At 48.7% G+C, this 144,179-nt stretch overlaps 2 protein-coding genes across 3 annotated transcripts; one reads left to right on the top strand and one right to left on the bottom strand.

Moving 5' to 3' along the window:
- Positions 1 to 68,252: 68,252 nt before the first annotated feature.
- Positions 68,253 to 81,697, bottom strand: MIEF2 (mitochondrial elongation factor 2). Its single transcript, XM_082260616.1, has 4 exons — positions 81,580 to 81,697; positions 75,227 to 75,380; positions 73,028 to 73,214; positions 68,253 to 69,532 (listed from the first exon to the last, which is right to left on the bottom strand). Exons 1-4 carry the CDS (start codon positions 81,693 to 81,695, stop codon positions 68,481 to 68,483), a joined length of 1,509 nt encoding a protein of 502 aa, XP_082116742.1. The 5' UTR covers positions 81,696 to 81,697; the 3' UTR covers positions 68,253 to 68,480.
- A 466-nt stretch (positions 81,698 to 82,163) lies between these two features.
- On the top strand, positions 82,164 to 142,207 carry FLII (FLII actin remodeling protein). Of its 2 annotated transcripts, none has more exons than XM_082260260.1 (30): positions 82,164 to 82,305; positions 100,218 to 100,328; positions 101,660 to 101,731; positions 106,126 to 106,206; positions 107,715 to 107,800; positions 107,883 to 108,044; positions 108,130 to 108,233; positions 112,033 to 112,208; positions 113,133 to 113,290; positions 113,656 to 113,740; positions 114,793 to 114,946; positions 117,707 to 117,840; positions 118,139 to 118,351; positions 121,032 to 121,211; positions 121,309 to 121,391; positions 122,506 to 122,580; positions 122,674 to 122,757; positions 123,138 to 123,309; positions 124,387 to 124,491; positions 127,712 to 127,903; positions 127,995 to 128,183; positions 128,405 to 128,544; positions 130,280 to 130,514; positions 130,602 to 130,756; positions 134,297 to 134,357; positions 134,451 to 134,579; positions 135,038 to 135,144; positions 137,194 to 137,299; positions 137,387 to 137,452; positions 141,781 to 142,207. In XM_082260260.1, the coding sequence occupies exons 1-30, from the start codon at positions 82,243 to 82,245 to the stop codon at positions 141,913 to 141,915; spliced, it is 3,813 nt and encodes a 1,270-aa protein (XP_082116386.1). In that variant the 5' UTR covers positions 82,164 to 82,242; the 3' UTR covers positions 141,916 to 142,207. The 2 variants fall into 2 exon arrangements, with proteins under 2 accessions (XP_082116386.1, XP_082116385.1); XM_082260259.1 differs by having other exon boundaries at positions 114,793 to 114,955.
- The last annotated feature ends 1,972 nt before the right edge of the window (positions 142,208 to 144,179 follow it).

Raw genomic sequence — 144,179 nt, 5'->3', positions numbered from 1 at the left:
AGCTCTGGGTACTGGACTACATAATACACAGAGCGCTGGGCACAGGACTGCATAATACACAGTACACTGGGCACAGGACTACATAATACACATAGCGCTGGGCACAGCACTGCATAATACACAGAGCGCTGGGCACAGGACTGCATAATACACAGAGCGCTGGGAACAGGACTACATAATACACAGAGCGCTAGGCTTGGGACTGCAAAATACACAGAACGCAGGGCACAGGACTACATAAAACACAGAATGATGGGAACAGGACTACATAATACACAGAGCGCTTGGCACAGGACTGCATAATACACACAAAGCGCTGAGAACAGGACTGCATAATAGACAGAGTTCTGGGCACAGGACTGCATAATACACAGAACACTGGGCACAGGACTGCATAATACACATAGCGCTGGGCACAGGACTGCATAATACACAAAGCGCTGGGCACAGGACTGTATAATACACAGAGCGCTGGGCACAGGACTACATAATACACAGAGCACTGGGCACAGGACTGAATAATACACAGAATGCTGGGCAAAGGTTTGTATAATACACAGAGCGCTGGGCACAGGACTACATAATACACAGAACTCTGGGCAAAGGTTTGTATAATACACAGAGAGCTGGGCACAGGACTACATAATACACAGAGCACTGGGCAAAGGACTGCTTAATACACAGAATACTGGACACAGGACTACAGAATACACATAGCGTTTGGGACATGACTGCATAATACAGAAAGCACTGGGAACAAGACTGCATAATGCACAGAGCGCTGGGCATAGGACTGAATAATGCACAGAGCGCTGGGCGCAGGAATGCATAATACAGAGTGCTGGGCAAATGACCACATAACACACATAGCACTGGACACATGACTACATAATACACAGAGCAGTGGACACATGACTACATAATACACAGAGCAGTGGACACATGACTACATAATACACAGAGCAGTGGGCACAGGACTGCATTATAGAAAGAGCGCTGGACACAGGACGACATATTACAAAGAGCGCTGGGCACAGGACTGTATAATACACCGAGCGCTGGGCACAGGACCGCATAATACACAGAACGCTGGGCAAATTACCACATAATACACATAGCCCTGGACACATGACTACATAATACACAGATCACTGGGCACAGGCCTGCATAATACACAGACCGCTCGGCACAGGACTGCATAGCGCTGGGCACAGGACTGCATAATACACAGAGCGCTGGGCACAGGACTGCATAATACACAGAGTGCTGGGCACAGGATTGAATAATGCACGGAGCGCTGGCCAGAGGACTGCGTAATACATAGAGCGCTGGGCACAGGACTGCGTAAAACACAGAAGGCTGGGCACAGGACTGCATAATACACAGAAGGCTGGGCAGAGGACTGCATAATACACAGAAGGCTGGGCACAGGACTGTCTAATACACAGAGCGCTGGGCACAGGACTGCATAATAGACAGAGTGCTGGGTACAGGACTACATAATACACAGAGCGCTGGGCACAGGACTACATATTACACAGAGCGCTGGACACAGGACTGTCTAATACATAGAGCGCTGGGCACAGGACTGCATAATACACAGAGTGCTGGGTACAGGACTACATAATACACAGAGCGCTGGGCACAGGACTACATATTACACAGAGCGCTGGACACAGGACTGTCTAATACACAGAGCGCTGGGCACAGGACTGCATAATACACAAAGCGCTGGGCACAGGACTGCATAATACAGAGTGCTGGGTACAGGACTACATAATACATAGAGCGCTGGGCACAGGACTACATATTACACAGAGCGCTGGGCACAGGACTGCATAATACACAGACCGTCGGGCAAAGGACTGTATAATGCACCCAGCGCTGGGCACAGGACTGCATAATACACAGAACGCTGGGCAAATGACCACGTAATACACATAGCCCTGTACACATGACTACATAATACACAGATCACTGGGCACAGGACAGCATTATAGAAAGCGCGCTGTGCACAGGACTACATATTACACAGCGCTGGGCACAGGACTGCATAATACACATATTGCTGGGTACAGGACTGTGTAATACACAGAGCACTGGGCACGGACCTGCATAATACATAGAGCGCTGGCCACAGGACTGCATAATACACAGACCGCTGGCCACAGGACTGCATAATACACAGACCGCTGGCCACAGGACTGCATAATACACAGACCGCTGGCCACAGGACTGCATAATACACAGACCGCTGGGCACAGGACTGCATAATACACAGCGCTGGGCAAAGAACTGTATAATACACATAACGCTGGGCACAGGACTGCATAATACACACAACGCTGGGCAAATGAGCACGTAATACACATAGCCCTGGGCCATAGGCGGCTCTCTAATTAGGCAATTTAGGCGGTCGCCTAAGGCCTCGCACCTACAGGGGCCTCGCGGCCAGTGGTGGAGCGAAAACATTTAGAAGGGTGCAGTCAGGGAAATCTCCCAAGTAAAATATTGTTTTAGATCCTCGGATATAAAAGTTGCAGCAGTGTGCTGCAGTCCCTTCACTGCAGTTGCCAGGTGTCTGTTGTCTGCTGACACTTACCCCGCCTTCTCTGCCTGGGGATTGGCCGTCTGATCATGTAATCCTAAGATGTGGAGGAATCGGTGGGCGTGTACCTGCATCAGTAGGAAGTGACTGCCCGGTCAGCTCACTCTGCTATCATCGGTTGTTGCTCCGGGAGGAGAGCTCTGCCATGGCCCAGGAACCAGGCCCCAACTTGTCACTCTGCAGGCTGGTCATAGATTTGTGGTGTCTACTACGCAAAGGGGGTGAGTAGCCCCAGGGAAGTTGGAAGAGTCTTAGAATGGTTGGTGGAGTAGGAGGAGGAGAAGAAGGCCCTGGGTGGCTGGGGGAGGAGAGGGTGGCTGGAAGAGAAGGAGAGGGTCCCTGGGTGGCTAGGGGAAAAGGAGAGGGGCGATGGGTGGCTAGGGGAAAAGGAGAGGGTCCCTGGGTGGCTAGGGGAAAAGGAGATGGTCCCTGGATGGCTAGGGGAAAAGGTGAGGGTCCCTGAGTGTCTGAAGGAGAAGAAGAGGGGCCCCTGGGTGGCTGGAGGATGAGAAAGAGAGGGCCCCTGAGTGGCTGGAGGAGAAGGAGAGGGGCCCCTGGGTGGCTGGAGGAAAAGGAGAGGGGCCCTGGGTGGCTGTGGAAGAAGGAGAGGGCCCCTGGGTGGCTGGGGGAGAAGGAGAGGGCCCCTGGGTGGCTGGGGGAGGAGGAGAGCCCCCCCCCCCCCGTGACGCCAGAGTCAGTTGCCAGGGAAGAGAGTGGAGCTGAGCCAGTCCTGCATATCTGACATCAAAGCCAAACATGGTGGAAATGGAGCCCTTTGCCCTGCACAATAACAGCACCCAAGGTGGAAGGTGAGGGGTAGCGGGGCTGTGACATTATATAGCATATGGACTCTGTACATTATTGGTAGTTTTGGTTGGAGTCGTCCTTTAGATGTTTAACTCTGTTGTTTTTCCCCCCAGCTGTAAGGGACTGAGGAATGACAACCCACTATGCTGGGACTTATAGTGCCCTAGAATGTGGAGGACTGAGGAATCCTCAGTCCCTCACAGAGGGCACTACAAGTTCCAGAATAGCAGGCTGCCATGCCTTAGTCCCCACAGAGGGCACTACAAGTCCAAGCATAGCAGGCTTCCATTCCTCAGGGGGGAATGGCAGTGCACTATACTGGAATTTACAGTGCCCTCTGTGGGGACTCGGGTATGGCAGCCTTCTGCAGTGGGACTTGTCATGCCCTTGACTGTGGCGGACTGGAGAAGGGAAGTGTAAGGGGGTCTCTGGAAACTCTGATGCAAGGGGGAGCTTTAGTGACCACAGAGTTCCCTTTTACACCAGAGTCCCCAGCTTTCCTCCCCAAATCAGGGTTCCCAGAACTCTCCTTACATCAGAGTCTCCAGCATTCCCCCTTAAATCGGGGGTTCCCAGAACTCCCCTTCCTTCAGAGTCCCCAAAATTCCTCCTAAATCAGGGTTCCCAGAACTCCTCTTACATCAGTCTTCAGAGTTCCCTCTTACAGTGTAAGGGGGAAACTCTGGAGACTCTGATGTAAAGGGGGCTCTATGAAATTTGATTTAAGAGGGGGACTCTAATGTAAAGAGGAATTCTGTGGACTCTGATGTAAGGAGGAGATGCTGGGGGGAATCTGATTTAAAGGAGAACTCTTATGTAAGGGGGGACACTGAACTCTGATGTAAGGAGGGACTCAGGGAATCATGAATTATAGGGAAATGCTGGGGACTGTGATGTAAAAGCAGACATATATATATATATATATATATATATATATATATATATATATATATATACATACCCGATGTTTAATGATCTTTGATTAAAGTTTGATTGGTTAGAGAAAATTCTAGAAACTGTGAATTCATAGTACAAAGGTTAAGGCTCTTAATGTATGCAATTTATACATTTATTTTTATCGCTTGAATTATCTTTCCCATTATGGGCGTGAGTGGGGCCTCATGTCCAAGTTTTGCCTTAGGCCTCACAAAGCCTAGAGCCGCCTCTGCCCTGGGCACATGACTACATAATACACAGAGCACTGGGCACAGGACTGCATTATAGAAAGAGCGCTGGGCACAGGACTGCATTATAGAAAGAGCGCTGGGCACAGGACTACATATTAAACAGAGGGATGGGCACAGGACTGCATAATACACAGAGTGCTGGGTACAGAACTGCGTAATACACAGAGCAGCGCTGGGCACAGGCCTGCATGATACACAGAGTGCTGGGTACAGGACTGCATAATACACAGAGCGCTGGGCAAAGGAATGCATAATACACATCGCGCTGGGCACAGAACTGCATAATGCACAGAGTTCTGGGCACAGGACTGCATAATACACAGACTGCTGGGCACAGGACTGGATAATACACAGAGCGCTGGGCACTTGACTTCATAATACACCAAGCGCTGGGTAGAGGACTGCATAAAACATAGAATGCTGGGCACAGGACTGCATAATACACAGAGCGCTGGGAACAGGACTACATAATACACAGAGCGCTAGGCTTGGGACTGCAAAATACACAGAACGCAGGGCACAGGACTACATAAAACACAGAATGATGGGAACAGGACTACATAATACACAGAGCGCTTGGCACAGGACTGCATAATACACACAAAGCGCTGAGAACAGGACTGCATAATAGACAGAATTCTGGGCACAGGACTGCATAATACACAGAACACTGGGCACAGGACTGCATAATACACATAGCGCTGGGCACAGGACTGCATAATACACAAAGCGCTGGGCACAGGACTGTATAATACACAGAGCGCTGGGCACAGGACTGTATAATACACAGAGCGCTGGGCACAGGACTACATAATACACAGAGCACTGGGCACAGGACTGAATAATACACAGAATGCTGGGCAAAGGTTTGTATAATACACAGAGCGCTGGGCACAGGACTACATAATACACAGAACTCTGGGCAAAGGTTTGTATAATACACAGAGAGCTGGGCACAGGACTACATAATACACAGAGCACTGGGCAAAGGACTGCTTAATACACAGAATACTGGACACAGGACTACAGAATACACATAGCGTTTGGGACATGACTGCATAATACAGAAAGCACTGGGAACAAGACTGCATAATGCACAGAGCGCTGGGCATAGGACTGAATAATGCACAGAGCGCTGGGCGCAGGAATGCATAATACAGAGTGCTGGGCAAATGACCACATAACACACATAGCACTGGACACATGACTACATAATACACAGAGCAGTGGACACATGACTACATAATACACAGAGCAGTGGGCACAGGACTGCATTATAGAAAGAGCGCTGGACACAGGACGACATATTACAAAGAGCGCTGGGCACAGGACTGTATAATACACCGAGCGCTGGGCACAGGACCGCATTATACACAGAACGCTGGGCAAATTACCACATAATACACATAGCCCTGGACACATGACTACATAATACACAGATCACTGGGCACAGGCCTGCATAATACACAGAGCGCTCGGCACAGGACTGCATAGCGCTGGGTACAAGACTGCACAATACACAGAGCGCAGGACTGCATAATACACAGAGTGCTGGGCACAGGATTGAATAATGCACGGAGCGCTGGCCAGAGGACTACATAATACATAGAGCGCTGGGCACAGGACTGCGTAAAACACAGAAGGCTGGGCACAGGACTGCATAATACACAGAAGGCTGGGCAGAGGACTGCATAATACACAGAAGGCTGGGCACAGGACTGTATAATACACAAAGCGCTGGGAACAGTACTGCATAATAGACAGAGTGCTGGGTACAGGACTACATAATACACAGAGCGCTGGGCACAGGACTACATATTACACAGAACGCTGGACACAGGACTGTCTAATACACTGAGCTCTGGGCACAGGACTGTCTAATACACAGAGCGCTGGGCACAGGACTGCATAATAGACAGAGTGCTGGGTACAGGACTACATAATACACAGAGCGCTGGGCACAGGACTACATATTACACAGAGCGCTGGACACAGGACTGTCTAATACACAGAGCGCTGGGCACAGGACTGCATAATACACAAAGCGCTGGGCACAGGACTGCATAATACACAAAGCGCTGGGCACAGGACTGCATAATACAGAGTGCTGGGTACAGGACTACATAATACATAGAGCGCTGGGCACAGGACTACATATTACACAGAGCGCTGGACACAGGACTGTCTAATACACAGAGCGCTGGGCACAGGACTGCATAATACACAGACCGTCGGGCAAAGGACTGTATAATGCACCCAGCGCTGGGCACAGGACCGCATAATACACAGAACGATGGGCAAATGACCACGTAATACACATAGCCCTGTACACATGACTACATAATACACAGATCACTGGGCACAGGACAGCATTATAGAAAGCGCGCTGTGCACAGGACTACATATTACACAGCGCTGGGCACAGGACTGCATAATACACATATTGCTGGGTACAGGACTGTGTAATACACAGAGCACTGGGCACGGACCTGCATAATACACAGAGCGCTGGCCACAGGACTGCATAATACACAGACCGCTGGCCACAGGACTGCATAATACACAGACCGCTGGGCACAGGACTGCATAATACACAGCGCTGGGCAAAGAACTGTATAATACACATAACGCTGGGCACAGGACTGCATAATACACACAACGCTGGGCAAATGAGCACGTAATACACATAGTCCTGGGCACATGACTACATAATACACAGAGCACTGGGCACAGGACTGCATTATAGAAAGAGCGCTGGGCACAGGACTGCATTATAGAAAGAGCGCTGGGCACAGGACTACATATTAAACAGAGGGATGGGCACAGGACTGCATAATACACAGAGTGCTGGGTACAGAACTGCGTAATACACAGAGCAGCGCTGGGCACAGGCCTGCATGATACACAGAGTGCTGGGTACAGGACTGCATAATACACAGAGCGCTGGGCAAAGGAATGCATAATACACATCGCGCTGGGCACAGAACTGCATAATGCACAGAGTTCTGGGCACAGGACTGCATAATACACAGACTGCTGGGCACAGGACTGCATAATACACAGAGCGCTGGGCACTTGACTTCATAATACACCAAGCGCTGGGTAGAGGACTGCATAAAACATAGAATGCTGGGCACAGGACTGCATAATACACAGAGCTCTGAGCACAGGACTGCATAATACACAGCGCTGGGCAAAGAACTGTATAATACACCGAGCGCTGGGCACAGGACCGCATAATACACACAACGCTGGGCAAATGACCACATAATACACAGAGCACTGGGCACAGGACTGCATTATAGAAAGAGCGCTGGGCACAGGACTACATATTACACAGAGTGCTGGGTACAGGACTACATAATACACAGAGCGCTGGGCACAGGACTACATATTACACAGAGCGCTGGACACAGGACTGTCTAATACACAGAGCGCTGGGCACAGGACTGCATAATACACAAAGCGCTGGGCACAGGACTGCATAATACAGAGTGCTGGGTACAGGACTACATAATACATAGAGTGCTGGGCACAGGACTACATATTACACAGAGCGCTGGACACAGGACTGTCTAATACACAGAGCGCTGGGCACAGGACTGCATAATACACAGACCGTCGGGCAAAGGACTGTATAATGCACCCAGCGCTGGGCACAGGACCGCATAATACACAGAACGCTGGGCAAATGACCACGTAATACACATAGCCCTGTACACATGACTACATAATACACAGATCACTGGGCACAGGACAGCATTATAGAAAGCGTGCTGTGCACAGTACTACATATTACACAGCGCTGGGCACAGGACTGCATAATACACATATTGCTGGGTACAGGACTGTGTAATACACAGAGCACTGGGCACGGACCTGCATAATACACAGAGCGCTGGCCACAGGACTGCATAATACACAGACCGCTGGCCACAGGACTGCATAATACACAGACCGCTGGCCACAGGACTGCATAATACACAGCGCTGGGCAAAGAACTGTATAATACACATAACGCTGGGCACAGGACTGCATAATACACACAACGCTGGGCAAATGAGCACGTAATACACATAGCCCTGGGCACATGACTACATAATACACAGAGCACTGGGCACAGGACTGCATTATAGAAAGAGCGCTGGGCACAGGACTGCATTATAGAAAGAGCGCTGGGCACAGGACTACATATTAAACAGAGTGATGGGCACAGGACTGCATAATACACAGAGCAGCGCTGGGCACAGGCCTGCATGATACACAGAGTGCTGGGTACAGGACTGCATAATACACAGAGCGCTGGGCAAAGGAATGCATAATACACATCGCGCTGGGCACAGAACTGCATAATGCACAGAGTTCTGAGCACAGGACTGCATAATACACAGACTGCTGGGCACAGGACTTCATAATACACAGAGCGCTGGGCACTTGACTTCATAATACACCAAGCGCTGGGTAGAGGACTGCATAAAACATAGAATGCTGGGCACGGGACTGCATAATACACAGAGCTCTGAGCACAGGACTGCATAATACACAGCGCTGGGCAAAGAACTGTATAATACACCGAGCGCTGGGCACAGGACCGCATAATACACACAACGCTGGGCAAATGACCACATAATACACAGAGCACTGGGCACAGGACTGCATTATAGAAAGAGCGCTGGGCACAGGACTACATATTACACAGAGTGCTGGGTACAGAACTTCGTAATACACAGAGCGCTGTGCTCAGGCCTTCATGATACACAAAGCGCTGGGTACAGGACTGCATAATACACAGAGCGCTGGGCTCAGGACTGCATAATACACAGAACGCTGAGTACAGGAGTGCATAATACTAGTGCTGGGTACAGGAATGGTAGCGATCTGTGATTTGTATTGGGACTGCGACATTGCGGCGGACAGATTGGACCCCTAACTGACATTTTTGGCACTGCTAAAAATATGAACTGATGACACTGGCAGGGAAGGGGTTAACACCAGGGGTGATCAAAGGGTTAAATGTGAGCCTAGGGGGTGCTTTCTAACTGTGAGGGGGATGGGCTTGTAGAATCAACCCTGTGATCCTAAATAGGAGAAATGGAGGAGCTTTGTGTTGATTGCTTAGAGTACAACGGTCTGCCGTGTTTACAACAGCAGACCGCTGCTCTATCTTCAAAGGGAGCGATTGCGGGTGCCCGGCGGCAATCGCGACCACCGGTCTGTGCATGAGCTTGCGCCCCTGGGATCACTTCTGCGATCCCAGGTTCAGGAATTTGCGGGAACCAGCCGAACTGCTGCCGTATTTTGATGTCGGCTGGTCGGCAAGTGGTTAATAAAATAAATTAAAATACATTTTTAAAGCGTCCCTGTTCCCCCATGGCTCGCAAGCGACTGCATATGTATGTCATGCATGTAAGCGGTGATCGCACCACACATTGAGGTCTCGCTGCAAAGAGCAATAATTGTAGTGCCAGACCCCTCTGTAAATCAAAATCGGTAACCTATACAACTTTTTAAGCGATGCCTATGGAGATTTTTAAGTATTGTATTTTGTCACCATTCCATGTTCGTGTGCAAGTTTAAGGCCCCTTTCACACAGGCGGACCGTTTAACGGCCTGTCCGTTTTTTGGTGGATCTGAACGCAGTGGCGTTGTCAGCGCCCGGGGCAAGGTAAGTAATTCTACTAGACCATTTCACTGACACCTACACAGACACAGACCTACCTGACCACTACACAGACATCTACACTGACCAATCTTATTCCTACACTGACCTACCTTATTCCTGCACTAACCAACCTGACCACTACACTGACCTACCTAATTTCTATACTGACACCTACACTGACCTAGCTGACCACTACACTGACCTAGCTGACCACTACGCTGACCTAGCTGACCACTACGCTGACCTAGCTGACCACTACACAGGCCTAGATGACCACTACACAGGCCTAGCTGACCACTAGAGACCTACCTGATTCCTACACTAACCTGCCTGACCACTACACTGACCAGCCTGACCACTACACTGACCAGCCTGACCACTACACTGACCAGCCTGACCACTACACTGACCTGCCTGACTACTATACTGACCACTACACTGACCTACCTAATTACTATACTGACAATTACACAAACCTACCTGACCAATACACTGACCAATACACTGACCAATACACTGACCAATACACTGACCACTACACTGACCTACCTGTTTCCTGCACTATACCTACCTGATCACTATACTGAAACCTACCTGACCACGACACTGACCTACCTGATTCCTACACTAACCTACCTGATTACTATACTGACACCTACCTCACCACTACACTGACCTACCTGATTCCTGCACTGACCTCTTCATTGACACCTACACTTACCCCTCCAGTGACACCTACACTGACCCCCCTCCAGTGACACCTACACTGGCCCCCCTTCACTGACCCTTTATCCCTGTCCCTCCTTCACTGTCCCCCCTAAACTGAACCCCCTAGACTGAACCCCTTTCACTGACACCTTCACTGACCTCCCTACAGTGACCCTTCTTCCCTGCCCCCCCCTTCACTGACCTCTACACTGACCCCCCTACACTGACACCTACAAAGACCCCTTCCCTGACACCTACACTGACCCCTTACACTGACCCTCCCCCCCCCTACATTGACACCTACACTGACCCCCCTACACTGGCCCCTTCACTGACCCCCCACATTGACCCCTACACTGACCCCCCTACATTGACCCCTTTAATGACCCTTACACTGACCCTCCCCCCTTCACTGACCCCCCCCCCCCACTCTGACACCCCTACACTGACCCCCTGACCCACCTACTCTTACCCCACACACACACACTGACACCTACACTGACCCCCCACCCCCCCCCCCCCCCCACTGACACATACACTGACACATACACTGACCCCCCACACTGACACATACACTGACCCCCCACACTGACACATACACTGACCCCCCACACTGACACATACACTGACCCCCCACACTGACACATACACTGACCCACCTTGACCCCCCACGCTGCCATCTACACTGACCCCCCCCCCCCCACACACACACACACACACACTGACTCCCCCTACATCATCCTCTGTCCTACTGTGGAGGAGTCTCGCTTATCTGTTAGTGAGGCGCCTTAGATTTAAAAATGGCACCGCCCCGGCGCCAACACGTCATTGCGCATGCTCGGGAAAGCTTGTATACGTCCGGCTATTCCCAGCGGCGGCGCATGCGCGGTGACATGTTGGCGCCGGGCGGTGCCATTTTTTAATCTAAGGAGCATGTCGGGCTGGTGTAGGTTTTTTCACGGAAACACCGGCCGGGGGACAGTGACACTGGCGCGCAGTGGGATGTGCCTCCCCCCCCCCCAGATTTTGCGCCCGGTGCGGCTGCCCCCCAGCACCCCCCCATGCTACGCCACTTTCTGAACGGTCCCCCCATGCATCTCTATGGGGCATCGGATGTCAGAGGAGACATGTCCGCTGACATCCGATCCGTGAAATCTGGACGGATGGAAACACAATTTTCCATCTGTCCGGCGGCTCGGATTGGATGAGAATGGACCGACGGTCTGTTCCTATCCGATTCCCCCAGAGAGATGAATGGGGTCCTGACAGCTGTGTCTCTGCACACAGTGCGGCCATCCGCCTGCTCCATCCCCCGCTGAGATAAACGCACTCCCTGTGTGAATGGGGCCTCCAGCCAGACACGTTAGGCCTCGGTGTACTCAGCATATACAATGTGAGGGGATTCTACCTCATTTACAAACAAATAATAGACTTTAACATGTAGGAGAGAAATGTAAAGAAAAGGACGGGAACTGGAGTGACGGAGACTTTGTGTTGAAGAACGAGTGACAAGCAGACATTTCATTATCATAGATGATCTCCATATTTATTATTATTTTATCTTACTAATGTATATGGCAGCAGCAGGTAAAATGAATGTTAAAATGTATTATTTCCCCCGGGGGAGGGATTATAGGAGGTGGAAATCATTGAGAAGCCGAGAAGTATAAAGGATCTGTACTACAAGAAAAGTAAACTCAGAGGATGGAAACAATGAGCGGATCCCCGGCCCGACAGATTCCCGCCCGGCGCATGCGCAGAAGAGACCCGTTTTTCCCGCCACTTAGTGCGCATGCGTCAGATTCCCGCCCGGCGCATGCGCAGAAGAGACCCGAAATTTCCCGCCACTTAGTGCGCATGCGTCAGATTCCCGCCCGGCGCATGCGCAGAAGAGACCCGAAATTTCCCGCCACTTAGTGCGCATGCGCCAAATTCCCGCCCGGCGCATGCGCAGTAGAGACCCGAATTTTCCCGCCACTTAGTGCGCATGCGTCAAATTCCCGCCCGGCGCATGCGCAGTAGAGACCCGAATTTTCCCGCCACTTAGTGCGCATGCGTCAGATTCCCGCCCGGCGCATGCGCAGAAGAGACCCGTTTTTCCCGCCACCTAGTGCGCATGCGTCAAATTCCGGCCCGGCGCATGCGCAGTAGAGACCCGCAATTTCCCGCCACTTAGTGCGCATGCGTCAGATTCCCGCCCGGCGCATGCGCAGTAGAGACCCGAAATTTCCCGCCACCTAGTGCGCATGCGTCAAATTCCGGCCCGGCGCATGCGCAGTAGAGACCCGCAATTTCCCGCCACTTAGTGCGCATGCGTCAAATTCCGGCCCGGCGCATGCGCAGTAGAGACCCGCAATTTCCCGCCACTTAGTGCGCATGCGTCAGATTCCCGCCCGGCGCATGCGCAGAAGAGACCCGTTTTTCCCGCCACCTAGTGCGCATGCGTCAAATTCCGGCCCGGCGCATGCGCAGTAGAGACCCGCAATTTCCCGCCACTTAGTGCGCATGCGTCAGATTCCCGCCCGGCGCATGCGCAGTAGAGACCCGAAATTTCCCGCCACCTAGTGCGCATGCGTCAAATTCCGGCCCGGCGCATGCGCAGTAGAGACCCGCAATTTCCCGCCACTTAGTGCGCATGCGTCAAATTCCGGCCCGGCGCATGCGCAGTAGAGACCCGAATTTTCCCGCCACTTAGTGCGCATGCGTCAGATTCCCGCCCGGCGCATGCGCAGAAGAGACCCGTTTTTCCCGCCACCTAGTGCGCATGCGTCAAATTCCGGCCCGGCGCATGCGCAGTAGAGACCCGCAATTTCCCGCCACTTAGTGCGCATGCGTCAGATTCCCGCCCGGCGCATGCGCAGTAGAGACCCGAAATTTCCCGCCACCTAGTGCGCATGCGTCAAATTCCGGCCCGGCGCATGCGCAGTAGAGACCCGCAATTTCCCGCCACTTAGTGCGCATGCGTCAGATTCCCGCCCGGCGCATGCGCAGAAGAGACCCGTTTTTCCCGCCACTTAGTGCGCATGCGTCAGATTCCCGCCCGGCGCATGCGCAGAAGAGACCCGAATTTTCCCGCCACTTAGTGCGCATGCGCCAAATTCCCGCCCGGCGCATGCGCAGTAGAGACCCGAATTTTCCCGCCACTTAGTGCGCATGCGTCAAATTCCCGCCCGGCGCATGCGCAGTAGAGACCCGAATTTTCCCGCCACTTAGTGCGCATGCGTCAGATTCCCGCCCGGCGCATGCGCAGAAGAGACCCGTTTTTCCCGCCACTTAGTGCGCATGCGTCAGATTCCCGCCCGGCGCATGCGCAGAAGAGACCCGAAATTTCCCGCCACTTAGTGCGCATGCGTCAGATTCCCGCCCGGCGCATGCGCAGAAGAGACCCGAATTTTCCCGCCACTTAGTGCGCATGCGCCAAATTCCCGCCCGGCGCATGCGCAGTAGAGACCCGAATTTTCCCGCCACTTAGTGCGCATGCGTCAAATTCCCGCCCGGCGCATGCGCAGTAGAGACCCGAATTTTCCCGCCACTTAGTGCGCATGCGTCAGATTCCCGCCCGGCGCATGCGCAGAAGAGACCCGTTTTTCCCGCCACCTAGTGCGCATGCGTCAAATTCCGGCCCGGCGCATGCGCAGTAGAGACCCGCAATTTCCCGCCACTTAGTGCGCATGCGTCAGATTCCCGCCCGGCGCATGCGCAGTAGAGACCCGAAATTTCCCGCCACTTAGTGCGCATGCGTCAGATTCCCGCCCGGCGCATGCGCAGTAGAGACCCGAAATTTCCCGCCACCTAGTGCGCATGCGTCAAATTCCGGCCCGGCGCATGCGCAGTAGAGACCCGCAATTTCCCGCCACTTAGTGCGCATGCGTCAGATTCCCGCCCGGCGCATGCGCAGAAGAGACCCGTTTTTCCCGCCACTTAGTGCGCATGCGTCAGATTCCCGCCCGGCGCATGCGCAGAAGAGACCCGTTTTTCCCGCCACCTAGTGCGCATGCGTCAAATTCCCGCCCGGCGCATGCGCAGAAGAGACCCGAATTTTCCCGCCACCTAGTGCGCATGCGTCAAATTCCGGCCCGGCGCATGCGCAGTAGAGACCCGCAATTTCCCGCCACTTAGTGCGCATGCGTCAGATTCCCGCCCGGCGCATGCGCAGTAGAGACCCGAAATTTCCCGCCACTTAGTGCGCATGCGCCAAATTCCCGCCCGGCGCATGCGCAGTAGAGACCCGAATTTTCCCGCCACTTAGTGCGCATGCGTCAAATTCCCGCCCGGCGCATGCGCAGTAGAGACCCGAATTTTCCCGCCACTTAGTGCGCATGCGTCAGATTCCCGCCCGGCGCATGCGCAGAAGAGACCCGTTTTTCCCGCCACCTAGTGCGCATGCGTCAAATTCCGGCCCGGCGCATGCGCAGTAGAGACCCGCAATTTCCCGCCACTTAGTGCGCATGCGTCAGATTCCCGCCCGGCGCATGCGCAGAAGAGACCCGAATTTTCCCGCCACTTAGTGCGCATGCGTCAGATTCCGGCCCGGCGCATGCGCAGTAGAGACCCGAAATTTCCCGCCACTTAGTGCGCATGCGTCAAATTCCGGCCCGGCGCATGCGCAGTAGAGACCCGCAATTTCCCGCCACTTAGTGCGCATGCGTCAGATTCCCGCCCGACGCATGCGCAGAAAAGACACGTTTTTCCCGCCACCTAGTGCGCATGCGTCAAATTCCGGCCCGGCGCATGCGCAGTAGAGACCCGAATTTTCCCGCCACTTAGTGCGCATGCGTCAAATTCCCGCCCGGCGCATGCGCAGAAGAGACCCGCAATTTCCCGCACTTAGTGCGCATGCGTCAAATTCCGGCCCGGCGCATGCGCAGTAGAGACCCGCAATTTCCCGCCACTTAGTGCGCATGCGTCAGATTCCCGCCCGGCGCATGCGCAGAAGAGTCCTGCGATTTCCCGCCACCTAGTGCGCATGCGTCAAATTCCCGCCCGGCGCATGCGCAGTGGGGGGGGGCTTTATTCATTTATTTATTTTTCAATTAATTTGTGTATTTCTTTTTTTTTTTAGGATGTTCGGATTGGCCGGTTATGGACGTTTCCGGGAAAAGTGAGAAGACGGCAGTGATTGGAAATCCTCCTGACTCCGTCCAGGGGGGAGGGGCTGTCTGAGCGGGATGAGGAATATTATCACCGAGTCTTCTCCGAGTGTCCAGTATAATGTGCGGGGGGAGGGGCGCCTCTCACTCCCAGAAATACTTTATTATCCGCATTCAGCAGGTCTTTCCCAGTGGAGTTCAGGGGAATTTCCCAGCACTATAGGGGGCAGTGTGGGGCTTCTTTCCTCTACACCCCAATCACTCACCCGGCATGGGGGGGGGGGGGGCAGTAAAAGCAGGCCGCTGATTTGCTATTTTATAGATTTTTGTATTTATTGCGGTATATTACACGGACCTGGGCTCAGAGGAATGGAAGATTTCATCACACATCATAATGTAGACTTCAGGGGGGGAGGTGTCCTTGTAATCCCCCTCCCCCACACCTGCACCCCCCCATTCCCCCCCCCCTCAACATGGACAGGAACACAGCGCTCACCTGGGACACCCCCTCCCCCCAGGAGGATCTGGAGGTTGGCCGACCCCCCCCCCCCCCACCTTCCCCAGGACAAGTAACAAAAGGAGTTTTATTTTTTTTAACTCCAAACCTCCCCCCTCCCATTCCTTTTATAATTTCTCTCTCTCTCTCTCCACCCCCCCCCCCCATATTTCTCTCTTTGCACTCCGACCCCCATCCTTCCCTCTCTCCATTCTCTGCCCCCCATCTTCGATGGAGAACACTGGAGGGGTGCAATGGCCGATGGAGGGAGTACACTGGAGGGGTGCGATGGAGGGAGTACACTGGAGGGGTGCGATGGAGGGAGTACACTGGTGGGGTGCGATGGAGGGAGTACACTGGAGAGGTGCGATGGAGAGAGTACACTGGAGAGGTGCGATGGAGAGAGTACACTGGAGGGGTGCGATGGAGGGAGTACACTGGAGGGGTTCGATGGAGGAAGTACACTGGTGGGGTGCGATGGAGGGAGTACACTGGAGAGGTGCGATGGAGGGAGTACACTGGAGAGGTGCGATGGAGGGAGTACACTGGAGAGGTGCGATGGAGAGAGTACACTGGAGGGGTTCGATGGAGGAAGTACACTGGTGGGGTGCGATGGAGGGAGTACACTGGAGAGAGTACACTGGAGAGGTGCGATGGAGGGAGTACACTGGTGGGGTGCGATGGAGGAAGTACACTGGAGGGAGTCCACTGGAGGGGTGCGATGGAGGGAGTACACTGGAGGGGTGCGGTGGAGGGAGTACACTGGAGGGGTGCGGTGGAGAGAGTACACTGGAGGGGTGCGGTGGAGAGAGTACACTGGAGGGGTTCGATGGAGGAAGTACACTGGTGGGGTGCGATGGAGGGAGTACACTGGAGAGAGTACACTGGAGAGGTGCGATGGAGGGAGTACACTGGTGGGGTGCGATGGAGGAAGTACACTGGAGGGAGTACACTGGAGGGGTGCGACGGAGGGAGTACACTGGAGGGGTGCGATGGAGGGAGTACACTGGAGGGGTGCGGTGGAGGGAGTACACTGGAGGGGTGCGGTGGAGGGAGTACACTGGAGGGGTGCGATGGAGGGGTGCGATGGAGGGAGTACACTGGCGGGGTGCGATGGAGGGAGTACACTGGAGGGGTTCGATGGAGAGAGTACACTGGTGGGGTTCGATGGAGGAAGTACACTGGTGGGGTGCGATGGAGAGAGTACACTAGAGAGAGTACCCTGGAGAGGTGCGATGGAGGGAGTACACTGGAGGGGTGCGATGGAGGGAGTACACTGGCGGGGTGCGATGGAGGGAGTACACTGGCGGGGTGCGATGGAGGGAGTACACTGGTGGGGTGCGATGGAGGGAGTACACTGGTGGGGTGCGATGGAGGGAGTACACTGGCGGGGTGCGATGGAGGGAGAACACTGGAGGGGTACGATGGAGGGAGAACACTGGAGGGGTGCGATGGAGGGAGTACACTGGTGGGGTGCGATGGAAGGGGTACACTGGAGGGGTGCGATGGAGGCAGTACACTGGAGGGGTGCGATGGAGGGAGTACACTGGAGAGAGTACACTGGAGAGGTGCGATGGAGGGAGTACACTGGAGGGGTGCGATGGAGGGAGTACACTGGGAGTACACTGGAGAGGTGCGATGGAGGGAGTACACTGGAGAGGTGCGATGGAGAGAGTACACTGGAGAGGTGCGATGGAGAGAGTACACTGGAGGGGTGCGATGGAGAGAGTACACTGGAGGGGTGCGATGGAGAGAGTACACTGGAGGGGTGCGATGGAGAGAGTACACTGGAGGGGTGCGATGGAGAGAGTACACTGGAGAGGTGCGATGGAGGGAGTACACTGGTGGGGTGCGATGGAGGAAGTACACTGGAGGGAGTACACTGGAGGGGTGCGACGGAGGGAGTACACTGGAGGGGTGCGATGGAGGGAGTACACTGGAGGGGTGCGGTGGAGGGAGTACACTGGAGGGGTGCGGTGGAGGGAGTACACTGGAGGGGTGCGATGGAGGGGTGCAATGGAGGGAGTACACTGGCGGGGTGCGATGGAGGGAGTACACTGGAGGGGTTCGATGGAGAGAGTACACTGGTGGGGTTCGATGGAGGAAGTACACTGGTGGGGTGCGATGGAGAGAGTACACTAGAGAGAGTACACTGGAGAGGTGCGATGGAGGGAGTACACTGGAGGGGTGCGATGGAGGGAGTACACTGGCGGGGTGCGATGGAGGGAGTACACTGGCGGGGTGCGATGGAGGGAGTACACTGGCGGGGTGCGATGGAGGGAGTACACTGGTGGGGTGCGATGGAGGGAGTACACTGGTGGGGTGCGATGGAGGGAGTACACTGGCGGGGTGCGATGGAGGGAGAACACTGGAGGGGTACGATGGAGGGAGAACACTGGAGGGGTGCGATGGAGGGAGTACACTGGTGGGGTGCGATGGAAGGGGTACACTGGAGGGGTGCGATGGAGGGAGTACACTGGAGGGGTGCGATGGAGGGAGTACACTGGAGGGGTGCGAGGGAGGGGTGCGATGGAGGAAGTACACTGGTGGGGTGCGATGGAGGGAGTACACTGGAGAGGTGCGATGGAGAGAGTACACTGGAGGGGTGCGATGGAGAGAGTACACTGGAGGGGTTCGATGGAGGAAGTACACTGGTGGGGTGCGATGGAGGGAGTACACTGGAGAGGTGCGATGGAGGGAGTACACTGGAGAGGTGCGATGGAGGGAGTACACTGGAGAGAGTACACTGGAGAGGTGCGATGGAGGGAGTACACTGGAGAGGTGCGATGGAGAGGTGCGATGGAGAGAGTACACTGGAGTGGTGCGATGGAGAGAGTACACTGGAGGGGTGCGATGGAGAGAGTACACTGGAGGGGTTCGATGGAGGAAGTACACTGGTGGGGTGCGATGGAGGGAGTACACTGGAGAGAGTACACTGGAGAGGTGCGATGGAGGGAGTACACTGGTGGGGTGCGATGGAGGAAGTACACTGGAGGGAGTACACTGGAGGGGTGCGACGGAGGGAGTACACTGGAGGGGTGCGATGGAGGGAGTACACTGGAGGGGTGCGGTGGAGGGAGTACACTGGAGGGGTGCGGTGGAGGGAGTACACTGGAGGGGTGCGATGGAGGGGTGCGATGGAGGGAGTACACTGGCGGGGTGCGATGGAGGGAGTACACTGGAGGGGTTCGATGGAGAGAGTACACTGGTGGGGTTCGATGGAGGAAGTACACTGGTGGGGTGCGATGGAGAGAGTACACTAGAGAGAGTACACTGGAGAGGTGCGATGGAGGGAGTACACTGGAGGGGTGCGATGGAGGGAGTACACTGGAGGGGTGCGATGGAGGGAGTACACTGGCGGGGTGCGATGGAGGGAGTACACTGGCGGGGTGCGATGGAGGGAGTACACTGGCGGGGTGCGATGGAGGGAGTACACTGGCGGGGTGCGATGGAGGGAGTACACTGGTGGGGTGCGATGGAGGGAGTACACTGGCGGGGTGCGATGGAGGGAGAACACTGGAGGGGTGCGATGGAGGGAGTACACTGGTGGGGTGCGATGGAAGGGGTACACTGGAGGGGTGCGATGGAAGGGGTACACTGGAGGGGTGCGATGGAAGGGGTACACTGGAGGGGTGCGATGGAGGCAGTACACTGGAGGGGTGCGATGGAGGGAGTACACTGGAGAGGTGCGAGGGAGGGGTGCGATGGAGGAAGTACACTGGTGGGGTGCGATGGAGGAAGTACACTGGTGGGGTGCGATGGAGGGAGTACACTGGAGAGAGTACACTGGAGAGGTGCGATGGAGGGAGTACACTGGAGAGGTGCGATGGAGGGAGTACACTGGAGAGGTGCGATGGAGAGAGTACACTGGAGAGGTGCGATGGAGAGAGTACACTGGAGGGGTGCGATGGAGAGAGTACACTGGAGGGGTGCGATGGAGAGAGTACACTGGAGGGGTGCGATGGAGAGAGTACACTGGAGGGGTGCGATGGAGAGAGTACACTGGAGGGGTGCGATGGAGAGAGTACACTGGAGGGGTGCGATGGAGAGAGTACACTGGAGGGGTTCGATGGAGAGAGTACACTGGAGGGGTTCGATGGAGAGAGTACACTGGAGGGGTTCGATGGAGAGAGTACACTGGAGGGGTGCGATGGAGGGAGTACACTGGAGAGAGTACACTGGAGAGGTGCGATGGAGGGAGTACACTGGCGGGGTGCGATGGAGGGAATACACTGGCGGGGTGCGATGGAGGGAGTACACTGGCGGGGTGCGATGGAGGGAGTACACTGGCGGGGTGCGATGGAGGGAGAACACTGGAGGGGTGCGATGGAGGGAGAACACTGGAGGGGTGCGATGGAGGGAGTACACTGGAGAGGTGCGATGGAGGGAGTACACTGGAGGGGTGCGATGGAGGGAGTACATTGGAGGGGTGCGATGGAGGGAGTACACTGGAGGGGTGCGATGGAGGGAGAACACTGGAGGGGTGCGATGGAGGGAGAACACTGGAGGGGTGCGATGGAGGGAGAACACTGGTGGAGTGCACTGGAGGGGTGCGATGGAGGGAGTGCACTGGAGGGGTGCGATGGAGGGAGTGCACTGGAGGGAGTGCACTGGAGGGGTTCGATGGAGAGAGTACACTGGAGGGGTTCGATGGAGAGAGTACACTGGAGGGGTTCGATGGAGAGAGTACACTGGAGGGGTTCGATGGAGAGAGTACACTGGAGGGGTGCGATGGAGGGAGTACACTGGAGAGAGTACACTGGAGAGGTGCGATGGAGGGAGTACACTGGAGGGGTGCGATGGAGGGAGTACACTGGAGGGGTGCGATGGAGGGAGAACACTGGAGGGGTGCGATGGACGGAGAACACTGGAGGGGTGCGATGGACGGAGAACACTGGAGGGGTGCGATGGAGGGAGAACACTGGAGGGGTGCGATGGAGGGAGAACACTGGAGGGGTGCGATGGAGGGAGTACACTGGAGGGGTGCGATGGAGGGAGTACACTGGAGGGGTGCGATGGAGGGAGTACACTGGTGGGGTGCGATGGAGGGAGTACACTGGAGGGGTGCGATGGAGGGAGTGCACTGGAGAGGTGCGATGGAGGGAGAGCACTGGAGGGGTGCGATGGAGGGAGACCACTGGAGGGGTGCGATGGAGGGGTGCGATGGAGGGAGTACACTGGCGGGGTGCGATGGAGGGAGTACACTGGAGGGGTTCGATGGAGAGAGTACACTGGTGGGGTTCGATGGAGGAAGTACACTGGTGGGGTGCGATGGAGAGAGTACACTAGAGAGAGTACACTGGAGAGGTGCGATGGAGGGAGTACACTGGAGGGGTGCGATGGAGGGAGTACACTGGAGGGGTGCGATGGAGGGAGTACACTGGCGGGGTGCGATGGAGGGAGTACACTGGCGGGGTGCGATGGAGGGAGTACACTGGCGGGGTGCGATGGAGGGAGTACACTGGCGGGGTGCGATGGAGGGAGTACACTGGTGGGGTGCGATGGAGGGAGTACACTGGCGGGGTGCGATGGAGGGAGAACACTGGAGGGGTGCGATGGAGGGAGTACACTGGTGGGGTGCGATGGAAGGGGTACACTGGAGGGGTGCGATGGAAGGGGTACACTGGAGGGGTGCGATGGAAGGGGTACACTGGAGGGGTGCGATGGAGGCAGTACACTGGAGGGGTGCGATGGAGGGAGTACACTGGAGAGGTGCGAGGGAGGGGTGCGATGGAGGAAGTACACTGGTGGGGTGCGATGGAGGAAGTACACTGGTGGGGTGCGATGGAGGGAGTACACTGGAGAGAGTACACTGGAGAGGTGCGATGGAGGGAGTACACTGGAGAGGTGCGATGGAGGGAGTACACTGGAGAGGTGCGATGGAGAGAGTACACTGGAGAGGTGCGATGGAGAGAGTACACTGGAGGGGTGCGATGGAGAGAGTACACTGGAGGGGTGCGATGGAGAGAGTACACTGGAGGGGTGCGATGGAGAGAGTACACTGGAGGGGTGCGATGGAGAGAGTACACTGGAGGGGTGCGATGGAGAGAGTACACTGGAGGGGTGCGATGGAGAGAGTACACTGGAGGGGTTCGATGGAGAGAGTACACTGGAGGGGTTCGATGGAGAGAGTACACTGGAGGGGTTCGATGGAGAGAGTACACTGGAGGGGTGCGATGGAGGGAGTACACTGGAGAGAGTACACTGGAGAGGTGCGATGGAGGGAGTACACTGGCGGGGTGCGATGGAGGGAATACACTGGCGGGGTGCGATGGAGGGAGTACACTGGCGGGGTGCGATGGAGGGAGTACACTGGCGGGGTGCGATGGAGGGAGAACACTGGAGGGGTGCGATGGAGGGAGAACACTGGAGGGGTGCGATGGAGGGAGTACACTGGAGAGGTGCGATGGAGGGAGTACACTGGAGGGGTGCAATGGAGGGAGTACATTGGAGGGGTGCGATGGAGGGAGTACACTGGAGGGGTGCGATGGAGGGAGAACACTGGAGGGGTGCGATGGAGGGAGAACACTGGAGGGGTGCGATGGAGGGAGAACACTGGTGGAGTGCACTGGAGGGGTGCGATGGAGGGAGTGCACTGGAGGGGTGCGATGGAGGGAGTGCACTGGAGGGAGTGCACTGGAGGGGTTCGATGGAGAGAGTACACTGGAGGGGTTCGATGGAGAGAGTACACTGGAGGGGTTCGATGGAGAGAGTACACTGGAGGGGTTCGATGGAGAGAGTACACAGGAGGGGTGCGATGGAGGGAGTACACTGGAGAGAGTACACTGGAGAGGTGCGATGGAGGGAGTACACTGGAGGGGTGCGATGGAGGGAGTACACTGGAGGGGTGCGATGGAGGGAGAACACTGGAGGGGTGCGATGGACGGAGAACACTGGAGGGGTGCGATGGACGGAGAACACTGGAGGGGTGCGATGGAGGGAGAACACTGGAGGGGTGCGATGGAGGGAGAACACTGGAGGGGTGCGATGGAGGGAGTACACTGGAGGGGTGCGATGGAGGGAGTACACTGGAGGGGTGCGATGGAGGGAGTACACTGGTGGGGTGCGATGGAGGGAGTACACTGGAGGGGTGCGATGGAGGGAGTGCACTGGAGAGGTGCGATGGAGGGAGAGCACTGGAGGGGTGCGATGGAGGGAGACCACTGGAGGGGTGCGATGGAGGGAGTACACTGGTGGAGTGCACTGGAGGGGTGCGATGGAGGGAGTACACTGGAGGGGTGCGATGGAAGGGGTACACTGGAGGGGTGCGATGGAAGGGGTACACTGGAGGGGTGCGATGGAGGGAGTACACTGGTGGGGTGCGATGGAGGGAGTACACTGGAGAGAGTACACTGGAGAGGTGCGATGGAGGGAGTACACTGGAGGGGTGCGATGGAGGGAGAACACTGGAGGGGTGCGATGGAGGGAGAACACTGGAGGGGTGCGATGGAGGGAGAACACTGGAGGGGGTACACTGGTGGGGTGCGATGGAGGGAGTACACTGGTGGGGTGTGATGGAGGAAGTACACTGGAGGGGTGCGATGGAGGGAGGAAACACGGGAGGGGTGCGATGGAGGGGGTACACTGGAGGGGTGCGATGGAGGGGGTACACTGGAGGGGTGCGATGGAGGGGGTACACTGGAGGGGAGCGATGGAGGGGGTACACTGGAGGGGAGCGATGGAGGGAGTACACTGGAGAGGTGCGATGGAGGGAGTACACTGGAGAGGTGCGATGGAGGGAGTACACTGGAGGGGTGCGATGGAGAGAGTACACTGGAGGGGTGCGATGGAGAGAGTACACTGGAGGGGTGCGATGGAGGGAGTACACTGGAGGGGTGCGATGGAGGGAGTACACTGGAGGGGTGCGATGGAGAGAGTACACTGGTGGGGTGCGATGGAGGGAGTACACTGGTGGGGTGCGATGGAGGAAGTACACTGGAGAGAGTACACTGGAGAGGTGCGATGGAGGGAGTACACTGGAGGGGTTCGATGGAGGGAGTACACTGGAGGGGTTCGATGGAGAGAGTACACTGGAGGGGTTCGATGGAGAGAGTACACTGGAGGGGTTCGATGGAGAGAGTACACTGGAGGGGTGCGATGGAGGGAGTACACTGGAGAGAGTACACTGGAGAGGTGCGATGGAGGGAGTACACTGGCGGGGTGCGATGGAGGGAGTACACTGGCGGGGTGCGATGGAGGGAGTACACTGGCGGGGTGCGATGGAGGGAGTACACTGGCGGGGTGCGATGGAGGGAGAACACTGGAGGGGTGCGATGGAGGGAGAACACTGGAGGGGTGCGATGGAGGGAGAACACTGGAGGGGTGCGATGGAGGGAGTACACTGGAGGGGTGCGATGGAGGGAGTACATTGGAGGGGTGCGATGGAGGGAGTACACTGGAGGGAGTACTCTGGAGGGGTGCGATGGAGGGAGAACACTGGAGGGGTGCGATGGAGGGAGAACACTGGAGGGGTGCGATGGAGGGAGTACACTGGTGGAGTGCACTGGAGGGGTGCGATGGAGGGAGTGCACTGGAGGGGTGCGATGGAGGGAGTGCACTGGAGGGAGTGCACTGGAGGGGTTCGATGGAGAGAGTACACTGGAGGGGTTCGATGGAGAGAGTACACTGGAGGGGTTCGATGGAGAGAGTACACTGGAGGGGTTCGATGGAGAGAGTACACTGGAGGGGTGCGATGGAGGGAGTACACTGGAGAGAGTACACTGGAGAGGTGCGATGGAGGGAGTACACTGGAGGGGTGCGATGGAGGGAGTACACTGGAGGGGTGCGATGGAGGGAGTACACTGGAGGGGTGCGATGGAGGGAGTACACTGGAGGGGTGCGATGGAGGGAGTACACTGGAGGGGTGCGATGGAGGGAGAACACTGGAGGGGTGCGATGGAGGGAGAACACTGGAGGGGTGCGATGGAGGGAGAACACTGGAGGGGTGCGATGGAGGGAGAACACTGGAGGGGTGCGATGGAGGGAGAACACTGGAGGGGTGCGATGGAGGGAGAACACTGGAGGGGTGCGATGGAGGGAGTACACTGGAGGGGTGCGATGGAGGGAGTACACTGGAGGGGTGCGATGGAGGGAGTACACTGGTGGGGTGCGATGGAGGGAGTACACTGGAGGGGTGCGATGGAGGGAGTGCACTGGAGAGGTGCGATGGAGGGAGAGCACTGGAGGGGTGCGATGGAGGGAGACCACTGGAGGGGTGCGATGGAGGGAGTACACTGGTGGAGTGCACTGGAGGGGTGCGATGGAGGGAGTACACTGGAGGGGTGCGATGGAAGGGGTACACTGGAGGGGTGCGATGGAGGGAGTACACTGGTGGGGTGCGATGGAGGGAGTACACTGGAGAGAGTACACTGGAGAGGTGCGATGGAGGGAGTACACTGGAGGGGTGCGATGGAGGGAGAACACTGGAGGGGTGCGATGGAGGGAGAACACTGGAGGGGTGCGATGGAGGGAGAACACTGGAGGGGGTACACTGGTGGGGTGCGATGGAGGGAGTACACTGGTGGGGTGCGATGGAGGAAGTACACTGGAGGGGTGCGATGGAGGGAGGAAACACGGGAGGGGTGCGATGGAGGGGGTACACTGGAGGGGAGCGATGGAGGGGGTACACTGGAGGGGAGCGATGGAGGGAGTACACTGGAGAGGTGCGATGGAGAGAGTACACTGGAGGGGTGCGATGGAGGGAGTACACCGGAGAGAGTACACTGGAGAGGTGCGATGGAGGGAGTACACTGGAGGGGTGCGGTGGAGGGAGTACACTGGAGGGGTGCGGTGGAGGGAGTACACTGGAGGGGTGCGGTGGAGGGAGTACACTGGAGGGGTGCGATGGAGGGAGTACACTGGCGGGGTGCGATGGAGGGAGTACACTGGAGGGGTGCGATGGAGGGAGTACACTGGCGGGGTGCGATGGAGGGAGTACACTGGCGGGGTGCGATGGAGGGAGTACACTGGCGGGGTGCGATGGAGGGAGTACACTGGAGGGGTTCGATGGAGAGAGTACACTGGTGGGGTTCGATGGAGGAAGTACACTGGTGGGGTGCGATGGAGGGAGTACACTGGAGAGAGTACACTGGAGAGGTGCGATGGAGGGAGTACACTGGAGGGGTGCGATGGAGGGAGAACACTGGAGGGAGTACACTGGTGGGGTGCGATGGAGGGAGTACACTGGTGGGGTGCGATGGAGGGAGTACACTGGAGAGGTGCGATGGAGGGAGTACACTGGAGAGGTGCGGTGGAGGGAGTACACTGGCGGGGTGCGATGGAGGGAGTACACTGGCGGGGTGCGATGGAGGGAGTACACTGGCGGGGTGCGATGGAGGGAGTACACTGGCGGGGTGCGATGGAGGGAGTACACTGGCGGGGTGCGCTGGAGGGAGTACACTGGCGGGGTGCGATGGAGGGAGTACACTGGCGGGGTAGGATGGAGGGAGAACACTGGAGGGGTAGGATGGAGGGAGAACACTGGAGGGGTGCGATGGAGGGAGTACACTGGTGGGGTGCGATGGAGGGAGTACACTGGAGGGGTGCGATGGAGGGAGTACACTGGAGGGGTGCGATGGAGGGAGTACATTGGAGGGGTGCGATGGAGGGAGTACACTGGAGGGAGTACACTGGAGGGGTGCGATGGAGGGAGAACACTGGAGGGGTGCGATGGAGGGAGAGCACTGGAGGGGTGCGATGGAGAGAGTACACTGGAGGGGTTCGATGGAGAGAGTACACTGGAGGGGTTCGATGGAGAGAGTACACTGGAGGGGTGCGATGGAGGGAGTACACTGGAGAGAGTACACTGGAGAGGTGCGATGGAGGGAGTACACTGGAGGGGTGCGATGGAGGGAGAACACTGGAGGGGTGCGATGGACGGAGAACACAGGCGGGGTGCGATGGAGGGAGAACACTGGAGGGGTGCGATGGAGGGAGAACACTGGAGGGGTGCGATGGAGGGAGAACACTGGAGGGGTGCGATGGAGGGAGAACACTGGAGGGGTGCGATGGAGGGAGTACACTGGAGGGAGTACACTGGTGGGGTGCGATGGAGGGAGTACACTGGAGGGGTGCGATGGAGGGAGTACACTGGAGGGGTGCGATGGAGGGAGTACACTGGAGGGGTGCGATGGAAGGGGTACACTGGAGGGGTGCGATGGAGGGAGTACACTGGTGGGGTGCGATGGAGGGAGTACACTGGAGAGAGTACACTGGAGAGGTGCGATGGAGGGAGTACACTGGAGGGGTGCGATGGAGGGAGAACACTGGAGGGGTGCGATGGAGGGAGAACACTGGAGGGGGTACACTGGTGGGGTGCGATGGAGGGAGTACACTGGAGGGGTGCGATGGAGGAAGTACACTGGAGGGGTGCGATGGAGGGAGGAAACACGGGAGGGGTGCGATGGAGGGGGTACACTGGAGGGGTGCGATGGAGGGGGTACACTGGAGGGGTTCGATGGAGGAAGTACACTGGTGGGGTGCGATGGAGGAAGTACACTGGTGGGGTGCGATGGAGGGAGTACACTGGAGAGAGTACACTGGAGAGGTGCGATGGAGGGAGTACACTGGAGAGGTGCGATGGAGGGAGTACACTGGAGAGGTGCGGTGGAGGGAGTACACTGGAGGGGTGCGGTGGAGGGAGTACACTGGAGGGGTGCGGTGGAGGGAGTACACTGGAGGGGTGCGATGGAGAGAGTACACTGGAGGGGTGCGATGGAGAGAGTACACTGGAGGGGTTCGATGGAGGAAGTACACTGGTGGGGTGCGATGGAGGGAGTACACTGGAGAGAGTACACTGGAGAGGTGCGATGGAGGGAGTACACTGGTGGGGTGCGATGGAGGAAGTACACTGGAGGGGTGCGATGGAGGGAGTACACTGGAGGGGTGCGGTGGAGGGAGTACACTGGTGGGGTGCGGTGGAGGGAGTACACTGGAGGGGTGCGATGGAGGGAGAACACTGGAGGGAGTACACTGGTGGGGTGCGATGGAGGGAGTACACTGGAGAGAGTACACTGGAGAGGTGCGATGGAGGGAGTACACTGGAGGGGTGCGATGGAGGGAGTACACTGGAGGGGTGCGGTGGAGGGAGTACACTGGAGGGGTGCGGTGGAGAGAGTACACTGGTGGGGTTCGATGGAGGAAGTACACTGGTGGGGTGCGATGGAGGGAGTACACTGGAGAGAGTACACTGGAGAGGTGCGATGGAGGGAGTACACTGGAGGGGTGCGATGGAGGGAGAACACTGGAGGGAGTACACTGGTGGGGTGCGATGGAGGGAGTACACTGGAGAGAGTACACTGGAGAGGTGCGATGGAGGGAGTACACTGGAGGGGTGCGGTGGAGGGAGTACACTGGAGGGGTGCGGTGGAGGGAGTACACTGGAGGGGTGCGATGGAGAGAGTACACTGGAGGGGTGCGATGGAGGGAGTACACTGGTGGGGTGCGATGGAGGGAGTACACTGGCGGGGTGCGATGGAGGGAGTACACTGGCGGGGTGCGATGGAGGGAGTACACTGGAGGGGTGCGATAGAGGGAGTACACTGGAGGGGTGCGATGGAGGGAGTACACTGGTGGGGTTCGATGGAGGGAGTACACTGGAGAGAGTACACTGGAGAGGTGCGATGGAGGGAGTACACTGGAGGAGTGCGATGGAGGGAGTACACTGGAGAGAGTACACTGGAGAGGTGCGATGGAGGGAGTACACTGGAGGGGTGCGATGGAGGGAGAACACTGGAGGGAGTACACTGGTGGGGTGCGATGGAGGGAGTACACTGGTGGGGTGCGATGGAGGGAGTACACTGGTGGGGTGCGATGGAGGAAGTACACTGGAGAGAGTACACTGGAGAGGTGCGATGGAGGGAGTACACTGGAGGGGTGCGGTGGAGGGAGTACACTGGAGGGGTGCGGTGGAGGGAGAACACTGGAGGGGTATGATGGAGGGAGAACACTGGAGGGGTGCGATGGAGGGAGTACACTGGTGGGGTGCGATGGAGGGAGTACACTGGAGAGGTGCGATGGAGGGAGTACACTGGAGGGGTGCGATGGAGGGAGTACATTGGAGGGGTGCGATGGAGGGAGTACACTGGAGGGAGTACACTGGAGGGGTGCGATGGAGGGAGAACACTGGAGGGGTGCGATGGAGGGAGAACACTGGAGGGGTGCGATGGAGGGAGAACACTGGTGGAGTGCACTGGAGGGGTGCGATGGAGGGAGTGCACTGGAGGGGTGCGATGGAGGGAGTGCACTGGAGGGGTTCGATGGAGAGAGTACACTGGAGGGGTTCGATGGAGAGAGTACACTGGAGGGGTTCGATGGAGAGAGTACACTGGAGGGGTGCGATGGAGGGAGTACACTGGAGAGAGTACACTGGAGAGGTGCGATGGAGGGAGTACACTGGTGGGGTGCGATGGAGGAAGTACACTGGAGGGGTGCGGTGGAGGGAGTACACTGGAGGGGTGCGGTGGAGGGAGAACACTGGAGGGGTGCGATGGAGGGAGAACACTGGAGGGGTGCGATGGAGGGAGTACACTGGTGGGGTGCGATGGAGGGAGTACACTGGAGAGGTGCGATGGAGGGAGTACACTGGAGGGGTGCGATGGAGGGAGTACATTGGAGGGGTGCAATGGAGGGAGTACACTGGAGGGAGTACACTGGAGGGGTGCGATGGAGGGAGAACACTGGAGGGGTGCGATGGAGGGAGAACACTGGAGGGGTGCGATGGAGGGAGAACACTGGAGGGGTGCGATGGAGGGAGAACACTGGTGGAGTGCACTGGAGGGGTGCGATGGAGGGAGTGCACTGGAGGGGTGCGATGGAGAGAGTGCACTGGAGGGGTGCGATGGAGAGAGTACACTGGAGGGGTTCGATGGAGAGAGTACACTGGAGGGGTTCGATGGAGAGAGTACACTGGAGGGGTTCGATGGAGAGAGTACACTGGAGGGGTGCGATGGAGGGAGTACACTGGAGAGAGTACACTGGAGAGGTGCGATGGAGGGAGTACACTGGAGGGGTGCGATGGAGGGAGAACACTGGAGGGGTGCGATGGACGGAGAACACAGGTGGGGTGCGATGGAAGGATAGAACACTGGAGGGGTGCGATGGAGGGAGAACACTGGAGGGGTGCGATGGAGGGAGAACACTGGAGGGGTGCGATGGAGGGAGAACACTGGAGGGGTGCGATGGAGGGAGAACACTGGAGGGGTGCGATGGAGGGAGAACACTGGAGGGGTGCGATGGAGGGAGTACACTGGAGGGGTGCGATGGAGGGAGTACACTGGTGGGGTGCGATGGAGGGAGTACACTGGAGGGGTGCGATGGAGGGAGTGCACTGGAGAGGTGCGATGGAGGGAGAGCACTGGAGGGGTGCGATGGAGGGAGACCACTGGAGGGGTGCGATGGAGGGAGTACACTGGTGGAGTGCACTGGAGGGGTGCGATGGAGGGAGTACACTGGAGGGGTGCGATGGAAGGGGAACACTGGAGGGGTGCGATGGAGGGAGTACACTGGTGGGGTGCGATGGAGGGAGTACACTGGAGAGAGTACACTGGAGAGGTGCGATGGAGGGAGTACACTGGAGGGGTGCGATGGAGGGAGAACAATGGAGGGGTGCGATGGAGGGAGAACACTGGAGGGGTGCGATGGAGGGAGAACACTGGAGGGGGTACACTGGTGGGGTGCGATGGAGGGAGTACACTGGTGGGGTGCGATGGAGGAAGTAGACTGGAGGGGTGCGATGGAGGGAGGAAACACGGGAGGGGTGCGATGGAGGGGGTACACTGGAGGGGTGCGATGGAGGGGGTACACTGGAGGGGAGCGATGGAGGGAGTACACTGGTGGGGTGCGATGGAGGGAGTACACTGGTGGGGTGCGATGGAGGGAGTACACTGGAGGGGTTCGATGGAGGGAGTACACTGGAGGGGTGCGATGGAGGGAGTACACTGGTGGGGTGCGATGGAGGGAGTACACTGGTGGGGTGCGATGGAGGGAGTACACTGGTGGGGTGCGATGGAGGGAGTACACTGGAGAGGTGCGATGGAGGGAGTACACTGGAGAGGTGCGGTGGAGGGAGTACACTGGAGAGGTGCGGTGGAGGGAGTACACTGGAGGGGTGCGGTGGAGGGAGTACACTGGAGGGGTGCGATGGAGAGAGTACACTGGAGGGGTGCGATGGAGAGAGTACACTGGAGGGGTGCGATGGAGAGAGTACACTGGAGGGGTTCGATGGAGGAAGTACACTGGTGGGGTGCGATGGAGGGAGTACACTGGCGGGGTGCGATGGAGGGAGTACACTGGCGGGGTGCGCTGGAGGGAGTACACTGGCGGGGTGCGATGGAGGGAGTACACTGGCGGGGTGCGATGGAGGGAGTACACTGGCGGGGTGCGATGGAGGGAGAACACTGGAGGGGTAGGATGGAGGGAGAACACTGGAGGGGTGCGATGGAGGGAGTACACTGGTGGGGTGCGATGGAGGGAGTACACTGGCGGGGTGCGATGGAGGGAGAACACTGGAGGGGTAGGATGGAGGGAGAACACTGGAGGGGTGCGATGGAGGGAGTACACTGGTGGGGTGCGATGGAGGGAGTACACTGGAGGGGTGCGATGGAGGGAGTACACTGGAGGGGTGCGATGGAGGGAGTACATTGGAGGGGTGCGATGGAGGGAGTACACTGGAGGGAGTACACTGGAGGGGTGCGATGGAGGGAGAACACTGGAGGGGTGCGATGGAGGGAGAGCACTGGAGGGGTGCGATGGAGAGAGTACACTGGAGGGGTTCGATGGAGAGAGTACACTGGAGGGGTTCGATGGAGAGAGTACACTGGAGGGGTGCGATGGAGGGAGTACACTGGAGAGAGTACACTGGAGAGGTGCGATGGAGGGAGTACACTGGAGGGGTGCGATGGAGGGAGAACACTGGAGGGGTGCGATGGACGGAGAACACAGGCGGGGTGCGATGGAGGGAGAACACTGGAGGGGTGCGATGGAGGGAGAACACTGGAGGGGTGCGATGGAGGGAGAACACTGGAGGGGTGCGATGGAGGGAGAACACTGGAGGGGTGCGATGGAGGGAGTACACTGGAGGGAGTACACTGGTGGGGTGCGATGGAGGGAGTACACTGGAGGGGTGCGATGGAGGGAGTACACTGGAGGGGTGCGATGGAGGGAGTACACTGGAGGGGTGCGATGGAAGGGGTACACTGGAGGGGTGCGATGGAGGGAGTACACTGGTGGGGTGCGATGGAGGGAGTACACTGGAGAGAGTACACTGGAGAGGTGCGATGGAGGGAGTACACTGGAGGGGTGCGATGGAGGGAGAACACTGGAGGGGTGCGATGGAGGGAGAACACTGGAGGGGGTACACTGGTGGGGTGCGATGGAGGGAGTACACTGGAGGGGTGCGATGGAGGAAGTACACTGGAGGGGTGCGATGGAGGGAGGAAACACGGGAGGGGTGCGATGGAGGGGGTACACTGGAGGGGTGCGATGGAGGGGGTACACTGGAGGGGTTCGATGGAGGAAGTACACTGGTGGGGTGCGATGGAGGAAGTACACTGGTGGGGTGCGATGGAGGGAGTACACTGGAGAGAGTACACTGGAGAGGTGCGATGGAGGGAGTACACTGGAGAGGTGCGATGGAGGGAGTACACTGGAGAGGTGCGGTGGAGGGAGTACACTGGAGGGGTGCGGTGGAGGGAGTACACTGGAGGGGTGCGGTGGAGGGAGTACACTGGAGGGGTGCGGTGGAGGGAGTACACTGGAGGGGTGCGATGGAGAGAGTACACTGGAGGGGTGCGATGGAGAGAGTACACTGGAGGGGTTCGATGGAGGAAGTACACTGGTGGGGTGCGATGGAGGGAGTACACTGGAGAGAGTACACTGGAGAGGTGCGATGGAGGGAGTACACTGGTGGGGTGCGATGGAGGAAGTACACTGGAGGGGTGCGATGGAGGGAGTACACTGGAGGGGTGCGGTGGAGGGAGTACACTGGTGGGGTGCGGTGGAGGGAGTACACTGGAGGGGTGCGATGGAGGGAGAACACTGGAGGGAGTACACTGGTGGGGTGCGATGGAGGGAGTACACTGGAGAGAGTACACTGGAGAGGTGCGATGGAGGGAGTACACTGGAGGGGTGCGATGGAGGGAGTACACTGGAGGGGTGCGGTGGAGGGAGTACACTGGAGGGGTGCGGTGGAGAGAGTACACTGGTGGGGTTCGATGGAGGAAGTACACTGGTGGGGTGCGATGGAGGGAGTACACTGGAGAGAGTACACTGGAGAGGTGCGATGGAGGGAGTACACTGGAGGGGTGCGATGGAGGGAGAACACTGGAGGGAGTACACTGGTGGGGTGCGATGGAGGGAGTACACTGGAGAGAGTACACTGGAGAGGTGCGATGGAGGGAGTACACTGGAGGGGTGCGGTGGAGGGAGTACACTGGAGGGGTGCGGTGGAGGGAGTACACTGGAGGGGTGCGATGGAGAGAGTACACTGGAGGGGTGCGATGGAGGGAGTACACTGGTGGGGTGCGATGGAGGGAGTACACTGGCGGGGTGCGATGGAGGGAGTACACTGGCGGGGTGCGATGGAGGGAGTACACTGGAGGGGTGCGATAGAGGGAGTACACTGGAGGGGTGCGATGGAGGGAGTACACTGGTGGGGTTCGATGGAGGGAGTACACTGGAGAGAGTACACTGGAGAGGTGCGATGGAGGGAGTACACTGGAGGAGTGCGATGGAGGGAGTACACTGGAGAGAGTACACTGGAGAGGTGCGATGGAGGGAGTACACTGGAGGGGTGCGATGGAGGGAGAACACTGGAGGGAGTACACTGGTGGGGTGCGATGGAGGGAGTACACTGGTGGGGTGCGATGGAGGAAGTACACTGGAGAGAGTACACTGGAGAGGTGCGATGGAGGGAGTACACTGGAGGGGTGCGGTGGAGGGAGTACACTGGAGGGGTGCGGTGGAGGGAGAACACTGGAGGGGTATGATGGAGGGAGAACACTGGAGGGGTGCGATGGAGGGAGTACACTGGTGGGGTGCGATGGAGGGAGTACACTGGAGAGGTGCGATGGAGGGAGTACACTGGAGGGGTGCGATGGAGGGAGTACATTGGAGGGGTGCGATGGAGGGAGTACACTGGAGGGAGTACACTGGAGGGGTGCGATGGAGGGAGAACACTGGAGGGGTGCGATGGAGGGAGAACAGTGGAGGGGTGCGATGGAGGGAGAACACTGGTGGAGTGCACTGGAGGGGTGCGATGGAGGGAGTGCACTGGAGGGGTGCGATGGAGGGAGTGCACTGGAGGGGTTCGATGGAGAGAGTACACTGGAGGGGTTCGATGGAGAGAGTACACTGGAGGGGTTCGATGGAGAGAGTACACTGGAGGGGTGCGATGGAGGGAGTACACTGGAGAGAGTACACTGGAGAGGTGCGATGGAGGGAGTACACTGGTGGGGTGCGATGGAGGAAGTACACTGGAGGGGTGCGGTGGAGGGAGTACACTGGAGGGGTGCGGTGGAGGGAGAACACTGGAGGGGTGCGATGGAGGGAGAACACTGGAGGGGTGCGATGGAGGGAGTACACTGGTGGGGTGCGATGGAGGGAGTACACTGGAGAGGTGCGATGGAGGGAGTACACTGGAGGGGTGCGATGGAGGGAGTACATTGGAGGGGTGCAATGGAGGGAGTACACTGGAGGGAGTACACTGGAGGGGTGCGATGGAGGGAGAACACTGGAGGGGTGCGATGGAGGGAGAACACTGGTGGAGTGCACTGGAGGGGTGTGATGGAGGGAGTGCACTGGAGGGGTGCGATGGAGAGAGTGCACTGGAGGGGTGCGATGGAGAGAGTACACTGGAGGGGTGCGATGGAGAGAGTACACTGGAGGGGTTCGATGGAGAGAGTACACTGGAGGGGTTCGATGGAGAGAGTACACTGGAGGGGTGCGATGGAGGGAGTACACTGGAGGGGTGCGATGGAGGGAGTACACTGGAGGGGTGCGATGGAGGGAGAACACTGGAGGGGTGCGATGGACGGAGAACACAGGTGGGGTGCGATGGAAGGATAGAACACTGGAGGGGTGCGATGGAGGGAGAACACTGGAGGGGTGCGATGGAGGGAGAACACTGGAGGGGTGCGATGGAGGGAGAACACTGGAGGGGTGCGATGGAGGGAGAACACTGGAGGGGTGCGATGGAGGGAGAACACTGGAGGGGTGCGATGGAGGGAGTACACTGGAGAGGTGCGATGGAGGGAGTACACTGGAGGGGTGCGATGGAGGGAGTACACTGGTGGGGTGCGATGGAGGGAGTACACTGGAGGGGTGCGATGGAGGGAGTGCACTGGAGAGGTGCGATGGAGGGAGAGCACTGGAGGGGTGCGATGGAGGGAGACCACTGGAGGGGTGCGATGGAGGGAGTACACTGGTGGAGTGCACTGGAGGGGTGCGATGGAGGGAGTACACTGGAGGGGTGCGATGGAAGGGGAACACTGGAGGGGTGCGATGGAGGGAGTACACTGGTGGGGTGCGATGGAGGGAGTACACTGGAGAGAGTACACTGGAGAGGTGCGATGGAGGGAGTACACTGGAGGGGTGCGATGGAGGGAGAACAATGGAGGGGTGCGATGGAGGGAGAACACTGGAGGGGTGCGATGGAGGGAGAACACTGGAGGGGGTACACTGGTGGGGTGCGATGGAGGGAGTACACTGGTGGGGTGCGATGGAGGAAGTAGACTGGAGGGGTGCGATGGAGGGAGGAAACACGGGAGGGGTGCGATGGAGGGGGTACACTGGAGGGGTGCGATGGAGGGGGTACACTGGAGGGGAGCGATGGAGGGAGTACACTGGTGGGGTGCGATGGAGGGAGTACACTGGTGGGGTGCGATGGAGGGAGTACACTGGAGGGGTGCGATGGAGGGAGTACACTGGAGAGGTGCGATGGAGGGAGTACACTGGTGGGGTGCGATGGAGGGAGTACACTGGTGGGGTGCGATGGAGGGAGTACACTGGTGGGGTGCGATGGAGGGAGTACACTGGAGAGGTGCGATGGAGGGAGTACACTGGAGAGGTGCGGTGGAGGGAGTACACTGGAGAGGTGCGGTGGAGGTAGTACACTGGAGGGGTGCGGTGGAGGGAGTACACTGGAGGGGTGCGATGGAGAGAGTACACTGGAGGGGTGCGATGGAGAGAGTACACTGGAGGGGTGCGATGGAGAGAGTACACTGGAGGGGTTCGATGGAGGAAGTACACTGGTGGGGTGCGATGGAGGGAGTACACTGGAGAGAGTACACTGGAGAGGTGCGATGGAGGGAGTACACTGGTGGGGTGCGATGGAGGAAGTACACTGGAGGGGTGCGATGGAGGGAGTACACTGGAGGGGTGCGGTGGAGGGAGTACACTGGAGGGGGTGCGGTGGAGGGAGTACACTGGAGGGGTGCGATGGAGGGAGAACACTGGAGGGAGTACACTGGTGGGGTGCGATGGAGGGAGTACACTGGAGAGAGTACACTGGAGAGGTGCGATGGAGGGAGTACACTGGAGGGGTGCGGTGGAGGGAGTACACTGGAGGGGTGCGGTGGAGGGAGTACACTGGAGGGGTGCGGTGGAGAGAGTACACTGGTGGGGTTCGATGGAGGAAGTACACTGGTGGGGTGCGATGGAGGCAGTACACTGGAGAGAGTACACTGGAGAGGTGCGATGGAGGGAGTACACTGGAGGGGTGCGATGGAGAGAGTACACTGGAGGGGTGCGATGGAGAGAGTACACTGGAGGGGTGCGATGGAGAGAGTACACTGGAGGGGTTCGATGGAGGAAGTACACTGGTGGGGTGCGATGGAGGGAGTACACTGGAGAGAGTACACTGGAGAGGTGCGATGGAGGGAGTACACTGGTGGGGTGCGATGGAGGAAGTACACTGGAGGGGTGCGATGGAGGGAGTACACTGGAGGGGTGCGGTGGAGGGAGTACACTGGAGGGGGTGCGGTGGAGGGAGTACACTGGAGGGGTGCGATGGAGGGAGAACACTGGAGGGAGTACACTGGTGGGGTGCGATGGAGGGAGTACACTGGAGAGAGTACACTGGAGAGGTGCGATGGAGGGAGTACACTGGAGGGGTGCGGTGGAGGGAGTACACTGGAGGGGTGCGGTGGAGGGAGTACACTGGAGGGGTGCGGTGGAGAGAGTACACTGGTGGGGTTCGATGGAGGAAGTACACTGGTGGGGTGCGATGGAGGCAGTACACTGGAGAGAGTACACTGGAGAGGTGCGATGGAGGGAGTACACTGGAGGGGTGCGATGGAGGGAGAACACTGGAGGGAGTACACTGGTGGGGTGCGATGGAGGGAGTACACTGGTGGGGTGCGATGGAGGAAGTACACTGGAGAGAGTACACTGGAGAGGTGCGATGGAGGGAGTACACTGGAGGGGTGCGATGGAGGGAGTACACTGGAGGGGTGCGGTGGAGGGAGTACACTGGAGGGGTGCGGTGGAGGGAGTACACTGGAGGGGTGCGGTGGAGGGAGTACACTGGAGGGGTGCGATGGAGAGAGTACACTGGCGGGGTGCGATGGAGGGAGTACACTGGCGGGGTGCGATGGAGGGAGTACACTGGCGGGGTGCGATGGAGGGAGTACACAGGCGGGGTGCGATGGAGGGAGTACACTGGCGGGGTGCGATGGAGGGAGTACACTGGCGGGGTGCGATGGAGGGAGTACACTGGCGGGGTGCGATGGAGGGAGTACACTGGCGGGGTGCGATAGAGGGAGTACACTGGAGGGGTGCGATAGAGGGAGTACACTGGAGGGGTGCGATAGAGGGAGTACACTGGAGGGGTGCGATGGAGGGAGTACACTGGAGGGAGTACACTGGAGGGGTGCGATGGAGGGAGAACACTGGAGGGAGAACACTGGAGGGGTGCGATGGAGGGAGAACACTGGAGGGGGGCGATGGAGGGAGTACACTGGAGGGGTGCGATGGAGGGAGTACACTGGTGGAGTGCACTGGAGGGGTGCGATGGAGGGAGTGCACTGGAGGGGTTCGATGGAGGGAGTGCACTGGAGGGGTTCGATGGAGAGAGTACACTGGATGGGTTTGATGGAGAGAGTACACTGGAGGGGTTCGATGGAGAGAGTACACTGGAGGGGTTCGATGGAGAGAGTACACTGGAGGGGTTCGATGGAGGAAGTACACTGGAGAGAGTACACTGGAGAGGTGCGATGGAGGGAGTACACTGGAGGGGTGCGATGGAGGGAGTACACTGGAGAGAGTACACTGGAGGGGTGCGATGGAGGGAGTACACTGGAGGGGTGCGATGGAGGGAGAACACTGGAGGGAGTACACTGGTGGGGTGCGATGGAGGGAGTACACTGGTGGGGTGCGATGGAGGAAGTACACTGGAGAGAGTACACTGGAGAGGTGCGATGGAGGGAGTACACTGGAGGGGTTCGATGGAGGAAGTACACTGGTGGGGTGCGATGGAGGGAGTACACTGGAGAGAGTACACTGGAGAGAGTACACTGGCTGGAGTACACTGGTGGGAGTACACTGGGGGGGTGCGATGGAGGGAGAACACTGGAGGGGGGCGATGGAGGGAGAACACTGGAGGGGGGCGATGGAGGGAGAACACTGGAGGGGGGCGATGGAGGGAGTACACTGGAGGGGGGCGATGGAGGGAGTACACTGGAGGGGGGCGATGGAGGGAGTACACTGGAGGGGGGCGATGGAGGGAGTACACTGGAGGGGGGCGATGGAGGGAGAACACTGGAGGGAGTACACTGGTGGGGTTCGATGGAGAGAGTACACTGGTGGGGTTCGATGGAGGAAGTACACTGGTGGGGTGCGATGGAGGGAGTACACTGGAGAGAGTACACTGGAGAGGTGCGATGGAGGGAGTACACTGGAGGGGTGCGATGGAGGGAGTACACTGGAGAGAGTACACTGGAGAGAGTACACTGGAGAGGTGCGATGGAGGGAGTACACTGGAGGGGTGCGATGGAGGGAGAACACTGGAGGGAGTACACTGGTGGGGTGCGATGGAGGAAGTACACTGGAGAGAGTACACTGGAGAGGTGCGATGGAGGGAGAACACTGGAGGGGTTCGATGGAGGAAGTACACTGGTGGGGTGCGATGGAGGGAGTACACTGGAGGGGTGCGATGGAGGGAGAACACTGGAGGGAGTACACTGGTGGGGTGCGATGGAGGGAGTACACTGGTGGGGTGCGATGGAGGAAGTACACTGGAGAGAGTACACTGGAGAGGTGCGATGGAGGGAGTACACTGGAGGGGTTCGATGGAGGAAGTACACTGGTGGGGTGCGATGGAGGGAGTACACTGGAGAGAGTACACTGGAGAGAGTACACTGGCTGGAGTACACTGGTGGGAGTACACTGGGGGGGTGCGATGGAGGGAGAACACTGGAGGGGGGCGATGGAGGGAGAACACTGGAGGGGGGCGATGGAGGGAGTACACTGGAGGGGGGCGATGGAGGGAGTACACTGGAGGGGGGCGATGGAGGGAGTACACTGGAGGGGGGCGATGGAGGGAGTACACTGGAGGGGGGCGATGGAGGGAGAACACTGGTGGGGTTCGATGGAGAGAGTACACTGGTGGGGTTCGATGGAGGAAGTACACTGGTGGGGTGCGATGGAGGGAGTACACTGGAGAGAGTACACTGGAGAGGTGCGATGGAGGGAGTACACTGGAGGGGTGCGATGGAGGGAGTACACTGGAGAGAGTACACTGGAGAGAGTACACTGGAGAGGTGCGATGGAGGGAGTACACTGGAGGGGTGCGATGGAGGGAGAACACTGGAGGGAGTACACTGGTGGGGTGCGATGGAGGAAGTACACTGGAGAGAGTACACTGGAGAGGTGCGATGGAGGGAGAACACTGGAGGGGTTCGATGGAGGAAGTACACTGGTGGGGTGCGATGGAGGGAGTACACTGGAGAGAGTACACTGGAGAGAGTACACTGGAGAGAGTACACTGGAGAGGTGCGATGGAGGGAGTACACTGGCTGGAGTACACTGGTGGGAGTACACTGGGGGGGTGCGATGGAGGGAGAACACTGGAGGGGTGCGGTGGAGGGAGTACACTGGAAGGGTGCGGTGGAGGGAGTACACTGGAGGGGTGCGGTGGAGGGAGTACACTGGAAGGGTGCGGTGGAGGGAGTACACTGGAGGCGTGCGATGGAGGCGAGTGCACCGGAGGGGTGCGATGGAGGGAGTACACCGGAGGGGTGCGATGGAGGGAGTACACTGGAGGGGTGCGATGGAGGGAGAACACTGGAGGGGTGCGATGGAGGGAGTACACTGGTGGGGTTCGATGGAGGAAGTACACTGGTGGGGTGCGATGGAGGGAGTACACTGGAGAGAGTACACTGGAGAGAGTACACTGGAGAGAGTACACTGGAGAGGGTACACTGGCTGGAGTACACTGGTGGGAGTACACTGGGGGGGTGCGATGGAGGGAGAACACTGGAGGGGGGCGATGGAGGGAGAACACTGGAGGGGGGCGATGGAGGGAGAACACTGGAGGGGGGCGATGGAGGGAGTACACTGGAGGGGGGCGATGGAGGGAGTACACTGGAGGGGGGCGATGGAGGGAGTACACTGGAGGGGGGCGATGGAGGGAGTACACTGGAGGGGGGCGATGGAGGGAGTACACTGGAGGGGGGCGATGGAGGGAGAACACTGGAGGGGGGCGATGGAGGGAGTACACTGGAGGGGTGCGATGGAGGGAGTACACTGGTGGAGTGCACTGGAGGGGTGCGATGGAGGGAGTGCACTGGAGGGGTTCGATGGAGGGAGTGCACTGGAGGGGTTCGATGGAGAGAGTACACTGGTGGGGTTCGATGGAGAGAGTACACTGGTGGGGTTCGATGGAGAGAGTACACTGGTGGGGTTCGATGGAGGAAGTACACTGGTGGGGTGCGATGGAGGGAGTACACTGGAGAGAGTACACTGGAGAGGTGCGATGGAGGGAGTACACTGGAGGGGTGCGATGGAGGGAGTACACTGGAGAGAGTACACTGGAGAGGTGCGATGGAGGGAGTACACTGGAGGGGTGCGATGGAGGGAGTACACTGGAGGGGTGCGATGGAGGGAGAACACTGGAGGGAGTACACTGGTGGGGTGCGATGGAGGAAGTACACTGGAGAGAGTACACTGGAGAGGTGCGATGGAGGGAGAACACTGGAGGGGTTCGATGGAGGAAGTACACTGGTGGGGTGCGATGGAGGGAGTACACTGGAGAGAGTACACTGGAGAGAGTACACTGGAGAGGTGCGATGGAGGGAGTACACTGGCTGGAGTACACTGGGGGGGTGCGATGGAGGGAGAACACTGGAGGGGTGCGGTGGAGGGAGTACACTGGAAGGGTGCGGTGGAGGGAGTACACTGGAGGGGTGCGGTGGAGGGAGTACACTGGAAGGGTGCGGTGGAGGGAGTACACTGGAGGGGTGCGGTGGAGGGAGTACACTGGAAGGGTGCGGTGGAGGGAGTACACTGGAGGCGTGCGATGGAGGCGAGTGCACCGGAGGGGTGCGATGGAGGGAGTACACCGGAGGGGTGCGATGGAGGGAGTACACCGGAGGGGTGCGATGGAGTACACTGGAGTGGTGCGTGATAGAGGCGAGTACACTGGAGAGGTGGGTGATAGAGGCGAGTATCCTGGAGAGGTGGGTGATAGAGGCGAGTACACTGGAGGGGTGTGATGAAGGCGAGTACACTGGAGGGGTGCCTTGGAGGAGAGGGTGCGATGGAGGCGAGTACACTAGAGGGGTGTGATGGAGGCGAGTACACTGGAGGGGTGTGTAAAGACTCCCTGATGAAGTCATGTTAGGGAAGGCGTAGGATGGAAGCGCAGTGACAATTATAAAGCAAAGTGACAAAAAAGTGAAGAAATTCGCTCACATAACATTAGAAAAGCCCACAGGAATAAAGAGAGGTGTACCAATATGGCGAGTTTCATCCAACTGGAAATAACTTCACCACACTTCTGTCCTACGGGGGTGATAAGGGAGTCTTAGCACTTAAATCGGCCCCTCCCCTTGTTTATTTACTCATTTGTGTTAGCAGGGTGTTTATTATTTGTAGTATAATATTCATGTGTATTGTTTTCTTACGCCATTTTTTATCCCTCTGTGACTAGAGTTGTACCCATTCCCTTTTTTATCGGTAAGTCCCGATACTTTTGATTAAGTACTCAATACCGAGCCTTTGCAGTGCGATTTGCATCCATACATAGTTGGTAAGGCTGAAAAAAAAAAGAGACACCCACCAGTCCATCCTGTTTATTTTGTGTGGGTGTATGTGTATATATACTGTATGTGTTTTATGTCAGTACTAAGTCCTATATATCCCTGTATGTTGTGGTAGTTAAGATGCCCATCTAATATTTTTTTGAAACTATCAATGCTCCCTGCTGATCTCACTGCTTGTGGAAGAGAATTCCACATCCTTACCGCTTTGACAGTAAAGAACCCTTTACACAGTTTAAAGTTAAATTACTTCTCTCAATTTTAGTGAATAGCCACGTCTTTTTAAGCTCCCTCCAACTGAGAGTTTTTTTCCCTATGCTAGGGTCGCCAGTACAGTATTTGTACATTGATATCATATCCCCTCTCAAGTGGCTCCAGAGAGAATAGTCTTTCCTCATAGCAGAGATCCTTCAGTCCCTTTATTAGCTTTGTTGCCCTTCTCTGGATTCTCTCCAGTTCCAGCACATCCTTCCTGAGGACTGGTGCCCAGAACTGGATGGCATATTCATACAAAATGAATGGGCACAAATCGCATTGCAAAGAATTGCAAGCTATTGCACAGGAATTCCTGTCCGAATTGCATGCAGTTTCCCGCACTGCTCCTATGTGAACCCAGGCTTGTTATAGTGGTTTTGAGCCAGAGTTCACACAGAAGGGGTGTGGGAAACCTCCCTGCATCACCAACTCCGACTCCCATCTAACTGTGGACATCTGTGACTCCTCCTGCCTCTCCCATGGCTTTGTTCCCCTCAGCGGCTCTCTCTCTCCCCAGCCTCCAGCAACTCTCTTCCCCCAGCGGTTTTCTCCCCCCCCCCCCTAGCTTCCAGCTGCTTTCTCCCCAATCCCCTCCCACCCTCCAGTGGATTTCTCTCCCCCCCCCCCAGTGGCTCTCTCTCTCCCCAGCCTCCAGCGGCATTCTCTCCCCCCAGCTGCTTTCTCTCCCCCCACCCTAGAGGCGGAGCTCCCCCAGCCTCCAGTGGCTCTCTCTCCCCCCCCAGCCCCCAGTGGCTCTCTCTCCCCCCCAGCCCCCAGTGGCTCTCTCCCCTGCCCCCCCAGCCTCCAGTGGCTCTCTCTATGCTTTATCCCTCCAGCAGCTCTTACTCCTGCCAGCCTCCAGCAGCTCACTCTCTCCCCACAGCCTCCAGCAGCTCACTCTCTCCCCCAGCAGCTCACTCTCCCCCCCCCAGCGGCTCTCGCCCCCCCTGCAGTTCTCTTCCCCCCTAGCCTCCAGATGCTTTATCCCCCCAGTGGCTATTTCTCCCCCAAGCCTCCAGCGGCTCTCTCCCTCCAGCCATGGGAGAAGAAGCCGCAGATGTCCACAGTCTGATGGGAACCAAAGCTGCTTTATCCCTCCAGCGGCTCTTACTCCTGCCAGCCTCCAGCAGCTCACTCTACCCCAGCCTCCAGCAGCTCACTCTCTCCCTCCCTCCCCCTCCCCCTCCCCCCCTCAGCGCCTCTTGCTCCCTCCTGCAGCTCTTTCCCCCCCTAGCCTCCAGATGCTTTATCCCCCCAATGGCTCTTTCTCCCCCAAGCCTCCAGCGGCTCTCTCCCTCCAGCCATGGGAGAAGAAGCCGCAGATGTCCACAGTCTGATGGGAACCAAAGCTGCTTTATCCCTCCAGCGGCTCTTACTCCTGCCAGCCTCCAGCAGCTCACTCTACCCCAGCCTCCAGCAGCTCACTCTCTCCCTCCCCCTCCCCCCCCCCCAGCAGCTCTTGCTCCCTCCTGCAGCTCTCTCCCCCCCCTAGCCTCCAGATGCTTTATCCCCCCAATGGCTCTTTCTCCCCTAAGCCTCCAGCGGCTCTCTCCCTCCAGCCATGGGAGAAGCAGCCGCAGATGTCCACAGTCTGATGGGAACCAAAGCTGGTGGAACCCATCATGCAAGGAGGTTTCCCACACCCCTCCTGTGTGGACCTCGCTATGACAAGCCTGGGTTCACACAGGAGCAGTGTGGGAACCCGCATGTGGTTTGGACAGGAATTGTACCACATTCTTGTTCAAATAGCATGCAAATTCTTTGCAGTGTGATTTGTGCCCATGCATTGTGTATGGATGCGAATCGCACCGCAAAGTAAAAAGTATCGGTTTTGGTATCAAGAGCATTTTCACAAGTACTAGTATCTGTATCAGTGCATCCCTAATTGTCACTGTCGCAGGCCCTTTCGTCAGCCAAGTGACACGTGAATGTGATCGGACCGGCAGCTCCCCAGGAACAGAAAACTGTCAGAAGCATTTTTTTTTCCCCATATATAATCTTTATTTAAAGTTTGTAAATGATACAAGACATCCATGGTTCTTCTAGGAGAGTTTATCGCAGGCGATTTCTACACCGCAAATCGTCCGCCTGCGATGACACCGAGCCTGAGGATCCTTCCACTTTATTATTTTCTTTAGATCGGAATTGGATGAAATGATCTCCATTAACAATAAAAAATGGGATTGTGTTATCTCTTAACCCCTTCCTGCCCAGCCCTGCTATCCCTATAACAGGTTCTGTACACCCAGAAGGATTGTCCGATCACTTGACCCCCCGTGTTTGGCTGTCACCATGGTCTCATGATCAGGAGGCGGTCCCACCAGCCCCCAATCACTGCTAGAGATGAAGAGCTGTCAGCGAACGCACATGCGGCGTGTGCGTTAAAGCCCGCCCTCTTCCGGCGTATATGTGAGCAGCAAGGGGTTAATAAAGAGGGTCATTTAATGAATCTTTATTTTGATTTTACAAAGAAACATAAAAGTGAGACAACAATGTCAAAGGTGTAAGGGGGGGGGGTTGTAGCCAAACAGTGCCACAGCTCAAGGGGTACAAAAGTTCAACGTGGTACAAAAAACAGTAGGTGCAGTAAATGTCAACATAATGCAATGCAAAGACCAACATTCGACGGAGGGCAGGCCGCCAGAGGCCAAGAACTACAATCGACCTGTGACATCCTCAAGTCTCCAGGAGGTGCAGAGCCTGGCCCAGGGGAGCCCCAGGCCAGAGCACACCGCAGGAAGAGGGGGGCCAACGGCCTCCATCAGACCTCCCCCAACATGGCGGCGCCCCCCCCCCCCCCCCCCAGCACATCCGACCACCCAAAGCAGGCAGAAGGGGGGCATGTGACAGCAGTTTAGGCCCCCATGGGAGAACAGCGCTGCCTCTAGGGCAGCCCAGCGGCCCAAAAGGCAAGAGGAGAAGAGGAAACAGCACGGCAAGCTCCGGCAGACTGCCCAACACAGTCGTAAAGCCTCCCACTAGAGGTAGGCTGGGCTGCATGAGGGGAAGGAAAATAAATGGGAAGGAAGAAGAGAAGGGGGAGGCAGAGAGAGAAAAGGAAAAAAAAGGAGTAGAAAAGGGAGATAAGGTAGGAGAAAAGACCTAAGGAGTGGAGAGAGGGAAGGAATGTCATACCTGCCGGGATCCGGAGCGCATCCTGTACCACGCCCACACGAGGTCCTCCCGTCAGTCTGAAGGCCAAACATACCCTACGGAAAAGGGGCTAGGGGTTGGGTAGGGGGAGGGTAGCCAGGGACGGGTCGGCCAGCACCAACAAGGCTTGATCAAAGCTCGAGGGGACGACGTCCGCGTCTCCCAAGTAGTCGAGCCATGGTCTCCACCTTGGAGTCATTGCGCTCCCGTGTCCCTCTACATTTAGCCACCCAGTCCTCTGCGTCTCTTATGTTATCTACCATCCGCCGCCATTCCGACCTGCCCGGAACCTGCCGCCGCTTCCAGTATATCGGAATCACTCTCCTAGCAGCATTAAGGAGGTGAGGCAGCAAGCTACGTCTATAATGGCTGAGCGGCATACAGGGTACGTGCAGGAGAAAGTGGAGGGGATTGAAGGGCACATCCAAGTCAAGGACACACCTGACCCGTTTCCGGATGTCGAGCCAATAAAGAGGGTCATTTGGAATCCATGGAGCTCATGTCAGAACTATGAGGGGTGCACTCATCAAGGCACGGCTCACCTCCTGGATCCCATTCTTGTGTAGGGGGAGCCACACCCAGGAACAGTTATCCTAACTTTGTTCTCAACTTCCTGATTTTTTTTTATTCCTTTTATTGTATTCTACGATCTCCAATTTTTTTTAAAAAATAGACACAATAAATGTGATTTCCCCGTATTCATTTGTCATCCTTTTTATTAAAAGTGAATCATTCAGAATCCATCAGGACAGTGCAGATCTACCAAATCGGTCAACAACTGAGACAACTGACTGGACGCCATCGTGATTCCGTTTTGTGTGTGTTGGCTCAGTCTGAAGCCTCGTACACACGCAACGATTATCGGCCGACCGATCGGCCGTCTTTTGTCCAGTGTTGTTGTGTTGGTTGAAATGTGCTCTAGACTGCACACGAATTTTCTCGGCCAACAAAAACCCAACTTCAGAAGTGATGTTATGTGCTGGTTAACTTTCTGTGTGTTTTTTCTTCTCTGAGCATGCCCAGTCTTGCTCATCTGAATTTTGTCTGCTGAAATCTGTACTGACTGATGGAAAATCGGCCGTTCTGTTGACGGCCAACAAAAATTTTATAGCATGCACAACAGATTTTGTTCGGCAGAAAAGTCGGAGTCGGTTGTCGGAAGCATCATACTAACAAGCCGAAAATCAGTCAATCAGACGTTGGCCGAAAATTCACGGCCAACAATCGTTGCGTGTGTATGAGGCATGAGTTATTAGCTGCAGATAGTTGATCTTGTGGGGGGGGGGGGGGGGGGGGGGGAGACTGTCGGGATTTTTCACTATCCTAATAAGCCCTAGGAGACTAAAGCTGGCCATTCACTAGTAACATTTTGTTCAAAATTTTTAGGAATGTTCGGTCAATTCTCTGATCATTCGAGGGGGTCAATCGACGTTCAATTTTGACTGCAGAGACAAGAAAATTTGAAGGAGCGGGATGGAGATTTTTTTCTCGAATTTCTAACATTTCTAACAGTGCATGTGGTCTTTATATGGTAAACTCCATTCATCCCAAAATTAAATGTTATGCGCAAACAAAATTTTGATGTATTTTTGAATGTCAAATGTACTGAGAATTTTAATAGAATTTTCCTCTGAACGCTTTTCTGAAAATCTACTAGTGTATGGCCAGCTTAACCACTTGCCGACCGCTAACCGCATATTTACTGCGGCAGTGTGGCTCTCCCAGGCAAACCGACGTAGGTCTAGGTGGCAGCTAGGGGGTGCGCTCCCGCACCCGATTGTTAGCGGGGAAGCCGATGCAGCAGGCAGGCAGCTCCAATTGCCACCTGACAGCCGTGATCGTTCCTCGCTGAGAGAGAACGGTCAGCTGTTGTAAACACAGCTGACCGTTCTTCTCCCTGGAATGATCACAGAGCCCATGTGATCCTTTTATGTAGGAACACAGGTCTCTATGGTCATTCCACAAGCCACGCCCCTAGGTACACATTTAACCCCTTGATCACCCACACTGTTAACCCCTTCCCTGCCAGTGTCATTATTACAGTAACAGTGCATATTTTTAGCACTGATTACTGGAGAAAGGTCACTGGTCCCCCCAAAAGTGTCAAAAATGTCAGTTAGGGGTCCGATCTGTCCGCCGCAATCCTGCAAATAAAAAAAAAAAAAAATCACAGATCGCCACCATTACTAGTAAAAGAAAAAAAAAAATAAATAAAAATGACAAATCTTTTCGGTAGTTAGTAGATGCGATACTTTTGCGCAAACCAATCAAAATACGCTTATTGCAAGTTTTTTTTTTTTTACCAAAAATATGTACCAGACAACAAATTGGCCTAAAATGTTAAATTTTGATTTTTTTTTTTTTTTTGGGGAATGTCATATCATATAGCAGAATGTGAATATATATATATATATATATATATATATATATATATATATATATATATATATATATATATTTTTTTTCCAGAATAGTCACTTTTTTTGTTTAGAGCTCAAAAAATAAAAATGGCATAGGTGATCAAATACCACCAAAAGAAAGTTCTATTTGTGGGAATAAAAGAACGTTAATTTGCACGACCACGCAATTGTCAGTTAAATTCATGCAGTGCCAAGTTGAAAAAAGTGGCCTGGTCATTAAGGGGCAAATCCTTCTGGTCTTAAAGTGGAAGTAATTGTCCATCTCTTGCTTTTACCTATAATAAGGCTTACCTATAGGAAGTGTAAATATGTCCTAAACATGCACCATTTAGGAGATATTTACTTTGACATCAATGGCGCATGCGCGCTGAAGGAATGGCCACCTGTAATAGTTCTTCAGAGCCCTGTGCTGTGAATGGCGGCTCCCATGTGCATGTGCAGCCAGGCACAGAGCCGAAGCCCTCAATCCCGGCAGCAAGATGAGTGAAGATGAGAGCGCCTACAGCACTGACATCTCGGTGCTAGAAGAGCTTTGTTTTAAGGTAAGCTTAAAGCAGAGTTCCACCCTGGGAAAGTATTTTTTTAATAAAAATCCCCCCGGACAGTCAGGGCTAGTGCATTCCACAATGGATAGCCTCTGATCTGTCCCGGGTTGCACTTACCTTTTAGGAGAAATACTTACCTTGAAAATGTCTTCTCCAGCGCTGCCATCTCAGGTGTGGGCAGCTTGAAGCCAGCGCGATCCTCTTCTGTGTCCTCTTCCGTCTTCTTCGGTCCCACGATGCACTGCACCGGCCCCGCCGTCACTTCCGGTGCCGCAGCGTCATCCCTGCACAGCTTCTGGACATGCCCAGAAGCTATTTAGCAAGGTATGGCGGCGCCTGCACCGGAACTGACGTTGGGGCCGGTGCAGGCGTATTGATTCCTGGGAGCGATGACGTTCAGCTCCCAGGAATCATTGCAAGCCAGGAAGTGACGAATCGCCGTGGCCGCCGAGGGGAGGAAGTAAGGCAAGTATATTTTCTTTATAACCAGGTAAGTAAAAAATAATAATTGCGATTATCCATTTGTTTTTCAGGTGACCCGGAGCAAGAAGATGGAGGTAAGTTTAATTTTAGGGTGGAACTCCGCTTTAACATAATGTGCTAGTATGCAATACATACTAGCACATTATGACATTACCTTGCAGGTAAAAAAAAAAAAAAAAAATGTTCAGCGGTGTACAGCTGCTTTACCAGTTTGACCACCTCAAGAAAAAAAACTACTTATTTGAATTTTAATGCAAAAAAAAACAATACATAGCATCTTTTATATTTTACAAAAAAAATGGGATATGTCAAATAAATACAGTAGATGCAACGGCGACAGACAACGTAAATTTTACAATCAATGAGCCTTCACAGCTTACCACTTTAGATTTACAGAAGGGGTCTGGTGCTAGAATTACTGCCCATGATCTGACATACGCGGTGATTCCTCACATGTATGGGACAATCTCTGCGGTGCGTGCCGGATCAGCATGGGCATTCGCATTTGCGTTGGAAGACCGGGGCACTTTAACCGCTTTAATGCTGGGGACTTTTACCTCCTTCCTGCCCAGGTCAGCTTTTAGCACTGTCACATTTTGAATGACAATTGCGCGGTCATGCAATGTCATACCCATATGAAATTTATATATTTTTTTCACACAAATAGAGCTTTCTTTTGGTGGTATTTAACCACTTTACGTCCGCCTCCCGCAGATATACTGCGGCAGGCAGCCGCTCCTGCGCAAACCGCTGTAGTTATACGTTGGTCGCTCACAGGCAGCTAATGGGCGAGCGCTCTCACCCCCGTTTGTCAGAGGGGAAGCTGATGCAGCGGGCAGACGGCTTCGATTGCCACCTGACAGCCGCGATCGTTCCCCCGCTGAGAGAGAAGAACGATCAGCTGTTGTAAACACAGCTGACCGTTCTTCTCTCTGGAATGATCATAGAGCCCATGTGATCCTTCTATATTAGGATCACCGGTCTCTGTGATCATTTCAGATACCACGTCCCCCCAATAGTGTCAAAAATGTCAGTCAGGGGTCCGATCTGTCCGCCGCAATGTCGCAGTCCCGCAAAAAATCACAGATCGCCGCCATTACTAGTAAAAAAAAAAAAAAAAACAATTAAAAAAAATGACAAATTTTTCCCGTCGTTAGTTGACGCAGTTAACTTTTGCGCAAACCAATCAAAATACGCTTATTGCGATTTTTACCAAAAATATGTAGCAGAAAACAAATTGGCCTAAAATGTTAAAACATTTTGATTTTTTTAAATTTTTTTGGGGAATGTTATATAGCAGAATGTGAAAAATATTGTTTTTTTTTTTTCCAGAATTGTCGTTCTTTTTTTGTTTATAGCGCAAAAAAAAAAAAAAAAAAATCGCACAGGTGATCAAATACCACCAAAAGAAAGCTCTGTTTGTGGGAAATAAAAGGACATCAATTTTATCTAGGTACAGCATCGCATGACTGCGCAATTGTCTGTTATAACACAGAGCTGAATCGCAAAATATGGCCTGGTCATTAAGGGGGCAAATCCTTCCGGTCCAGAAGTGGTTAGGTACCGCTGGGTTTTTTTGTTTTTTTTTTTAGTAAAAAATATAACGACCAAAAATTTTGGGGAAAAAAAAAAAAGGAGGTTTTCTTAGTTTCTGTCAGTAAATTTTGTAAAAAAGTAATTTTTCTTTTTCACTGTGTGCTGATGAGGCGGCACTGTTAAGGAGGCACTAATGTGCCACACTGATGGGCACTGATTGGTGTCATTGATGGGCACTGCTTTTGCCTTACTGTAATAAGTGCCCCGATTACTTGTCCTGGACTCCCCTTCGAGGAGGAGCCGCTGATCGGCTCTCCCCACCACGCTTCTCTGACAGTGTGAGGCGAGGAGCGCCTATAAACTGCACTTCCTCATTTACATGTGACCGGCTGTGATTGGACACAGCTGACCACATGGGTAAAGAGCCAGGTCATTGGCTCTGTACCAAGATCGGGGTCGCACCGTGTCCCAGGCGCGTGAGAGCAGTTTTTCTGGGGCGCCATGATTGGTCGTGGGGGGGGGGGGGGTGTCGGCAAGTGGTTAAACATTTTTTACTTTTTACACGGTTGCTCTAAATTTATTTTCTTATTTTTGATCACTTTGAGGTCCGGTTCACATTTATGCGATACGGGAAGGCTGCGAATCCGCAGCCTGTTCCCGCATCGCACACGCACCCCCGGCAGTTCACACTGCCATATGCGATACGCTGGGGGTGTCAATGTAATCTTAACGACACCCCCAGTTTGATCGCATATCGCAGTGCGATCGTGCAGTTCGCACAGGAGCGGATCGCACAAGTGTGAATCACTGTGCGATCCGATCCTGATGCGGCTGCCAAAAAGGGTCCCTGTGCATGTTTGGTGCGGGTGCGGTGCGAATTTAGCCATACAAAGTGTATGGCTAAACTCGCACCGCACAGCCGATCGCATGTAATGAAGGAGCAGTGCGCTCCGATATTACATGCGAACTTCGCACTCGCATAAGTGTGAACCGGGGCTTATTGATGTCAAAAGGAATTTAATTATCCCTCGTGACAGCAATTGGCATGTGACAGGTACTATATATATATATATATATATATATATATATATATATATATATATATATATATATATATATATATATGTATGTATATGAAGATCTGAGGTTTATAAGACCCCAAATCCCTCTTCTGCACCTAAAAGCCTTTAAAACACCAAGAATTTTAAAAGCTTTAGATGTTTAAGAAATGGCGCCAATGGTTTCTGAGTAAACCATTGGGACACCAATGATGGGGTACAATTCCTCCCACTGACACCAATGATGGGGTACTATTTATGCCACTGACACCAATGATGGGGCACAATTCCTCCCACTGACACCAATGATGGGGTACTATTCTTCCCACTGACACCAATGATGGGGTACAATTCCTCCTACTGACACCAATGATGGGGTATAATTCCTCCCACGGACAACAATGATGGGGTACTATTCTTCCCACGGACACCAATGATGGGGTACAATTCCTCCTACTGACACCAATGATGGAGTACTAGTTATCCCACTGACACCAATGATGGGGCACAATTCCTCCTACTGACACCAATGATGGGGCCCTATTACTCCTACTGACATCAATGATGGGGTACAATTCCTCCCACTGACACCAATGATGGGGTACTATTTATCCCACTGACACCAATAATGGGGCACAATTCCTCCCACTGACACCAATAATGGGGTACAATTCCTCCTACTGACACCAATGATGGGGTACAATTCCTCCCACTGACACCAATGATGGGGTACTATTCTTCCCACTGACACCAATGATGGGGTACAATTCCTCCTACTGACACCAATGATGGAGTACTAATTATCCCACTGACACCAATGATGGGGCACAATTCCTCCTACTGACACCAATGATGGGGCCCTATTACTCCTATTGACATCAATGATGGGGTACAATTCCTCCTACTGACACCAATGATGGGGCCCTATTCCTCCCACCTACACCAATGATGGGGTACTATTCTTCCCACTGACACCAATGAGGAGGTGAATTCCTACTACTGACACCGATTGGGTACTATTCCTCCCACTGACACCAATGATGGGGCACTATTCCTCCCACTAACACCAATGATGTGGCTCTATTCTTCCCACTGACACCAATGATGGGGTACTATTCTTCCCACTGACACCAATGATGGGGTAGTATTCTTCCCACTGACACCAATGATGGGGTACATTTCCTCCTACTGACACCAATGATGGGGTACTATTAATCCCACTGACACCAATGATGGGGCACAATTCCTCCCACTGACACCAATGATGGGGCCCTATTCCTCCTACTGACACCAATTATGGGGCCCTATTCCTCCCACTGAAACCAACGAAGGGGTACAATTCCTCCTACTTACACCAATGATGGGGTACTATTCTTCCCACTGACACCAATGAGGAGGTGAATTCCTCCTACTGACACCAATGATTGGGTACTATTCCTCCTACTGACACCAATGATGGGGCACTATTCCTCCCACTAACACCAATGATGGGGTACTATTCTTCCCACTGACACCAATGATGGGGTACATTTCCTCCTACTGACACCAATGATGGGGTACTATTAATCCCACTGACACCAATGATGGGGCACAATTCCTCCCACTGACACCAATGATGGGGCCCTATTCCTCCTACTGACACCAATTATGGGGCCCTATTCCTCCCACTGAAACCAACGATGGGGTACAATTCCTCCTACTTACACCAATGATGGGGTACTATTCTTCCCACTGACACCAATGAGGAGGTGAATTCCTCCTACTGACACCAATGATGGGGTACTATTCCTCCTACTGACACCATTGATGGGGCACTATTCCTCCCACTAACACCAATGATGTGGTTCTATTCTTCCCACTGACACCAATGATGGGGTACAATTCCTCCTACTGACACCAATGATGTTGTCAGGAGGAATAGTACCCCATCATTGGTGTCAGTAGGAGGAATAGTACCCCAATGATGGGGTACTATTCCTCCTACTGACACCAATGATGGGGTACTATTAATCCCACTGACACCAATGATGGGGCACAATTCCTCCCACTGACACCAATGATGGGGTACTATTAATCCCACTGACACCAATGATGGGGCACTATTCCTCCCACTGACACCAATGATGGGGCACTATTCCTCCCACTGACACCAATGATGGGGCACTATTCCTCCCACTGACACCAATGATGGGGCACTATTCCTCCTACTGACACCAATGATGGGGCACTATTCCTCCCACTAACACCAATGATGTGGCTCTATTCTTCCCACTGACACCAATGATGGGGTACTATTCTTCCCACTGACACCAATGATGGGGTACAATTCCTCCTACTGACATCAATGATGGGGCCCTATTCCTCCTACTGACACCAATGATGGGGCCCTATTCCTCCTACTGACACCAATGATGGGGCCCCATTCCTCCTACTGACACCAATGATGGGGTACTATTCTTCCCACTGACACCAATGAGGAGGTGAATTCCTCCTACTGACACCAATGATGGGGTACTATTCCTCCTACTGACACCATTGATGGGGCACTATTCCTCCCACTAACACCAATGTTGTGGCTCTATTCTTCCCACTGACACCAATGATGGGGTACTATTCTTTCCACTGACACCAATGATGGGGTACTATTCCTCCTACTGACACCAATGATGGGGTACTATTAATCCCACTGACACCAATGATGGGGCACAACTCCTCCCACTGACACTAATGATGGGGCCCTATTCCTCCTACTGACACCAATTATGGGGCCCTATGCCTCCCACTGACACCAATGATGGGGTACAATTCCTCCTACTGACACCAATGAGGAGGTGAATTCCTCCTACTGACACCAATGATGGGGTACTATGCCTCCTACTGACACCAATGATGGGGCACTATTCCTCCCACTAACACCAATGATGTGGCTCTATTCTTCCCACTGACACCAATGATGGGGTACTATTCTTCCCACTGACACCAATGATGGGGTACTATTCATCCCACTGACACCAATGATGGGGTACTATTAATCCCACTGACACCAATGATGGGGCACTATTCCTCCCACTGACACCAATGATTGGGCACTATTCCTCCCACTGACACCAATGATGGGGCACTATTCCTCCTACTGACACCAATGATGGGGTACTATTCTTCCCACTGACACCAATGATGGGGTACTATTCTTCCCACTGACACCAATGATGGGGCACTATTCCTCCTACTGACATCAATGATGGGGCCCTATTCCTCCTACTGACACCAATGATGGGGCCCCATTCCTCCTACTGACACCAATGATGTGGCACTATTCTTCCCACTGACACCAATGATGGGGCACTATTCTTCCCACTGACACCGGTGGGTGATGTTAGGGGTTTATCCAGAAAAATTGTCACCTCCTAACATCAGATCTCCAAAATTGCCAGGATCGTTCCAGCACACCCCCATATGACATTCATGATAGATTCGTCCCATGTCATTTTTCTTTATCAACTAGAAATTATTCTGAAACAGCTAGAGGGACCTTTCCATGTGTCTCCTGTATCAATTGTCAGGATATTTGCCCTAACGATCAGTAAATTTCATCTTTTGGATTCAATTCGTTCTGGGTTTGTGATTGGATTCTCCTGCTACACGGCAGAAAACCAGAGGATGAATGTAAGAGTTAAAGGGTAACTCCACTTTTCTGGGAAAAACATAGCAAATAAAAAAACAAATCTAGCACATACAACTACTGCACAAGCCATAATATCATTGAATGTTATGAAATTTTACCTTCTGTTTTTTTCAATCTGCAGCGCTGTAACCTTCAGTAAAATTCAAATGCAACCCACAGGCTTCTTCTGTACACAGTTGGTGTATGAAATTTCGGCTTGTGATTGGCTCACTGATTTTCCCAGAAGATTGAACAAAGATACAAGTCAGATTTTAGGCATCCTCTGCAACAAAAATTTCATTTTTTGTGAGAAGCTCCTCAATGTGTAATCACTTCTAAAAGGGATGCAGCTTTTCTCATTAGAACACTGAGACAGGGTTCACACTAGTGCATGCAGAACACCGCATGTGATTTGCACCGCATTCCTGTGTACATCACATGCGATATCTGTGTGGCGCGATTTGAGCTATACATTTTGTATGCCTCAAATCACATCGCATCCGCACCAAAATGGTGCAGAACCCTTTTTCTCCCGCACCTGAATCACATTGCATGGGTGTTCACTTAGGGGTTCGCACTGTGTTTTTGGGATCTGTTTTGGGGTGTCGTTAACCACTTCTGCCCTGGACAATTGCGTGGTCACGCGATGCTGTACCCAAATAAAATTTATATTTTTTTCCCTACAAATAAAGCTTTCTTTTGGTGGTATTTGATCACCTCTGCAGTTTTTACTTTTTGCGCTATAACCAAGAAAAAAAACAAGAGCGACAATTTTGAAAAAAAAAAAAAAAAAAAAGAATATTTTTTACTTTCTGCCAAACCACAAAGCTAATGAAAAAATTTGATTTTTTTTTTTTTTTTTTATCAAATGAGGCCAATATGTATTCGGCTACATATTTTTGGTAAAGTAAATTTATATTGATTGGTTTGCTCAACAGTTAATTATACAAAACGATGGGATATTTTTATTCATTTCTACTAGTAATTGCGGCGATCAGCGATTTTTTGTGGGACTGCGACATTGCGGCAGACAAATTGGACACTTTTTTGGGGACCAGTGACATTATTACAGTGATCAGTGCTTAAAAAAAAAAAAAAAAAATGCACTGCTACTGTATGAATGACACTGGCAGGGAAGGGGTGAACGGGCAATTAAAGCGTTAACTGTGTGGGGGTTGGTCTGACAGGAAGATGACAGAGATCCCTGTTCCTGTTTAGCAGGAACAAAAGATCTCTATCTTCTCCCCTGACAGAACGGCACGTGGAGCTGCAGCACACAAGATTTTTCACCCTAATGCATAGAATGCATTAAGGCACATGTGTCAAACACAAAGCCTGCGGGCCAAATGTGGCCTGCCAGGCCATTTCATGGGGCCCTCCCTCATCTCTGCACCCATCACAGTAGTTCCCAGCAGAGAGGAGGACAGAACTCTTTCTACAGATCCTTCACTCTCTCTGTGCAGCCAGAGAACCGCCCCCTTGTCTCCTCCTCCCCTGTTCTTACCATTCAGCAGATTTCGGAAAGTGCTGTACCGGAGTGATGCCTGCAGCTAGAGGCATCACCCCGGTACCGGCGTCCATAGCCGACGGTCGGCTGTCTTGTAAACTGAGAAGCCGCTCGGCTGTCATAAGGAGCAGGAGGGGACGTCCCCTCCCCCCCCCCCCGCCACCTTCCACGGCTCGCCCGGGTCTCCAGTCCCATCTGAAACCCTGGCATCCTACCTGCATGGTCGCCGAAGACCCAATCAAAGTTGCATTCGGCTCTGATCAGGTCTCCGTACAAAAACCCGGAAGTGATGTCATTACATCACTTCCGGGTACTCGACGCCAAATTCAAAAAAATTAAAGCATTCGAAACAGCCACACTTGGCGTTTTAAATGCTTTTAAGTGCAGAGGAGGGGTTTGGGGCCTTTTGGACCCCCAGATCCATCCACAAGAGTACCTGTCAAGTAAAAAAAATAAAATAATATTTTTACCGATACAGGATGACTAAAATATTGGTATCGGCAATGAAAAAACGATATTGGTCGATCCCTAATATATATTTATAATCAGCTTCATGCCAAATAAAGTTTATATCAGCAGCACAGTAGAATATGACCATTTGTATATAAGGCATATAAAAAAAGGTCTCCAATCAAAAAGCAGGCAACCCAAAGTAATGTTTAAATGCAATCCAGACAGGCAACGGTGTGCTGCACTCTACACAACAGACTATGCAATGATATAAATGGACTGGAGTTTTTTTTTTTTTTTTAATATAACTGTCAGTAAATCTGTCTGCATGAGCTTCCAGATGTGTTGCAATATACATATATATACATATATATTATATCTTTTCGTAAACTGTATAAATGTTCAGTTTAATATTTTTTTTTTATATTTATCAACAGATTTGATTTTGCAATCTAATCAGTTCATGCTACAAAAAGCAATATTAAACAATGGATTTATTTTACCTTCACACCCATTTTATAAATCATAAATAGATCTGGGGGAAATATGGGATTTTTTTGACTTACCGTAAAATCCATTTCTCTGATGTTCATTGACGGACACAGCTCTTGATTCTTCTTAACCATTGGGTTATACTGCCCCCTACAGGAGTAGGACACTAGGCAGGAAAAAGCTTGACCACACCTATGGGCAGTCTGAGGGGGTATACACCCAAACTCAGCTATTCAGTTTTTTCTGCCTAGTCAGAAGGACCTAGTTCCTTGCTGGGATCTCTGGTCCTGGCAATTTTTTTTCATTTTAAATGGATTTTTTCCGGTCTTTGTTATTTTGTTACTGTGAGAATCTACTATCAACTGCCAGACTGGATAATCTAGATCCAGAGGATCCCCCCAGTCTAGCCAGCGAGCGCACGCAGGCCTCAGCTCTGCTCTAAGTCAGCCACAACATAGCCCCACTGGACGAGGGGGCTGGCCTGAGAGTTAAAACGTCTCGCGAGGGCACGCAAGACCTTACCTCGACCTGAGTCACAGCGTTTCTTCTGGCCGACATCCACCCACATCCCGATGGAGCAGTGGTCTTTCAGGAGCGGTGCCCACCCTATTCCTGGTATGGTAAGTAGCTGCCCCCCCCCTCTACCCCTAGAGGGTTTTTGGGGTGGTTGTGGGCCCCTCCCTGGGACAGTGGGACCCCCGAGTTCCCCCCCCCAGCCCTCTAAAAAATGTGGTGGTCACTGTGGGTCTTCATGCTCCCCTCCCCGGGTTTAGGTTATGAGCTGGCTTTTGCCACATGTTCTTAGGGGGGGGTTGTTGCAGTTGATGCTGACCGGGTTTTCCTGGTGCACAACAGGGGGTTGAGCAGGGTTCCCCTGCTAACCTGGGGGTTGGTGACTTGGGCAGGGATGTCCACTGGGCTCCCTGCTTGCAGTTCTTGGGCTGGGGGATCGGATGATTTGGCATCCGCGGTTCTGCGCCTCATGTGGCCACGGCTTTGCGGCCTGCTGGTCGTGAGCTATGTGGGGCTGCCTCAGTGAGGGTGGCCACTACCCTCTATTTGGGCATCCGCCCTCCCCTCTGCTGCCCCTGGGTGGTTGGCTTTGCTGAGGCTCGCGCCGAGGCGGCTGGGCATCCACAAAAATTCAGGCCATGGCTTGTGGCCTATTAGGCCATGGAGCAGAGTCGGCCTCCTTTGAGCCTGGCTGAGATGAGTGCACTTGCGGCCTGGCCTCCACACAAATTGAGGCCGCGGTTTGCAGCCTAATAGGCCATGCGGCCAACTTGGCACTCACCTTGGAAAGAATGGCGCTGTGGGGGCGGTTTAATTTTTGATGGCAACCATGTCGCCATTATTGTGGAGGGGATACCCTGCCTGCGCTTACGCGTCACGTCGGGCAGCCCCCTTTTATGGGGGTTATTTCCTATTGTACGGGCCTCTATGGAGGGGCTCAGAGGGCGACCCCCATTTTTTTTGCGAGGTCCAGTAGGTGGTCCATTCGTGGACTCTGGGTCGGCATCCCCCTTGCGGGATCGCAGTCGGCTGCCCTCCCCCGATTGTTATGTTTTTCTGGGTGACCTTAGTATATAGGGTCCACCGCCCTCCCCTGCCCATCAGATCCTGAATCTCTTTCCGGCCGCGAGTCACCCTAATGGGTCTGCGTCCACGCACCTTGAGTGCTCAGACAGTGAGGAGGTTTCCTCTGCTCCTCTAGCCGTGCATGAAAGGGCGCTGGTGGATGCACTGATTGTGTCAGAGCGTGACATTTTAAACATGGTGGAGATGCTGCGTCGGAGGTGCTGGTCCCTTTTGGCACCACAGGTCCTCCACTGTGGCGGGAGGTTTTCCCCTTTCCCGCTTACTTTGACAACATTGTCACATAACAGTGGGATTGTCCAAAACGCACTCTTGTGGTCCCTAAGCATTTTGCTATGCAGTATCCTTATAAGGAATCCCTGCTTAAAAAGTGTATGGTCCCACCTGTAGTGGACTGGCTGGTTTTGAGATTAAATAAAGCTACCTTAATTCTATTTGAGGAGTCCTTGGCCTTTAAACATCCAGTTAATAGGAGAGCAGAGGCTCTGGCCCACCATGTTTCACTATGGCTGGTTCGGCTTAGGCTGGTATTTACTATCCTAATAGGAGTGCTGATTGCCACTTTAAAAAAAAAAAAAAAAAAAAAAAAAAAAAAAGCTGCTAGCAGCCTTCAGAACCTCTTGAAGCTTGTTGAAAGCCTGATAGACGCTTATTTAAAGGAGTTGCAAAGGCAGGTTTTTTTTTTTTTTTAAATATCTTTATGCATTAAGATAACTAGCCTTCTGTGTGAAGCAGCCTCCCCAGCACCCCCTAATACTTACCTGAGCCCCATCTCTGTCCAGCGATCTCCACAAGTCCCTCGGCCGTCCGAGAATCTCCCTCCGGACTGGCTGAGACACAGCAGCGGGGCCATTTGCTCCCGCAGCTGTCAAACTCCGTTAACCAATCAGGAGGGGGGGTGGGCTGAAGCGCAGCTGCATGTCTGAAAGGACACACAAAGCTGAAGCTCGGCTCGGGTGCCCCCATAGCAAGCTGCTTGCTGTGGGGGCACTCAACAGGGGGGGGAGGGGCTAGGAGAAGCGAAGAGGAACCCCAGAAGCGGATCCAGGCTGCCCTGTGCAAAACTGCACAGGGCATGCAAGTATGTTTTGTTTTTAAAAATAGAGACTTTACAATTACTTTAAGGTGGCAATCAATACTCTCATTAGGATCTGTGTACAACATTTACAAACTGGAGCTGATACTTTAAAAGCTTTAACAAAGCTTGATGAAAGCTCTGCATATGCTTTGTCAAAGCTTGCTCTTCACTCTGCTATTTTACAAGGTGAAGCTCGTGTGAAAAAGGCCTTAGAGTGAGGAGTATTATGACAGCAAGGGATCCTGGCAGTGGACACATCAGGGGGACTGTGATTGATCATGGCAGGGAACAGAGCATTGCAAGTTGAATTAGGAATCTGCTGGACTTCTGTAGGGAGACCACTACTTCCACAAGGAGAGCAATGGTCCTTGTCTACAGCATGCTTTTGACAGGACACCAACTTGTTAATATGAAATACTGCAACTGGGTTTACCTAACCGCTTTCTGTAAGGTGGTAAGAGTTACTGTGTGTATGTATGCACAGCGGGTAAAAATTGGATTTTTGCCTTACCGTAAAATCCATTTCTCTGATGTTCAATGACAGACCCAGCTCCTGATCTTCATAACCATTGGGTTATACTGCCCCCTCCAGGATTAGGACACTAGGCAGAAAAAGAATCTGGCTATGCCTATGGGCAGTCCCAGGGGGTATACTCCATCTCCCTGCTATAGGTACTCAGTTTTGTTAGTGTGAGAAGAATTATAACTCCACAGAGGGGTGGGTGCTGTGTCCATTGATGAACATCAGAGAAATGGATTTTATGGCAAGTCAAAAATCCCATTTTCTCTTTCGTTCATTGACAGACACATCTTCATAACCATTGGGACGTCCCAAAGCAGTGTTAAACATGATGGGTGGGAACAGCAAAAAAATTCCCCAGGCTAAACAGTAGCCAACCAGGCAACAGGAGCTCAACCAAAACTGGAGCCAACCTTAAAAAAAAAAAAAAAAAAAAAATAATATACACCCTCAACGAGGATCAAATCCTCAAAACAGCAGCCTGCAAAACCTTACGGCAAAAAGGAAGCATCCGCAGATGCCAACACATCCACTTTATAGAACCTTGTGAAAGTGTGTACCGACGACCAGGTGGCCGCCTTGCAAACCTGCATCACTGACGACTGATGACGGAAGGCCCAGAAGGCACTAAGCCCAGAGTAGAGTGCGCCTTGACAGGGAAAGGAGGAACCTGACCCTTGATGGAATAGGCCTGAATCACTGTGTCTGATCCATCTGGAAATGGTCGCAGATTTTTCAGCCTGGGACACAGGGAAGGCAACACAATGTCTTCTTTCAAATGAATATCAGAAATAACCTTTGGGTGGAAGAATGGGCAGGAGCGAAGAACCACCTTATTTCTGTGAATTGCCAAGTCAGGATAGCACCACCAATTCCAACATCCTGTGCGCAGAGGTGATGGCTACCAAAAATGCCATCTTCTGAGACAGCGTAAGCAAGGGAATCTCCCAAAGATTCTCAAAAGGAGGCTTCTGGAGGACCAAAAGCACCAAATTGAGGTCCCAAGGTAGCAACAAGGACCGCACTGGAGGAAGCAAATTTTGGGACACCCTGAAGGAAGGTATGCATCAGGGAGTGTGGCCAAGGGTCGTTTTTCAACACTAAGGTCTTCAGAGAGCGGTTTGCTTTTTCCCCATTATGAGTTAAATCTTGAATGACACCTTGGTAATGAGACACTTTTTTTTGCCAGCATTTGAGATGGAACCAGCTGCTATTAATTTGCACTGACAAGAGGCAGGATTATCTTCTAATTACTGAAGCCGGTGTCTTGGCTTTCTATGCCTTTTTGCACCTTGCTTTCTTCATATTTTCAATACTTTTTCCCTGTCTCATTTAATTTTATTACACATAAGTTAGTTTCTAAACGTATTTGTTTTGCTTTCTTTGTATGTAGGGGTTAGTACTGACGAGGTGAAAATGTCATGTCAATAGTACCTTTAGTGCCGGTTCACACTACCGCGACTTGGCAGGCAACTTGTTAGCCTGACAAGTCGCGGTCCATTCTGTGCTACGGGAACCGTTCTAATAGGAGCGACTCAAGTCGCTCAGACTTAGAAAATAGTTCCTGTACTACTTTGGGGCGACATCGGAGCGACTTGCATTGACTTCCTTTATGTGAAATCCGTGCAAGTCGCGCCGAAGTCGCGGTGCACGCGACTTCACAGGTCACCCCCGAAGTCGGATCGCCATAGTGTGAACTGACACTTAGAAATATATTTACCTAGAAAAATGGGGACGTGTTCAATACTCATTTACCATGCACGCTCCAATTCATCTAAGTAACAATTGAAGAAAAAAAAAAAAAGAAGAAAAACCCTGTAATTGTGAGGATTCTAGATACAGCGATTCCACATGTTCCTGTTTAGTAGGTTATTTAAAATAAAATGGACAGGAGCCCCAGAACACAGCTGACTTTTCCAAGGAAAAAAAAATCTTTATTATCACAATTTATTTTTGTTTTTTTTAAAAATAGAATTACTTTTAAGCAGCAAAAACTACAATCAATCAATCAATGCAGCACTCACAGCTCACTCTGACCCAAGACAGCACAAATGTACAATTTACACTGACAGATTCTCAAAGGATTTGATTGGCTGCACAGTTTATCATATATATGTAGACAACTGCAGTGTTATTAAAGTAAACCACTACTACCATTTTGAATATGTAAAAAAAAAAAAAAAACACTTAACTCATATGTGCAGTATCGAGGAGGGTGGGCTTTAACGCCTGCTTATGCATCCATGGGCAGCCGAGGTTTCTGTGCGGAGAGCACTGTCACTAATCCTGATCATGTAACCACTGTGACTGTCAAGCGATTGGGCAGTCCTTCCCAACACCAGGCATGCGAATCCTGTCAAAGGGATGGATAGCTGAGAAGGGGTTAAACTAGCCCCATACATTACAATCCGACTGTACAATCTCCTTTAGATTTATTAACACTGTAATACAAGGACCAGATGGGATATTACTGCAATCCACTGCCCTAGAATGCTCTCGTGCCAGCTACACGGCTGTTGGTAAATATGTAGGAGATAGCTCAATGAGATTGTAAGGTGAGGCCAATTAGGTGATGATGCCATTATCAGTAAAGCCATTTGTGTGCTCCTTTGTTTTTGTTTTACTTTGTTACTGGGGCCTAATTTTTCCTGACCTGTCGAAGAAAAGCTACTCAATCAGCTGCTGCTGTCAGAACACAATAGGGAGATTTCCCCATTCACTTCGAACACAATAGGGAGATTTCCCCATTCACTTCGAACACAATAGGGAGATTTCCCCATTCCCTTCGAATGTGGGGGGGAGCGAATCAATTTGCTTCGTTCAGTCCACTGGCAGAATGAAAAAACAAAAAACCAAACCATGTATGGCCAGCTTTAGCCTTGAAGACAGACTCAGTAACAAAGTGAAACCACACGAGAGGGACAAAATTAGGCATTTCTGTCTATGGTCTCAGCCATGTACACATGTGGCTGTACAAAATAAATTCTGAGCATATTTTTGCACCTGCTTCAACATACAGCTGCCCATGGCAATGAATGGCTGTACGTGGCTATAGGTTATCCTTCTGCAAGCATGCTCACAGACATAAATCCCAAGCGAGGTTTTAGGGATTTACATGCGCACATTTCTGTGTATACCTGCATAAAGTATTTTAATAATATGGGCAGCTGTACACTGCAGTTTTGTCCCCAGGCACGGAAATACACCCACAATTTACTTTGTACAGCTTCCTGTACCTGTGTGCACAAAGCTTAACATGGATAATAGCAGCATCTAGTGGTATCTGCTTGTAGATGATTACAACTCTGCTTTAATCACCATCTTTAAACTGCCAGCCCTCAACAGCCAAACCCCACTTTTCTATCAGAGATCAATTCTGGTTGGTTACGGTGACAAAATAAGTCAGGGTGTACACAAGTCCAGCGTTCAAGTCTATTTGTAATAAATAATGGTTTGGCACAGATAATAAATACTATAAAGCAGGGATATGAAAACTGTGGCCCTCCAGCTGTTGCAGAACTACAAGTCCCATGAAGCAAAGCAAGACTCTGGGAGCCGCAAGCATGACACCCAGAGGCATGATGGGACTTGTAGTTTTGCAACAGCTGGAGGGCCACAGTTTGCATATCCCTGCTACAGAGGAAGGGATTCAGGTAAATAGACATTTTAAAGAAATGTAAGCGGCCATTTTATTTTAGGTTATAAATGTATATGTATAAGTCCCAAAATAATTCCTAAGAATTAGGAGGATAGATTATATATTTGATGTCTGAGCACAGGAAGGCCCGTGGAGGGGCATGAACATGGTATATATTATGTGTATAGCCCAGGTCACAAAAGCATGTTTTGGTGGCACAGCTTTTTAAAAAGCTGATGACTCCTGGCACCTTCTGCTACCTTTTTGTTCCAATCCTCAATTAGGGTGGGGGGGGCTTGAGTTTTTTTTTTTGCTGTGCGTTAAGGGCCTATTCAGACAGGCGCTGAGACACATCCTCTGTTCTGAGCCACGTTAAAGACTGCTTGTACACTGTGGTTGCAGCTTAGCTTACTAAAATATTTGGAGCGGGTTAGCTGCGCTTTCCCATAGTTCTATTGTTTCCCGCGATTTTGGTGCACTTTCTGAAAGTGCACCAAAGCTCCCGCATGCTCAATCTTTGGTGCGCTTTCAGAAACAAGCGGGGCACAATATAAAACTCAATCTGAAAGTAAAGCTAACCTGCTCCAAAGACGTGGGTACGCTGCGCTGCTCCTGACCGCACCATATCAGTGTGAAAGCAGCTCTACTGCATGCAGGCAGCTCACAGAAGTGGATGCACATGCAGCGGCTGCACAGTAAGTGACATGCAGGCACCGTGCGGTCAGATCTGTGCACCCACACCTGCCCGCATGTCAAAGTTTTTGACATGCAACTGTGTACATGCACTTCTATTGGCTGCCTGGACGTAGCTCCAAGGTGGATGCACACGCAGCAAAAAGGGAGGGCGAGTTTTGGCATCCACCTGAATAAGCACTAAGAGAAACATTTGAACGGAGAAAAAAAAGGCAGCTATTTTATGAATCTTCACAATTTCATGAATTTTTATTACTCACCTTGAATGACCTTGTGCTGTACCAGATCTCTTCCATTCCAAAACCACAGAAAAGCAGACTAGATTACCCTTCCCTGGTCAGGTGTTTGGCACAAACTTGTCCTCGCTGCATTGGGAATATCAGCATTGTGTGGCGATTTAGTGCAACAGATAGAGATTTGGGTTACCAATACAGATTTCAATCAACATATTGTTGAACCAGTGCAAATGGCTGGCACCAAACTAGATTTATAATGTAGCTAAATCTAAACATTGTATTTAGCTGTAGGATCAAGTACTTACCCAGCTGATCTAATAGTAAGTACTGCTCAGGCTTTGAGGACATCCCAAAGCTGCAGTTTCTCGCTTGCAGGCACGTTGCCAATTCAGATGGGTCCAAGCTGACCAGTCACATACATCTTACTGTTTTAATTGCCGAATGGCAAGAGGTAATACTAAAACTTAGAGGTCACATCTTATTGTTTCCATCAGGGAAATAATGATAACACAGCGTGCCCAACAAGCACACCTGTTATTGCAGTATTTGAAAAAGGGAAATTAAATGTGGACTTAAGCTTTAAAATGAAATCGGTCAGCCACTAAGGAAGGCTAGGTGGACCAATCCAGTTGTGCTCAACAAGGAAATTCTACCCTGGAGTTGCCTGGTTCATGTTCCACTGTGTCTATGGAATGACTATTATATTAAAGAAATTCAGCAGGGACCAGATGTCAATTGTGGCACGGTGTGGCTCTGCACCCTCTCCTATTGGTAAGCAGAATATTGTCTGAGCGCAAAAAAGCTGCTTAAGAGCACAGAAAAGATTCAAGCCATCTCAACACTGGTGCAATTTAGAATTAAAGTAAAAGAAAACTGCCATGGATTTGTGCAAATATATATATATTAAAAAAAAAAAGAAAAAGAAAAGACAGCTTGCATAGAAAACATTTACAGTGTACAATGAAATTAAAAAGCTTAAAAGAAAAAAAAAAAAAAAAAAAAAAAAAAAAAAAACAGATACAGGTGCTTATGAAGTTATGTGCAGCTACCCGAATACCTTTCATACGTTTCCAGTTAAAGTAATAATAGCAGCAGTAAGGACAAAGATTCAAGCATTGAACCTATTAACTGTTCATTAAATTGTAGCTCCCAGCAATCACTGCTGGAAAGGCTCAGTCTAATCTACAGCACACTGGCTTACATGCCCCAAACCTAAAGAAAAAAAAGGTAGAAACACAGCACACTTGCATGTTAAATGGGCAGCTTCAGTCACTCAAATATGGCAGATGTGCTACCCATGTAGACAATTCTCTCCCACTACAAATCTCTCTAAATGACTGCTGCACCCTGCAGAAACACAATCACTTTAAGGAAGGATAGGGGCAAATAAATGGAGAGGTCAGTCCAAATGCAAATTTTCAGATCCAGGAAGAGTGAATTTAGCGTCTGCAACGAAAAAATGTTATACTCCAACTGCAGGATGTTAAGTAGATGCCCTACAAAAGGTTTCTAGGGACCTGTCAAAGCCCGGAAAAAGAGGGATGTTTTGTTTTGACATGTGTTTGGCCATTTTATTTTTTCCTGTTGTCAATAACCACCTTTATTAAAAAAAACTGATACCTCCCCCCTTTGTGCTGGTGACTTTGTATACCTGGATTCTAAATGTTGGCTTCCCGAGTTGGTGGGTACATGTTTATTGTAGAGAGCAGCTTAACTGGAGCCACTGTGCCCTATGTGAATTTGTGTCACCTTCAACCATAATCCTTAGGCGGAGTGGAATCTTCCACCTCAAATCACACATGTATCAAATTAGTGGAGAATTCAGTCCAAAAGCAATTTTTGCAAACCAGGGAGAGTTAACATTTAGCAACCGCAAGAGAAAAAAAGTTAGGCTCCAGCTGTGAGATTTTAAGTGGGTACTTTACAAGGGTACCTGGTAACTCCCAGTCCAGGTAAGCAGAAGTGTCATTTCTGTCTAAAAATGTACAGCCAGTTCCTTTTTTTTTTTGCATAGCACACCGCCTGCTCAGTATAATGAGCAGTTGCTGACTCTCGACCACCATGTTTGCAGTTTGAGTCCCACAAAATTGGTAAACATGGGATCCAAAAAAACAAAAAAATTAAATCCACATCCTAGTTTCTTCTGATTGTTAAGAGACAAGAAAATATTTCACAATATACTGACTTAGAAAGTGCAGGTAGCAATATAATTTCTCATATGGAGATTTGTTGAAACACTTGGCAAACAGACTATAAAATTTCACCTCGAGTGGCCACTAGTCTTGTGCCGCTGGCTAGCTTGGAAAGTTCCATAGTACAATGAGGGCATTTAAGATAGCAAGGCGTTTCACTTGTTTAACAATGACTCTGGATTGGAAAAGATCAGATACAGGCAGTATCCTATCTCTTCTATATCGTCCTCAGTCAAACAAGAAAATAAATTGACTGCATCGTCAAAATAACAGGGGAGGAACCCCTGATCCAAGTATCCAATGAGAGCCTCAATGACTTGCAGAAATCGATCAGACAAAGCAGCCTCTGTCCACTCAGAGGACTCGTTATTGATGTGCAGGAGGACATGCCTTAGTTGGGTTGAGGAAAGCTGAGTGAGACCGGGATGCTTTCTGCATAAGCTTTTAAAAATCTGGAGGCACTTTTGTCTGACCCCGGAGTCGGCACTGTCCAGCTCTTGGAGCCGGCTAGTTTCTTCACGGTAGAAGCTTCTGTGCCAAAGGTTTTCTGCAGGAGCTGTTGAGTGAGAGTAAGCCAGCAGGACAATGTCTTTGGTTGCAGCCATCGGGAGAATGTCAATCACTAGTGTGAAGTCACTGTGGGTCACTTCCAGTTTAAGGACATCCGGATTAATGACTGGCCTTATGGCACACTCGAACACTGTTCCTATGGCTGGCCAGTTGATAGACCCAACAATTATCTTGTGCAAGGACTCAACAATTGTTCTAGTGGAGAGATAGCCCCCCAGCATGAACCGATCCCAGGGACTGCTTCCCCTAGCTGTGTACTCTAGGTTGACCCGTTTAATCATCCAGAACCGAGGATCATTAAGGATAGTGGTCTGTCCTGGTACAAAAGTCCACAAATGGGGCTCCAAGATCAGAGGTAGCAATAAGCATGTGTGGTCTATGCAGGCTACGGCCAGTTCATTACCCAGCGACCCCCCCAGCTGCAGGGCAGAGAAAGGCATTTCTGGGTGCTTGGCCCTAAGAAACTCCTGCAGCTCGTTCCTGATGTCCAGCACCAGCTGTCTGACTGCTTCGGTCCGAGATTCCGACACACATGCTTCAACTCTGTAATAATCCAAGAGCATCTCCTGCAGCGTAAAGCAGATGGGGGTCTTCTTTACGTCAATGGGGACATTCTCCTGAGTAACAGCAGTGGCATCTGTAAATGGCAATGGGAAAAAGATGAAATTAGGAATTTCAGAAAAAATATAAAAGTTCACCTGCAGAAGTAAACAGGGGGCACGCAGAGGTGACTGGTAAAGCATTGTGATGCCTTCCAGAGCGTCCCAGAAAACATGAGGAAACACTTTGGTGCCTTTTCGAACATTCCATGAAACACCCGCCCATCCCCTCCTGCATCTTACTATTGGCCGATGAAGCCACCAATCGTAGTTCAGGATCAATGAAAGACAGACAGACGCATACTTCTTTTGGGTCAGTAAAATAGAAAGCATTAAAGTCAATGAATCAACAGAACAGTAAGGCAGCTCATCAATGGCAACTTAGCATCTGTATAATGCTCCCAGAGAGCATCTTTAGTAATCAGTAGATCGAGGCATCTAAAATTGTATGTATTTTCCTAAAGTAGAACTAAAAGGCAAAATACTTATTTTTTTTCCATTTTGGATAGAATTAGGGAGGGTTATAACCAGTGTCCGGTTTTAATTTGCCATCTGTGTCCCATTTTTTTTAAATCTTTATTTTAACTTTTCAAAAACATATACATGAATAAAAAATGGGTAGAAAACATAGGAAAAATGATGATCATTTGACTAGGTAACATCAACCCACAAAGGCCCAATCCTAAGGGCATCAAGACAGTTCCATGAAATAGGCTATTCCCCTGTGCATAGCCCCTAGAACTAAATGTCGAAGGCTACAGAGAAGATTGGGTATGGTGGCAAAGAAAGAGGAGAAGACCGGTTGATGAACCAGCATATGTAGAGGGGTGGGGGGGGGGGGGGTGAGAAGGGAATAGGGAGGAAGGGTAAAGGAACAACAGAGGAAATAAGGATGGTCTGAAGGTCTCAAAATCCTATAGTGGTACTTGACCATGGGCTAACACAGGATCATCTTCTGCGAGGATGGCCAAAAGCGGTCACCTAACCAGGAGCTTGTGTACCAGTGGGAGGTGAGGCATGACCGCCTAGGTCTCCACCAGTATATTATGTACACACACTGCCCATTTGGTGTAGAATTTTTCGTACCGATCCCTGCACCTCGCCATCCACTCCTCCGCTGCCATGATTTCGTTTACCAATTTTGTCAAAGCTGCAAGGCTGGGCACCGCCGACTGCCTCCAATGTATCGGGACCAGTCGGCGGGCACCGTTCAAGGAGATGCGGCAGCACACTTTTCTTCTAAGGGGAAAGGACGGAAGTGTCGTGGGTCATCCGGGACGTCCATGTCCAGGATCGCCAAGATCTGTGCCCGTATGTCCAGCCAGAAAGGCAGCAGACGCAGACACTCCCACCATATATGTAGGAAGGAGCCCCGACCCCCACAGCCTCTCCAGCAGCGATCCGATAGGCCCAGGTAGATCTGTGCGAGCCGGGAGGGCACTCTGTACCATCTGGTGAGTACTTTGTACCCATTCTCCTGCATCCTCGTATCTACCGTGCTAGAGTGTGTCAGGTGGTACATATGGGACAGTTGCTGTTCAGAAAAGGTGCACTGTAAGTCTCTCCCACTCCTGCACAAACCGGGGTTTGGACGCATTGTCATCCGGGCACAGAAGCCGATACAGCAGTGCTATGGAGTGCTGAATCAGGTCCTTGGATATGCAAAGCTTCTCATAAGGAGACATCGATGGCGGGGAGCGAACTACATCCAACATTGGATGTAGAAAGTGAGTTGGCAATAACGTCAAAAATCCATAGGGCATCTACCATACCTTTCCCGGAGCTCCGATAAAGGCAATATCGCCGCCTTCTGGACAAAGCGGCCACACCGTGTCTCCCCACCCGACGCCCAGGTGCCAAAGAAGGAAACATCACTCCCCAGGAAGGAACCACGGGAACCTCCTAAGGGGCGCCAGGGGGGGGGGGGGGGAGACCGCTAGCGACAGCTGCAGTTTTTTTTTTGACAGCATCCCAAACCTGCAGGGTATGTATGGTGGCAGGGGAAGCCAGTGGAGAGAGTCCCCTATGTTCTCCTGTGAGCCATGGAGCATGGGACAAGTTCCTGCTGGCCATGAATTTCTCCATGGGGACCCAGAGCTTGTTCTGGACATGGTGGTGTCAGTCCAGAACCCTCTGTAAGGCAATCTCTTCAATCTGTATCCCCTTCACTTGTCCCAAAACCAAAAAAGGAAGCGAGATGGAATTCCTCCAAAGTGAAGGAATCTGATGTAGGTTACCAGAACATGTGCCCCCAGTGGAAGATTTCCCCTCAATTACCACTCTGAAGACAACCCAACAATGTGGCACTTTCTTTCACAAATAACAAAACCTCTCTAATGGGTGCATAGACAGCAATAAAAACCTGACAGGGATTTTAATCTCTCCCCATTCTATCTGGAAAAAAAAGAACGCATTTAGCTATACTTTTAATGGCTCCTGTGGGCCTTCCTATTGAACCCTTAAAGTGAATGTAGAGATTAAAAGTTTTTTTTACCTTCACGCATTCTCTGCATTAAAAGAGAAGTTCAGGAATGTAAGATAACAAAAAGGTCATACTAGGAGGATGCAGCATCGGTCTCCCATGCTGCATCGGTCCCCTGTCATCCCTAAAACCGAGAACTGAGCAAAGACCTGACTGTCAATTACTGGCTCTCTTCTCTGCCCCTCCAGCGTTTACTGAAGCATTGGGCTGTGAAGGGAGGGAGGGGGGGGGGGGGTGGTGGTTGGCTTAGTCTTCCAGGGGCTTGCTGAGAGGCTGAGTCAGCTGCCGGTCCAAGGTGGGAAAAAAATCCCAACTTTAAGTTTGGGATCCACCTAGATGCCTGGACCAGCAGCTGCCTTAGCCTCTCAGCAAGCCAAGGACACGGTTTAGTGATGTCAGCGGACTTTGGCCCACTGTCGGCTGAAAACAGGAGTGTGGAACTAAGTAACTCCTTTAAGGTAAAACACATTTAATGTGCAGCTCTCCTCCCCCCTCAATACTTACCTGAGCCAAATGTTGATCCAGTGCTGTGCCCAAGAGCAGCCCTCTCCCCCACTCAGACAGCAGTGGGAGCCATTGCCTCCTGCTGCTGTTAATCAAGGCCTGTGAGTGGGGGAGGGGCCAAGGTGCGCTCTGTGTCTATTGACACACGGAGCACGAATCGGGTGCAATTCAGGTGAAAGGGGGGCAAAAGTGTTTGAGGGGGACCCCAGAAAAAAAAAAAAGAATTGGGGCTGTTCAGACCAGGTAAGTATAACATGTTTGTTATTTTACAAAAATATTAAGCGACTGAAATTTTACACTTTCAATATAATCTAAGACATCATTAACCAATAGGAAGGCTCAAGAGATGGTGGTGTCAAGTCACCTTGTAAACTTTCAGCTGCCTAATCTTGGGATCTACAGATCATTTTGACATGCAAATTTGACTATAGGTAACCGCTACTTGGTTTCTGTATGTCTGATCTCTGCTTGGTTTAACTTTAGGGAACTTCTCAAGTTTTGTGATAGGTTTCCATAGAATGATAATTTTACTTTAAAACAAACAGACCTTTAGCCGGCTGGCTGGGCTCTGGGGGTGGTAATGAAGCACGGAGATCGGCGCGATTTGTATTCCGCGGAAGTTTTGGAGAGGCCTTTAACAAAACAGCTTCTTTCCAGCTCTCCTCAAAGGACTTCTGCTCTGCTTTCATCTCTGGGTCTTTCTCATCGGGAGGAGAGGCTGCCCGGTCAATAAGCTGTAGAAGACAAGAGGATGAGGTGCTAAATGGTGCCGAGTAAAGCTCCAGTGTTCTTTTCAACTACGGCACACAATGAGAACCTACTTTCTCCATGCTTCCCTGACATTCTCAGCATAACAAATATTCTGCACATGCAGCTGCCTAAATATTCCCTACAATAGAATCTAGAATGTCTGCTACAATATTTGAAAAGCCCAAATTTATATAATATACATTTTTTTTTTTAAATCCTTCGCACTCCGATGTCATCACTTACAATGCAGGACAAGCAGTCCTGCATTGTAAGTGAAGATGTTGTGGGCCTGCCCTCCATCTGGGACATCAGGATAGAAGAGGAGAGTGCTGGCCTAGTTAGGAATAAGGGATGAGGATGGGCTTTTTAATGGTAACCTGGACAAAAAAAAAAAAAAACACATTACTGCAAAGGTAGTTTTTACATTTCCAGTGTCTGGGGTATATAAAAAAAAAAAAAAAAAAAAAAAATTGACTGCCACCACGTCTCCAGTAACTACACATCTAATAAACCCCTCCCCACACCAACGTGAGGACTAGAATTCATGGGAGTTTTAAGGCAAGTGATCTCTCAAAGAAATAAAATTGCATACACAAATATTAAAATGCAACATTTTATTAGCAGAAAGCCATCAGACCACTCATAGCCATGGGTAGTCTGATGATTCTATGCTAATAAAGTATTGCCTTTTAATATTTGTGTATGCAATCTTATTTCTTTAAAAGCCCTGTTGTCTCTAGTCCCTCTCTTTGAAGAGGGGGAAGTGTTTTTTAATGTATGTATGTATATATATATATATATATATATATATATATATATCTCAACTTCTGGGGGACCAGTCAAACTTGGTGGGAAAAGGCCGCGAGATCGAAGGATAAGTAAGTACATCTGCTTTTTAATGGTACCCTAGGCCAAAATGAACATTTAACTCCTGCACTGAGGGGGGAAGTGCTAATGCACGGGTAGTTTTTAAGTGATCCTTGCGATCCGCTTTAAGAAAACAGTAGTGTGGGGGGTCTAAAACTGGACATCTGTTTTCCTGCCTTGCTGCACATACAGTCATGGCCAAAAACATTGGCACCCGTGCATTTCTGTCAGATAATGCACCACTTCGCCCAGAAAATTGTTGCAATTACAAATGTTTAAGCATTCTCGTGTTCATTTCTTTTGTTTGTATTAGTAGGACACAAAGTGGAGACACAAAAAGCCAAATCTGACACATTGCACGCAAAACTCCAAAAATGGACTGGACAAAAATTATTGGCACCCTCAATTTAGCACAACCCTTGGAAAAGATAACTGGAATCAATTGCTTCCTGTAACCATCAATGAGTTTCTTACACCCCTTTACTGGAATTTTGGACCACTCTTCTTTCACGAACTGCTCCAAGTCTCTGAGATTGGAAGGGTTCCTTTTTCCAACAGCTGTTATGGAGCTGTGCCATAACCGGATACAATGTTTACCAGGGTTACAAGTAAGAGCCGGTTCATACTGGGGCGACTTGGTCGCCTGCCATAGATTAGCACAGGACCCGTTCTAATAGGAGCGACACAAGTCGCTCCGACTTAGAAAAAGGGTCCTGTACTACTTTGGGGCGACCTGCATTGACTTCAATGATATGAAGTCCGTGCATGTCGCTCCGAGGTCAGGGTGCGCGCTGTGCACCGCGACTTCACAGGTCGCCCCGGCAAGTCGGGTCGCCTGTATGTGAACCGGCTCTAAATGTGTTTATTATGGAGACGGTGTCACATAAGGCATAACATAGGACATAGCTCACTCGATTTGCCTTGAGAAAGGGACTTTAAGAGGCCCCAAAACATCAGTTTCCTATATCTTATATGAAGCTGTCTTCACAATAAACACATGAAATGCATTAAAGTGCTGGCAAATCGACATCTGCTTAACTGCATCCAAGTTATCCCTTGACACGGGCTGATTTCTGACAAATATTTCTATGATCCAACCAATAGCATGCTGCCACATACTAATTCTTACCCGTTTTACAGCCAGTGTGGCAATACCAAGCATGGCGGCTCCTCCAACACCGAGCACCAGTCTGGCATTGGCCAACAGAAAGTCCAACACACTGCCAATCCCATCGTCACCTTTTTTTCCTTTTTTCTGAAGCTGCATTTCTGCCATCCTAAGACTGTAAAAACAAGAAAAAGATTCAAAATGTAGCTAAAAATCTATAGGAGAGAAAGACAACACAAGCAGCCAGTGAGCTTTGCTGCAGGAAAGCATGCTGATAGTAGCAGAGAGCAGAAGTGAGCTCAATACTGAGCTGCTTCTCCTTCATTGTCCACTGTCTAGTCACAGGCTGGAGCTGCACGATTCGGGATAAAATGAGAAACACAATTTTTTTGCTTAGAATAAAGATCACGATTCAGCTTTCACACTTAAAGTTGGCTCTTTTTTTTTTTTTTCTTATTGAAGTGAATTTTTTCCCCCCAAAAAAATAAAAAAATTGTTTGAAAGACTACTGCGCAAATGCAGTGTGACATAAAATATTGCAACAATCGCCATTTTATTCTCGAAGGTCTGTGCAATAAAAAAAAAAAAAATGTATATAAATGTTTGGGGGTTCCAAGTAATTTTCTAGCAAAAAAAAATATAAAATTTTACCTCGTAAGCAACAAGTGCCAGAAAAAGGCTCAGTCTTTAAGTGGTTAAACTGCCCTCATTTGCAGACCAAAGTTCATTCTTTTGATCTCTAAAAGAACCAAATGATACAATGTTACTTTTAATCTCTCAGCACCAAGCAATGTTGTGCTAAATTTTGGGCTGCTTTTTCTTTTTTTTGCCTTTCAACAGCTGTGAGCAGAGAACTGCTCTGCACCCGTTACATGATTTTTGGAAACGATGGATTACAACTGACGGGGTTGAACCGAGATCGCAGTTTTTTTAACGATAAAATTATGCAGCTCCAAGTACCTTTCCTTGCTAGACAGAGCTGTGCTGTCTGGCAAAGCAGTGTAGATCACACGACAGGATGGGCAGAAATACCAATCCTTTTGCAGGTAAACCTGCTCTTATATGCAGCTCGGTTTTAGGAATGCTACGTATGCTGCATAAGCCATGTTATTACTATTACTCCAAGCTTTCAGCGGCTGAGCACACATAGTAACATTTTCATTGCATGACGCAAGATATCAGCAATCAGCACAAAAAGAACCAGCAGATAACTCTGGCAGGCAGCCATGACTCAGGAGAGGTGCAGCACATTCCTGGGAGCAGATAATAACCACCCCAGGTACCTGGGCCCCGTCCAGAGTATCAGTCTTATAATAGTTAACCTGTGTGTACTGTAAACTGTTATTAAAATCAGAGGCATGTCAACAATCTGACAAAGCTGGATTCTTGTTTGCTTCCGTTACTTATTTACATAAATCGGTAAAGGGTTCAATAATGTTCACAAAGCAAAATGAAGGTCCTGAGTCACAGGAAGGAGTGACTTCACACAATGTATATAGAAAAATTAGCTGCTTTACCTTTTAACTGTATAAAAACATCCTATCTTATAATGTAACGGAGAGGGCTGGGAGTTTTGTTTACTATAAATAGTCCTGTATGTACTGTGCTGGCATATCTCCATTATCAGTTGTAAACCAGATTTGCACGCTGTCTGTCCTAACTAAAGGTTACAAATATCAAGGTTTGGGTGGTGCAGTGTGTGGTAATGCGCTTACTTCCTTCCTGTCTAAATCGCTGTCAGTAAAATGAAGAGTAACCCTTACTTCCTGTTCTGTCTGAGACTTGTAATGTAGACTGAAAAAAAAAAGGAAGGGAGGGATACTCACCTTACTTGATAACTAATGCCTCGATATCTAGAAATAAAATCTAGCAGACAATACTTTTTTCCCAAAACGAGGGTGCGTAACCCGCACCATAGCAAATTGGTCTAAAACCAATTAAAGGTGAATACCTCAAGAGAGAAAAATGAGAAAACTCCCCAGTGGTCACTTGTCCAATTACTCTTCTTACTTCCTGTCTATAGGATAGCTGTGAGACAAAACAGGAAGTGAGGGATATTCTTCTGACTTCCTGTCTATATGCGAGGTATCAGAAAGAACAGGAAGTAATAGAATACTCATATACACCAATCAGGCATAACATTATGACCACCCAGCACAACCCATTGAAGTATGGACTCCACTAGACCTCTGAAGGTATGCTGTGGAATCTGGCAAAAAGCCGTCAGTAGCAGATCCTTTAAGTCCTAACAGTTGAGCAACGGGGCATTGGCACATATTTATTTCTTCTCCGTATGTGTCACCAGCACCTTTGTTACTTTTCAGTCAGAACGAAGGGCAAGGGTCCTTGGGCCTACTCTGAAGTCTAGGGGAAAAGGATGTGTGGCCTTAGGGTTCCTTCCTCCCCTGGGGGGGGGGGGGGGGTAATCAGTGGTTGGCTTTTGGCTGATCATGAGGTCATGAGGAGATGTAAGAGAAGCTCAGTGTTGGAACCAGAGGGACATTACATGTTCATAATTCTGAGCAAAGGCTCACTGCAAGACAACTATTGGCAAACGTATTAGCATGCACACAAAACATAAGTGCATGAGAACATGCATGTCCTGTATGGGTGGCCTATTTAAGCTGGACTATGACATGAATGGATTGCTGAGTGGTCTTTAGCTAGTTTCTGCTTTACCTGAGGCTTGACCTCCCATACCTGCTTACCTTACAAGTTGACATGTCTTTTGGATTTCTACTTGCCTGCTGTGTGCTTGACTTGTATTCTGACACTGTTCCTGTCTTGCGTTCCTGTACCTCGCTGCCTGACTGTGTACCGATCCTGGCTTGTATCCCGACTGCCTCTACCTGATGTTCCCATGCCTCCTTGCCACAGTGTGTACTGATCCCGGCATGTAGCCTGATGTTTCTGTGCCTCGCTGCCAGACTATGTACCAATTCCGGCTTGTATTCTGACTCTGCCACTACCTCATGTTCCCATGCCTCGCAGTCAGACTGTACTAATCCAGGCTTGTATCCTGACTCTGCCTCTACCTGATGTCCCCATGCCTCGCTGCCCGACTGTGTACTGATCCTGGCTTGTATCCTGACTCCGCTTCTACCTGATGTTCCTGTACCCTGCTACCCGGCTGTGTACGGATCCTGGTTTGTATCCTGACTCTGCCTCTACCTGATATGTTCCAGTACCTCGCTGCCGGGCTTTTGATGACCTTTTGGCTTGTGTCCTGGCTATTCTCCAGTGTGCCGATCAAGAGTCATGGTGTTCTTGTTTCTTGCCTGGTGATCTACAGTCTTCTGCTTCCTGCAAACACCAGTCGGTGCTGCCCATTACATCTGCCCTCACACCTCCTACCATCACTACCAGGGGTGTTGGACAAGATCTGCAAGAGAGGCCCCCACTTCAGCTTGATCTCCAGGTGTTAATTGACAGGAGAGGGGTCCACCAGACCTGCTGGCTTGGTGGTCTTGAGGGTGCTTTATCCTTCAGGAGCCTTGAAAAGGGGGTCAAGTAAACACCTCAAACTATTCTTGATTTCATCAGACAATGGCACATTATTCCATTGCTCGGTGGTCCAGTTCTGATGCTCATGTGGCCATTGTAGGCACTTTTGGCTGTGAGTCAGCATGGGCACCCTGACTGGTATGTAGCTGCACAGCCCCATACTGCAATGCTCTGTGTGTACTGACACCTTTCTATTGGAACCAGCAATAACTTATTCAGCAATCTGAGTTACAGTAGTTCTTCTTTTGGATTGGACTACACAGGTCAGCCCTTTTCCTCTCACATGCATCAATGAGCCTTGGCTACCCAGGACCCTGTTGCTGATTCCTATGTTTTTCCTCCTGGAGACTCACTGGATATTATATAATCTTTTTACAAAACAGATTACATAATTTTACAATGACTTTAACCAAGGTTTATTTTTAGGATTACAGAATGTCATAGTGCTGACTCCTGAGCTGACAGGGGGAGAGGAGAAGAGAAGACAGGGGACACAAAAACTTTTTAAAAAATATTTTATTGTTTTATTCCAGGTTTTTTTTTAAACCTAGAGAGGGGTAAATGACACAGCACAAGGACTGTGCTGTCTATCATGCTTTAAAAGGATCAGGGTGTATTTTTTTCTTTAAGGGTTATAACCACTTTAAGATTATCACTGTACATACCGTAAATAAATAAGACATCCCCTGAAAATAAGCCCTAGTGTGTTTTTTGTAACCAAAATTAATATAAGACCCGGTCTTCTTGTCGGGGAAACACGGTATAATATATATATATACACACACACACACACACACACACACACACACACATAATGGATATCAAAAGTCTACACACCCCTGTGAGGAGGACAGCGGGGGATCGCAGGGAAGGGGAGTAACATTCTGGGGTAATCCTGAGTGTGGCTCGGGGTTACCGCTTTTGGTACTGAGAGTTGACCCCGAGCCACACTCGGGAATACCGCCAGGGAGGTTAAAGGTATCAGTCAGGAGAAGGGTACAAAAGAATTTCCAAGGCATTAGATCTACCATGGAACACAGTGAAAACAGTCATCATCAAGTGGAGAAAATATGTTACAACAGTGACATTACCAAGAACTGGACGTCCCTCCAAAATTGATGAAAATATGAGAAGAAAACTGGTCAGGGAGGCCAAGAAGCCTAAAGCAACAATAAAGGAGCTGCAGGAATATCTGGCAAGTACTGGCTGTATGGTACATGTGACAACAATCTCCCGTATTCTTCATATGTCTGGGCTATGGGGTAGAGTGGTAAGATGGAAGCCTTTTCTTACCAAGAAAAACATCCAAGCTCGGCCTAAAATTGCAAAAACACATCTGAAGTCTCCCAAAAAGCATGTGGGAAAATGGGTTATGGTCTGATGAAACCAAGGTTGAGCTTTTTGCCCATAATTCCAAAATATATGTTTGGTGCAAAACCAGACTGCACATCACCAAAATAACACCATACCCCACAGTGAAGCATGGTGGTGGCAGGATCATGCTTTGGGGTTGTTTTTCTTCAGCTGGAACAGGGGTTTTAGTCAAGATATAGGTAATTCTAAACAGTTCCAAATACCAGTCAATATTGGCAAAAAACCTTCAGGCTTCTGCTAGAAAGCTGAACATGAAGATGAACTTCATCTTTCAGCATGACAATGACCCAAAGCATACATCCAAATAAAGGAATGGCTCCACCAGAAGATTAAAAGTTTTGGAATGACCCATCCAGAGCCCAGACCTGAATCTGAATGAAAATCTGTGGGGTGATCTGAAGAGGGCTGTGCACAGGAGATGCCCTCGCAATCTGACAGATTTGGAGTGTTTTTGCAAAGAAGAGTGGGCAAATAATGCCAAGTCTGGATGTGCCATGCTGATAGACTCATACTCCAAAAGACTGAGTGCTGTAATAAAATCAAAAGGTGCTTCAGTTTAAGGGTGTGCACACTTCTGCAACCATATTTTAGTTTTTTATTTTTACTTTCCTCCACCTAAGTGACGGTTCACATGTGCGATGACAGACATCGCATGATTCGGATCGCACTGCTGTGCAGATCACATGCGAGGTCTGTGCGATGCAAATTCAGCTATACAGATTGTATGGTTGAATTTGCATCGAATTTGGACAGAACATGCACAGGACCCTTTTTTTTGGGTCCGCAGCAGAATCGGATTACATGGGTGTTCACAGCTATGTGATCCTAATCATGTCCGAACTGACCATTCACACTGCGATATGCGAACTGATCTGGGGGGGGGGGGGGCATTAACTTTGTATTGACACCCCCAGCGATTTGCATACGGCAGTGTGAACTGCCTGCGAGTTTAATGCAGTGCGGAAAAGAGAGTTTAATTCAATACGGGACCAGCAGTGGATTCACAGGGTTCCCGCATCGCATATATGTGAACCGGGACTAAAAGATTTCATTCTGGTTTATAGGTCACATTAAAAGGTAGAAAAGTTCTGAAATTATTTATCTTTGGCTCATTTTTTTTTACATCACAGAAACCTGACATTTTATTAGGAGTGTGTAGACTTTTTATATCCGCTGTAGTTATTATTGACTTATATTGCGTCACACTTTACAATAATATATATCAAATGATTACAGACTGATAAATAAGTTGTACTGATTTCCCAGCAGGCCCAATAGAGGGGCATAGAACTCTTCCTATTACCCACCGATGACACCACCCCACTGGGGGGCGCTGCAGGGTCACTCACCCCTCTATGTTCCCTGGACGGTGGGAACACATGCAGACCCCCCCTATAGAGAGGTGAAGCCGGGTCTCCGGTGCTGTCAGAGCTCCCAGGCTGAATGAGTCTCACCTCGGTTTGCCCTGCCCCCGTCTCTCCGGGGTCCACACTCACCCGCTGCCCCGGCCCGTTCCGCAGCCAGCAGTCGCTTTCTCCTCCCTCTCCTTCTTTACCACCGCCTCCAGCTGTCCGCACGTAGCAGAGCATTCTGCCCAATCACAGCTCTCCATCGACCAACCAATCGCGTGCCTCCCGCCGGCGCCGCCAATCGCAGCGTTCATGTGGAACTATCGCTCCAATCACCAGTCAGGAGGCGCGGAGCAGCCAATGAGAGTCGCCGTGATATCATAAAAACATCTGACGTTTAGAGGGCGGGGGGAAAAAAATAGAACCCTCGCTCCACCAATGAGAGAGAGAGACGTCACCTGCGCGCCGCTGATTAACCCATTAGACGCACACGGGACTTAAAGAGAACCAGTCACTGATCACAATCACACCTACACAGTCACATACGTTTTTTAACCTAAGATGGTCGCATGCTCCAACCCGTGATATAAAGAAATGATTAGGACTCACTCACTGACAGGTCCTCTTTGACAGTGGGTGACAGCTGCGGCGTTGATTGGCGGTGAGGGTTGGGTAGGCGGGGCTTGGTGGACGCAGGGCTAGGGTGCGGCTGCTGCGAGGGTAGAGTGAGCGGAGGGGGCGTGGTTTGGGTTCTTCCTGTCGCCGCCGCCTCAGCCTCTGAGAGTAGACAGACCCTCCCTGACACCGGACATGGCGGCCACCGGGGTGCTGCCCTTCATACGGGGGGTAGACCTGAGCGGCAATGACTTCAAGGTGAGCCCTATACCTTAGAACAGTCTGCCTGTCATGGGGGGAGGGGAAGATATATAGCAGGACTTCCAGGGACACCCTCTGCTCTGATCCCTGGCCTACAATACAATATATTATATTATGAATCCCTATGGTGCTGTCATAGGCTGTGGTTCTGTACAACATTGACAAGCAGACTAGGGCGGTGTCACCCAGATTCTCAGGGACGCGTTTCAATCGGGGCGATCAAAATTTTCCAATACGTCCGATCGTTATTTTTTTGGGTGCCACAAAGAGTCAGCTGACCCCCGCTAAAGTGAAGAAAAATTTATTTTTGGGGGGGTTGGGTGAGAACCGCTGTTTGTGTCCCCACTGGGGAGATTTACCCTGACTTCCTGTCCTGGTGACTACCCTGGAAATGAGGGGGGAATCCTATTACCATGAACCCAGGCAGCAGTAAGAAGAGCTGAACTTTTTCTGTGCTAAAAAATGGTTAATATTCTACTTTAACCACTTCAGCACCGGAAGATTTATCCTCCTTCCCAACCACGCCATTTTTAGTGATACAGCACTGCATTACTTTAACTGACAGTTGCGCGATCGTGCGACGCTGTACCCAAATAAAATGGATGTTCTTTTTTTCCCCCACAAATAGAGATTTATTTTGGTGGTATTTGATCACCTGTGCGGTTTTTGTTTTTTGCGCTATAAACAAAAAAAGAGCAACAATTCTGAGAAAAAAAAAAAAAAAAAACTTTCTGCTATAAAACATTACCAAAAAAAAATTAAAAATCGAATTTCTTCATCAGTTTAGACCAATGTGTATTCTGCTACATATTTTTGGTAAAGAAAATCCCAATATTTTTTATATCAATTTTATATTATAAAATATTATAAAAAAAAACGATATCGATTGGATTGCTCAAAAGTTATAGCGACTACAAACTAAGGGCTATTTTTATGACTTTTTATATATATATATACACACACACACACACACACACACACACACACACACACACACACACACACATATATATATATATATATCTATATATCTATATATATATATATATATATATATATATATCTCTTTTTTTTTTTACTATTCATGGCGATCAGTGACTTAAAACAGGACTACAACATTGCGGCGGACAAATCGGACACTAACTGACACTTTTGTGGGGACCAGTGACACTAATACAGTGATCAGTGCAAAAAAAAATGCACTGCCACTGTACTAATGACACTGGCAGGGAAGGGGTTAACATCAGGGGCGATCAAAGGGTTAAATGTGTCCATAGGGGGTGCTTTCTAACTGTGTGGGAGGTGCTTGTACTGTAAGAATACTGAAGAAAGGAAAACACTGCTCCAGGTGTATAGTGTGTGGTAATTGCCAGGAGATAGGATATACCATAGAGTGCTGGCCCCGGCCCGCCTCCGTGGGAACACTTATAGAAAAAGAAATAGCCGCACATCCAGGGATTCCAATAAGTTTAAAATACCTTTAATTCCAAAATGTTGCAAGTGATGACACCAACATGAAGTCTTGGTGTCATCACTTGCAACATTTTGGAATTAAAGGCATTTGAAACTTATTGGAATCCCTGGATGTGCGGCTATTTCTTTTTCTATAAGTGTACTGTAAGAAGACAGAGATCCGTGTTCCGGCTTAACAGGAACACAGTATCTCTGTCTTCTCCAGTCACAGAAGGGCGATCTGCCTTGTTTACTGCCATTCTGTCTGTCTCAGGAACGATTGGCGGGTCCCGGCGGATGTTGGGTCTGCAAGACCCGCTGATTGGCTGCCGCTGTGTCCAATCACAGCGGAAGTAGGTTGAAAAAGGTAGAAAAAACAATCACGTATAGGTATGTGATTTCACGCTAACGGGCCGCCCTGCTGCAGTACATGTATGTGGGCAGTCCTTAAGCAGTAAAAAAAGAGGAAGAGCTTCCCTGGTGAAAGCATCCATTTCACCCCCCCCCCCCGATCCCTCCTGTGACTCATGACCCCGGAAGCAACACTACTTCCGGGGTCACAGCTGTCATTCCTCTGCCAGCTGTTTAAGCATGATCTGTGTTTGAATAGCTGCATTGAAGGGAAGGGGAGACAGTGCAGAGGGGGGGTCTAAAAGACTTCCAGTGTCTCTATTAGAGGTGCACCAAATGGGAACTTTTGTGCCGAAACTAACAAAAATTTAGAATGCACTTAACCAAAACTAGAAAAATGACAGTTTTTAAAATCTATATTTATTTAAATATTGTATTATATTAGACTTTTTATTAATATGATAATTTTAAATGAATATGAATTCATTGTCGGCCATTACTGCCACCCTTTAGCGCAAGAAAAGCTCAAGAAAAATGTATCCCTTTAAATTCTATGTATGTCCCCACATTGGTCCGTTGTGGTGTTAAATATTTTGCTTGCTGCATTTTTGGTCTGTTAAAAAAACTGCACCAAAAACGTACCTTATCATTGAAATGCATTGAAAACGCAGCAAGAACGCATCAATAATGTACCCTGTTACGTTTTTTTGATGTGGTTTTTTTAACCACTTCCAGACCGCCCACCGTGTATTTACGTCACTACTTTGATGTTAAATACCGGAGTTATGTCCGCAACGGTGGATTCACCACGGGATCACTTTTATGGGCGCCGGTAGAGGTGCCCCCTGCCCTCCCGCCGCTTCCTGGAGCCGTCGGTAGTGGGGAAAACGATCCGGTCCTTTCAGGTGCTGTGCAGGAAGTCGAGTAAGGGAAAGATGGCCCCCACTTTACTCTATGGCAGGGGTCTCCAAACTACGGCCCTCCAGTTGTTCAGGAACTACAATTCCCATCATGCTTAGTCATAGCTGTGAATGTCAGGGTTTTACAATGCCTCATGGGATGTGTAGTTCCGCAACAGCTGGAGAGCCGTAGTTTGAGGATCCCTGCTCTATGGCTTTGGAGGACCGGAGCGATGTCATATAGCCTTAAACAGCCTATTTGTTTTTTTTGAGTTAAAAACAAAAAAATTACTTTTTTTTTATTGCTTTTTGGTGTAGATGTGAGGGTTTTTTTGACCCCAGATCTCACATTAAAGAGGACCTGACCTGCTTATTTCTATTACAAGAGATGTTTACATTCCTTGCAATAGGAATAAAAGAGATCAAAAACATTTTATTAAAGGGACAGCTTAAAAGTAAAATTAATAAGAAAAAAATAATAAAAAATTTAAAGCGCCCTGCCCCTCTGAGCTCGCGCACAGGAACGCATACGCAAGTCGCGCCCACATATGTAAACGGTGTTGAAACCACACATGTGGGGTATCACCGCGATCGTTAGAGCAGTAGCAATAATTCCTGCATTAGACCTCTTCTGTAACTCTAAACTGGTAACCTGTAGAAAGTTCTAAAGTGTCGATTTTTAGGTATCGTAGTTTGTCGCCATTCCACGAGCATGCACAGATTTGAAGCATGACATGTTGGGTATCCATTTACTCGGCGTAACATTATGTTTCACATTATAGAAAAAAATTGGGCTAACTTTACAGTTTTCTTATTTTTTTAATTCAAAAAATTTATTTTTTTCCAAAAAATTGCATTTGTAAGACCGCTGCGCAAATACAGTGTGACATAAAGTATTGCAACAATCTCCATTTTATTCTCTAGGGTCTTTGCTAAAAAAAAATTCTATAATGCTTGGGGCTTCTAAGTAATTTTCTAGCAAAAAATACTCATTTTAACTTGTTAACAACAAATGTCAGAAATCCCTATGAAAAACAAACCATCAGCACGGTAATATCACGTGCCTTTTCAAATTTGCGGCAAAATTGCATGCCTATCTGGCACCATGTTAGCCTCCTTTTGATAGAAATAGAGTTAAAAGAAAAAAATTATATATATATATATATATATATATATATATATATATATATATATATATATATATATATATATAATCTCAAACATAAAAATATAAAAAAAAAACTTAAAATTATAAAACAAATAAAAATAGTTACATTTTATTTTTTAAAGCCCCCCTGTCACCTTCGCACACATCCCATAGAAAAAGCACAGCGTAGGGAGAGCACATGCAATGCATGTAAACATCAATTGCGCCACACATGTGAGGTATTGTCTTGAATGTTAATAAGTAATAATTCTAGGGCCATCATTCATGGTTAGCTCTAAACGGAATACCTGTAATGACATATTAAAGCCTCGCCTATGGAGAATTTTGGGTACCATCATTTTTTTTTTTTTTTTGCAAGCGCCCACAGTTTTGAGACCTGACACGTTTGAGATCTATTTGCTCGATTCAACCCAGTCTTTTATATTTTTCCCAAAAATTGGGTTTATTCATTGTTACATTTTTACTAAAATTCATTTTATTCTAGTTTGATAAATAACTGAGCAAATATTGAGTGAAAAAACCACCACCATTTTATTCGCCAGGGTCTATGTTTTCAGAGAATATATATATTTTAGGGGGTTTACAGTCATTTCTAGCAACAAAATGCAGATTTTATTTAACATGTGCCAAAAATTTTAAACTGCCCGATAGACAAGTGGTTAAAGAAATAAGGAAGTGAAGGTTTGCTGTAACAGAAATATAGTCAGTAACATTGTAAGAAATATGTAGCAGCTGTAATATACAATAGGAGAACAGCCCTACTTATACAATGTATCTGTCCTATGTATCCATCCATCCAGCATTAGTTCAAAGTTCAAGCCAATTCTGACATTCCTATCTTACATGTAAAAATCATCATTTTTTTTTCTTTTGCTAGACAGTTACTCAGAACCCCCAAACAATATATATTTATTTTTAGCAGAGACCCTAAAGAATAAAATGGTGGTCATTTGGTATTTATGTCACATGGTATTTGCGCAGCAGTTTTTTAAACCCAATTTTTTGGGAAAATACACAATTTAAATGAATGTGAATGCAAAAAAATGTGATATATAATTCAATCTTTTGGTAAAATGTAAAATATGATGTTACGCTGAGTAAATAGATACCCAACATGTCACACTTTAAAATTGCGCACACCCGTGGAACGGCGCCAAGCTATGGTACTTAAAAATCTCCATAGGCAACGCTTTCAAAATCTTTACAGGTTACCAGTTTAGAGTTACAAAGGAGCTCTAGAACTAGAATTATTGTTCTCGCTATAAGGTTTACGGCAATACCTCATGTGTGGTACGTATGCATTCGCTTTTGCACATGAGCACGAAGGGACGGGGCGCTTTACATTTTTTATTTTTACACTGTCCCTTAAATGATTTCTATCACTTTTATTCCTATCATAAGAAATGTGTACATCCCTTGTAATAGAAATAAGGCATGACAGGTCCTCTTTATGGAGATATCTGGGGTCTAGAAGACCCCACATCTTTCCTCTACCCTGGAATGCATGAGATAAAAAAAAATAAAAATAATAATCTCTGCTTTTCAGGAAAAAAAAAGCCGTGTTTACATCTGCCTTCGCCAGAAGTGATGTCATGATGTCACTTTACCGGCCTCCCAGGATCTTAGAGATGGCCGGGGACAGCCAGCTCTATAGTAACCAGGCAGCACTGCTGGATTGGATCCCAGGCTTTCCGATCGCATGGGAGAACCTGATGAGGCTCACTCATGGGCACCACAGGGTTACCTCCTCCTCCTGCTGCCTGCAAAAGCAATCCAACAGCTAATTAGCTGCTGGGAGGGCTTTTAAAGGAGATGGAATTGCCGGCTAAAAAAGGTACTTGGATGATGCCTGTAGCTGTGTATAATGTCTTCAAGTCCAGGATGTCCTATGACGTCCTACGGGCAGGAAGTGTTTATTGGTGGCCACACAGGCCTGAGCTTTTTTTTTATTCTATTTATGTGCAATTCACTTAAAACAATCCAATCTGCAAATAATCAAAAAGCCATAACTTCCCTTCCAATTGGTTTTTGATTAGATTTGATCAAACTGGGCAGGATATCATCAATTGTTTTGCATTAATTGGCAGCACTTTACTGATGAATACAATCATATATTGATGGGATTACATGGTGGAAACAGATGCAATCGATAATTTATGATTGTGAGATTTTAACTATCATTTGAAATTAGGGATGCACCGGTCCCGATCCAGATGCCAATCTTTTGCTTTGTGAAATCGCCGATCCAGAGTCCGATCGGGAAGAACTGTTTTGTGAGCTTATAACAAAATAATACTTCCGGATCGGTATCGGCAGATACCTTTATAACATTGTGCATTTAAGAGGTTAAACTTCCCTCCTCTGGCAGATGGAACGAAAAGATACATTGTATGCATTGTGTTTACTTAACTGGGAGAGTTGAAAGGCATTTGCAGGAGGCTCTTTTTTTTTTTTTTTTTTTCTTTGACAGCTGTTCTCTGCTCCCTCACAGTAATGTAAAGAGCAAAACCGGATCGGCCCGTGGATCTGTTAATTTTACCAATCCCCCCGATCCAGCTATTATGACCATATCGGCGCCGATATCCGATCCTAATATCGGATCGGTGCATCCCTATTTGAAATATACTTCCCTGTTTGTCCTATCGATTGAATGAGTTGTTTGCTATAAATTGTTCCTATCAGAAGAGATTAATTGGAAAATAATTTGATTATTTATCAAAGCTGTATTACTGTCATGGTGCTTAAACTTTAACCACTTCAGCTCTGGAAGGTTTTACCCCCTTAATGACCAGGCCATTTTTGCGATATGCCACTAAGTTGCGTTAACTGACAATTGCGCGATCATGCAAAGCTGTACCCAAATACAATTGATGTCCTGTTTTTCCCACAAATAGAGCTTTTTTTTTTTGGTGGTATTTGATCACCTCTGCGGTTTTTAGTTTTTGCTCTATAAACAAAAAAAGAGCGTTGGGGTGGGGGCGACTCCTCTGGTCTGGGCGCCGGGGTGGGGGACGACTCCTCTGGTCTGGGCGTCAGACAATCCCTAGGCTTGGCTTACACCACAGGCAATCCCTAGGCCTGGCCAGAGCCTGCAGGCTGCCTCCAGTAAGCGCTATGACACTATGGAGGCTGCACAGCATCCCCAATCGCTAATCAGCTAAAATGGCCCCGGACATTCAGACGACGGGACGCCCAGACATCGTGGCCTGGGTTGCCTAGAAAGTCTAATCAGTGGTCTCTTGGCTGCCAGCCATGCACAATGAGGACGGTCCTGAACTTGAAGTTTTGAGAGGCAGGGCTAACTGCTCTAGATCTCTCTCTAAAAGGAACACATTTTTTGTGGTGCAATTATTAATTTATTTTTTTTTGCCTCTGTGCCTTCCTGTTCAGATGACATCCGCTGACCCATTTAGAGTTCTTGCAGGTAAGGAAGGAAAATCTTCCTAATGGAATCACAGACAGAAATTAAAACCTTTCTGGAAATGCTAAATATTGTCCAATCTATTCAAAACTAAAGCTGGCCTTACATGCTGCAGTTTTTTTCCGTTCAGCTAGAAAAACTGAACCGATTTGAATGTGTGGATGGAGGAATCCCTCCCGCAGAGCTATTGTACGAGGGGTCTTCAAAATGTTTCTGGACTTTTGTAATATTCAATAGATTTGTATAAAAGTGCGGAAACTTTTTGTAGAACCCTCGTGTTTTCACAACGGGGAGACATCCCCGAATTTGAGAATATCAAACGCCTCTGAAAAGCTGTCCAAGCATGGATCCCTTTTCAGAGTAGCGGCAGTCCTTACCACTAATGTGAACTAGTTCTTGATACAGCACAGCGGGTTTCCACACACACATGCACGAATGCAGTGGGGTGCCCATGTACTGGAAGCTGACGGCATGTGCACTTTTATTGCTGTCACAAGCAATGTAAACATCCTTGTGACAGTAATAGGCAGAGACAGGTACTCTTTATGGAGGGATCAGGGTTTATAAGACCCCAAACCCCTCCTCTGCACTTAAAAGCATTCAAAACGCCAAGTTTGGCTGTTTTGAATACTGTCTTTTTTTTTTTTTTTTTTTTTTTTTTAATCTGTCACCTTTAAGGCTCCAGTAACTGGAAGTGATGTCATGACATCGCTTCCGGGTTAGTACTTGGGAGACCTGATCAGAAACAATTCTGGCTTTGTTCAGGTCTTCGGCAAGCTGGCGGATGTGTTGTCTGGTCACTCGGGCTCCCAGTGGGACGGCAGTCACGGGTGGAGCGGCGGAAGGGGAGAACGCCCCCTCCCCCTGCTTGTAATACCAGCCGAGCGGCTGCTTAGCCGCATCGGTTGGTATTACAAGAAAGCCGGCCATCGGCTCTAAAAAACGGTATCAGGGTGATGCCTGCTGCAGGCATCACCTTGGTACAACCCCTTGAAGCAATATCGGTAATATCGGAAAGTTTGTGACTGATAAAAGTAAATATCAGTCGACCCCCCTACCAAGGTAGCATGGAAGAGGGGCCTTGTGTTGCTGTTAGACCCCTTTCACACTTGTGTGACCTAAAATTCGATTTTGCCGCGATTTTGACTGGACTTAACCACTTAAGCCCCGGAGGATTTGGCTGCTAAACGACCAGGGGGTATTTTGCGATTCGGCACTGCGTGACTTTAACTGACAATTGCGCGGTCGTGCGACGCTGTACCTAAACGAATTTGGCGTCCTTTTTTTCCCACAAACAGAGCTTTCTTTTGGCGGTATTTGATCACCTGTGCGATTTTTTGATCACGCGCTATAAACAAAAAAAGAGCGTCAATTTTGCAAAAATAGCAATATTTTTCCCCTTTTTTTTATATGAAATTCCCCCCAAAAAAAATGTAAAAATCAAAATTTTTTAACATTTTCGGCCAATTTGTTTTATGCTACCTATGTTTGGTAAAAAAAATTGCAAAAAGCGTATTTTGATTGGTTTGCGCAAAAGTTATTGCGTTTACTGACTAAGGGAAAGATTTTTGTCATTTTTGTTGTTTTTTTTTTTAACGCGTAATGGCGGCGATCTGCGATTTTTTTGCGGTACTGCGACATTGCGGCGGACAGATCGGACCCTTGACTGACATTTTTGACACTTTTGGGGTTACCAGTGACATTTCTACAGTAATCAGTGCTATATATATGCACTGTTACTGTAAAAATACACTGGTAGTGAAGGGGTTAACTTTATTTGAGAGGGAGGGGCTGTGTGTGTCCCTAGGGGCGGGATTCTAACTGTGATTGGCTGTGGCTTCAGCTGTATGCAGAGTGATCAACGGATCTACATAGTAGATCCATATGATCAGCTCTCATACAGAGGGGAGAATGACAGGCAGCTTGTTTACACAAGCTGCCTGACTTTCTCCCTATCCCCCGCCGATCGCAGAGTGGCCAGCGGACATCGGGTCCGCCGGTCACACGCGCGGGGGGGGTCCGTGACCACGCGGGAGCGGGAGCGCGCCTCCGGCGGCGCGCGCTCGCTCCCTAGACCCTCACAAGCTAGTGACGTAGCCCTACGTCACTTTGCCTGTGAGGGGCTGACCGCCGACGTAGATCGGCGTGCGGCGGTCGGCAAGTGGTTAAAGCAATGTCTGTGTAATCTTGAGGGCTATGGACCTCAAAACTCATCAAAGTTGGACAATAAATAGTGCAGGGACTACTTTGAAGTCTCTGCGTCTTAAAGTCGCACAGATATGAAAGGTACTCGTTGAAATTATGGAGTACAACTTGTCATGCGACTTTGCAGTCCCAAGTCGTAAAAGTGTGAGAGAGGCCTAAGAGAGATTTCCCTGCCTTACTGTTCTGGGGATGACCTTTTTACCAGTTAGGAAGTAGAGGAATCTCTCCAACTGAGCCTCTGATGGCAGTAAAACCAGTTGGGAGCTCTGATCCATCCCCACTTAATCCCGAACGAAGAAAAATAAAGGTTTTGGCTGTAAACGCACTTTAACTTTTTATAGGCCGTTCCTGCATGCATGCTGTAGTTGTGGTTTTCTGTCTTTCACTGCGCTATATTTAGCCCATTGTGTTATGCCATGGAGACGGAGTGCAGCAGCTGGTGTGTGTGACATACAGATCAGGAATAATATAGAAGGAGAGACGCTTGGAAGAAACTGCTCATTCGCTTGGCTGATAAAAAAAAAAAAAAAAAACGGATGACTAACCCAAAATAACCTATTACATTATGTGAGAGCGCTCTTTGTAGCTGTTACATGTCTATGTCAATACATTTTCAATACTGTCGCAGCTTGTTCTCTGTTAGCATTTTATTTTTAAGGAATCTTTAGGGCTCGTTTACAGTTGCTTCAAAATGTGGCACTGGAAACTCTTTTTTAAAGGATTCTGAAAGCCAATCAAAACGCCTGTCACTTAAATAAAATGCTTACCTTACAGTCCTGTTCACACATTGTGTTTGCTTAGCTTCAAAAATTATACCTCATGTCGCTTTAGTGGTACTTCAAAGCGTCTCCAAAACCTCCATAGAAATCTACCACAGTGCTCGCTAACCGCACCTAAAGCTTTTGAGAGGCTTTTATTCAGAGTTAGCGTCACTTAGTTTTGGAGGTATTGCAGATATGAGATTTCCCAGGATGCACTGGGAAACCAACAAGCGAACCGGAGAGACGTCATCAGCAGTCACTTCTGGTTCATGTGTATATATTCTGGAAGTGTCTGGTGCAGACATCACATCTGGTGTGCAGCGTGGGGCAGCAGGAAGGTCAGCTGATTCCGGACTGGAGCAGAGCAACTAGCAGACGGCACACATGTTGTGCAACATGGGAATGCTAAAGCTGAAGGTGAGAGAGGACTGAGCTGCAGAGAATCAGCAGAGCTGGGGGACCAGAGCAGTAGAAACTATCAGATGCCACACATGGTGAGCAGCATGGGAGCAATACAGAAGGAGGTGAGCGGGGACTGGAGAGAGAAGAAGATCAGCAGAGCTGGAGGTTACCACTAAGTGGAGGATGAGCAGAGCTGGAGGTTACCACTTAGTGGAAAATCAGCAGAACTGGGGGTTACTACTGAGCTGGGGATCTACTGAATGAGGGTACTAATATGCTGGGGATCTGCTGAATGAGAATACTATTAAGGTAGAGATAAAACCACTCTCTCTGCACCCCCCTATACCCTTGTTATTTGCCTTGGACCGCTGGACATGGGGGAGCGCCGTTTTTTCCAGAGGATCCAAGGATCGGGTAAGTATTGCCTTTCGGTGCACCCCTGGAAAAAACAAGCACTTAACCCATGCAGTGAGTGCACAGCCCCACTGCATGAAAAAAAAAATTATGGAGTTCTGCTTTAAGCCCAATAGACTTCTATGGAGCTGTGTCCTGGGGCTGGAGATAGTCCAGTAGGGCTCTATGGGGAGCTGTGTCCTGGTGCTCGAGATGGTCCAGTAGGGCTCTATGGGGAGCTGTGTCCTGGGGCTGGAGATGGTCCAGTAGGGCTCTATGGGGAGCTGTGTCCTGGGGCTGGAGATGGTCCAGTAGGGCTCTATGGGGAGCTGTGTTCTGGGGCTGGAGATGGTCCAGTAGGGCTCTATGGGGAGCTGTGTCCTGGGGCTGGAGATGGTCCAGTAGGGCTCTATGGGGAGCTGTGTCCTGGGGCTAGAGATGGTCCAGTCGGACTCTATGGGGAGCTGTGTCCTGGGGCTGGAGATGGTCCAGTAGGGCTCTATGGGGAGCTGTGTCCTGGGGCTGGAGATGGTCCAGTAGGGCTCTATGGGGAGCTGTGTCCTGGGGCTGGAGATGGTCCAGTAGGGCTCTATGAGGCTAGAATGCGCAGGAGCGGCCAGGACAGTAATGATAAACAAACAGCAGAACTGTGGTGATTGGATAGAAGTATGTATGCATCTGTGAAGGAGGTGGTTGGGCGTGTTAAGGCTGGTGAAGGGTAAAATAAAGGATAAGTGCATTTTGGTTTGAGGGACGCTCATCCTTTACAGATTGGATGAAGATATGTATGCTTTAAGAGCCACATTGACTCATCTTGATGTGCATCAAAGGCAATAAACACTTCAGGGGTAACAAGGCCAGTAATAAATTGCTTTTAGGTTTGTTTAGCTTCTTTGTTGATAATCCACAAGGCGTAGTAAATGCCACCTAACCACCTCTGATGCGGAGTGCATTGCAGTCGTTCTGGGATTGCCGGACCTGCCCATGTGAGTCACAGGCTTCTGTGTACCAAAACAAAGATCTGTGTAGACTGTGATAGAGGCTTTGAGCCAGTTACAAAAGCAGGGGGATGAGGATTTCTAAATCCTGACTATAAACTGGAAACCCTTTCTGATGTTCTAAGTAGGGGTGCACCGATCCAACTTTTCTAGTCCCGATACCTGGCATTGTGTATCTGCCGATACCGATCCGGAACTACACACATACACAATATGCATGCGGCTGCAGTACAGAGCAAAGCCACTGCTTCAGTTGTATGTCTCCTCCATTCACAGGCAGAGTGCACCTGATATTACTCTGCCTGTGAGCCGGTCCTATACAGGAAGCAGCGGCTCTGTGCAAGTAAGGGACGGCTGAGCTAGGACTCAGCAAAACCGGATCGGCCTGTGGCTCGGTTAATTTTACCGATCCCCGATCCAGCTATTTTGGCAGTATCGGCGCCGATATCCGATCCTAATATCGGATCAGTGCATCGCTAGCTAAGATAGATACCATAAGTCAGACTTTTTTTTTTTTTTTTGGACAAACGGGGGAGGATTTACTAAAGGCAGACTGTGCAGCATGGGTGCTCAACCTGTGGCCCTCCAGCTGTTGCGGAACTACAATTCCTATCCTGCTTCTGCCTTTGAGAGTCATGCTTGTAACTTGTAATTTCTAATCCTTGTAATGCCTCATGGGACTTGTAGTTCCTCAACAGCTGGAGGGCCACAGGTTGAGCATCCATGCTCTAGGGCTTAGTAAATGAGATGAAGCTTCACTTTGCAAAGAATATACAATCTGATGCAAAGAAAAAAAAAAAAGCCGAATTTTTGCTTGCAAATGATTGGATAATGGGAATCAGCAGAGCTTCCCCTTAGTTACTATGCTGTGGAGCAACTGCACTTGCAAAGTGCACAGTCTATCCGCCTTTAGTAACCCCACCTCATAGAGAATGATGTTTGGTGGCACATCCCAGCAGCAGTTTTTTTGCCTTTCCAGTGATGTCTGGTATTTATTATAGTGTAGGGCTGAGAGTTTAGCTTCTCCATTACCAGTACATGCTCAGATCTGGGCATAGAGAAGTAGGAAATTAAAGGTAAACTGTATATGTGGGTTAGCCTCTCCTTTTCGGAATGCTAGTTGGCTGGCTGTTATGCTGTATTTTGTGAGTCACTGACCTGGGATAAGTATGTAGATAAGGAGCTCTGATTTCCTCTAGATGATAATAAAAAAAAATATATATTTTAGTTATTTTATAGAGCAGGATAAAATTATATCCTCTGTTTTATCGCTCTCTGTGGCTCCTCTTGCTTCCTGGAAGGAAGTGAGTGGGGAATCTCTTCAGCAGGGAGTCCAATGGCAATAAAAACTGACCCATCTTCTACCCCTTTTCCACTATATCCAGAACCAAGATGTTTCGGGTGGGGCTTCAGTTTCTCAAAGTGTTCTTAAAAGCGGAGTTCCAGCCATTTACTCACCTGTCCAACGGTCCAGCGATGGGGCCGCCGGAAGCCTCGATCCTCTCCCTCGGCGCCGGCATCACTGCTGTGGGCACCCGGCTGTTACAGTTTGCGGCTTCACATCCGGGTACCCACTGCGCATGCGCGAGTCGCGCTGCGCGCCGTGATTGGCCGGCAATCTTCTGGGACCTCTGACGTGTCCCAGAAGATTGCAGGGAGGGAGGGGGAGAGGAGAACTTCCGCTCAGGGCGCCGCGGCGCTCCGAGCGGAAGTGGGAGCGGGTACCTGTCAAAACTAGGTACCCGCTCCCCCCCCCCCCCCAAAAATGACATGCCAAATGTGGCATGTCGGGGGGTCAGGACTCCCTAAAGCGGAAGTTCCACTTTTGGGTGGAACTCCGCTTTAAGGCAGAACATAACCCATCAATTTAACTGTTTAAAAAAAAAAAAACCTGGCACGACGGAAATAACAGCTGTCACATTTGCTTGTGCTCTCAAGCAAACTGTCAAACCATCAAATAGCTGGTGTCATAACTGATCACATGTGCAGCTTCATGGCAGTTGAAGATCAAACAGGGGCCAAGATGGCAGCTTCCTTGGCTTGAAAACGATAGGAGGGTTTAATTCCACTTTTAAACAATCTTATGAAAATAGTGCGGCAGACCTCAACATTTACCATGTGTGCTGCTTGCATTTTGAAGGTTGTTCAAGGCTTGGCATACTGTATCTACAAATCCTCAATCCTCTGTTCCTGAATTTCAGGTGGCTACACTGCCTTGCAGGGTCCTATGGAGCCCTGTCATAGTCACCCTTGCATTCACACTTATGACAGGGACTACCACCAGACTTAGTTTTCCCCAGTTCCTCCTTCAAGGTAGCTGATTGACAGAGGCTCCTGAGATTCTAGGAGTCTCTAAAAAGACAGAACACACTTGTTTAGATGGCCTTAAGCCTCGTACACACGCACCGATTGTTGGCCGTAAATTTTCGGCCAACGTCCGATCGGCCGATTGTCGGCTTGTTAGTATGATGCTTCCGACAACCGACTGCGACTTTTCGGCCAGAACAAAATCTGGTGTGCATGCTATAAAATTTTTGTTGGCCATCAGCTGAACGGCCGATTGTTCCTCAGTCAGTACAGATTTCGGCCGACAAAAATGTGATGATCAAGACTGGGCATGCTCAGAGAAGAAAAAAACACACGAAAAGTAGACCAGAACATGACATCACTTCTGCAGTTGGTTGTTGTTGGCCGACAAAATTTGTGTGCAGTCTAGAGCACATTTCAACCAACACAACAACACTGGACAAAAGATGGCCGATCGGTCGGCCAACAATCGGTGCGTGTGTACGAGGCTTTAGGGACGATGGGAGGTGTAGTCCTTACGAAGGTGGCAATGTAACTATTCTGCAAAGGGCTCAGTACTCGCTCCCCAACTGGAAGTTCAGGAAGGGCCTGCTGAGTGATCCAGGACAGGCTGCATCTAGTAGTGGAAAATGTAAGCTCTTGGTCACTAATTAGAAAAAAAATATTGGGGAATGTCCCCTTGGTGAATTTAAATATAATCACTAAAAATGGAGAGCACTACTTAAAGCGTCAAGAAATTTGGCAACTATGACTTTGGTATTATTAGACACAAGAGCTATTTCTTCCAAATTGTATATAGGAGGATGTGTGTATCACAGAGAAATATTTCCCATGTAGGATAGCTCAGTAATTCTGGCGTTTCGGTGATAACGCTAAGTTGATAGGCTGGACCCTGGTCAGCCCAAAAGACGGCTGCTACCCACATGGATGAGTAACAGGTACACTTTAGCATTGACTCAGCCTCTCCGGCCAAGTCAGAGAACTTAAATAGCTGGAAGACCTCCCATCCAGCCAACAAAACTTTTCCCATGGATCTTGGCTTCATGTGGGCCGTCTGTGTTTTATCTGTGTGTGAAGATCTGCCGAGACGTCTTTTAGTCTATTATTAGTCTCTCTATAAAAACATTCTCTTATGTTGTCTTGTCTCACACCCTTGTCGGGCTTATAAACATTATAGTGTGTTCCCCCCCCCCCTCTTTGATCTTACACGTGTATATTGGAGTCTGTTTTAGAGTTGTAACCTAATATTCTCAGAAATAAGCTTATGAATTATTTACAGCAACACACAGCTTATGCAAGTCGTAACAAAGGGTACCTGTCATAGGAAAATAACGGAGCCAACCATTGCTGAATTTCTTCTCACAACATGTGGTCTATGCAAGTCTTGGTGTCCTTACAGTGCACCTGTCATAAGAGATTGATGGAGCCTTTAATAAAAAATATATAGAGTAAGCATATCACATCCAAAGAATGATTTTTGCAATAGAATTGTATTTAACATATGTAAAAGCACTATAATGGTACAATAGGTACAGATATCTTAGTATGTAATTTTACATCAAGTATCTGTCTATCCCAGTTCATAATCAGAAGAATATACATATACACCAATCAGCCATATCATTATGACCACCCACTATAACCCGTCAAGGCATGTACTCCACTAGACAGAAGATATGCTGTGGTATTTGGCTCCAAGCTGTCAGTAGCTGTCCTTTTAGGTCCTGTAAGTTGCAAAGTGGGGACCCAATGGATCAGACTTGTTTTATCAGCCCAGCCTACAGTTGCTTGTTTGAATTGTGATCTGGAGAATTTGGAAGCCAAGTGAACACCTCAAACTCAAACCTTTCTTGAATTCTTCACACCAAGACACCTTCTTCCATTGCTCTGTGGTCCAGTTCTAATGCTCACATGCTCATTGTAGGCTGTGGACACGGTCAGCATGGGGCAACCTGACCGATCTGTAGCTACACAGATCTATTCATAACAAATTGTGATTGAGACCAGCATTCATTTTTCAGCGATTTGAACTACAGTAGTTCTTCTATTGAATTAGACTAAACGTGCCAGCCTTGACTTCCTATGTGCATCAGTGAGCCTTGGCCACCCATGACCCTGTTGCCGGTTTACCAGTTTTCCTTCCATGGACCACTTTTGGTCAGTCCTGACCACTGCAGACTGGGAGGGACCCAGGTGTCTAGCCATTACATCAGTAGAAGAGGAGCCCTTTACATTGGTGGCCAGTAGAAGGAGTGCCCTTTACATTGGTGGCCAGTAGAAGGAGTGCCCTTTACATTGGTGGCCAGTAGAAGGAGTGCCCTTTACATTGGTGGCCAGTAGAAGGAGTGCCCTTTACATTGGCGGCCAGTAGAAGGAGTGCCCTTTACATTGGCGGCCAGTAGAAGGAGTGCCCTTTACATTGGCGGCCAGTAGAAGGAGTGCCCTTTACATTGGCGGCCGGTAGAAGGAGTGCCCTTTACATTGGCGGCCGGTAGAAGGAGTGCCCTGTACATTGGCGGCCGGTAGAAGGAGTGCCCTTTACATTGGCGGCCGGTAGAAGGAGTGCCCTTTACATTGGCGGCCGGTAGAAGGAGTGCCCTTTACATTGGCGACCAGTAGAAGGAGTGCCCTTTACATTGGCGACCAGTAGAAGGAGTGCCCTTTACATTGGTGGCCAGTAGAAGAAGAGCCCTTTACATTGGTGGTCAATGTAGAAATGACACCATATTTTTGATGTCGGTGGAAAATTCTGCGCCTAACATTGGTAGTAGGTGTAAGAGGGATATTATTCAGCTACTATTCAAGGACCCCCTAGCAACCTCTAGAGCAGGGATCCCCACATTTTCTAAAGGGGGGGGGGTGAGTTTTCTGTCCCTCAGACTTTAGGGGGCTGGACTATGGCCATTGGGAATAGCAAAGGTCCCAGCTCAGTGGGGAAAAAAAACAATGCCCTATCTTTGGCTTCAATGGGAGGAATCACGCCCCATTAGTGGTGTCGGTGAGAGGAATTATGCCCCATCTTTGGTGTCGGTGGGAGGAATTATGCCCCATCTTTGGTGTCGGTGGGAGGAATTATGCCCTACCTTTGGAGTCTGTGGGAAGAATTGTGCCTCATTGTTGGTGTCATTGTGCAGAATTGTGCCCCATCATTGGTGTAGTTGGGAGGAAATGTTCCCCTTCACTGGTCTCAGTGAGGGGGAATTATGCCCCATTGTTGGTATCAGTGTAGGAAAGAGTGCCCCAAGGGCCAGTTAAAGGGGGTAAAGGGCCCCCTGGCCGCAGTTTGGTGATCACTGAGTTTGGAGACCACAGGGCTCATGCTGAATTCAGTTCTATTACCATGTAACACTAATTGTTCTCAGATATAATGTTAGGTTAACTGGTAAACTGCTGCCTGTCCAGTCTCGGTTTTCTTGAGAACGGGTTATCAATGTATTTTACATTTTTGGACATTTATTGTTATCAGTGTAGGTTCTGTGGTTTGGATCTGACCTGTTTCCTCCAGTAATCAGGACACTGATTGACTTGCTTTATGTCTCTCTTTCTCTATAGGGGGGATACTTTCCTGAACACGTGAAGTCTATGTCCAGCCTGCGATGGCTGAAACTGAACAGGACCGGGCTCTGCTACCTACCGGAGGAGCTCTCTTCCCTGCACAAGTTGGTAAGTCCTATTCATCACAGGGATCTTTTGTATATAAAGGCCAGAAATGTGCCAGAAAAAAATACATCCTTTGACATCCATGACCCCATCAGTGAGTTGTCGCCACACTTCCTGTCCCAGAGACATAAGAGGAAGTAAGAGGAAATCTCCACTTACACAGTTATCACCAGAACAAATGTCCCTATTGGAAGATTTCCCATCACCTCTTGTTCTGTTGGTAACTGAAAAAGTTTGAGTTTTCTCTCTATCTGTCCCATTGACAATGGTCACCAGGACACATAAAGTGGTGAATCTCTGCAGCAGGGACACAGTCCTTCCCACTTCACAAGCATAAAGTTGAAGCTTTAAATGCACTTTAACCACTTGCTGACCGCGCTATAGATGAATGTCGGCTACAGCGTGGTTGTCCAGTTCTGAGAGGCCGTCATATGATGTCCTCCTGTGATCGTGCCTGCTGCGGCGTGCTTTGTGAACGCTGTGTCCTCTGGAGACTGCTGATCACAGACTGAGGTAAAGAGCCAATCAGCGGCTCTTTACCACGCGATCAGCTGTGTCCAATCACAGCTGTTGACGTTGTAATTAGAAGCCTGTTATCGGCATTCCGACCGCATGAAGAGAGCCAATAACAGGCTTGTGTGAAAGGCACATGTATACTTATAATCAGGGCACTGATTATCTGTGTAGTCCCACCAGTGCTGCCTTATCAGTAATAAAGTGTGCATTTATTTTTTTTCATTGCACTCGCAACCAGCAGATCACTGGAATCCTTGCAGTTAATATTGAGAACTACACAGCATCAGCTGCAATGGCTGCCAGCACTTGTAGTCTACTCATTCACAGGAAAATGAGACTAAATGACTCGGCTGTGTGGGCGAAGCCAAGCACAGCCATGATGTTTTTTAAATTGTGACAGAGGATATGGGGAGAAGACAACCCTCTGGGGTAGCTAGAAGGATCTTAATTTGACCGTCAGCTCTGCCAACTATCGCACCACCATCAGGCATAAAATAAACAGACGCTCCAAAGTGTAATACCACTAGATCACTTTATCATAAAACATTGCACAGGTTGATAATGTATTAGTGTGTTTTAAAGAAACAGCACAACATTTTTTAGTTTGTATTATTGTATACTGTATGTACTGGGTCTAACTCTGGTGCCTCTTGAAATGTGCAGTCATATTTAGACACCGGGCAGCTCCCACAACAGGAAAGTGGGGGAACAAATGGAGGTTCTTAGTACAATGTGTGACTGCATATCTATTTCTGTGACTTCAAGTGGGCTTTAATGGCATTTGATGTTTGGTAATGGGTTTTCTCTCCCTGTTTCAGGAGCACCTGTCAGTGAGTCACAACAACCTAACCACGCTACATGGCGAGCTGTCTTCTCTCCCCTGCCTGAGGGTGAGTATACCTCACTATGTACGGGGCAGAATGATTCGGGTCTGCTCACCTCCAGATCAAGACCTCATTAAGGAAAGGAATGTGACAACAGTCATTTTTTAGCTTAAAGTGGTTCTAAAGGCAGAAAGGTGTGTTTTTTTTGTTTTTTTTTTTTTACCTTTAAGGCATTCTCTACATTAAAGTAAAAAACCTTCTGCATGCAGCATCCCCCCCCCCCCTTATACTTACCTGCGTCTGATCTCAATCCAGTGCTGTGCACAAGAACAGAGGCTCTCTTCCTCCTCATTGGCTCAGAGACAGCAACAGGAGCCATTGCCTCTTTCTGTTGACAAGTCACAGCCAGTGAGGAGGGGCATGGCCGAGCCACGCTTTGGAGTAGACACAAAGAGCCAGCTTAGGAGCAAGCCCACACAAGTGCCCCCCATAGTAAGCAATTTGCTGGGGGGGGGGGGGGTAGCCAGGAGCGCTGGCAGGTGGATCTGAGAAGAAGAGGATCAGGGCTGCTCTGTGCAAAGGTAAGTATGACATGATTGTTATTTTCATAAAATAAAATGTAAACCTTTACAATCACTTTGTTTTTCAAAAACCAATACCTCTAAGCATTTGGAGTTATTTTTTTTTATAAATTGAAACAATAATTACAGTTGAGGTATTTACTAAAGATACTGACTGGGGTGTACTGATGAAAATATTTCCCCCGTGAAACTGCATGTACATTCCTTCTGTATGAGTGGAGGAAAAAACATGCTGTTAGGCTGTTTTTCTTTCCAGGTCAAATGATGTTCTTCATACAGACTAGACTGAATCAGGAAAATACTGCATTTTGGCCGCTAGATGGCACTATTGATTATAGTGAATAGGGTCTCATTCACACAGGGAGTTCTACAGCTTATGCCCATGCAGTTTACATGCACAGAGATGCATAGGTGTTTGTGCATCTCTGTGCAGGCAGTTCCATTCATGTCAATTGGGATGCAGTGGCTGCAATGACACAAGCGCTGCTCCCAATTTGATATCCCTGCAGGTGCATGCCCCAAGCGCAGACAGTGTGAACGAGGCCGAAGTGTTGTTTATTTCCTATGATCATCAGCTCCATCTAGTAGCCATAATGCTGTATATTTCTGATACACTCTCTTTTCTGTACGAATTAATACCAATTTACCTGGAGAGATAATAGCCTGATTGGCGTTTTTGCCCCATTCGCACAGAACAAATGGCTCTGTATTATTTTTTAACTATGCCCCGTAGAGAAAGACAGTTGTCCCTAGATCCAGCCATTTATGGTGGACGGTTTGACACTAATGTGGGCACCTCAGTGGAGGAAACAGTCAACCAGAACTGATTTTCTTGGCAATTTGTTATGATTCCCTTGAGATAAGACCAGCACCAGGGGTTTCCACTTATTGAACACTTGTTTGATCTGCTCATAAGTCAAAGTGGTTGTAAACTTCAGACATGAACTATGAACAAAGCATATCACTCTATAGTGTGTACTTGTCTCAATCCAGGGCACTGTGTGTCATTTCTGTCTGGTGCCTTTTCCTCTGCTATCTGCATCCCTCTCCTCCCCTCCAATCAGCTTTCGGAGCTCTCTTCACTGAGCTCTGCAGTGTGTAATATTAGCTCTCCGCCCACTTTTTTCTGACAACCCAGACAAGCATTATAAATTCTGGTAGAGAGTGACTAGGTGTCTCAGGGAACCACCCATCAAGTCAAGACCTGCTGTATGATAGTGAATGGCAGTCTCAGGCTGGATCCCCGCCAGGCAATGCCACTAACGCGTTTCACTCCGCCCAGCAGCGCTTACTCATGAGGAATTATAAATTCTGGCCTTAGAACGGATGTAGAGGAGACTGCAGATAAACATGTAATAACAAGAAAAAGCGCAAATGTCCAGAACTGAGCAGTAACCCTGATGTTATAGGGAAGTGGAACCAGTGAATGAAATAAAATGGAGAAACAATGGGTGTAATACAAATGACATGGAGATATACAGTAAATGCAAGTGATTAAAAGTCCATGCGTTTACATAATTTTGGGACTGCAGATAAACATGTACCACTTATGCATGAGGATACGTTTCCTCTCTGTGTTTCAGGCCAGTCCCTTCACTGGGTATAAAGAAGAGTTTACAACCACTTTAACACACTAGTCCTCCTAATTGACCTGTTACCCCCCTCAACATATTGCAGCGGGTGTTTCTCCAACTAGAGCGGAATTGTCCATATTTATGCTTCCATCAGCTAGAATCTCACAAAACCAGACCAAGCAGAGCACCCTTTAACCCTCCCAATGCTGGATTGAGATTGGTGATCTGTCTAGACAAGTTGTTGGCGGTTTTATGTTTTTACAGCTGCAGGGGATTGTTATTTCTGTCTTCGTTTGGTGACATTTAGGGACGGGTGACAGGACCTGTTATACAGATCACCCCATTGTAGCTAAATGAAGCGTCCAGTGTCCCTTTCATTCAAAAACAAGGGGAGGATTGTCTGTTGATCACTTCAATCAGTCCAGATCCAGGATTTGGATTTAGGTTGTTACAGATGAGTGATGTAAAGATGGGTTTGTAAGCTTTATATTGTGGATTATGTTTAACTAGGAGAAGCTGTGTTCATAAAAACAATACATGAAAAAACACTAGTGTACCTTTTTATTATACTCAGTACCCGGCTGTGGTTGGTTCTAAAGCAAATCTGTAATGTGCACATTCTGGGCAAAGCAGCAGGTTTGCTTTAAAGTCCAATTGAACTCTTTTTGCATTTACTGTAATGCAGTCACAAAAGCAACAACCCAGGTCTCCAGCGGTGTGACCCCCACCCTGCACCATTCAGCCACACACTAGATCCCTGTGGATTGGAGCTGTGAGAAGGGGGGCATGTTGGATCACTGGGTACCTGGGCCGCTACCTGAACCAGAGAGCAGATGTTTGACTCGCCTTGCAGCAGCACTTAGGAGCTAAAGCCCAAGAGCTTGTTTACACCTGTGGTCAGGGGACAGTAAAAATAGGCAGTTGAGCCACAGTTCCAACTGCCCACCTTAAAATTACATGGTGGCCAAATGAAGCTTTACACCCACTGTGGCAAAGGTTATCCCCCTGTCCTGTTCATTGGGAAGTTCCACAGCCTAACAAAACCCATTCAAGTGAATGGGATCGCGTCTAGGGTTGCACTGATGCAGTTTTTTTTGCCAGTAAGTACGAGTAACGATGCTTTTGGTCAAGTAATCACCAATACAAAGTACTGATATCTTTGTGTGCAATTTGAGCCCATACAAAATGAATGCGTTTAAATTGCACTGCAAAGAATTGCATGCGATTTGAACAGGAATATGGAGCAATTCCCATCCGAATAGCATGTGTTTCCCCTGCCTCTCCTGTGTGAACCAAGCCTGAAATCACTATGACAAGCCTGGGTTCACACAGGAAACCGCATGCAATTCGGACAGAAATTGTTCCACATTCCTGTTCAAATCGCATGCATTTTTTTTGCAGTGTGATTGGAGCCCATTCATTTTGTGTGGGTTCAAATCACACCACAAGGGATAGAATTTGGGTATCGGAGGATTTTCACACGAGTGTACTTGTGAGAAAACTGGGTATTGGCACCAATACCAGTGTCTGTGTCGGTAAAACCCTAATCACAACCATGAGCTAAATGCTAGGCTTGTGGTTGCTGCATGGTATTCCCATTCAAACATCCTGTTTGGCTGTCAAAGAACAAAAAAAGAAAAGAAAGCCAGGCATTCAGAAGGCAGCAGTATCGGCTCCTAAATGCTTGTCAGACACTACTTTACTGCTGTCTGAAAAGCAATACATCATGGATTGCTTTTCAGAGACTGCTGCAAGTGTAAACAAGCCCTAAAAGGGTAGCACATTTATTATGATTTATGTCACCTGACTGATCCTGTGATCTAGAGCAGTGGTCCTCAACCCTGGTCCTCATGGCCCACTAAACAGGCCAGGTTTGCGAGATAACTGAAATCCTTCCCAGGTGATATCATTTTCTGCTCAGTGATTGCATTATTCTAAGTCTGCATCTCCCTAAGGTAATACTTAAAATCTGGCCTGTTAGTGGGCCCTGAGGACTGGAGTTGAGGACCACTGAGAGGGTTCAGTTGGGCTTTAATCCCCCAAATGGCCTCAGCAGCATATGGTTACCTTTTCCTTCTCGCCCCTTCTGGGGAGGGGATCCTAGCTTACACCCCGCTTTCCTTCTCCTCTCTGCCACCTGAACAGAGCTGTGTGGGAATGAAAGGAAGGGGAGAATGTTAAGTTAATGTAAGCCTTTTGCTCTGCCCAGTGTGGGAAAATGACAGGTTCACCTAAAGATCATGTTCTTTCTGCAGTCCCTCTGATTTGTATGTTTTTGCCCCCCCTTTCCCCTTCCTGTCCCCAGGCTATTGTAGCTCGAGCCAACAATTTGAAGAATTCGGGGATCCCTGATGACATATTTGAGCTGGATGACTTGTCAGTACTGGTACGTGCCAAGACATATAAATGGTTATCATTGTGTGTTGTTGTTTGATGATGATTATATTTATATAGCGCCAACAATTTAGTCAGTGCTTTACATACACTTTTATATCTGTCTCTACACAAAAAGTGTTACTAAACCCACGACTCTGCTGTCACTATATCTGGTTTACCACAGTACACCGAACATGGAAATGCAACTGTTTTACTAAATATAAACTGCTAAATATCTTTTCTCATTAGCAGTATATAGCAGTCTTGTGACTTCTATCAGTGTCTAGTTAAAGCTTGTAGGAGGAGTTTTCCCTCTACTCTTACTGTCCTATTAGGCTGCAGGACCCCTGACCCTCTGTCTGGACAGTGCTGATTGGCCCTGTGCTGATCACATGCACTTTCCCAAAAAAAAAACTCTCAAGCAATACACACCAAACTGAGCATGTGCAGCTTGCCCCCAATGCTCTGCTATATCAGGAGATGGATTGGGGACAGTGGAAGAAGGGGAGGGTCAGAGAAGATAGGATCAAACAGCCTTTTTACACAATGTGGTGGATTAACCCCTTAGGTTCCACAATGAGTATAACAACTATGCTTTACTGCATATACCGACTGATTTTACTGTTGTGGGTTTAGTAACACTTTAAAGGAGCTTACAGTCTAAAGCAAACCATAGATTATACAATTCTCTTTGGTGGAAGGAAAGAAAATTGCTAAATTCCCCCATCAACACAGTCAGTGTTGATGCAGGAACCCCTCCCACAACAATATTGTGTTCTGCCAGTGGGGAGTCTTCCCTGCCGGCAGAACACAATGGTCACTGTGGGCTGCTATAGCTGCTGGCAGCGATTTTCGTAAAAAAAAAAAAAAAAATCTGACTTCAGTACAACCAGCCTGGCCATAGATTGGTTACATTTTTACCAGTTTAGCCAACTGTGCGCATTAAATGCAATTGTAGGGAGGTAGAGGTGCATCCCTATTCAGCTGAATTGGTTGCTTTTGGTGGGTGGTACTACCCACTGTCATTTTAGCCTCACTGCGATGCACAGCATGGCAGTGGCAGCATGTGAACACCCCCGTTTTTTCTGCCTTTTCTGTGTAAGGGGGAGTGGTGGTAAAAAATAGGCTCAGTCACGTGTTTTTACTGTCACCCCGCCAACTTAAAGTGTAGGCAAGGCCTTAGCCCTGGTTCACAATGATGCAATTCCAGATGCGTATCAGAAGGCATGGAGTCGCATGACAGCTGAAAAAACATGGTTTTCCATGAAGGCTGTTCACATGTATGCAGTCAGAACATAATGCGATTTTGAAAAGGGGTCCTGTGCGTGTTTGGTACGATTTAGATGTGATTTTGAGCTTCATTTACTTTAATGGATACCACATACAAAACGCATAGATTTTCAAACCTAATGCAATTCTAGTGCGATTTATACAGAAGTGTGACCCTAGCCTAACAGTACTTTGGCTCAGTGTAAATATAGGTTGATGTGTGATGAGGGCATTGGATTTCTCTTGCAGGATCTCAGCTATAACCAGCTGGCAGAGTGTCCCAGGGAGCTGGAGAACGCCAAAAACATGCTGGTTCTTAACCTCAGCCACAACAGGTGAGAGGTCAAAGGTCAAAGAGTTGATGCTGCCGCACGGTACTATGAGTAGTCTTAAGCCACTCTGTTCTTCTTTTCCCAGCATTGACAACATCCCCAACCAGCTGTTCATAAATCTGACGGACCTGATATATCTGGACCTGAGTGACAACAAACTTGACAGCCTGCCACCCCAGATGAGGAGGCTGGTGCACCTGCAGACCCTCATCCTGAATAATAACCCTCTCATGCATGCACAGCTCAGGTCAGACTGCTCTACTATACATATCAGGAGGGTGGCTTAGCGCTGACGTTATTTTATTATAATTGCATTCCAATACCTTTTACAGGCAGCTTCCTGCAATGGTAGCCCTGCAGACTCTGCATCTAAGGAACACGCAACGAACCCAGAGCAACCTGCCTACTTCCTTAGAAGGCCTGACTAATCTATCAGGTACTGTACTGTGAGGGTCAGAATTTTATGTACAGAAGTTTATGTATTCAGATATTGATGTAGTTCTTTATCCATCTTTTAAAGTCTCTGTGAGATGAGAAAATTTTTTGATTGTGATAAAAAAAATAGTTATGGCTGCTTCCTTCTACACCTTATATCAAAGGGATCCTGTTTCCATTGATTTTATAGTATTCCATGTGCAGTGTTCTCTGATTTTATTTATTTTTTCAGATTTTTTTTTTTTTTTTTAAAGGAGGCATTGAGTCAAAATTAAAGTGAAACTTGCCATCCTAAGCAAAAGTTTGCAAACAGGCAGTTTTTCTTTTTTTTTTTTTTGTGCAGAAGAGAGACATACTTTGATAAGAATCTTTGATTACAGAAGAGACAATTTCAGCATCTGTCAAGAAAAAATTGCCTTCCGTTACTCCTGGGACTGCTGAAGATGACTTAAAGAGAAGCTAGAGTTTTATAAAAGAAAATTATACCCGCCCAGGTGTATCAATCCAATGCTGCATCGGTCCCCCGCCACTTCTAAGACTAAGAACTGAGCAATTAAAGACTGCTGATCGCTCAGTTCTCTGTCTTTATTGAGCAGAGAGCTCTGTTCTGCCTCTCCAGCGCTTACTGGAGTGCTGGGCTGTGGAGGGGTGGCGGGAGTGGTTGGCTTAGTCTTCCAGCAGCTCGCTGAGAGGCTAATCCAGCTGCCAGTCCAGGGATCTGGGTGGATTCTGACTGTAAAGTTGGGTTCTTTTTCAGCCTGGACCAGCTGAGTGACTCCCTGGGATTAGTTCTCCCTGATCTATGCATTTCCCCCGGTCCAGCTGTTGCCACGACTTCTGCGCAGGATTCAGGAAGGAGGGAGGCCAGTAATCCAGATGACTCCAGCTTGGCCCAGGAGGCCTTGGTACGTGCTTTCTCAGGGTCCGATATTCTACCCTGTTTTACAGTCTCTAAATTTGACGGTTTGGCTGTTGAAGCCAAGATTTTGATTGAGCGGGGTATATCTGGTCCTGCAGTGTCTACCATGATAAACTGAACATTTATTACAGAGTCGGGAAGTATTGCATTTCCTGGTGTAAGGCCAGGAAGTGGCATCCCCTTAGAATTCTATTTTTTTTTGCAAGTAGGAGTAGAAATGAAACTGGTTTTAGGCACAATTAACCACTTAAGCCCCGGAAGATTTTACCCCCATTCCGACCAGGGGGTATTTTGCAATTCGGCACTGCGTGACTTTAACGGACAATTGCGCGGTCGTGCGACGCTGTACCTACACGAATTTGACGTCCTTTTTTTCCCACAAACAGAGCTTTCTTTTGGTGGTATTTGATCACCTGTGCGATTTTTTTGATCACGCGCTATAAACAAAACAAGAGCGTCAATTTTGCAAAAATAGCAATATTTTTCACATTTTTTTATATGAAATTCCCCAAAAAAAAAATGTAAAAATCAAAATTTTTTTACTTTTTTGGCCAATACGTTTTATGCTACCTATGTTTGGTAAAAAAAAATCGCAAAAAGCGTATTTTGATTGGTTTGCGCAAAAGTTATCGCGTTTACTAACAAAGGGAAAGATTTCTGTCATTTTTGTTGTTTTTTTTTTTAACGTGTAATGGCGGCGATCTGCGATTTTTTTTTTTTTTTGCGGTACTGCGACATTGGGGCGGACAGATCAGACCCTTGACTGACATTTTTGACACTTTTGGGGTTACCAGTGACATTTCTACAGTAATCAGTGCTATATATATATGCACTGTTACTGTAAAAATACACTGGTAGTGAAGGGGTTAACTTTATTTGGGAGGGAGGGGCTGTGTGTATCCCTAGGGGCGTGCTTTCTACTGTGATTGGCTGGGGCTTGAGCTGTATGGACACTGATCAACGGATCTACATACTAGATCCGAGTGATCAGTATCCTAACAGCAAGGAGAATGACAGGTGGCTTGTTTACACAAGCTGCCTGACATTCTCCCTCTCCCCCGCCGATCGCAGAGTGACCGGCGGACATCGGGTCCGCTGGTCACACGCGCGGGGGGGTCCGTGACCACGCGGGGGCGCGCGCTCGCTCCCTAGACCCTCACAAGCTAGTGACGTAGCCCTACGTCACTTTGCCTGTGAGGGGCTGACTGCCGACGTAGATCGGCGTTAGGCAGTCGGCAAGTGGTTAAGGGTCACATTTCAGCCTGATCAGTCTTCTTTGAGACCGATTGCTTCGCATTCTTTGATTCAAGCCTTTATACAAAGGGTGCTATGTATGCTTCTGCCAGTTAGGCCACCCTTGTGTCCTTGGGATTTAAATTTAGTTCTGGTGGTCCTACAGAAACAACCCTTTGAGCCCATTCGGCATATTCTCCTGGCTCTTCTGACAAGAAAGTTAGTCTTTTTGGTTGCAGTAACATCAGCTAGAAGAGTATCGGAATTAGCGGCTCTTTCTTTTTAGAAGCTATTATAGATCTTACACCAAGATAGAGTTATTCTGTGTCCACACCCAGGGTTTTTGCCCAAGGCAGTGTCCGGTTTTCATTTGAATCAAGACATCACACTGCCTTCCTTCTTTCCAAATCCTCAAACAGATTAAAAGTTGTTACATTCTCTCAATGTAGTACGTGCAATCAGAGTCTATTTGAAAATGTCAGCTCAGATTCAGAAGACTGATTCTTTGTTGTTGCTGCCAGAAGGGCCCAGAAAAGGTCAGGCAGCATCTAGGTCAGCGATCTCCCAATGGATTCGCCAGGTTATTATCCAGGCGTATGGTTTAAAGGGGAAGGCTCCACCCTTTCGGGTAAAGGCACACACACGCTACCAGAAGAGTATGTGCTTCATGGGCAGTTCGCCATCAAGATTCTATCACTCAGATTTGCAGGGCCGCTACTTGGTCTTCACTACATACATTCACTAGATTTTATCAGGTGGATGTTGGGCCCCAAGAGGATTCTGCGTTTGGCCGCAGTGTGCTGCTGGCAGCTATGTAGATCCTTTCAGTGTGATGGCGGTTGTCATAATCCGTGTCCCCCCTCCTCTCAAGTGCATTGCTTTGGGCCGTCCCAGATAGTAATTATTATGGCTGCTCTGTGTCCTGTGATGTATGATAAAGAAAATTGGATTTTTCCTTCATCTTACCTGTAAAGTTAATTTCTTGGAGTACATTACGGGACACAGAGGTCCCTCTCCTCTTGTCTGAGAAGTTTTCTTTCTATGAAACTGAGGTACTTCCTGTATGGGAGGGGTTATATAGAGGGGGGACTTCCTGTCTTTTTAGTCGCCAGTGTCCATTCACCTATAGGTGGTGTATAACCCTGATAATAATTATTATGGCTGCTCTGTGTCCCGTGATGTATTCCAAGAAATCGATTTTACAGGTAAGATGTAGGAAACATCCAATTTTTCTGGAGGCTGCTATATGCTGCTCGGTGTGCCATTTTGACTCCAGCAGCTGTTTGTGTTGGTACAGCAACCATCAAAATGTAAAGTTTGTTTTGGCCAAAGTGACCCAAAGAAAAATGCAATCGATTTATGGTATGGGTAGAACAAAAAATGTTTAGGCACCTTTGTTGACAGGCCTTGGGCTTGTGTCGATTGCGTCAGTTTGAGACACCTCTAAGATCATTCAGAATTAAATGACAGGTGCATTTGACCTGCAGTTGATCATCTTCTGACTTGCATTAATTAAGCCTGCTTCAAGCTGTATGGGAATGCAAAACCTGCTTGATGAAAAACAAAAGCCCCTCGACACAGGCCCTAAGTTAGTTTTCACAGCTAATTTGCATGCTTGATTTCATGTTTGCTTTTCCTTCCCTTCCAGATGTGGATCTGTCAATGAATGACCTGAGTCGGGTTCCGGAGTGCCTGTACACACTTGCCAACTTGAAGCGCCTGAACCTAAGCAGCAACCAGATTGATGAACTGTCCCTGTGTATCGACCAATGGACTCAGCTGGAGACCCTTAACTTGTCCCGCAATCAGCTAACCTCACTGCCAGTATGCTACTCGCTCCATCTAGTTTTCAATCTTTTTATTTAGATTTTTCACAAAAGAAGAGAAAAACCGATCACAGTATATAAGCAGATATTAAGGAAAAGTACAAAAATTGCAGATCTTCTGCTGTATAAAGTACATACAAAAAACAGAGTAAAAAATGAAAAAACGTGAGGCATAAACCAATAAACTTTTCGGTTCACTCCATCTCTTAACCTATCCTTTCTTAAAGTGCCTCTGAAGCTACTGAAAACCAAGCAAACTGTGAAAGAAGAATTTTTGCTTACCTGTCAAGCAGGCAGTGTGTTGGATTCTTGCTGTCTATCTGATGCACCAGATAGCTTATTCCCTGCTGTGGTCTTTTACTCCAACCCCTATGTCACTGCAGGACACAGAAATGACAATTTCCTTTATATGTACTGTTAGACAGACGTTTTGTAGATCAGAAGCTTAGCAAAAGCAAGTTACAGAATGCCAGAATACTGGACATTAGGAGGTATTGTAGAGAGAAAGGGTGGTACATAAGCAATGCAGTAATTATTTGTGTACACCGCCTGTGGGTAGGAATGCCAAGAAAGGAGTCAGATGCTGGGGGTAATGTATCTCCAGTGTTCATGTGCAGGAGTTAAATCATTAGTGTCCTCCCAATAGCAAATTCAGATAACTGACAAAAGACGGTGGCGGTGGGGAGTGCAGACATTGTTTTGCTGGATAGGAGAAAATCACAAAGGGAGGCTAGGGAAGCATAATTTGCAAGTATGCACAAGTCCACGCACTTGAGTTTTGCATGCGCTAAAGCAAACACTGTATTGTAAATGAGCTTTAAATGTTGAATTTTCATGTTATGTTGCAGGCCACTGGAGAGTGGAAAGTTTGCACTGCTTTAGTTTGGTATATGCTTATTCTCTGCCTGTTCTCTGTTTCCAGTCTGCTATTTGCAAGCTGTCCAAGCTGAAGAAGCTTTACCTGAATTCCAACAAGCTGGACTTTGATGGCATCCCCTCAGGAATAGGCAAACTCAGCAGCCTGGAGGAATTCATGGCTTCTAACAATAACCTGGAACTGATCCCAGAAAGCCTGTGCAGGTAAGGAGGATGCCAGGGTGTCATGGGCCTCTGGATCATGACACCAAGGAAGCTTCTTAAGGTTATGTGCTCCCAGGGTCTAATGGTATTTAAAAAAAAAACATAGGTTGGCAAAGGCAATGTTCTAGTTTGTTTAGTGTTTGGAAGCAACTTGAAGAGTAGGGTGGTCGGCTTGAGTATTATTGAGTATTAGCTGGGTTTTAGTGCATTGTTTACCCCTGGGTGTGTAGGCGTGGGTCTTGCAGTGGGTGGTGGAGTTGGCTATCTTGGCTTTGGGTGAAGGCAGCAGTATCCCCTTTTTTCTAAAGGATTTGAATCCTTCTTTTTTTTTTTTATACTAGTAAAATGTTATTTCTTCTTTCCAGATGTGGCAAATTGCGCAAGTTGGTCTTAAATAAAAACCGCCTGGTGACCCTGCCAGAAACTGTCCACTTCCTGCCAGACTTGGAGGTGGGTGTCATGACTGATGTGCTGGCAGGATCTGCTGTTCTCCTGCTTTGTATCATGGCATACTTCTCTTTTAATAGACTTCACTGCAGTACTGTGCACCATTACAGGGAAATTGGGTAACACTACATAGCCAATCGTAGCAAGTGAGACATTCACTTAGAGACCTGTAAAAATAGCATTTGCCTAGAAGTCTCCAAGAGAGGCTTTTTTTTGCATATCTCTGCCAGGGAGCATTACCTGGGGGCTCACTTCATGTACTTAGTACTGTACTTCAGGGAAGTCAGTCTGCACAATGCATTGACCACTAGACAACTGCAATATGTAAAGGAATGTTCTTGGGCACACTTCCTATGGCATGAGAACGATAATCTACATTGCTGTTGTGAACTGGGAACACGCACCTCAGTGCGCTACTAGTTCTGTCACTTGCTTCCCCAATCACTACACACACATACACAACCCTGCCCTCTTTGTCTTTCTTTTTCTTTTCCTTCCCTTCCCTCCCTCTTTTCTTCCCTCCCTCCTTCCCTCTTTCACTTCTCCTTCCCTCTTTCTCTCCTCCCTTCCCTTCTCTTCCCTCCTTTCTCTCTGTCTCCTTCCCTCCCTTCTTTCTCTCCTTCCCTTCTCTTCCCTCTTTCACTCCTCCCTTCCCTTCTCTTCCCTCCCTTCTTCTCTCCTTCCCTCTTTCACTCCTCCCTTCCCTCCTTCCCTCCTCTCCCCTCCCTTCTCTCACTTCTTCCCTCTTTCAATCCACCCCTCCCTTTTTTCTCACCTTTCACTCCTTCCCTGGCCCCATTTTCACCTTTCCTCTCCCCGCTTTCTTCTTTTTATTTTCTATTTTTTCTTTCCCCTCACCTCCTCTCAATTCTTTTCTTTTCAGTGGCTTTTTATTAACTTTTTCAAGTAAGAAATATAAACAAATGGTAGGCACACATAGCTCGTGCCAGTATGTCAAAAATAATAGGGGTAGCCCCTCCCAATATTTTAACTGTTGCCAAATAGGAGCGAGTATAACACCAGTCTTCTCTTTTGTTTCTAATCTTCGTACATAGGTCCTTGATGTAAGAGAGAATCCAAGTCTGGTGATGCCCCCCAAACCAGCTGACCGCACATCCGAATACTACAATATTGATTTTTCCCTACAAAACCAGCTGCGGCTTGCAGGAGCCTCTCCAGCCACTGTCGCAGCTGCAGCCGCTGCTGGGGGTGAGTTGGGTGAGCACCAGCCAATCCTTGCTACAATGTGAAATAGAAAAAAAAATGGCCAATTGATTTGTAACTGAATTTTAATCTCCACTGAGAATTTTCTTTGATTAGTCCAGTTCATTTACTTATATTGGCAATGCATTATACATTTTGATTGTAAAATCTCCTCCAGGTTTAACGAAGCTGTAATTTAAAAAACCCACCTAGACAATTTAATTTGTATCCAGTCAGGTTGGTCCTCGCATTAAATACTTGTTGTTAGATCTAGAGCAGGGTCTCCAAACTTTTTGGTAGGAGGTTCACACATTTGTGTCTATATCAGAGCCCTTCAACACATCTGTGTTCCCATCGGAGCTCTTCGACACATCTGTGTTCCCATCGGAGCTCTTCGACACATCTGTGTCCCCATCGGAGCCTTTGCACACAACTGTGTCCCCATCGGAGCCTCTTTGCACAGCTGTGCCCCCACCGGAGCCTCCTTGCATACATCTGTGTCCTCATAGCACATTTATGTCCAGCACATTGCCCCCATTTGCCTCTTACATTGCTCTCACAATAACGGTACAGTACAGGTCTCCTGCACCTCCAGACTCCCGCCCGCTGCTACACAAGTAGTCTGAGTGCGGAAAGATCGCTACTATAAACAGCAGGTGGGAGTCCAGAGGTGCTGGACTGATGATGCCATCCTAGCAACCAATGACAACAGTCCTAGCAACCAATCCACAGCATAGCCTGGCAGAGCGAGAGGAAGCTGGTCTGCTGTTTGCCAGGACTTTCTTGCCGAGAACAGCAGGGGTTTAGAAAAGCAAGCAGACCAGCAGTGCTGTGTCTGCAGTGTCAGCAGTGTGTGAGTGAGCTGCAGGCTTGGGAAAACATACAAGTGGGCCTGATATGGCCCACAGGCCAAGGTTTATAGACCCCTGAACTAGAGGATCTAGTTGGTACAATCAGGTTGCAACGTGTGTGGCTAGCTTTGAACCATTTTCTTTCTATTTTATGTTAAAAGCAAAAGGCATTGGAGATAAAGGTGAGTCTTCTATGGTATCCTCTATGTCTGTTGTGCATATATACATTATGTGGTCCCAGGTGTAAATTTGGTGTGCAGTGCAACCAGTTGTGACCACTATGCCACCACCTGCTGTGCAGAGGGATAGGTGTGCGATCTGTAATTCTAACATTGACTTAGACTAAATACATAGTGGTTTGACTAAATACATAGTGGTTTGATCTATATTTTCTTTCTTTTGTCATTGTGATCAGGACTGATAAAATGTAAAAAAATGTATTTAAAAAATATGAAATCTGGCATATTAATATTTTGTGTTGCTATTTTAAAGGCACAATTATCGTTAAAGTGGTTGTAAAGCTTCATATTTTGTTTTTAATAAAAATAAACCTTTCTCTACATACCTGCTCTGTGGAAAACCATTGCACAGAGCAGGTATGTATATGCATCTTTGTTACCTCTTCTTCCGGTGCCCCTAAAGAAAGCCGCTTTGCATGGGGGCATCTGCGTGTGCTCGCTCCCGAGCCCCACTGCTGCGTCCACTGACACAGACAGCAGGACTCAGCGCCCCTCCCCTGCGTCAACGGATCTGATTTGACAGCAGTGGGAGATAGACAGTGATGGGAGCTGCTGCTCTCATGCACATTGCTGGATTAGATGGGCTCAGTTAAGGAAGAGGGGGGGGGGGGGGTGGGGGGCAGCTGCAGCAGAAAAGTTTTTTTCACCTTAATGCATAGAATGAATTATGGTACAAAACCCTAAAGTGTTACTAAACCCACAATGATAAAATCAGTCTGTATATGAAGTAGAGCATGCGTGTTGTACTCCCTGTGGAACCTAAGGGGTTAATCCTCTGCATTGTGTAAAAAGGCTGTTTGATCCTGTATGCACAGATCCTCCTCATTCTTGCATTATCAAGCTGCACATGCTCAGTTTGGTGTGTATTGCTAGAGAGTTTTTTTCTTCTTGAAAGAGTGCATGTGATTAGCACTGGGCCAATCAGCACTGTCCAGACAGATGGTCAGGGGTCCTGCATCTTGATAGGACAGCCAGTGCATTATGAAAACTCCTCCTAAAAGCTTTAACCAGGCACTGATAGAAGTCACAAGACTGCTATATACTGCTGATGAGAAAAGTAATTAGCAGTTTATATTTAGTAAAATTATTGAATTTCCGTGTTCTATGTATTGTGGGAGAGCAGATATAGTAAATGCAGGCTCCTGGGCTTATGTAACACTTTAAGGCTGTAGAACCATTAAACAGGTTTATGGCTGCCAAACATTCCTGTTCCTTAAAAGCCATTCACAGTCATGCTGACATACTTCTTTGTCCTATCAGTTTATATGCCAGGATTAGGACCACTACCACTGTGCTTCATGGGTCCTCCAAATCTCATCAACCCCAGTGCTGGGGTCATGTCTCCACCCCCCTTTTACTCTTTTTACCATTCACAATACACATAGCCCCAGGCTCAGATTTTTTGGCTTTTTAGCATTTCACAAGTTTGTCTTGTAATCTACCACATGGGAAGGTCACATTCTTCCCCATACCCACAAGCCCTGCTCAGTTATACAGTGTGGAGATGGGGAGGGAGCCCGGATAGATATGAATACCTTGTTGGGACAAGCAGGTGGGATTTCGGAAGGCACTGTCACTCTGAGCTCAATAGTTCAGTTATATCGATGGAATGCCAAACAGCATTGTTATCTTTAATTACAGTACTTTCTGCTTAAAACTGTGCCATCCTTTTTCAGGCAGCACCCCAAAAGACCCCTCAGCCAGGAGAATGCGTCTGCGGCGCAGAAAGGATTCCACCCAGGATGACCAGGCTAAACAAGTGCTAAAGGGAATGTCTGATGTGGCAGAGGAAAAGAATAAGAAGAGTCAGGTGAGAAGATTTAAGATGTGAAATAGAGACAAAGTGGACAATGCTGATAAATCTTTGATTTGTGTGCCTCTGATGATGATCTAGAATTTCACATTTCTTTCTGCACACATTTTAATGCAAACTAGAAGATAAGCTACGCATTCTTCTGAGATAAGACCTTGTGTGTATCTTGCTGGGTTATTATTGGATATGTGATCTTCTGTAAAATGTTACATTAAGTAGCCTGTGTTTTGTGTCCGCTGGACATTCGCAGTCCTCCCATCAGTATACAGCATTTTATATTGTGCTCTGCCCGCAGGAGAACGGTGACATGAAATACACAGACCTAAAGACCCGGCGATGGGATCAGGGCCTAGAAAAGCCTCATCTGGATTACTCCGAGTTCTTCACGGAGGACGTAGGCCAGATTCCCGGCATCACCGTCTGGCAGATTGAGAACTTTATCCCGATTTTGGTGGACGAGGCTTTGCATGGGAAGTTTTATGAGGCTGACTGCTACATTGTACTGAAGGTGAGTGTGTTCGTCTATTTACCGTGGTGCCAGCGGCAGAACACTCTGTAAGGTTGCCGGAGACGTACCACTTTAAATTTCTCTACGTCTATCTCTTCCCCATAGGACAATGTACTACGTGTACTCTGTCCTATCTTTCTAGATCAGCCTTTCTTAACCTTTTCCACACAGGAACTCTTGAAATATACACTATATTGTCAAAAGTATTGGGACATCAGCCTTTACACACACATGAACTTTAATGGCATCCCAGTCTTAGTCCGTAGGGTTCAGAATTGAGTTAGCCCACCCTGTGCTGCTATAACAGCTTCAACTCTTCTGGGAAGGCTGTCCACAAGGTTTAGGAGTGTGTCTATGGGAATGTTTGACCATTCTTCCAGAAGCGCATTTTTGAGGTCAGACACTGATGTTTAATGAGAAGGCCTGGCTTGCCGTCTCTGCTCTAATTCATCCCAAAGGTGTTCTATCAGGTTGGGAGTCAGGATTCTGTGCAGGCCAGTCAGGTTCTTCCTCCCCGAACTCGCTCCTCCATGTCTTTGTGTACTGTTCCAAATCATTTAGTGGGGGGGGGGGGGGGGGATTATGGTGTGGGGTTGTTTTTCAATGGTTGGGCCTGGCCCCTTAAAATCAGTGAAGGGAACTCTTAAGGCATCAGCATACCAAGACATTTTGGACAATTTCATGCTCCCAACTTTGTAGGAACAGTTTGGGGTTGGTCCCCCATCCCCCTCTGCGGCCGCTTCTTCCAGTCTCTCCGGTCCTATCGTGGAGGCCGGGAGCGATAGTGGCAGTGGCTGCCCTGTACAGAGAGGAACTGAGGTCATTTCGCTCTCTCTGGAACCTGGGAGCGAAGAGTAGTTCGTCACTTCCAAGTCTCGCCCCTTTGTTTACCTGGCCACCAGCGGCCAGGAAAGCAGCATATCAGACTGATCTGTGTCTGATCGGCTACATGGGGGTCCAGAGGAGAGAAAATCTCTCCATAAAGAGGACCTGTCACGATCCATGCTGTTACAAGGGATGTTGTTCATCCCTTGTGATAGCAATGAAGTTAGGACAAAAAAAAATGTAAAAAAGTAAAGCGCCCCCGTACCACCGTGCTTATAAGCAAATGCGAACGCATATGTTACTACCGCATGCATATGTAAACGGTGATCGCAGCACACATGGGAGGTATTGTCTCGAATGTCAGAGCGGGAGCAATAATTCTAGCACCAGACCTCTGTGCAACTCTAAACTGGTAACCTGTAAAGGTGTTTAAAGAATCACCTATGGAGAATTTTAAGCACTGTAGGCAAACTACAGTGCTTAAAATTCTCCATAGGCATTCCACTGGCAGACGAAATTTTAAAGTGTGACATGTTAGGCATCCATTTACTTGTTGTAACATCATCTTTCACATTATACCCAAAAATTGGGCTAACTTTACTGTTTTTTTTTTTTTTTTTAATACATGAAAGTTTTTTTTTTCCCCCAAAAAATTGTGTTTAAAAAACCGCTGCGCAAATACCGTGTGACATAAAAATTTGCAACAACCATCATTTTATTCTAAAGGGTCTTTGCTATATATATATATATATATATATATATAATTTAATATAATGTTTGGGGGTTTTCAAGTAATAGTAGCTCTAGCAAAAAAAATAGATTTTTACATGTAGAAGTGAAGTGTCAGAATAGGCTTGGGAAGGAGGTGGTTAATATACATTGAGCATGACTTTTTTAAAAGTACAATCATTTGACCTATTTGTGTATTGAACAAATGTGCAGCCATCTTGTTTTTAGTTGCACTACACTGCTATAGGAGCTTTATAATCTTAAAGGGGACCAGTCACTAGGTTCACATACAGCTACTGTGGGGTTAATTTTAAGTAGTACTCATCCCAGGAGTAACTCTTTAATGCCATGTTGTTTGCCTTAGTTGTGCACTATCATCTTTTATCATCCCACAGGGAACTTGTGTGTTGTTTCTTCTTTGCCCCCAGCTTGTTATTCTCTTTTTCTATATGCAGTGAGGGTGGGGTGGCCACAGCTACAATTGGCACTGGTGGTTAGGTCAGCAAATTCTACATCTTCGCAGCCCTAATTTTTTGGGGGCATTCTCTGAATGTGGAGCCGATTGCCCTCAGTAGCCGAAAGTAAGGTGGTTTGTTGTTGGGGAAGTGAGAGGTTCTGAAGGTGTTGTTTTTTAATTGGGTATTCGTTATATAATGAGTGATAAGCGTTGACTAATGTGTGACTGTTTTTTCAGTGAAAGATCAGGCCACCCAAAAATGATATAATTGTTATTGATAGAAGCTGGTGGTCTGAGTCGGCTTCCTAAACATCTTGCATGTGCCAATAGTAATATCTTCCTGCCAATGTTCCTTACGCTGTTCTGTCTACCTGGACAGGCACAGCATGTTTTCAGAAATCTCACCATATAGAGACCCTGAGGGACAGAAAACATGTCAGGAGGTGCAACTCTAGAAAACCTTGAAATATCAGTTTTTCGACTGATAGTCGGCTGGACAGACCCTTTTTAAGGAGTTCTATAATAAACCATTACTTCTACTTCGTGTATACAGTATATTCTCCATTGACTGACAGTACCCAGTTTCACTCTATAGGAATAGAGCTGGAAGTGATAAATATATTAAACTTGTTTTATTTCTCGCATAACCCGATTGTTTCTCTTCTGCAGACATACCTGGATGATAATGGAGGCCTTCACTGGGAGATCTATTACTGGATTGGCCAGGAGGCTACCTTGGATAAGAAGGCCTGTTCCGCCATCCATGCTGTCAATCTGCGCAATTACTTGGGCGCCGAGAGTCGAAGCGTCCGAGAGGAAATGGGAGATGAAAGCGAAGAGTTTAGCCAGGTGAGACAGAATTCGAAATCTGATTTAACAACTGTTTCAACAACTGACAAAACAATCACGTTCTGTATATATCTGTGACCTTGTCTTGATCCTGCAGGTGTTTGACAATGAAATCTCATACATAGAGGGAGGCTCAGCCAGCGGATTCTACACTGTAGAAGATGCACAGTATATCACCAGGTGGGGGCAGCAGAGTGCGCAAAAACTGCAGTAACAATAGTGTATTTATCACAATATGAATGAGAGATATAAGATGTGACTTAAAAAGATGCAATTGATAGTTTGTGTCATTTTACTTGGGTTTTCATACACCAATCAGCCATAACATTATCACCACTGACTGGTAAAGGGAATATATCCTTACAATGGCATCTGAAAATTAGTGGGATATATTAGGCAGCAAGTGATCATGTTGTCTATGAAGTTGATATGGTGAAAGCAGAAAGAAATGGGCATTGCAGTTTGTTGTGTCTAGGGCTGTGAAGCCCAGGGTGACCAATGTCTACAACCAAAAGCTTCTACAATGGTCACATGAAAATCAGAACTGGACTACAGAGCAATAGAAGAAGGTGGCCTGGTCTGATGAGTCATGTTTTCTTTTATATCATGTGGATGGCCGGGTGCATGTGCGTCACTTACCTGGGGAAGAGATGGCACCAGGATGTGGTATAAGAAGGCAAGTCGGCAGAGGCAGTGTGATGCTTTGGGCAATGTTCTGCTGGGAAACTTTGGGTCCTGCCGCCTCAAATGGGTCAGGGCTGTTTTAGCAAAAGAGGGCCATACTCCATATTAGGTGGGTGGTCATAATGGTATGGCTGATCGGTGTATAGTAATCTGTACAAAGTGTGTGTAAAAGGCTATGTTGTAGGTCTCGTTCACATGGGGCTTAAGTGTACACCCATGTGAGGGCCATGTTTGCCTGCACAGGGGTTCTGTGCATCCACTTGCAGGCAGTCTCATTCATGTGAACTGGGACACAGCAGCTGCACGGATACAGCCGCTGCTCCCAATTTGACATCCCTGCAGATGTGTGTCCCTGAATTCACACTGCATTGGGGGACCGTCACCCACACGGATGTCAAATTGAGAGTAGCAGCTGTGTCTATGAAACTGCTGTGTCTCAGTTGACACGAATGGGACAGCCTGCATGTGGAAGCATGAAATACCTGTACATCCTGTGCAGGCAAAGCACGGCCCTCACATGGGTGTACGCTTCTATGCTTTGAATGAGGCCAAACAATCTCACTGAACTTATAACTTGTTTCGTTGCATCAACATTTGCTTTTACATGCAGGCTGTACCGAATTTACGGCAAGAAGAACATCCGCCTGGAGCCGATGCCACTGAAGGCCTCCTCACTGGATCCTCGGTTTGTACTCCCTTCACCCCACCCAGTCACTCTAACCTGAGACCCACCTCTGGGAGAGGTAGAATTTTACCGATCTGTTTACATGTGTTACAGGTTTGTCTATCTCCTGGATAATGGTCTGGAGATTTATATCTGGAGAGGATCCCAAGCCACACTGAGCGGCACTACCAAAGCCAGGTAAAAGCTCCGCTTCCCCATAGATTCTATGTTGTAAGATGAATATATAAAATAAACATTTATCACAGGGTGCCCCCATAACAGAGGAGTTTCAGTGTGTTTAAGTGGTTTTTTTTTTTTTCGACAAACTTTCACTAGAGGATTTACTGTAGGGAATCAATGACTGGTTGTGGGGGGGGATCAGGGATTTTCTATAGAGGGATCAGAGCATATGGCTGTAGAGAGATCAGGGCATATGCAAATATGCTTCTTACTATAGAGTAGATGTCTTGCCTGTGCTAGATGGAGCATTCAGAGGCAAGTCTGTAATCCAAGTAGAAGGCTACTGTTGCAGATCTTACCTAATTAAGATACTTCTGTTTTAATGTCATCTCTTTCAGGCTGTTTGCGGAGAAGATCAACAAGAACGAGCGGAAAGGAAAGGCTGAGATCATACTGCCGACTGATGAGCAGGAGAATCCAGAGTTTTGGGAGGTCCTGGGCGGGCAGCCGGAGGAAATTAAACCCTGTGTTCCTGATGACTTCCAGCCTCCAAAACCAAAACTTTATAAGGTACATAAGAGCATATATTTGAATCCAGTGTAGTGATTCCAACCTACGTTCTGCCATCAGTTTTCAACATACTGCCGCTCTGCAAGCCTTATTTCAGCTGGCATGTGGTAACACAGTATGGGTAACTTCATCATCTAAAGCAGTGGTCTCCAAACCTGTGGCCCTTTGCTTGCCTTTATGCAGCCCTTGGGGCACTATTCCTCTCATTCTTACAAGGCACTATTCCTTCTACTGACACCAATGATGAGGCACCATTCTTTATACCGACGCCAACAGTGGGGCCTAATTCCCCTCATTGACGACAACATTGGGGCCCTATTCCTTCCACTGGCGCCAATATTAGACCATACTTCTGTCCACTGATATAAACGTTGGAACACTATTGCTTCCACTGACATCAAACACGGAACACTATTCCTCCTATGAATATCAACAATGGAGCACTGTTCCTCCCACTGACACCAATGATGGGGCACTATTTCTTCCACTGACACCAATGATGGGGCACTATTCCTCCCACTGACACCAATGATGGGGCACTGTGTCTTCCACTGACACCAATGATGGGGCACTATTCCTACCACTGACACCAATGATGGGGCACTATTCCTCCCACTGACACCAATGATGGGGCACTATTCCTCCTACTGACACAAATGATGGGGCACTATTTCTCCTACTGACACCAATGATGGGGCTCTATTCCTTCCACTGACACAAATGATGGGGCACTATTCCTTCCACTGACACAAATGATGGGGCACTATTCCTCCTACTGACACAAATGATGGGGCACTATTCCTCCTACTATCCAAAGACGATGTGTAATTGTTTTACTCCCACTGACTACCAAGGCGTTTTCTACTCCCACTGGCCCACTTAAAGTCTGATGGACAGTAAACAGATTCTTTGTTTAAAAAGTCAAAAGTCTTTAGACCCCCTATCTAAAGACAAAAATATAAAGACTTGAAGTAATCCATAAAGCAAATAAAGGCTGTTTATATATTTTTGCCTGGGTTTGTTCCATATTGCCTTCTATTTGGTGTCCTCCCAAACCTCTCCTGTTTTGTCCTGCAGGTTGGACTGGGTCTGGGCTATCTGGAGCTGCCACAGATCAACTACAAGATTTGTGTAGAGCACAAGAAGAGGCCAAAGATTGACTTGATACCTGAGATGAGGCTGGTATGAAACTGCGGACCAATCTGTCACAGATTGCTGACTTGGTGGTAGAAGTATTCTTGGGAAGATACACTGCTCAAAAAAATTAAAGGAACACTTTTTAATTGGAGTATAGCATTAAGTCCTGAACTACTGATCTGGTCAATTAAGTAGCAGAAGGGGTTGTAACACTGTTTCAGCTGCTTTGGTGTTAATGAAATGAACAGGTTCACTAGATGGGCAACAATGAATTGACCTCCAAAACAGGTTTTACAGGTGGAGGCCACCAACATTTTTTTTTCCCCCTACTCCTCTTTTCTGACTGTTTGTTTCTCACTAGTTTTGCATTTGGCAAGTCACTACTGGTAGCATGAGGCGATACCTGGACCCTATAGAAGGCAGTCCAACTCCTCCAGGATGGCACATCAATACGTGCCATTGCCAGAGGGAGAATGAAGGAGATTTCAGGAGACAGGCAGTTACTCTAGGAGAGCTGGACAGGGATGTAGAAGGTCCTTAACCCATCAGCAGGACCGGTATCTGCTCCTTTGTGCAAGGAGAAACAGGAGAAGCACTGCCAGAGCCCTACAAAATGACCTTCAGCAGGCAACTGGTGTGAATGTCTCTGATCAAACAATCAGAAACAGACTTCATGATGGTGGCCTGAGAGCCCGACATCCTCTAGTGGGCCCTCTGCTCACTGCCCGGCACGGTGGAACTTGATCGGCAGTTGCCATTAAACATCAGAATCGACAGGTCCTCCACTGGCACCCTGTGTCACATGTGCTCAGGGTGAACCTGCTCTCATCTGTGAAAAGCAGACGTAAAAGGGCATAGCGAAGCCATGGAGAATGCTATGCTGCCTGTAACATCATTTAGCATGACTTTTTTTTTAGGGGGTCTGGGAGGGGGGGGGGGCGCATAGACAATGTCACTCTGACTGCCATTAGGTATCTGGATGAAACCCTTGGACCCATTGTCAGACCCTACACTGGTGCAGTGGGTTCTGGAATCCTGGTGCACGATAATGCCTGGCCACATGTGGCGAGGAGTATGCAGCCAGTTCCTGGAGGATGAAGGAATTTATACGATTAAATCACCTCCACGCTCGCCTGACCTAAATCCAATAGAACACTTCTGGGACATTATGTTTCGGTCAATCCGACGCCGCCAGGTTGCACCTCAGTCTGTTTGGGAGCTCAGTAATGCCCTGGTCCACATTTGGGAGGAAATACCCCAGGACACCATCCGTCGTCTCAGTAGGAGTATACCCTGACGTTGTATAGCCCCCACAAGCACGTGGGGGCCATACAAACTACTGACTACCATTCTGAGTTGCTGCAATGACATTTCAGGAAAATGGACTAGCCTGCTGCAACATTTTTTCACTTTGATTTTCGGGGTGTCTTTGAATTCAGCCCTCTGTAGGTTGATAATTTTCATTTCCATCAAACAATGTGGCATCCTTTTGTTCATAATACATTACCCAGTCCATATCAGTATAGATATCCAGCATGATATTTTACCTCATTGAGATCCGACGTGTTTTCAAAGTGTTCCTTTAATTTTTTCGAGCAGTGTAAATCTAAGCCATAAAATGTTTTTATCTTTGTGTAGGAAATTATATTAGCTTGTTCTTCGAGAAGGGGGAGGGGGGTAACTCTGCTGTGGGGTTCATACAAGAGTTTGAGTAGCATGCATTAAGGTTTGCTTGAAGGCAAATTGCTGAGCTTCAAAGCCTGTGCAAAGAGTAGAGCTGTGGATAGGGCCAATACAGGGGGCGGGTTACAAGACCAGTCACCCTACTCAAGGAGACAGAGCAGCAGTGACCGGTCTGCATTAGTGCCCATTTATTGCCCTTCAGCCAGAACCACGGCAGCCCGCAAAGCATTTTGGGCTGCAGAGCTGTGCAGCATGGAGCAGTGTTATGCACCTTTTTATCGCATGACAGATTTTTTTTTTTTTAAATGAAACTTTATATGAAGTACAAAGGGACACTGTTCATGTCACTGTACAGCAGGACCATGCAGAGCTGTGCGATATTATGCAAAGATTTTGCATAATATCGCACTGCTCTGTGGTCTTGTCTGAACATGACGCACAGAAAACTATTACTTTCTGTGTGTCATTGCAGTTACCTGCATTTTTCCATGGGGGAAAGACTCTGGTAACTGTGCATAGTGTGAATAGGCCCTTAAGGCTCCTTTCACACACTCCGTCCGTTGGACGGAGTCCGTTTTTCTCAGCGGGGGATCGAGCCGCCGATCCCCCACTGAGCAGCAGGAGGACAGCTGTGTCTCCATGCTGTGTGCGGAGACACAGCTGTCAGTTCCCCATGCATCTCTATGGGGTAAATCGGATGTCAACGGACCATCAGTCCGTTCTCACCCGATCCCATCCGATCCGATCTGCTGGACGGATGGAAAATAGGGTTTCCATCCGTCCAGATTTGACGGATCGGATCGGGTCGAATGTCAGCGGACATGTCTCCACTGACATCCGATGCCCCATAGGAATGCATGGGGGGACCGTTCAGATCCGCCAAAAAAACGGACAGGCGCATCTGAACGGTCCGCCTGTGTGAAAAGGGCCTAAAGGGAAACTTCTGCACAAAAGCAAAGTACAAGTGTTGTTTCATGCTGGATTACAGCACAGATCTGGAAGAAGTACACAAAGCACACCAAGAGTCAAGTAAAGGCCCGTACACACGTACCGATCGTCGGCATACAAACGTCGGCGGACGAAAGATCTGCCGATTGTACGCGTGTTAGTATGGTGCCTCCGACAGATGTCTGCGCACAATCCGCGGACAAAAGTCTTTCTTGCAAACATGAAAGTTTTTGTCTGCAGACACCAGAACGGACGATTGTTCGCCTGTCAGTACAGAATTCGGCCGACAGACCGCAGATTTGCAAGACTGGGCATGCTCAGAAAATAAAAAACACAGGGAAAGTTAACCATTACATGACATCACTTCTGCAGTCAGCTGAAGTCTGCAGACAAAATTCTTGTGCTGTCCTTGTGCTGTCTTTGCACTTTTCAACAGACACCGACATCCCGGGGAGAAAAGACGAACATTTGTATGACGACGATCTGTGTGTGTGTGTACGGGGCTTTAGAATGTCCCAATGTGTCTTGTGTTGGGAAAATATTTGTTTAGCTTTAAGACCCTTTGCCTAACCTTCAGTGACAGAATGGGACAGCTATTTTGATTTTTTTTTTTTTTTAATGTCCTAATCTTCAGCTCCAGAGTTTGCTCGACACAAAGTCTGTGTACATATTAGACTGTCACACAGATGTCTTCATCTGGATTGGCCGAAAATCATCTCGCTTGGTTCGGGCGGCAGCTTTGAAGTTGGGACAGGAACTGTGCGGCATGCTGCATCGACCAAAACACGCCATCGTGATCCGCAATTTAGAGGGTACAGAATGCCAGGTACGCGGGTCATATATATTCCCTAAGGGAACTGCTCTATACAGGCCCTATTAGAACTTATAAAGCAAAGCGGAATGTCCTCTGTTTACAGGTATTCAAGTCAAAGTTTAAGAACTGGGATGACGTCCTGAAGGTGGACTACACCAGGAATGCAGAGAGTGTGGTGCAGCCTTCTACTCTGTACGGAAAAGTAAAAAAAGATGCAGAGAAAAAGGATCAGATGAAAGCCGACCTGACGGCACTCTTCCTGCCTCGCCAACCACCAATGCCCACTTCTGAGGTCAGAGCCAACAACTTACAGGTTTACACAACCCCCCCCCCCCCTCTAGTGGCGGTTGTGTAAACTTTAACTTCTCAGTTAAAAAAAAAAGAAGGGGGGACGCACACAATACTGTAGGATTCAGGTTTTCATGCAATCACTCAGGAAAATTCTTTCCTCCCTCCCAGAGACAGCAGAACAGAGCTGCGTTTTTGGTAAAAATATTTATATTTCCTCCGCAGGCTGAGCAGCTGATGGAGGAGTGGAATGAAGACTTGGATGGGATGGAGGGATTTGTACTGGAAGGGAAGAAGTTTGCCCGTCTGCCGGAAGAGGAGTTTGGTCACTTCCATACTGAGGATTGCTATGTCTTCCTTTGCAGGTACCTGATGTAGAATGTTTGTTTTTTTAATCCATGTATAAAAAGTTAAAGCTGATCTGCAGCCTTTCCTTCAGTCTTGCACAGTTATACAAGCTCCTCTCCTGTACTGACATTGCTCACACTGATTTTCACTGAGGAGATTAAGGGGGGGGGGGGGTATGATCAACATGTATAAATACAGTAAATGGTCTATATAGGGAACTTGGTGTTGAGTTATTTACTTTAAGGTCATCACAGAGGACAAGGGGGGCACTCTTTTCATCTAGAGGAAAAGAGATTTCATCTCCAAATAAGGAAAGGTTTCTTCACAGTAAGAGCTGTGAAGATTTTAAGAGACTCCCTCCAGATGTGGTTCTGTCCAGCTCAGTAGATTGCTTTAAAAAAGGCCTGGATTCTTTCCTAGGTGAGAATAATATAAATGGGTACAAATATTTATAGGTAAAGTTGATCCAGGGAATATCCGATTGACTCTCAGGGGATCAGGAAGGAATTTTTCTGTAGCAAATTGGATCATGCTTTGCTGGGGATTTTTCACCTTCATCTGGATCAATTGCGGGTATAGAATTGTATATATGTGATTGTATGTTTTGTTTTTTTCATTGGTCGAACTAGATGGACTTGTTTTTTTTTTTTTTTTTTTTTTTTTTTTCAACCTGAATAGCTGTGTAAATAGGGTTTGGTGCATGCAGAACCTACGCCTAGACAGCAATGCCTTGATTGATGTATGGCAGCCCACCAACTTCTCCTGGCTGCCATACAGCAATTAAAGCATTTTGATATTTGCATAACATATCCCAAAAGCCAGCCCACTGCTTGATTCATGACTGAGGGAGGGTGCTGTGATCTTTTCAGGAAGCTATATACTGGACCTTGCCAGTCTCTCCTACCAGCCATAATCTGCCTGCTTTGTATACAGAAAAACAGAGACCCAGTGATGACATTACTGGGGCTAGCATAAGGTATGCAATAAAATGGAAAGATTTGTTTTAAAAAGTAATGAGCATGATTCTGAAGAAGGGGGGGGGGGGGGGGCAAGGAAGACAAAATTTAAACAGATTAGACTTCAATTTTGAAGAGCAGTTCCTTTAAACACCTTCCCGACGCCACCTCCCGGCCCTTTAAGAGCTTCAAGATACCTGGAGGCGGGATTTCTGTGAGTGGTTGTCGCAGCAGTCACATGATTAGAAAGCTCCCGATTTGCAAGTATGCATCGAGAGCTGTCCAGTCCCTGCCAGCAACTGTGCTGTGAGCGTGCAGGGTGTGCGCTCTCAACACAGAAATGATTACATTTAGGGCGCATATATGCAGCCTCTCGCCATTAAAGCCCACCAACTGAGGGGCAGGAAGAGGATAGCATTGTAGCAGGTCGAATGTTGCATGTATATTAAGCCCATCTCAGTTATTTTGCTCAGAATGGTCTGCCTACAGGTGCCTTTGTCTTGTTAAATGAGTGATTCGCAAATCAGAAAGAAGTGAAAGGAATGGGGGTGGGGTTGGGGTTAAAAAAGCAGTTATAAAGGTAGTCCTCTTTAGACGGACTGTCAATAGTCTATCCTTTTGAATGAAGCACCCTCAGTATTCCAAGCTGTCCGATGCCATTCAGTAGTTGAGTAGTTGTTATGGAAGACACAGTTGTATTACTGTGAATGTGGTTCACATACAACTGCTGCTGTTGCCCAATGCAGAAGTTAGAGCTTGTGTTCGGAGTTCGAGTCCTTTTTTTTTTGTCTTGCAGATACTGGGTTCCGGTAGAAAATGAGGAAGAGGAGGAGCACCACAGTAAGAAAAGGAAAAAAGTACATGGTGAAGAGGGCGACGAGGATGAAGAAGATGAGGAGAAGCAGCCAGAAGAAGACTTTCAGTGTGTGGTCTATTTCTGGCAGGGCAGAGAGGCCTCTAATATGGGCTGGCTCACCTTCACCTTCAGCCTGCAGAAGAAGTTTGAGAGTCTCTTTCCTGGAAAGTTGGAGGTTTGTTTCTCTACATACGGATTGCATCCTTTCCCATGATGCACTGCTCGTTTGTTCCTCCGATCTTACATTACTGTGTTTTTTTAGGTCGTCCGAATGACTCAGCAACAAGAAAACGCAAAGTTTCTCTCCCATTTTAAGAGAAAATTCATAATTCACAAAGGGAAGAGGAAGACCAGGGATGTGGGCCTTCAGCCGAGCCTTTACCACGTGCGAACCAATGGCAGTGCGCTGTGTACCAGGTATAGCGGGCAATAGGAGAAATAAGGGAGGGTTCTGTGCTTTACCATGGTGGTGTCTAAAAGACTATTTTGGAAAGTGTTTATATAAAAAGACTGTTACTCTGTTTAGGTTAAAGTGACAGTGTCTGTGTAAAGTGGGTCGGGTAGGAGGCCTTGTCCTAAATAGGCAGAGTGACCATATTTTTTTTTTTTTTTTCTTTATTGCATCTGTAATTAAGTAATAGAAATTATATTTTTGAACAAAGTTTATCCCCTTCATGATCAGAGGTCATTGATTAATATATATCCAGGGGTCGCCCTGCCCCCCACCCGCTTGTGTTTCTCAGGCTTACTGTTTTTTTACCGGCGCGCCTGAGAAACTAGCCGACGGGTGCACGGCTGGCCATAGAGGTTACCTGATCACCTTTATAGTCAGGGCCGGTGCTAGACTATTTTGCGCCCTAGGCAAGACCAGCTACTTGCGCCCCCCCCCCCCCAAAAAAAAAAAAAACTGAATGGCTTTGAGCAGTGTCATTAAATAACAGGCCAATACACTATTTGATCACAGATCCCATTGTGTGACAATCTGTCACAGTGATTTATTTACAATAGCATTTTTTTAAAAATTATTTCACTGTGTGCCATAATAAAAAATATATTTGTGGCGGAACACCGGGGACTAGATTCCAAGTGTGACTTTTGCAACCCTGGTAGTGCGGGCTGGATTAAGAGCATCATGGGCCTGGTGCTGAGGATTTTGGTGGACCCTGGATTATGAAGTCTCTTTCCCTGTATGCTTAAATAAAATTCTCTACCACCCTTCCTTTTATAACCACAACTTGTGCCTAGGCTATCACCACCCACTGCACCTGGGACCCCTTTCTTCATTATCCACTGTGCCTGCAGCCTCTCTTCTCTTACCACCCACCATGCCTGGGCCCCCCATTCCTTACTATCTTCCATGCCTAGGCACACCTTCCCTCACCACCTAACGTGCTTGTAGCCCCCTTTATCGCAGACATGATACAGGGGACGGTCAGAGACCGCACACGTGATACAGGGGACGGTCAGAGACCGCACACGTGATACAGGGGACGGTCAGAGACCGCACACGTGATACAGGGGACGGTCAGAGACCGCACACGTGATACAGGAGACGGTCAGAGACCGCACACGTGATACAGGAGACGGTCAGAGACCGCACACGTGATACAGGAGACGGTCAGAGACCGCACACGTGATACAGGAGACGGTCAGAGACCGCACACATGATACAGGGGACGGTCAGAGACCGCACACATGATACAGGGGACGGTCAGAGACCGCACACATGATACAAGTGTGTCCTAGCAATTACCAGCGGGGAAAAACATTGATCACTGCACTGTGTAAAGAGGAGTTTAGAATATATTACAAAGTGCCAATAGTCAATTGCTCAAGGACAGTGAATGGTTAAAAAGCCTGACCAGGTAATTCCTTTAAAAATAACAAAAAATGAAAAGGTCAAACAGATCATGGAAGGCTGACACAGGACTCGGGCACAAATAACCCTGAAGTTGCAGTGTCTTCTAGAAATCTAATCATCCTTCATCTGTCCTGTGTGCTGTGTAAATAAAGCAAAGATCAGAAGCAGTGTGAGAAGACGGAGGGCGATCCATGTGAGCATTGCCTATTCAGTACACAGGATGGGAGAACACACTGATGATGATCATCAGTCTTCTGCAGCCAGCATTAGCAGTGAGTGTGTGACAGGCTTCTTGTAAATATGATCATACCTTCTGTATGTTCAGGTATGTCGGATTCTCTCCAGTCTCCATCTCACCCCCATCCAGTCCTGCTCCTGGCCACTAGCATCTTCTGGTCAAATGTGGCGGGCTGGGTAAGCTGATTGGCTAAGAAGGAGTGAGAGGTGGAGCAACTTATCAGCAGCCACACCCTCCCACTCACAAGAACAGCGCTATTGGCTGCTTGTTACACTGCTCCGTGCCTCTCCCTCCAGCATCTGAAAGCCGGTGGGAGGGAGAGGGGGAAAGCTGCACACAATCCGCTCTGGTACCGTACGGTATTACCATCACCGTCCTGCAGCACCGAACTCCTTGCTCCTACGGGGAGCAGCGGGGGCGACAAGGAGGAGGAAATTGTGAGGCAAGAGTCAGCTGCGCCCCTAGGCGGCAGTGCGCCCTAGGCCACTGCCTAGTTCGCCTAGCGGTAGTGCCGGCCCTGTTTATAGTCCTGGAGGACCGGAGTGACTTTATGATGTCACTTCTGGTCTAGGTTGGAAGTAAACCATTTTTATTTTTTGCTTTTAAAGGTAGAGGAGAGATTTGGGGTCTTACTGACCCCAGATTACTCCATAAAGAGGACCTGCCATCCCTTATTTCAAGGAATGTTTACAATCCTTAAAATAGGAATAAAATAAAGAGACAGTGTAAAAATAAGAATAAAAAAATTTACAGCGCCCCATCCCTCTATGCTTGCGCACAGAAAACGCATATGTAAGTCACGCATGCACCACCCATGAGGTATCGCCGGGAATGTTACAGCGAGAGCAATCATTCTAGCACTAGACCTCATCTGTAACTCTATACCGGTAACCTGCAAATATTTTTAAAGTGTTGCCTATGGAGATTTTTAAGTATCGTAGTTTGTCACCATTCCAAGAGCGTGCGCGATTATAAAGCGTGACATGTTTGGTATCTATTTACTGCGTAACATCAGCTTTTATTTATTTTTTTAAAAAACTGCTGCACAAATACTGTGTGACATAAAATATTGCAACAATAGCCATTTTATTCTCTAGGGTGCTAAAAAAAAATGTTAATATTTAGGATTCTAAGTAATTTTCTAGCAAAAAATACTGATTTAAACTTCATACTGATCTAAAAGTGCCAGAAATAGCCTGGTTAGCAAGAGACATTTAGGGCTTTTGTTTGGTAGATTGTTCAAATAAATACCCTGCGTACATTTTTATGGCTGACAAAAAATCCAATAATGTGAAAGTATTTTTCAGCTTGCACAAAAATTTTAAATTAAACGTTTTACATTTAATTTATTTATACACACTGTGTGTCTTTCTCTCTGCACAACGAGTGCACAGAGAGAGAGGATTAGTGTCTTCTCTGTGCAAACAAACTTCTGTCATTATGAGTGCGTGTCATGATCAAATGATCAGGAACTATGCTGATTGGTTCTCAATCTAAACTGCAGCATAAGTGTCAGAGCAGTCACTGAACTATGAGCGCACACAGCTGCACACAGTTCTCAAGTCTATGGACCTCAAATCACATCAAAGTCGTGCAGAGTCCACTTTAAAGTTGCTGTGACTTGAAGTCGCACAGATATGAATGGTACTCATTGGAAATCATGGGGTACGACTTGCCATGCGACTTTGCAGTCCCAAGTTGCAGAAGTATGAAAGGGGCCTTAGAACAATTTTCTCTTCTCAAGTTGACTTCTTACATGTAGGACTGCTGACTATCCTGCATACATTGTAGTCTACAGCTGTACTTCATTATTGAATTCTGTGTTCATATTAAAGCCTGTCTTCTCCCACACACACAGGTGTATCCAGATCAACACAGACTGCAGCTTATTGAATTCGGAGTTTTGCTACATCCTGAAGGTCAGACAATGACACGGCTCTGGGTTACTTGTAGGCATGCCGTGCAGATTTAGTAAGCTGATAGACTCTCACCCCTCCATCCGTCTCTTCTAGGTGCCTTTTGAGAGCATTGACAATCAGGGAATTGTCTACACTTGGGTGGGGCGAGCCGCAGACCCCGATGAGGCAAAGCTAGCTGAGGAGATCATGAATCACATGTTTGATGACACGTACAGCAAACAGGTGAGCAGGCTACTTCTTTTAATAATTATTTAGAATGGGCAGCAGTGGGCAAGTAAGGCTACATTCACACAGACATGTAAATTTCAGAGATTACCTGCGCTTAGAAGACTTTTCCTAAAGCAGCTGGACTCGCACAATGCAAAGTAATCATGTTATTTATACATAATGATTACCAACATTTAGTTGCAGACAGTTTAGCTGCGTTTAGGAAAGTGCTGTGTCCAGGGTGGACTATCTGCAGCTAAGCACGCATTGCATACCATTTTGATTTCTTTGTACCTGGAATGTATTTAGCCGATTTGAATTAGAAGTTGAGTTGGGCTTTAATGGGTGGGTGTTTGGTCATTTGATGTTATAAAACCCCAGTGCGATGGGTTTTTTCTTTGTTGAGAAAGAGGGGAGGTGTATTTGTAGTATGTTTGCTCACAGTTGATCAGTTCCGTTTATTTCCCTACCAGGTGATAAATGAGGGAGAGGAGCCCGAGAACTTCTTCTGGGTGGGCATCGGAGGGCAAAAAACGTATGATGAAGATGCGGAATATATGAAGTACTCACGTCTGTTCAGGTAGCTTGATCAATAGTAATGGGATAAGTATCTTATGGGGCCAAGTTCAAACACACCATAATATTATTAGCTGGGATGTGCAATTTCCCAGATCCAATTAATTGTGACCATGCCAATGTATGGCACTGTGAACCACCCCATGTAATATAACGCGTTTAAAGAGACCCTGTCTTTTTGTCCATTAAGGCTGTGTAAAGCCCATCACCTTTATATTCACCTCTTCTAACCTTCCCCTGCCATTCCTTCCTTTGTCAAAATATCATCCAAAATACCTGGTGTTGGATCTCAGAAGGAACAGTGACATCCCTTCCTCCATGTGTATCATGGGAGGAAGTCACATGCTCCCAGATATGTTTGGTAGCTCCAATAATCACTTGGTATTTTGGAATGGTGGCCATGGTAGGAGGAGTGGTGGCACGCTGTAGAGGTGAAGATAAACCCGCTGGGGCATGGATTTACACACACTGTCATTTGTGGTCAGAAAAAGCAAGGTGACTGTGTCTATAGGGCAGCTTTTAGAAATTTCTGAGTAGTTACTGAAGAGTTGAAACACATGGCAGTTCCTCACATCTTTTATGAAAACCAGATTTGGGAATTGTCTCTTCTACACCCATAAGCTCGTGAGGAAGTTACTAGAAAGCGATTTGTAAAAGGCATTATCACTTAAAACATACCTGGGCAGGGGATGATAAGCAAATGAAAGGAGTCTTTTTAGTCCTTGAAAAAAGTCCAATAAACATTGTGGCATGAAGTTTACATTTTGGCAGGGACAGCAGTCTCCCTTCCAAGCAGGATCTGGGGAGGCTGGAACCAGCAAACCATATATTAACAGAAAAAAGGAGAGAAAAGCGCCAATACCTAAGTGTAGCATTTATTAAAACCTATTGGTAAAATGAAAAACAATAAATATGAACTCACATTTAAAAGACATTAAAAAGCGTATCAATAGGTCACCAGCAGGTGGCAACCTTTCATGTGGTCAATGGTGACATAGGGGGGTTGGAACCAGGAAAGAGCCAACAGAAGCAGCAGACTGTATGTGTATATTACATGGACAAAAATCACTGGACAGCAGGGGAGTGTAGAAGGCCTACATAATGGTCACAGTCTGCTACTTTTGCTTGCTCTTCCTGGTGTTCCCCTGGTTTCAAGCACCTTACACCACATCCATGTGGAGGGGGTTTGCTCTCCATTGACCACCTAGAAGGTTGCCAACTGCTGGAGACTTAGATACGCTTTTTAATGTATTTTAAAAGTGAGAGAATATTTGTGTTTTATTTTACTAATATGTTTTGTTTTAATAAATGCTACACTTAGGTAGTGAGGAAGTCACCATCTTCTTATACTTTTATTACAGAGAATACAAGAGATGACTTTTGGCATGAACCCATTATTTGGCTTAAAGCAGAATTAAACCCCCACAATCTTTTTTTTTTAAACCAAGGAAGCTGCCATCTTTGCTTTTGTTTAAACTGCCATGATGCTGCACATGTGATCAGTTATGACACCAGCCATTGGATGGTTCGACAGTTTGGTTGCCCCTCTCTGCCAATCCCTTCACTGGCTTCCCCTACCCCACCATATAAAATTCAAAATACTAACCACATATGCAAGACCATCCACAACATCATCCCCAACCTCATCTGCAGATATCGCCCAAATCCTGTCCTCTCTAGCTCCCATGCTCACCTTCAGAGCCTCTCCCATCCTCTGGAACTCTCTGCCCCAGTACATCCGGTCCGCTCCTACCGTATGCGCCTTTAGGCAATGAAAACTCATTCAGGGAAGCCTACTCTACCTAAGAACTGTACCTGAGTCACCATCAGATCATCCCCTGCAGCTATTAACCTTTTGTACCACCTCCTCCACCCTTTAGATTGTAAGCTCCATGAGCAGGGCCCGGTCCTATTCCTTCTGTATTGTAATCGTACTGTCCCCTTTCATATTGTAAAGTGCTGCATAAACTGTTGGCACTATAATAAATCCTGTATAATAATCTCATTAGCTACTATCAGGATTATTTGTTAATAAACCTTTTTGCATCTCCAGGTGCTCTAATGAGAAAGGCTATTTCTCAGTTTCGGAGAAGTGCTCAGACTTCTGTCAGGATGACCTTGCCGATGATGACATCATGCTCCTTGACAATGGCAAAGAGGTGAGTGATCAACATCTAGTCTTAGGTATACGTAAAGGTAATAAGCCCATGAGGAATAAGCGCTGATTGGTTTATCCTTATTCCCAGGTGTACATGTGGGTGGGGACACAGACCAGCCAGGTGGAAATCAAACTCAGCTTGAAGGCTTGTCAGGTGAGTGTGCAACAAAGTTATCCCAAACAAGTTTGGGGGTGGGGTTCTTCCTTTATAATTTTACTGGTGCATATATTAGGACATCTCTGGTTTTACTCTCAACAGTATTTAACAGAATTGGTAGGAAAATGAGATGTTACAGGAAGTTAAAAAGCTCTGTGTGGCTTTCAAGGGCTGTGTATGCATTTTCATGAATCACTATCAGGGCCCATTCACACCATTGCATTGTGGTTATACACAGTATGTGCTTTAGGGTGGCATTCCAACACACTACCCCTGCACATGGTTAGGCACTGCATTACCAAAAATGGGATTTTTGACTTGCTGTAAAATCCATTTCTCTGATGTTCATTGACAGACACAGCTCCTGATTCTTCTTAACCATTGGGCTATACTGCCCCCTACAGGAGTAGGACACTAGGCAGGAAAAAGCTTAACTACGCCTATGGGCAGTCCCGGGGGGGGGGGGGGTATACTCCCACTCTCAGCTATAGGCACTCCGTTTTGTTACAAGCAGTGTCAGAAGAAAGCCAACTCCACAGAGGGGTGGGTGCTGTGTCCATCAATGAACATCAGAGAAATTGATTTTACGGTAAGTCAAAATCCCAATTCCTCTTTCATTCATTGACTGACAGCTCCTGATCTTCTTAACCATTGGGACATCTCAAAGCAGTGTTAAAAAAAAAAAAAGTTCCCAAGGCGAACCATAGCCAACCAGGTAACAGAGCTCAACTATAAACAACTGGAGCTCACCTGAAAAAAACAATACACCCTCAAAGAGGACAAGTCCTCTAAGCAGCAGCTAGCAAAACCTTGTAGCCAAAAGAAGCATCTGCAGATTGCCAACACATCCACTTTTATAAAACTTTTGTAAAAGTGTGCACTGACCAGGTGGTGGCCTTGCAAGCCTGCGTCACTGATGCTTGATGACGGAAGCCCAGGAGACACTAAGCGCCCTAGTAGAGTGCTCCTTCACAAGGAAAAGGAGGAACATGTTGCAGTATGCCTAAACCACCATCTGTCTGATCCATCTGGAATGGTCGCAGAAGAAGCGGACAACCCTCTGTGAGGTCCGTCCGTGAGCACAAAAAGCCTGACTTTCTAAAAAAAAAAACTCGGCTGCCAGGTACACCCTAATTGGCTGGACCTCATCCAAGGCAATTTCCTTCGGATGTTTTGCCTGGGACACAGGGAAAGCAACACAATGTCTTCATTCAAATGACAGTCAGAGACCACCTTAGGATGGAATGACGGACAGGGGCGAAGCACCACCTTATCCTTGTGAATCACCAATAAGGTGAATGACAGGATAACGCTGCCATTTCTGACACCCTGCGCGCATAGGGGATATCCACCACATAAAAGGCCACCTTCTGGGGCAGCGCAAGCAGGGAAATCCCCCAAATATTTTCAAAGGGAGGCTTCTGTAGAGCTGAAAGCACCACATTAAAATCCCAGGGCAGCAACGGAGCTTGCACTGAAGGAACCAAAAGTCGGTCACCCTAAAGAAAAGGTATGCACCAGGGAGTGTGAGGCCAAAGGTTAATGGGGAAAAAAAGACCACCAAAGCAGATACCTGGCCCTTGATGGTACTCAAGGCCAATTTCTGTGGTTAAGATCTGATCCATTGAGAAGGAACGAGGGTGAACCCTATGAGACTTGCACCACGCAATGTACGTCTTCCACGTACAATAGTAGATCTTCCTAGAAGTAGATTTCCTAGATTTCAACAGCGTAGGGATCACCGACTGACAACTTCTATCCTTCACCACCTGGCGTTCAACAGCCAAGTCGTCAAAGCCAGCAACTGTAAAGTAGGATGGAAGATCGGTCCTGAAGTCTCCGTGGAGCATCGGTGAGCAGCCGTACCAAGATCAGTCTGGATGGAATCCTTTCTGCTTTAATCCTGAACATGAGTTGTGGTAGAAATTTGAGAGGCTGGAAAGAATCAGTCAGCCCACCTTAGAAAGCCGGCTACTCACCGAGCTGCCAGGACACTACTTGTGCCCCCTTAGTGAATGAGACCACAGCCGTGGCATTGTCCGAATGAATTTGTACCAGACACCCCTGAAGACGAATTATCCAATGAGCCAGACAAAGGCTGTTCGCTCGGATTTCCAGAACATTAAATCGGCAACCGGAATGAAGGTAGCTTTATTTAACCTGAAACCAGACAAGTCCACTACTCGTGGGACCGTCCACCTTTAACGCAGTTAATCCTCATAAGGACACTGCAAGCAAAAAGCGCTTTGGTACCACTGCGTTTTGGAAAACCCCATTGTTTTTTGTGACAGTGTTGTCAAAGTAAGCGGAAAAAGGAACACCCTCGCCGCTTTGGAGGGCCTGTGGGTGCCAAAAGGGACCGGTGCCTCCAACGCAGCATCAGCCGCAACCTCCATTTTTAAAGTGTCACTCACTGACACAAACAGTGCATCCACCAGTGCCTTTTCATGCGTGGCTAGAGGAGCAGAGGAATCATTCTCACTATCTGAACACTCAGTGTGTGGACACAGACCCAGTAGGGTTGCTATATACTAAGTTTACCCAGAAAACATAACAATCAGGGGAGGCTGCCAACTGCGATCCCGCAAAGGGGATGGCGACCAAGGGCCCACACATGGACCCCGCAAAAAAAAAAAAAAAACAAGGGGGTCGCCCCCAGATCTCTTCATAGAGGGCATAATAGGAAATAGTTCCCTTAAAAGGGGGCTGCCCGCGGTGACACGGACCTGCAGGCAGGGCAGCGCTAAAAGGGGAAGGTTCCCCACACACTAATGGTGGCAAGGCTGTCATAAAAAAAATGAAGTGGCACCAAGCTGACCACATGGCCTAGCAGGCCACGACCTAAATTTTTATGAACGCCCATCCACAAGTGCAAGGATCTCAGCCCGGCAGATACCCAAAGGAAGAGTGGGGGCTTCAGCTAAAAGTACTGGGGCCGCACCCCAATGGAGACGCCTGACTCTGCTATATGACCTAGTAGGCCGCGGCTTAAATTTTTGTGGGCGCCCAAGCCACTTGGACGCGAGCCCCAGCGGAGCCTACCACCCAGGGGCAGCGGAATCCCAAACGGGAGGCAGTGGCTTCAGTCACCTTCATAGGGGCGGGCTCAAGTAGTTTCCGAGTAGTAGGCTGCAAGCAAAGCTGTGGCCTAAATTTTTGGCCGTATCCGCGGATGCTAAACTATCCACTCCCCCAGTCCAACAACCCCTGTAGGGAGCCCAGAGGACATCCCTGCCCCATTCACCAACCCCCAGGGTGGCAGGGAACCCGCTCAACCCCTGTGTTGCGCACCAGGAATAACCTGGTCAGCAGCAACTCCAACCAGCCCTCCTTTAGAGCATGTGGCAACAGCCAGCTCATAACCTCACCCGGGGGGAGGGTCAGGCCCGCAAAAGACCACCGGAATTTTAGAGGGGCTGGGGGGGGGGGAAGCAAGAAACTAGGTCCTTACTCCTGACTAGACAGAAAAAAGCCTCTGGGACTGCCCCATAGGCATAGTCAAGCTTTTTCCTGCCTTGTGTCCTGCTCCTTTAGGGGGGCAGTATAACCCAATGGTTAAGAAGAATCAGGAGCCGTGTCCGGCGATGAAAGAAAGAAAAAGTATGCTTTTGATCTGTTGTGGAGCATTGTGTAGCCTATTTAAAAGAATAGGCTGCCTTACCTCAACACACTTTAATGCACGTGTGTTAAACCCACAGCAACTGGGTGTCCTGGTGTGTGAATAGGCCCTTAGTGAGTAGCCATGCTTCACTTTGCCCACAGCCTTTTAGACTGACAGCAATTACTTTTTCTTTTAATCTGCTGTGGGCTGCAAGTTTTAAAGGTAGTGGTGGCTGCTGGCAGCCTTGGAGAGTTAGGCTGGCCATACACTATACAATTTTCTTGTTCAACTTTCCTTTAGATTTACCAAAACCATATAATATGAGGTCAAACCTAAACACTTTCAATTTGTATGCAATCAGGCAGGCCCTTGCACTACATAGTTTAAGGTAAATCTAAAGGAAATTGAATAAGAAAATTGTATAGTGTATGGCCAGCCTAAGACTCCTGCTCTCTCACACACAATCAGCAACTCGCCCTTCTGAACACTGTGATAAGCAACAGCTCTGCTCAGGGAGTGATGGGTATTGAAGCAATGTTCAGTGGGGTGTGTTCCTCACTTGCTGATACAAAGGTGTATTCATTACTGTATATGTAGCATTACAGTAGTAATAAATGTCTTTAGGCTAACACGAAACCCATATGACTGTAAACAATAGCTGGTATTTCCCTGCAAAAAGGGTACAGAGTGGATATGAATAATTACCTTTGTGTCTTCTTAACAGGTTTATATTCAGCACATGAGAGCGAAGGATCTTGAACACCCGCGGAAGCTGCGCCTTGTCCGGAAAGGGAACGAACCTCACGCCTTTACCCGCTGCTTCCACGCGTGGGGTGCCTTCCGCAAGCCGCCATCTTAAGCCTCTCTGATCAGAGTGATAGTGGCTGCTCCAACCCTGAAGAAACGCTTGTACAGCCAATCCTTTGTTTTATTTAATTCTTCTTGACCCTCAGTGGACATTTTCCTTGGGAACCAGAAACCGCCTTAATGACTGCAGTGCTATATTAGGGCACCTTCTATCAGAGTTTTACAGTGTTATGGGTTCACCTTTAGGAGGGGGATGGGTTTTGCACACTAAGTAAACGGTCTGTGGATAAAAAGAGCAGCTCCTAATATTCTTAAGTCTGGCCAGTAGGTGGTATTGTAGCCTACGACACATACAGCAAAAGCAACTCCAAATCAAATAGTTTATAATTGTAAGGCCTATTTAACAATTTGGGCTGCTTGTTGCAATTGACTTGCACCTTCTCTAGTGGTGAGTACACTATAGGCTGCTTTCCTGCAGCAGAGTCCAGGTGAAGCTTGTCAGTAATTGCAAAATGTGCATTATGCTATCCTGCTCAATGTTAGCACTTTATTTGCCTTATCTACCAATGTCGGAAGGAAAGAACTACTACTTATCTAAGGCTGGAACATTGAGGCTTATTTATTATAACTAGCAGTGGGGTTGGCATTTAACAATCAACTAGCAGGTGGATAATAGAGCCCATTCACAATGTGATAAGTTACCAATTACTTTGCACTATTACAGTTGTGGACAAAATTACCTAAAGAAAGGTGTGCTGCACACCTATTTGGTTTACTGCCAATAATTACCATATTTAATAACTGAGCTACTAAGCTTTTCGAATGATAAATCACTGTACCTAGTCAAAAAATAATAAAAACAAACCTCCCAGGGGACTAAAGCAGGTAATAAATGGATCAAAATTTGGCGGGTTCAGTAGAGACTGGTTAAATTTCCACTAAGCTAGGGGTGGTCCATTTCGGCAAAAGTTGATTTAATGATCAACTTCTGTTGAACAGGAATGTTGGGAAAAATTTTATTTAACAAGGTGCTCCAGTGCTTCCTGAAAGCAGAGGCTTCCCCACTGTCAGAATCCAATATTCTAGCAGGGAGGATTCCTCCCATCAACCACGCTTGTGTGAATAGGGGAATCCATTTGTTGTTGGTGGTGGCCATTTTGGAAACTAGGACTTTGGTACTGAAACATCTCAGTCCAATCACGGTCTTAAAAGAACACCACGAGAAATATGGAGGTTGCCAGTGTTTAACCTCTTCCTGAATATGTAAGGTTTATCAAAGTATTGGTAACTTGTTAGAAATCAGAAACACATTATGTGGGGGGGGGGGGGGGGGGGGAGTCAGCATAGTTGACTCTGCAATCTCCATGCCTGTTCAGTGTCATCAATTTTAGAAGCCATAGACAGTCAGGTAACCAACATTTTAAGGTAAAGGTCACCTATGTATTTCAGTACAGGTTTCCTTTAGTGGAGATCAGTGGCTTCATCAGTCAGTCATTCTAGAAAACATTTTATTTGCAGTAGTAGCCTGGCTTTGGCATTGGCATTCCTGGTCCCCTACTAGAAAGTACTGTTTGGGGACCAGCCATGCTTTGCACTGGCCAGAATGTGCAACATGTACGCAGATTAAGGAGGCTGCAGCCAGTTTTGCAAGAAAACAGTACTTCTCTTTAGTAAGGATAACAAAGTCTTAGCCCTTGTTCTAGAAGCTGCTAGTATAAACATATAACTGCAGGCAAAGATAGGGTTATACCTAAAGTTTCATCACATATGAATTCTTATCCACATTAATAACTGAATAGGTTGTGTTCTAGGTCAGTACCCCATACTTATATGTCAAAGTAGCACTATGCACAAATCACTTGCTCAATGTCCAGTTTGCTTCTTCCATTCATTTTTCTGGGCAGTATGAACATGAGATGATTGTATAGGTAATTGAATATTTCAATTGCAACAAATCGGAATCCACTGGTCTGAGGTAAGCCCAGTGCAAGATGTATTCTGATTGGTTACTATGGCTGTATGTTTTATTAAATCTTATAAATGTCATCTAGGCATTAATAGCATATTTATATATTCCCTGAGATAAGTGCACAACCCTGCTGTGCCCCATTGGACCAGACTTCAGTCTAAGAGGAAGCAGACTCTGCAATATTTAGGGAGGGAGTGAATATTTACTGTATGAGCTTTATATTTTAATAAATTTGCACTTCACTTTCATGAATTTGGTGATCTCAGAGGTGTTTTTTCTTTAATGTACACAAGGCATCACTGCACCTTGAAAACTGGCAAAAAGAGAATGGGTGGGATGCCTGTGTC

Source organism: Pelophylax lessonae (assembly GCF_965119305.1).
Source record: "Pelophylax lessonae genome assembly, chromosome: 6".
NCBI classification, from domain to species: domain Eukaryota; kingdom Metazoa; phylum Chordata; class Amphibia; order Anura; family Ranidae; genus Pelophylax; species Pelophylax lessonae.
Note: the sequence above shows the minus strand (reverse complement) of the source record. Positions and strands in the feature narration are given on the sequence as shown.

Coding starts and splice junctions, on each gene's coding strand:
- MIEF2 (XM_082260616.1), bottom strand. CDS start 81,695: ATGGAGAGCTGTGATTGGGCAGAATGCTCTGCTACGTGCGGACAGCTG. Junction 75,381..81,579: donor GGAACGGGCCGGGGCAGCGG/GTGAGTGTGGAC, acceptor TTGTTTTTACAG/TCTTAGGATGGCAGAAATGC. Junction 73,215..75,226: donor CCACACTGGCTGTAAAACGG/GTAAGAATTAGT, acceptor TGTCTTCTACAG/CTTATTGACCGGGCAGCCTC.
- FLII (XM_082260259.1), top strand. CDS start 82,243: ATGGCGGCCACCGGGGTGCTGCCCTTCATACGGGGGGTAGACCTGAGC. Junction 108,045..108,129: donor CTCATGCATGCACAGCTCAG/GTCAGACTGCTC, acceptor TACCTTTTACAG/GCAGCTTCCTGCAATGGTAG. Junction 113,741..114,792: donor ACTTCCTGCCAGACTTGGAG/GTGGGTGTCATG, acceptor CTTCGTACATAG/GTCCTTGATGTAAGAGAGAA.